Source organism: Hibiscus syriacus, unplaced genomic scaffold, assembly GCF_006381635.1.
Source record: "Hibiscus syriacus cultivar Baekdansim isolate YM2019G1 unplaced genomic scaffold, ASM638163v2 tig00110674_pilon, whole genome shotgun sequence".
Taxonomy (NCBI): Eukaryota; Viridiplantae; Streptophyta; class Magnoliopsida; order Malvales; family Malvaceae; genus Hibiscus; species Hibiscus syriacus.
Genome location: NW_024062819.1, coordinates 237,675 through 362,581, shown reverse-complemented (window position 1 = coordinate 362,581; position 124,907 = coordinate 237,675). Strand labels below are relative to the sequence as shown.

Below are 124,907 nucleotides of genomic sequence, written 5' to 3'. Positions count from 1 at the left end.
TGTGGGATGAGGTTCTTCATCAAGAGTGACCAGGAGAATATTATGGTATATTGGTTTGATTGTGTATTTATGTTTAGGCCCGTTATATTTATGTTATAACTGTCTTAGGTTTGTTGGGCTGTTACTCAAGCCCATTATAAATATTCTTGTAAGACACTTTTTAATTCAAGTGAGTTTGTTTAATAGCATTAAAAGTTCTTTCTTTCTCTCGTATTCTTCTTTCCTGTTTTTTTTTTTCTAAATTAAGGTTAATTTTTACTCTTCTATTCTTCGAATACTCTTTCTTCACATATTAGGGTATATTGGTTTGGATGTATATTTCTGTTTATGCCCATTATATTTCTGTTATAACTGCATTAGGTTTGTTGGTTGTTACTCAAGCCCATTATAAATATTCTTGTAAAACACTTTGTAATTCAAGTGAGTTTGTTTAATATCATTAGAAGTTCTTTCTCTCTCTCATCTTCTACTTTTTTTTTCAAAATTAAGGTTAATCATTGCTCATCTCTTCTTCGAATACTCTTTCTTCATATGGTATCAGAGCATTTTTCGGTTAATTCTTCTTGTTTCGATGATCGATTGCTTTGCCTCAGTCACTATTTTGCTTTGTGAGATCGACATTTTCCTCTGGCAAGCTTGTATCGCGAGATTGAGTTCTCCTCTGACAAGGTTGCTTCGCGATTGAGTTTTTCTTCTGACTTTCTGGTGTCATAGTGTATTCTTTCATTTTCTCTATCTTTCATCTCATTAATTGTTGTTGATGATCAGATTCTCTTGTTTGCGATTGACTTGTGATGTTCGCTTTGGATCTGTGTTTTTTGTGTTGTGAATCTCAGCTTTCTGCATCTTCTTGTTTCTTGTTGTTGTGTGTTCTGTTTGTGATAATGAACATTGGTTCTAATTAAATTCAGTCTAAAGTTGGTAATATTGTTGTGCATGCTAGGTTATTTTCTACTAAAAAAATCAATGTTACTTTAGATGATCATAATTATCTGTTATGGCATCAACAAGTTTATCTCACTACTAAAACTCAGATTGCTTAAGTATATAGATAACATGGTTGTTCCTCCCCCTGAGCATGTGACTCTTGATGGCAGTGCATATCAATCCTGAGTTTAAGGTCTTTGAAAGAGCAAGATGGTGTTTTGCCTCCTGACTTTTGTCAACTGTCAGTGAGTCTGTTTTACCTTATATGATAAGGCTGAATACTTCCTCTGAGATATGACATACCCTACATAGGTTGTACAGTAGCAAAATTACCTCTAGGCTAATGTCATTTAGAAGACTTCTTCATTCTCAAAAGAAGGGTGAACAGTCTATAAAAGATTACTTGATGTCCGTCAAAATTGTTTGTGATATTCTGCCAAGCTGTGGTGAGCTTATTTCTGAACATGAATACATTACTGCTATATTAAATGGCGTTCCTCCTAAATATGAGGCTATTGTTACTGTTATTACTGCTGGTACTGCTCCTACTGATCTTAGGAACTGTTTTCCTTGATATTGAGGCTAGAGTGTCGAGGTTTAATAATTCGATTACTGCTTCAGCTCATCCTTCTGTTCAACAGACTCCAAGTTATAATAATAATGTTTTTAATACCGAGCCTGTTGTTCCTACTGTTGAACTACAACAATAGAGACTATGGTAGTAATGGTAGAGGTCGAGGAAGAGGTAGAAATAATTCATCAAGACCTCAGTGTCAATTGTGTGGTAGATTGGGTCATCTTGTTGAATGGTGTTATTATAGGTTTGATACGAGATTTAAAAATGAATCTTCTAGACCTAATCAGGGTAATACTAACAGGAATCAAGATTTTTCAGAAGCTAACATCAGTACCTACAATTCTATTCCGAGTGTTGCTGCTCTGCCACATTCTACTCTGTTTTATTACAATCCTTCTCTGTTATTCCAACGTCTTCTACTTTCCTCAGTGGTTTCTAATCCTCATTTGGTTACATCATCTCTTAATCCTTTTCTTTTTGGTTCTTCTACTGTTCCTGCTTCTGCTGTGCCTCTTATGCCTCAATATGCTTCGGTTGCTCCTTGGAATGCTCATTCCTCTCCTCAAGCTCTCATTGCTACTCCATCTGTGTTAGATGATAATGCTTGGTACCCGGGTTCAGGTGCCACACACCACATTACTAATGATGTTGGTAATCTGCAAACTGGATCTACTACACCTGCCTCTGGAAATGTGCAGGTTGGAAATGGTAATATGCTTCCCATAGCTTGTACTAGTCAAACTAATTTGTTTCCCAATTCTAATATTTTTCGTCTAAAAAATATGGTTCATGTTCCTCAAATTCCCAAAAACTTACTGTATGTTGTGGATGAGGGATTGAAGCAAAGCATATCAATGGAGATAGAGATGTCTGCATTGACCATAGCTCCAAAGCGTGATACGTGGAAGGTAAAAAAAAAGCTCCCCCAATCCCATATTTGTTTCGACTATCAAACTAATAAGCTTTGAAAATGTTTAGTAAAGCTGTTCAGCTTTGAAAATCTTTTGCTTAAAAAGCAAACTCAGTTGTTCATTGTATGAGTCAAGAAATCCAGGTATCGTTTGTCCTATACCATCGGAAACGACAAAGGAATCAGCCACACCTACTGCAAAATCTTGGGTTTGAATCTCAACGTCTTCAAATATTTTTCAATATATAGTGATATAATTATACTGTAAATTATAATTTCAATAAAATCAATAACGACTTATTATATCTATTAGGGATGAGCATTTGATTAAACCGTATCAAGATAAGTCGTGTGATTTTAAGTTAGTCGTGTTGGCGTGTTTTATTTTAAGATTTAAATTTTATTTGAAAATTTTTAGACTAAAATCGAGTTTTTCAAATTTAAGTGGAGTCAAATGGAGTCTAGTTTTCAGGTTCATGTTCTAATTTAATTATAAATATTTGTAATATTAAGATACAAATTGATTCAATTTAACGAATTTCTTTATCCATGTAAGATATACATATATATTTCTTCATATTCTTTTCTACATTGCAATATTTTTAATAAATCAAATGTCATCTTAAATTATAAAATATATTTATAATTTTATTTTTCAAAGAATATACTTTAGGGGACAAAGTATTTATAAGAGTATAAACGAGTAAAATAATTGAAGAAAGAATTTGTGAAAAAAATTACAGTAAAAAATAAACTAAATAAAATATAAAGTCAAGGGACTAAATTAAAAAAAAAATATTTCTTGTTAAAAATAATAATCGAAGTTACATAAATATTCTATAGTCGTAAAAGAATATGTGATTCAAATTTGATAAAAAAAATATACTTAAAATCAAAGAGAAATCATGGATGAATCCAATCAAATCAATTTAAATTCAGTTAAAATTTTGGAATTAGCTAATTATATTTTATCATTTAAACTTTAATTAAAAGTTAAAATACTCACCCCTGAACTTTATTCACAGCCCACATGGTACATTCACTACATCAAAATATGCCTTTGGCGGCGTTTTTTAACCCTATAGCTACGTTTATAAGTGTCGCTAAAAACTTTCTCGGCGCTTGCAAAAACGCCGCAAGAAGTGCCGCTATAATAAGCGCCGCAATTGTTAGCGGCATTTTAAAAAAAAGTCGTAATAGTTCGAGACATATAGCGGCGTTTGTCTTTACAAGTGCCGCTATTGACTATTTAGCGGCGTTTGTCTTTGAAAACGCCGCTATTGACAGTGTATTTAACAGCGTTTGATTTTATAAACGCCGTTATTGACTGTGTATTTAGCGGCGTTCGTCTTTGAAAACGCCGCTATTGACCGTGTATTTAGCGGCGTTTGACTTTATAAACGCTGTTATTGACTGTGTATTTAGCGGCATTTGTCTTTGAAAACGCCACTATTGACTGTGTATTTAGTGGCATTTTCAAAGACAAACGCCGCTATTGACTGTGTATTTAGCGACGTTTATCTTTATAAACGCCACTATTAACTGTGTATTTAGTGCATTTGTAATTAAAAACGCTGCAAATAAGCCCATTATTAGTGGCATTTTCATCTAAAAACGTCGCAAATAACGCTATTAGGAGTAGCTACATGAGTTGCATAAAACACCATTAAAGACATTCTTTACACCCACAATAATAATCAATTCTACAAATCAAAGCATATATTAAATAAAAACAAGTCACTTGAAATTAAAAGGGTGGAAAACATTAATATAACAAAAATACATATAAATGTATACATATACTAGAAACATAAATAATGGAATTTATTAAGCAGACATTCTACTTATAGTTCTACCAAGTAAAGGAAACTTCTACCAAACTAAACTTTCATAGCTTTAAAGAATATTTTTGCACTCCTTCGAGCCCCCAAAGCTTTAAGCAGCCTGAAGTAAGAAATCATCTTACCATTCTGCTTCTCTTAGATTCTTCATCACTGTCATTGGCATCATCTCCGACAGCTTTTCTGGCAGAATGATATGGGAAAATATCATCAGTAGCAGCAACCTCAGAATGGCCATGACCATAATCAGGAACCCGACTAACATTGTCCCTCATATATTCAAATACATTGTAGCTCTGTACACAATGCTTTCTGTAATTTAGTTGGATGTTTTTGTTAGAACAATGCACAATACATAGAAAATACACAACAATAAGGGTAACAAAAAACTAGATCCAAAGACACATAATATGATACTATGCTCTTCACAAGGCTTGTTAATTTAAAAATGTAGCATGAGCCAAGGTTGAAAAGATAGAGCGACACTATAAATTTGAATATCCATCTGAACAGTATCATCACTAACCTAGAATCTTGTCCCCTCCTAAATGGTATTTACTTGAGAAAATTAATTAGATAATATATTGTATAGCTTTAAAGTGTACAGACTTGTCTAAGCCATAACGCATGACCACTAAAAGATCAAGAGACAGAAAGGAACATGTAACATCCGCAATACCGGGTTAGTGACCAAATTGTAAAGTTTCAGAATTTGGTGACTAAAGTAGAAGAATGAAAGAATTCAATGATTATTTGAATATATATATTGAAGGTTATTTGGTAATTATTAAAGGAAATTAAGGGTATTATGGTCATTTGACCAGAAATATTTTTATAATTTTTTTTAAGGTAATATAAACGTGGGAAATGAGAAACATCCAGAGTTCTCTTCTCCTTTCTTCTTCTTCATACGTGGGAGAGCCAAGCTAAAGGTGAGTTTTCTTGTGGATCAAATTCTTGATGAATTTAAGGTTGCTTATTGATCCTTAGATAATAACTAAGCTTAAGGAAAGCTTAGATTATCTTAAAACTATAAGATGAGGAGTAGATGAAGAATTAAAGAAAGGAAGTAGAAAAGTGAAATCTTGAAGTAGAGTTCATTTCTTAAATTGGAAGTTAAATTTGACTTGTCAATGGTTAAATTAAGATATTTGGAGTGATAGAATTGGATTTAGAACATATAGAAAATTTGGTATGATTCTTGAATCTCATAAAGAAGATAGGATTTTGAGGTTAAAGATGATTTACATGGATATAAGTTGGTTCAAGTAATGGTAATTGAGTTTAATGTCAAAATAGGGGCTTAGAATAGAAGAATTAAGGGAAGAGTTGATGATTTACGTGCTAAAATGTCAGTTCTGGGCAATGTGCATCGATGCACATTCATCGTGCACCGATGCATCGATGATAAATACCAGAAATTGTTTAAGGTGCATCGATGCACATGCAGTGCATCGATGCATGAATTTAAATAGAAAACATCGAATAAGATTTATGCATCGATGCATAAGGAGTGCATCGATGCATCCCCATTAAATACAAACATCGAATAGGATTTATGCATCGATGCATGGTGTAGTGCATCGATGCATACCTTCATTAAAAGATGAAATTGGCTTTTCTTTGAGACTAAGGAGTGATAGTTTCGAATATATCAATCAGTATACTGATAAGTATTAATGTATTATTATGTAGATATAGAATGAAAGCTTGTTCCGGAACAAACTAAGGATTAGGATTGATTCAAACAACGAGGCCCAGGTGAGTGCATATTCAATAGTATATGATGTGCGATGGGAATAAGACTTGCGATGAGTCTATTTCCTGAAGTGTTACACATGAATGCATGATTAAAGGCATGAATTGAATATGCATGTATGTATGCTTGATTATATGGATTGATATGTTCTTTTATGTGTTAGGTGAGAAAGTATAAGTGATTACATAAGAAAGGTTATGAATTATATGAGATATAAACTATGTGATCATAGTAAAATATAATTATATTATTATATGATAAGTGAAATAAGCTAGATAATATTGATCTATAGGATGATGGGAGAATAGTACACTAACTAGGAGATTTGAACATAAATGATAATATGAACATATAAGATAAGCTAGATGGGAAAGATTCATATGTTTAAATAAAACTATAACACATGGGTTGTATGATAGAAATTTATGAAGTTATATGAGAAGATTATAGGAGTTATATGAAATTGAATTAAGTAAACATATTAGATTATGTGATGAAATGGTGGATTACCTGAACATGTGAATATATATATATATATATCTAAGAGAAGGCATAAGATTAAGATATAAGCAATATGACTATAAGTATATATGTGCTCTAAGTGATATGACTTATAGGTATTTCTATTATAATGTTACATAATATGTTATGTATGTTAAATGAATTATGTGAGGGTATAAGAAATGATATGAAATATATATGTGAAAACAAGTATATGTTATGAGATAAGACCTATGACTATAAGCTACGTGAAAGTGTTCTAGGTGTTTCGATATATTATATGAAGTATATGATCTTATGTGAACAAGATATGATAAGTATGTTTACATGAATAAAGGTGATTAGGTGAGAAATGATAGAAATTATATGAAAACATGACATATGTGACATGTGAATTATATGGAAATGATCTACGTGTAAGTGAACTACGTGACTATGTGATAATATGAAAAGAAGCTATGTGATATGTGATATGTGAAAGTGAATTACACGTTTATGTGAATATTGAAATGAAATAAATGATAACGCCCCATGTTATGTGTCATGAGAGCTAGGGGTATAGTTGGCATGCCAAGAGTCGAGGGTCTACGCGGTCCTTCGAGATATATATATATTCTTTGGAACATGTGTGAAGTCTGGTGAGACATATATGATCCCTAGCATATGTATATGATTCTTAAGGAATTCTATGTGGTCCTTATGGACATCATTATATGGCACTACGGTGCAATTCTACGCGGTCCTTCGGGATATATATATTCTGTGGAACATGTGTGAAGTCTTGAAAGACACATACTTGATCCCTAGCATATGTATATGATTCTTAAGGAATTCTATGTGGTCCTTATGGACATTATATATGGCACTACGGTGCAATTCTACGCGGCACTTCGGTGCAATTATACGAGCTGTGGTGACAGCATTAGTGCACAACCTCTATAGACTCACATATCGATAGTTTCACATACGTACATGGGCTAATCCAGAGATATGAACAAATAAGTTAGTAGTATGATAAATGCTATAGAAATGATATGATGTTGTGTGTGTATGTGTGTGTAGTGATGAAAAATGTTATGTGATTATATGCAAACTTGTTTTATACGATATGAAAAATGCATGGAATTGCTATAACATGATAGAACAGAACATGCATGTATCGATATATGTTTTAAAGTGCATTATAAGTTGTTATGCCTCACTAAGTCTTCGACTTAGCGTGTGATTGTTTCACACGTAGGTTTCGAGAAGAGTAAAGAGTGATGCGGAGTAAGACAGGTTAGTTTTCCTTACCAAAAGATCATATCAGAAATATTTGACAAAGTATGTATTTGGTTATGTATAAAGTGTTGGCATGTAATAAGTCATTAAGTTCGAGCACTCTGATAAAGTCTGTATTTTGTTTTAAATAAAGTTTTAAATTTCCCGGGATTTTTCTTAAGAGTCAAGGTTTGAAAAGTCAATGTGACACTTCGGACTCGTATCCGGGTCGGATACGGGTTGGGGGTGTTACAGAACACGTAAGCTGGAAGTTCAAGGTTGAATAGATAGTGTGGCAACATAAATTTTTATAACCATCTAAAAGTGGCATCACTAACCTAGTATCTTGTCCCTTCCTATAATGATCAACAAATGGAATTTACTTAAAAAAATTAATAACATGTCGTATAGTTTTAAAAGTGTTCAGACCTGTCTAAACCATGCACGTACGGCTACAATCAGACTAAGAGACAGAGCAAACGCTGGTGTTGAACTCACATCTCAATATCCAGTTTCAATTTTTGAACCTGCAAAGGAAAAGGCATGAGACTATGCTACCAGAATAAAAGGTGGTAATTGCAAGGTAAAAATAACGTGCATTACCTGGATGATGAGCACGAGTGAGCTCTCCATGGAGAAGATTATGGATAGGGTTGATAAGTTCCTTTTCATATCTATATTATTATCCCAATGAATTAGAGTTTCACTCGAAGAAGAAATTTTCCACACTAAGAAATAAAAACCACTGCATGGAGTTCAGTTAAAGCAATATATCATATTAGCAATCAAAGGAACATATTTATTCGGGAATTATGTTGAAGTATGAACTTGAAAAAAGGAACATATTTATTCTGGAATCATGTCAAAGTATGAACAGGACAACATGAAAATTGAGAATGCAAGACTATTTCAGATGTATTGGCATTTATAACATTTACTGGTATTACTTATCATTTAGGTCGAGCAATTTTTTGAACCTAAAGCTTTCATACATGTAAAATACCAAACACAAGAACATGTTCAAATTTCACCTATAAGCCGTGCATCATAAGTCATTAAGTGCAAACATGATTAGAATTACATTAATATTAGAAAGAAAGTTGCACCTTGACATAACAATCTCAAGCATTTCCTGATATGATGCATTCTTTGGGAATTCTTTACCTTTTGTTTGCTCACTGAAAGTCAATAACATTCTGCAAACCAGAAAGCAGCTATGTTCAGAAAAAAGCATTTTGCAAGGCTTTCAATAATATAGAAAATTAGCATATGCCTTTGAATGAAAAAACCTTCATTTCATCCGATTACCATAAAAGAAGAAAAGATCAAATGGTAGTGGAAAATAAATTAAAGCCAAACAAAACAAATATCAAGCAACTTAGAATCTAATGTCCTTTGTTTTTATATCTCAAGCAAAGATTAGAGCGGTGAATATTAATCTTTTTTGTACATATGGGAGCCGATTGGAAATTTAAAAATGTAGTATGATCTATCCATCCATCCATCCATCCATCCATCTATCTACACTATCTTTTCCCCTTCTCGCATTTACTTCTTTATATTTTTTTATTTCCACTTTCATGCCAAATCTATATTAATGGGTAACCTTTTATTAAAGCCAAAGAAAGTAAAAGAAATATTGTATTAGAATTTAAACATAATGATGAAGAGAAAGGAGGGAAAATATATATACTTGGTATGAAATTCAGCTGCCAATTTCTCTAACTTTGGCTTCAAATAGATGCATTTCCGGCACCAAGCAGCTATCCTATCAACAATTAAACAAAACCCATCCTTTTCACTTTGGAAAAAACCAGTCAAGGAAAGAGTTAGAAGAAGATAGAACGAACCAGTCAATGAGAACAGGTTGGGAAAGCTGTTGAGCAGCAGCCAGGATCTGATCAAGCTGATCACTGTCATGGATGGGTTCCATTTCAATAGTACTCGGTTTCAACAAATCAAACCAACATGACATTCCTCCCTAAAAGAACTTTGATAAGCACAAATCCAACATCACAATCCACGAAATTCCATATAATTGAAACAATCATAAACTAAATAACCAAAAACCCTAAACATTGAACACATAATCAACTAATACATGGAAAATTAACGATGACCCATGTCAGGAAAACTACTTTATAAATCGGAATCGTAGCAACAAAAGCAAGCACATAATCAAAAGCTATAATTAACCCATATTTCATTTTCCATCAAATCAACCAAAAATCAAACACCCAATTCAAACTAACATCTGATTGAAAAGGGGGGAAACAAATTCAGATAAAAGTAAAAGGAAAAAATAAGAAAAAGATATAAGCTTACAGTTGGGAAACGGGTATCGAAGCAAGATCACCTTTGAAGAGTTTTAAGCAAACTCATAAAATTTTAAATTTAATGAGAAACAAAACAAAGAAGTGAACATCCAAGACAGTGATCTTAAAATTTTAAAATTTTAAGCAAAGAGATTTAAGCAGGGAGATCAGTTCGAAAAGGGGCATTCGGTTCTGGAAACGAATCAGAGAGAAAACCTAAAAAGAACCTACCTTTCGTCGAAGCCACCATCGTTCCTCTTGGACCGAAGCCAAAGCCTGTAAAGGTTGCATATGAGCTTCTAAGTTTAGGGGTTATTTTGCGTTAAAAAGGGAGAGTTTTGGAGGTTACCTCGTCATCGGCGCCGATTTACGGTGGTCGTGGGGTTGCTTTTCTTCTACCTCATCGTAGAAAAAAAAAGGAGCTGAATCACTATGGTAACATATATGCGACAAGGGAAATAAAAATAAATGGGAAGGTAGGGAATGTTGGCTCCTACTTAAATCTCCTTTTCGGAATAAAACTTTTAAATTTTGCCTGTTGCGACGATTGTCTTTGAAAACGCTGCTAAACTACTACTCTGTTGTGGCGTTTATTAAAAACACCACTAAAGATGGAATCTATTGCGGCGTTTTTATAAAAACGCCGCTAAAGTAAAACTCTGTTGCGGCGTTTGTCTTTGAAAACGTCGCTAAAGTACTACTCTATTACGATGTTTATTAAAAAACGCCATTAAAGTAATACTGTGTTACGACGTTTGTTGATAAAACGCCACTATAGATGAACCCTATTGCGGCATTTGTATAAAAATGCCGCTAAAGTACTACTATGTTGCGGCGTTTGTTAAAAAAACGCCACTATAGATGAATCCTACTGCGGTGTTTGTATAAAAACGCCGTTAAAGTTACAATTTTGCGGCGTTTGTGATGTAAACGCCGCTATATGTTTAAAGTTAGTGGCGTTTACTCTCAAAACGCCGTTGTAGAACAATTTTGCTGTAGTGATTGTTATCAATCTTACATGATGGTCGTAAAGTTTATCAATTTCTACTCGCAAGATTGCAATGAACTGATAAAAGTGACAGCATTTTGATCCACGAATCATTGCAGGATCAAAGCAACTTTGATTTTCACATATTTTATCAAGAGATATTTTCATATTTGGGAAGACAAAGAAATTGCTCAAGATTTTATTCTCAGCAGCTGGCAAAATCTATGAAGTGCAAGCATACAATACAAAGAGAAAGAGAATCCAAATAATCCAGCAAAACCGACGTCCATAATGGCGGGGCTTTGTTCCCGAATTCCCATAACCCAAAATCCATTGCCTTGTCTTCATTCAACAACTCCCCACTTTTCATGCTTCCCCCACTTTGCCACTTCTCTAATCCACATTTCTTTAAGTTCCTTAGTTTTTGCGCTTGTCCATGTTCACTTCTTTCCTTCATATTGCAGTTTAACACCTTTCTTGATTTTCGGTACTGTAATTGTATATATATATATATGCTCTGGCCTTAATCCACACGGTCACAAGCTCCGATTTGAGCTTTTTTTTTTAAGTTAACTCTTTGGTTTTAGCCATGGCCGAGTTTCACTGCCAGCAATACAACTGTGGATCAGTCAAGGCCTCATCAAAGAGTAAGCGGAACGGTTTCTCCACCAAGTGTGCTTCGTTGGTTAAGCAACAACGTGCTCGACTCTACATCTTGCGCCGCTGTGCCACCATGCTCCTTTGCTCGTACGTGCACACCGACGATTAGAGACCGAACGAAAACTCCTATGCTCCATCGACGGCAGGCTTATGCTGCTTGGTTCAATGGGGGGCTAAAGTGTGGTGCGATTGTTTTCTTCTCATAGTTTCCTTAGTGTTTTTTTTATATGAGAAAAGCTTGGCCGCACTCTTTGCTTTTTCACCAAGCTGAGGTGAAGAATGATTTTGATGGAGTTTTGGTTATGTTTTATACAGTATTGTTGTTTGCATGTTGGTATTAAGGTTAAATGTAGACTTTGTATTGATTTTCTGTTTCCGTTTCTCCTTCTCTTATCCATCTCTCTAAATCCTTTTTGGGTAATTAAACAAGTGTTATCTATGCCTATGAAAGCATTAATAACCCTTTAAGGAATCACTACTTGCAGCTGTAAAATGTAATGGTTGAGAGTTCATCTTTTAACCATGACTTAATAAGTATACAAAATTCCGATATCATGTAACGACAGTTAATTGTGAAAGAAAATAAATATTATGTATACTTCTTAAGTCATGGTTCAAAGATGAATCTGTAAGCAGTGCAGAACCTGTGTTTTATTACCAGACATATCTATATGCTTCCTTTCATGTGATGACTCTTAGAGTCATCAAGCCTAATGGGTATTGACTTGTTCATAAATGGGTTTCGACATATCTGTGTACCGTGTTAGTTTACAACAGCAAAATTAACAGATGTTGTGTACATTGCTACACATCCTTCTCTTTCAAGCTGGTCTTCTACCTGAACGTTGGAATTAGTCGTCGCGGGCCAGTGATCGACGCTCTAATACTGTATGAGATTTTTTAAATATAGTGACTAAAGATTGAACAAGTGTATGATATAGAAGAATAATAATTAAGAGCAAAATTGCAGGAAAAAATATTGTTCATTTTTCTTCTTTTGTGTACAGAAGAGAAGTCCTCTTTATATAGTAAAGGTTTGGATGATTAACTGTTCTTAACAGCTTAACCGAAAGTGTTAACTAATAGTAATGTTTTCTTCTAACAAAGTCTCAATTATATTAACAGCTATATATGTTCTTATATGTTACACAGACTATATATATATATATATATATTGCCCTTGCACTTGTATATTATTTTCAAACATTGCATGGGAGAGAGTTGAAAGATCTGCAGAACATGAAATTTCCCAGTAGCCACTTTAGCTCTCAGTTCCTTTCTCAAGATCTTCCCCGATGACGCCTTCGGAATGGTTTCGACAAAGAACACACGCTTTATTCTCTTGTAGTACACCTCCTGTTTCAAAATGTACTGCTTGATTTCATCTTCACTGATCTGCGATTTTTCCGATCTCACCACGAATGCAACAGGCACTTCCCCAGTTGCTTCATCCTTCATGCTGCAATCACATCACAGTTTTGATGTTAAAATGAAGAACCCGAATATCGACATACAGGAGAAACTTCGATGGTGTTGTTAAACTTACGCGACGACAGCCGCATCGGTGATATCAGGGTGACTAATGAGCATTGCTTCGAGCTCGGCAGGTGCTACATGGAACCCTTTGTATTTGATCAATTCCTTCAATCATCGACGATGAAAAGCTCATCGTCATCATCAATGTAACCGATGTCTCTGTGTGTAATCAGCCATCTTTGTCAATGGTCCTAGCTGTGGCCTCAGGGTCATTAAGGTATCCTGAAATAATAAATTAGCATTTAGCTAACGTTGTTAATATTAAGAAATGATACTACTGCAAGATAAAACTTATTAATATTGACTAATAAATAATAGTACTAATATAAAAAATATCAATGGATTGTACGCCTAGAATATTACTCGATAGTTATCTGTAACATGTTTCAATAACAGTAAAATATATTGTTATTGTAATCTCTAATACTTGAATTCTCTAGGGATAATAAACATCTCTTTACCACTAAGATAGCTTGGTTTGAACGCTAGAGATTGTAAGAATATTTGAATTTTCATTGTCAAATTATTATGAATCTTTAGAAAAATATCTTTTATTGCTATTGAAACATGACACAAATAACTATTAAGCAATATTCTATACGTACAATTAATTCCTCGTATTATTATTTGTTATTCAATACTAATAATTTTATTTTGCAGCGGAATCATTTTTAACAATCTAGAAGCAATTTTGTCTAGATTGATGTAATCTTGAAAATGAACATTGTTCCCTTTGAAGTTAACAGTCTTCCAAACCTCGTACACTTAAAATGTAAAAGTGGAACTCACTTATGTTGCTTTCTCCAACCATAAATATTTCAAGAAGAAAATACATAAACTATCAATTGTATATTTAATTAGAGAGAGACTATCACTTTTATAGGAGTGGTAGAGAGATAAAATTATCAATGGTAAATTATTTATTTAGTATATAAACTATCAGTTTTGGTCCGTTTTAATACCTAAACTTTCATTTTTTTTTAAACTTAACGTTAAGTTTTGAACAAGCATTAAAATGAAACAAAAACTAAACTTTAGGTATGATTTTGAAAAAATTAAAAGTTTAGATATTAAAACGGACCAAAACTAATAGTTATATACTAAACACGTAATTTACTCAATTATTAATTGACATTTACCCCTCGGCTACTTCCTTAAAATGGGTAACAACTCCCTAAAATAATCTTAGTTAGCTAGGGATGAGCGTTCAAACGAGTTGAGTTGAATCGAGTTAAAATTTTTTGAATTATTCGAGTTGAAGAGTCATATTTTACAATGTTGACTTAAATTTTTCTAGTCAAACTTTTTAGTTTATGTTTAAATTTAATCGTAAATATTTATAATATTATGATATTATTTGATTTCAATCTAAATAGTTTTTTTTGTAATCATATATATATATATTCATATGTGATGTACATAGACCTAAACTTAAAAATCAATCTACTAATCAGTAAAATTTTTTAGTTATTCAAGTTACTATTCCGATTGTATTTTACAACTCGATTTGAACTTTAATTTTTTTCGAATCAATTCGAGTTTATGAAATTACAACTCGAAGTTAATTCGAATTGAATAAAAAAATCGATTTTTACTCCCCTAATTACTCTTAGTTTTTGCATTACTAACCGTTCATATATTTCGGAACGAAGCGCCGAGGAACGAGAGGATGAACTCGGGAGTATTGGGTAATAAAAGCATGATGACTTCACGTCGTTGCATGCCGAGCTTGTTAAGCCCCGAGGCGACTCGCCGAGCGGTGAGCTCGACTTGTTCGTAAGTGTAGACCTCGCCGGTGGTGCCATTGATCAAACAGGGCTTGAAGGCGACGTCGGGAAGTTTCTCGAAACAATATGCATGCAAAGAGAGGTGGCTCGGGATATAGATACGGGGAAGTTTCGATCGGAAAATGATTTCATATTGTTGGGGTGCCATTTGAGGTGCTTTGAAAAAGATGGTAGGCCTTGATCTGGCAATCGGAGACTGAGAGGAAATCATAGGTGGCATTGATATTGATATCAGATCACTAAAAGTACAAGGTGGGGATTTCATTTATTGTTGGAGTCTGACCTCACTAAAAGAATTGTGTTGTCTATTGCTTCATGTTTTCATACTTATAATACCCCCATTACCTACATTAATCTTTATATATTCAATTTTCCGTTGTCTAGTACATTAAAATAATCAAATTAAGATTGTAAAAAAAAAGAACACGTTAAATAACTTCGATCCTAAAATAAAATATCGTTCTTCTTAAAATTTTTGAGTTCGAGTAAATATATTTATAAAATGTGTACACATTATCAACAAACTAAAAATCTTTTTGAATAAATATTATCTTGTGGACTATTTGAGGAATTTTATTTCAACACATTATCTCAACCATTTGCCCATGAAACTTGTTATTTAGAGTTCATTTATTTAATGAAAAGAATTGTCTATCTAGCTCAGTTGGTAGAGCGCAAGACTCTTAATCTTGTGGTCGTAGAATCGAGTCCCACTGAGGACAATTCATAACAGAGGTCTTCCACGGAAACTGCTCTCAACCTGGTGTTGGGGGCAGCCTACTACCCTATCTCCCCCCTTACCCCATTACATATGGGAATTGGGTCAGCTAATTATTTAATGAAAAATAGATTTTACAAATTAATTTTCATAAAATGAATTATATTTTTTTAAAATATGATTTTTAAAAATTATTTTACGATATTTCGATGAAATTGTATAAATTATTTTTCATTGGTTAAAATATTTTCAGAATTTATTTATTTTAAATATTAGATACAATAAATAATAATATTTATTAGAAAAATTAATATTATTATTTTTAGAATGTTAAAATAATTTATTTAATATCATTTACGTCAATTTTATTATTAAAATATTATTTTTATAATTTTATAAATAAAATATTATGAATATTATTTTATAATTTTATAATATAATTTTATTATATTATATCAATAATCAATTGGTTTAGTGGGATGAGGTACCAAATTCCTTAAGTAAGTTAGGAGTTCAAATCTTGATAATTGCGAGAGATTCTTAATCACACCGATATGAATTCTTAATCATCGATATGAATTCTTAATCACCCGTTGCAATTGTTCTAAATGTTCTCAATTATTTAACAATAAATTTTTAATTATTTCGCTACAACTGTTGGTGTTCGAAACCTAAATCTAAAAAAAAGTTGGAAGTTTCAATCATCCAAGAACATTTTGAAACATAAACTTTAGTATCTTTCAAGTTAATTTTATGTAAATCCAGATTAATTCGATTTAATTCACTATTAAAAATATTTATTAAAATAATATTATTTATCATTTATTTATTAAAATAATATTATTTTGTATTACTTAAAATAAAATTATTTTACATCTTTTAAATTACATCAATTATCGTTTAATTTTACTCTTTTTTTTCTTTTTTTACTTCTTGTACTTTCATTTACTTACTAAACTTTGATATTGCTTACTGTGGAAGGGTGGGGTTGCAATTTAGGATTAGGGTTTAATGTAAAATTTAAGAATTTATTTTATTTTATTTTAAATATTACACATCATAATCAAGTATTAATGAGAATATTTATATAATAATTATAGACTGATAAAAAAATTCACATCATTCAATTGTTTAAGAGAAAAAGGATGAGTGATAAAAAAATTCAATCTATAAAGTTTAGTGAGTAGATTGAAAAAATTAAAAGTATAATGAGTGAAATAGGGGAGAGAGTAAAGTTCGGTGATAACTTGTGTAATTTACTCCTTTTACAATGAATAGAGCTAAGACAATAAGATTTTGGGTAAACTATACTATTAACTACTCAACTGTTTAGCCTTTTTAATTTTATAATTAATCTTTTATTTTTGTCAGTCAGATCACTTAATTATTTAATTATTGTCAATCAACCTACCTGCCAGTTGAAGGAAATATAAGCGTGACAGTTAATAAAATTGACATAATTATATATTTGGTCATTGATAGTTATATATTTTATTAATTTGATCTTAATTTCAATTTAATTTATTAAATTTAATTCTCTAATCACATTATGACACGTGTAACAACATAACTTGAGGATTTTGTTTTTAAATTTTAATTATTTCAGTTCCCACCTAACCAAATGGTAACACCTGTCACCATAAGATTAGATGGAAAATTGACGGAAGCAAAATAAAAAAACACGCTGTAAGGTCAGGCTGGGATCCGAACTTGTATCCCCTAGTTGGGGGTTCAACAATCAAACCTAGATCTACGATCTGATTTAGAAATGGAACACTAAGTATATAACATTTAAAAAAAAGAAAGTAAAAAGTAATTTTAGTTTTTACTTAAGTAGTAATTTTATTATTTTAAAATAATTTCATTTATATATTTTTAACTCAGTTTAAGTTTTTATCTCAGTTTAAGTTTTTATAAAATAATTTCATATATTTCTTAATAAAAAGAAACTGAGTTAAAAATATATAAAATTATTAATAAAAAATTTAAAATTTTTACTTGAGTTAAAAAAATAATTTAATGATATATATATATATATATATATATATATATATGTGTGTGTGTGTGTGAATTTTCAACTCAGTTTAAGGTTTTATATATAAAAAAATTCTTATGGGGAAAGTTGAAAAGAAAAACAGCAAATAGTTTTTTTAATTATCCTTTTCTTTATGTTATTCGTTACATATACTAAATGTTGCATTTGCAAATTAGACAGTGGATATAGTCCAGTGGTTTGGGCGTTTAATCTTCATCCAAAGTCACTAGATTGAGTCTCACCCACACACCCATCAACGCGTTTATTTATTTTTTCATTTGTTCTATTAATTTTCCATTTAATCCTATAGTAACACGTATCACCATTTGATTTGGTGGAAAATAAAATAGTTAAAATTAAAAACCCTCCAGCCATGTTGTTACATGTGTCAAAATATGATTAGAGGACTAAATTTTTTAAGCTAAATTAAAATTAGGATCAAATTAATAGAATGTATAACTATTGAAGACCAAATGTATAATTTTGTCAATTTTATTAATTACCACATCATCATTTCCGTCAACTGTTAACGGTTTGATTGACAACAATTAAATAATTAAGTGATGTGATCGAAAAAATTAAAAGATCGATAGTAAGAATAAAAAGTATAAATAATTGAGTGGTTAATGATATAATTTACCCTAAGTTTTTATGGGATGAACCACGGGTCTCTCTGAAAATCTAAAATTACTATATACATTTTTAAAGATTTCTATATATATTTTCTATTAAAAATTTATTTTTATCCCCTAAAATTTTATAAATTCAAATTCGACCTTCAACATTCGTACCTAATGACATACTTAGTAAGCATGTCACAATATTTTAATTAAAAAATAAAAAAATAGTTTTAATCGAACACATTTTCTATTAAATAATAAAATTGTACCTCTGTAATTAAGATTTATATAAATAAGCACGAACTGAACTATTTCAATGGGTAAGCACGAGCTTACCAAGCCACACATGGATCTGGGCAACCGTGTGACTTTGAAAAGCAGAAACTAGATACCGGAAATGACTTCAAATGAAATGTGCTTCCCAGTTTCTTGGCTGAATAAAAACACAAAACACCAAACGCTCACTCGCATGGTCTCTCGTGACTAATAATTTATTGTCACGGTCCAGTAATGGGATCGTGTTTAGGATTTAAACTCAAGTTTGATGTCGAAGATCTAACCCGAATCTTGAACCAAAAAATCTCCCACTCGCAGAAACATTCTATGGTCTGTTGGTTGCAATGCCTAAAGAAGAACAGTGAAAGCATCAATCTCTTATCTTATCTAATGAGTTTTCAACCAAAAAGTAAGACTTTTGATTTCTTTTTCTTTGTATTCCATCTTATCTCTTTACTTTCTCCCTCGAAAAGATTATGTTTTTATCTTCAGGAAATTTCCTAAAGTAAAAGATTCATCAATTTTTAAGATAACAGATGTCAGAATATGATTGGGCAAACGTCATGGTAAAGAATAAGCCAAGGTACGTTTGATCATCAATCTTTTTCATGGCCAAGGCCACTGCCCAGTGCCCACACTAATTCATATCATTTGTTATGTGGTATTGATGTAATCGAGATAATGGTTTTAATATATTATATAAATTTTATCATTTATATATAATTTTTTAAAATAATTTATACTTAGGAAAGGAAAAGGAGATTTTTGGTCGTAATAGATACGGAACTCACGGCCTAAAAACTTTTAATATGATTTCTTAAAAATTTATATCTATAAAACTATGTAATCTTGCATTCCTATATTCTTAATATAATTTATTAAAAGTTAACATTTCTGGTATGTCTATCCCTAACATGATTTATTATTAAATCATTAATTTTCATATATAAAAAATAAAAAAGTTATTTATTAATCTATATTTGATCTATTGATTGTTTTAGATCAAATTTTAAAAAAGTTTACTGTAGAATTTAATTGATTTATTCTATTCTTGATTAAACTAGAATATGAGAAGAAGCTAAAATATCAAACCGATATCCCACAAGACTAATAAAATATAGGGTAAAGTATAGTAATGGTCACTGAACTTTTCTAAAGCTTTCATTTAAGTCCCCTAACTTGTAAAACTTGTAATACAATCCTCCAACATTTAGTCCGTTTGCAATATGGTCTCCGACTTAACCGGCCGTTTGATGTCGTTACATTGTCGTTAGTACATTTGCAATATGATCACTGAACTTTTTCAGGCACTTTCATTTAGGTCCCCCAACTTAAAACTTACAACACAGTCATCAATTTCATTCTAAACCAAAATTCCTTTTCGATCTTGAATTTCCTTTGCCGCTTCTCTGTTCTCATTTCCACTGTAACTTTTCAGTCGGGGATGCATGAGAAATTCTAATATAACTTTGAATTTTGTGGAGGTGTTGACTTGAATAAGGGTCCATTGAGAGAAGACCCAACCAAGAAACTATCGGGACCATGAACGATTCAAGGTGTAATGTTAGATACACGTCATCTCAGGTGAAGCATAGATGTTCGATGAAATGCTTGTGAGAAAAAAATGGGGTTAGAAATACAGAGTTGACAAATACTACTAAGATGAACTAAGTATCATTGTTGAAAGTCACCAACAAAGCTGAAATTATTTTGTATAAATGACATATAATAATTTCTTCGTTTAATCCTTGTGGTTAAAGATTTTCCAACAGATGATCAAATATAATGAAATCCCAAACAGCGCATTCACCTCTTAGTCTCTTTCTCTCACATGCACTCTCGTTTGGTTTTTGTTTATCAATTTTCCGCCATGTAAAATTGTAAACCCAAATAGTACTCTGTCTTTCAGCTTTTTTATTTACAAAGAAAAAATGGAGGAAGAATTGTTGTAACACAACACCGATTGCGTTTATTTCTTAGCCTCTCCCCTCACTTGCAAAAAGGTATTTATTTTCTCTTTTGGGCTATCCGGAAGTAAGCTTTTACTCTTTCACACTTTTCCATTTTCAGCTCGCATTGTGTGTTTTTTGTTGAAATTTTTATGTTTCTGGAACTGCATGTCAATGATATGGATATTCAGTGTTAGTTTTGAACCAAAACCATCTAATTTTCTTTCTTTCTTCTTAATAAAAACTTTTAGTACTCCTTATAAAAGATATTCAGTCCATTAGAATAGAAGTGAAAGAGGGTCATAGGCTAATTTTTTTTATCTTCTTGTTTGGTTTTCTTTAAATCAGAGAATTGGTTATGAGTATCGACATAGTGAAATCGCCAGACTCAATCCGAGAGACTACTGGTACTAGTTTACTGGAATTATATTGATCCGACCTGTGATTTTCGACGTCTTGTGAGCTTATATTCTTTTTAATAAGTTCATGTTGATTATGAGACTGATATATCATGAACGAATTAATTTTTTTTACATGTTTTGGATATTGAGGACTATGTTGCAAGTTTTAAAAGTTAGGGGACCTAAATGTAAGCGCCTGAAAAGTTTAGTGACTATATTGAAAATGTACTAACAGCAGTGTAACGGCGTCAAACGACCGGTTACGTCGGGGACCATATTGCAATCGGACTAAATGTTAGAGGACTGTATTGCAAGATTTAGAAGTTGGGAGACCTAAGTGAAAGCTTTAGAAAAGTTCAGTGATCATTACTATACTTTATCCTAAAATATAAACGATGGATACCAAACATTTTTGTAATTTCTGTCAAATTCAAACCAAAATGCTTTAAGAAAAGCAAAAATAAGTACTATATATTTTCCTTCCTCTTATATATATGAGTCACGTGTGGTTGGCCAATGTTGTTCTTCATCCTCTCTTCGTAAAAACTATTGGATTCGGACGACCTAATGTTAGCGATCACTTATTAATTTACTTCTCTTTCTGTAAGTTGTGAACATCTTCTTCGCCTTCATACAAGATAAAAGGCTGGCAGGGTTCAAAACGACAGCGTTTAGAGTGTTTGGAGGAAGAGGAGGAAAGAGGAAGATCAAAATCAGCAAGAAAAAGAGCAGAGTTAAAGAAGGATTCATGGATTGGTGGAATAAGATGGTTTTCCCTCTTCGTCGGTTTTGGGTTGCCGTTTCTACCCCTCTTAAACCTCCCCAAAACGGTGCGTTTTCACATCTTTCATAAACCGAGTTAATGAACACTTTTCAACGTTCTTCTGGTATTTGTTCCAGTTTCTTAAAGGAACGTTATGATTTATGGTAGAAGATGGAATTCTAACCTCTTTTTTTTTTCTCCATTTTTTCTTTTGGCATAATACCAAAGTAACTTCACAAAGTATATCATTTTTCCAAACAGTTGACTAAACTATTTTTTGACGCATCCAGATATCTAATGTTACAAACGTTACTTATGTAAGTGTCCGAACTGTTAAAAACATTAATTTTTTCGTTAAATGACACGTGTCACATTCGAATAAATTTAAAATTAAAAAAATATATATATATATATATATATATATATATATATATATATATATATATATATATATATATATATATTTTAAAAAGAAAACACAAATTTTTAAAGAAATCAAAAACTTTGAAAACCTTTATTTTAACATCTAAACCTACGTCGGCAACTATTTTTTGCATCGAAGAAGTTCCACTCAACCTCTTCTCTTCTTGCTGACCAAAATTCCTATAAAATTATGACCGATTACGATGAATTGATGTTTTATACTCTACGAACACTAGGTTGAAAATCGCAATCCCACGCGCTTTCGACTACCAATCGACGTCAACTATGGGGTATGACTAGGAGGATGGCGGAGGCTATGTCAGCGGCAGTTGTTGTGGTTAGAAAGGGCGGAGACGGTGGGTTAAAGTTAGGATTTGAGATTTTAGGGATTTAAGAGCTATTTTATAATTTAAGAGAAATTATGGTTTTTTTATAAATATAATAATTTTAAAAAAAAATAAGTTTTAAAATCATCATATTATGACACATATTACTTAAAGATGAAAATTAACGTCGTTGATAGCCCAGACACCTAAATAGGTAACATTTGTAACGTTAGATACCTGGATGAATCAAAAAATAATTTAGGCAACTATTTAGGAAAAACCGTATAATCTAGACACTTATTTTGGTATTAAGCATTTTTTTACCCAATCCTATTTTCAATTTTAAACTAATAATAAAGTATTTTATTTTTAATATAATATTTATACTAACAAAGTTCCTCGCCATCTAAATATGTTTAATTATATGTGCTCCCATATGATATAGTAATAATTGAATGTGAAGAATTTCAATGTTTAAAGTAGTGTTATTCTTTTTTATAAGTTCTAGGTTTGAACTATAAATATTATCTTATAATTACGATATATTATTTTAAAAGTTATATATAAATTGAACTAAATTTAATTAGTCTAGTTTATACAAATTAAAATCAAGGAAACAAAATTTTAGAAGATCCCACTAGTATTTTGCTATGCCCAATATCCAATTTTTATGTATAAAAGGAAAACCCTCTTTGATTTTTATATATAACTTCCATTACTCTATTTCATCGGTTATATTTATAATGGCAAGAAAGAAAAGGAAATAAAAACATGTCCAGATTTTCACTGATGTGTTTTAATATGCTGAAACCCAAACGGATAGTGTGGACCACGAAGCCATAGCTTGATGGTCCATGCATTCAAAAGGGTGGGATCAACATCTTTTTCAGTGCATCTTTGTTGCCTTAATTGTGGCCTGAAAACAACAAACGTATCACTTTTCTTCCTTTATTCAACCACAAAGTTTAGTGCTCAATCTTGACCAAATCACAACAATGGACCACTTTACTCAAGATCATCACAATTAATGCTGAACATGACTTCCAAAACCCAAAAGAGAAAAACAAAAAGAATCCATTGCTTTTTTTTTTTGCTAATAATTCCATAATAATTGATGCAGGTAGAGGGCTCTTAAAGCTACATGATGATATACAAACTTGTGGATACCAAGATGTGCAAGTGATGTCGGAGATGCTCAGGAGATCCGAGGCCGCTAACAATCACAAGCGAAAACGAAGACCCTTCTGGCGAGTTTTTGTATGGTCTTCGAACAACAACAATGCTTCATCCACATTCACGTCGGCAAATCATGCTTAATTTCGACGTTCGTTTATCTATCGAGACACTTTTTGTACGATATACTAAATAGTAATTTGACTTCTATTCTATGAAAGAATAATAGAGAATAATCAATCAAAACATCCAAAGAAACTGATCTGCAAAATTACCATACCCTATATGAAAATTTTAGGCACAGAGACAGTTTGCAATCAAATGGCTTGGCTGGAGCACGATATGTGGAGCCAGTCGAAGGAGGCTGAATTGGATTTCGAGATTTAAACTGTACAAGGGATATGTTGAAGAGAAAAAAACCAGTGTTCAACCAGTAAAAGTTACTCTACGCGGGTCGAGATGTCCACTGCAGTAACTTGAAGGAACAACCGAGATCTCCTGCCTTCCTTTCCACTCTTCACCGGGTTTCAAGGTGATGGGGTTCTCCACACAAGCAGCCTCTACGCAAAGCATTTGCTTATACTCCTCGTCGCCAAAATCAGCCATTGCCTTCGCTTTCTTGTCCCAGGGATTCCACACAACTGAAATATAGATATAGGAAACAATATATTTTACAAGCTGTGGTCGAAAACAATAATTTACATGCTTATCCATCAAACGTTTTACAACATGTCAGCGTTCTAATTAGCATGGAAGCGTATAGAGATAACAAACTTACCAGCATCAGGAAGTCCATCCTTTCGCAGCACAAATGTTCGCTTCCTTTCATGATCCAGGATGGCAATTTTTGTTGGTGTACTGAGGAATATTTTATCCACCTTTTTCATCAAGGACAATAAATACAAGTTAGAATTGAAAGACGGGGAAATATAAGCCTGCTTTAAGAAAAATTGACACTAACTTCTGACTCGAACGTTATTGCATCCCCTTGTTCAGTGAACCGCTCCCTGTTGTGCAGATTATCCAAATAATCCAGTGTCTCTAGTCCTTCTACTCGCACTTCACTAAATAAAAGTAAATACAAAATGAATTGTACAGAACAAAGAACAAGTCATAGGAAAATATTTATGATATACATGTTATTAAAAGGTAAAATAACTTTTTTAAACCTGATATCGGTGACAAAAAAATATGTGTGATAGGCAAATGTAAATGTAAACGACTTTCCATCAGTGTTTGTATTTCGGATGCGGGATGTCAACAACAAATCACCTGCAGGAGTCAGTGCTACCCTCAACCGAAGCTCAAACCTGCACAGAATTGCATATCCCTTAATTCACATGATATAACTCCAGGATCCATCTCACATGCATAGGTTATGCCACATAACGACAATCAATTTATCTGTAAGCAGGGGGGACTTGAACTTAGTGGGCGAACTTGAATTTATAAAATTTCAGGGAGTGAAAACAGATTTTAACAGAAAATTCATAAAAAAAATATAAAATATATAGTAATTTTAATTTTTCAGCGGCGCATCTGTCCCTACCCGCCCCTTGTCCATCCCTGTTCGTAAGAGAACATCTATGATTGATTTTAAAACTAGATATGGGTTAGCTACAAAACAGCACACAACCTGATGCCATAGAATACAAAAGCTGGAATAAAGATATAAAATCTGGTCCAGACAGAAGACAATTTTTCTTAAAAGGGTCACTGAAACCAAGATGTCAATCTAGGAACTGTATTAACTATTAAATAAAACAAAGTTCATATAGAGCAATGAACCTGTGAGGCCAAATCTTCAACTCTTCTTCAGAGTGCCTAAGAATTAAGTCGACGAAGGCCCTGGTAGAAGAATGCGTTGAACATGGTGGGGGATCAGGATCAACACTCCATAGTCGATTTCTTGCAAATCCATGTTTCTCAAGAGAATCAATATTCCCAAACTGCATGGTTCAAGAATAAAATTTGAAACAAAGAAATAAAAATGAGGGGGGGGGGGAGAGAGAGTTTAGAAGCACATACTTGAGGAAAACAGATTGGTATACCTCCACGGATAGCCTTAGGTGGCTGAAAAATAGCCTGCAGAAAGAACACACGCTTTAATAGAAAAGACAATTACAAATAGTTTGTAGATCCATTCAAGTTGCTGTACTTTTTCCCATATAAAAATCAGCATGCATCGATCATTTCAATTACAATTATTTTGTACTTAAAAAAAATAGAATCCTTGCCTGTATCAAAAGGTAAGTAAACATATACAGTTGGCATTTTAATACTCCCCTCAAAATATCTAACTCTTTATTTATTTATTAACTATTTTTTTAGCACCGACCTCCTCAAAAAGAAGCAGCATTAAGTATCAACCAAACACCTAAAAATACTATATAAGTTGCAAATAGTTGCCTAGGTAGGAGTAAATGATAACTCACTACTACCGCCAATGTGATAAAATTTATTAAATGAATCATTGCTCGTTCAGTCAAATACTATATCTAATGATGAAGCGTAGATCACTAATGGCAGGAGAAGTGGTAACTGCAATTCATTTAAATTATTATGCTAAATAATTTCTAAGAACAATAATTCTAAAACAGGTACCTTATTACTGAGGAAAAGCAACTCTTCCCTTTTGTCATTCTTCCAAGATGTGACTTGGCCTCCAAAGAGATACACCTGTTTAAGGAAAACAAAGCAGGATGAATACAAGAAATCGTTAAATATTGCACATCAAGTTTGGTTTTAAGAATCATTCCGACTATTTTGTTCAATTGATTCATGCATTTTTTTATAATTGAGTTCAAACAGTTTAGCTTCATTTCTCTTCTTTTCAATACAAAAGACAAACCTATTTACTACTGCAACAAAAGAATGAACCGTTCTTTACTCAAAACTCAATGCAAACTTAATGAATAAACATAAAATTTATTAATCAAGGCTAAATCATCATAGTTTAGTTTCATTATACAGGCACCTATATCGTCGCAATTCGCAAGATCCATATCTATAAAAGGAATAATTAAACGAACAAATCACGTAAAAAAACAAAGTTACTTCTTGCAATGCAGTTAACATTTCGACACAGATTTCGACATTGCAGACTAAATTCACAAAACAAACAATTTCTTTCGAAAATAAAGGAAAGCAGAGACAATAATGACCGGATAACGAAATGCAAGCGAAAGATCGTGGAACAGAGAAAAAGAGATAATGAAACGGCAAAAAAAAAACCTCAGCAGAGTAACCGCGAATCTCCCTCAAGATGACTTTATCGAGGCCATGGATGCCTTTACAATGCTCGACATACACGTTCTCTGATGCCATTGATGCCTTCGAGATATTGAATCGATCTTTCAAAGAAATATAAAAAAGAAAAGGAAAAACAGAGCGAGAGCGAGAAGTGGAGCATTATTGTGGATTTTCGGAGGGTCGACTAATTAAGGCAATTTTTATAGCAGATAGTTATGACAATTTATCATATTTTTAACAAGTTTATATTGTTAAAGAAAGTAAATTACACCGTTTCACACTGTACTAAACTCTCTCTCCTATTTTCCTAACCTAACTTTCAATTTATCTATTTTGCTCACTAAACTTTACAAATTGAATCATTTTGCTCACTCTGTTTTCTCTCTAACGGATGATGATGTGTCTTTTTTATTATTTAATATAAAATAATTAAAAATAAAATAAAAATAGAAGGTGGTTGGATGTCACTGTCGACCATCGTCTACAATCGTAGAGGGTGGCCTTTTGGTCCCAAAATAGGATAGGTGGTTGCGTCTCGACGTCGTGAATTCAAATCCGAACTCCACAAATTTGAGATTGAGAGTGAGGAAACTGAAACGTTTCAGTCCAAATTCACAGGTTTTGGGACATTTTCGGTGAAACAACCACTCGATTCAGACTCAATGGGTCGAGACGAACCGACCCATCCCATTTTGGGATCGAACGACTGTCATCTACAGAGGTCGACGGGCTGTATGAAAATGACGTGGTGACTAGCAGAGAGAAAATGGAGAGGAGAAGGAAAAAGGGTAAATTGTACCATAAGTCATTAAACTTTACTCTCTCATATTTACTCACCAAAACGATGTCGTTTTAGAGTATATTTGAGTTTTTCAAAACGGTGTCATTTTGATTCTTGTGCCACGTCATAACGTCGTTAAAAACTTAACGGCATAATGAGCAAAATGATTTAATCTGTAAAATTCAGTGAGCAAAATAGAAAAATTGAAAGTAGGGAGAGGAAAATAGGAGAGATAGTATAGTACAGTGAGGAACAGTGTAATTTATTCTTTTAAAAACGATTTATTCATGATTTGACCCATAAATTATACTAGTTTTCATTATAGTACCTACTTTTTTATTTTACTATTATACCTAAATTATTATAGATTGTTATTTGATACATTTAACGCACATTAAAATCTACTTGTTGATAAAAATCTTCACCGTAATAAATAATTATTTAATTATTTTCATCTCATTTTACCTTTAAAATTAGTGTCATTCAATAAAAATATGTCGATATTTAAAAAATAAATTATGATATAAAGAATAATAATTTAGGTATTAAAATTGAAAAAATATTAAAGTGAGGATATGAATAAAATTAAAACATCAAATCATAAATTAAACTTAATTATTCTAAATATAATTTCAAAAAATATTCTAAATATTAAGATAAACTATATACCATTGAATTTGAATTTTAGATAATGTATAATTTATATTACTTAATTTTTAATTTCTTCAATTATATCAATAAACTTAGTTTTGACTTCAATTATGTCAATGGATCGTTAAAATTCAAATGGTGTGATGACACAAACAAAATGACATTATTTTAGTGAAGTTACTGATTATTAAAATGACGTCGTTTTAGATATTAAACTTTAGTGGTGAATCAATTTGTCTCTAAAATTTTAAACAATTCACTTGTTGACACTATATTTTTCCTACAATTATCGACAACCAATTACCACCTATTATAGATCGTATTTTATAATAAGATCAATACTACAACCATCGTATTTACTCCTCTTTTTCTCTTATATTAATTTTTCACTGTATCAATTCAAAATAAAATAAAAAAAACCCATTATTTTTGGTAGTTTAAAAACTTTTGTAGAGAAAACAGTTTGGGAAATCGATTAATATTTGATTTTCATATAGTGTATATTTTTATGCGCGCAATGTGACTAAACCAGGTGATAATAAATTATTATAAAACTTTAAAATTAAATCAAATTTATTTATTTATTTTATAATGTATCATATTTTAATAACTAATGGCATATAAAATTGTATATTATTAGTATATTAAATATTCATTTTTTAGTTATGAATTAAATAAATTAATCAATATATTTTCGTATTAAACTCTATCAATAATTGTTTTTTAGTGCATATAAGTGAACCTTTTTTATTCTGAATTAGAAAAAATTATTAGATGGACCCGGTTCACCATGTCATCCGTGGCCCAAACTAATAAGGTCAAAAAAATAGAGTTAGTAGTTATTTAGAAGTTACCTTTTGAGATAATAGGACCACGTATATTACGTAATAAGACATATTTATCTAATAATTTCTTCCTGAATTGAGATTTGTAGAGTCGAACAATATTAATGATTGGCCAATGCATTTTTTCTTCGCTTCGCCACTCGAATTATCGAAACACTCAAAGATTGAAAAAATCTCATCATGGTAAATGAGTACAACCCAAAAATTAAAATCCAAAAGCAAAAGGAAAAAGAAAACTAATCATCAAATCATGTTAAACAAAAACCGAGCCGTAGTGAGAAACACAATGATGGAGGCAAGATAATTCCCAGAACTTATAAGTGCAGGTGCAGCAGACTTAGTAGGAGCTGGAGCTTCAACTGCGGCCGCAGTAGCCGGAGGTGGTGGTGTACCGCCCGATGGTTTAGGCGTGGATGCTGCTACTGGAGGTGGCACGTTGTCTTCTTGGTCACTAGAAGGCGGTATTACTGGGGCCTCTGTTGGTGGTGAAGCAACCGGTGGGGGTGTAGTCGAGTTCGATTCGGGCGGTGACGGGCTGTCAGTTGGTGGATTGACTGATGTAGAATTGGATGGAGGTGGTGCATTGATTGATGTGGTCTTGGGAGGTGGTGGTGATGCTGGTGCATTGATTGATATAGTCTTGGATGGAGATGGTGCATTGTTGCTTGGTTTAGTTTTAGTAGTCGGGGACGGAGGCGATGCTTTTCTTGTTTTATTGTTAGATTGTCTCGATGGAGTCCAGACCGGGACTGGGGCCGGGGCAGGGGACTTCTTCGCTTGAGTACTCGGTGTTGGATCCGGTGCCGGTGCTAAGACTTTCCTAGGAGGGGAAGCCTTGGGAGCGGCAGAGGGAGGTTGCTGCGACGGAGCGGAAGACGGGCCGCTAAGCGTTATAATACCAGCGATTTGTAATACAGAAATGCTATGGGGTTGCGATTCGACGGTGCCGAGCAATTTGATATCCATGTTAGGATTTGCACCAGAGGGTCTGAAAGTAATTGCACCGCCGTCATTGTTGACGGTCAATGTAGATCCTTGGTAAAGCGTGGGGAGGACCGTCCTAGACGTCAAGCTTCTGAGACTCGTTTCGTCGTAGTAATCGAGTACCACATGGAAGCTCAGGATTTGCCTGACATCGTTCTCCGCTTGGTAATTGAAGGACCTCAATTGATCGTTGGCGATGACGAGGACCGTCACGGCTTTCTGATTGTTGATTTGGCTCGCCAATCCGGTTCCAGTTAGATGGGAATTGAACGTGCTGAACTGGGAGAATCGACTGAGGATCTCGGTGATGTTGAATGCGTGTGTTGTCGATAGCAATACGAAGAGAATCGAGAAGAAGAAGATTAACGAGGTCGACATTTGATTCTACTTTATTAAAATGTAAGAAACTTTATTTGTTATTTTGTATTGTTTTTATTTGTAATGTGCTGTGAGAACTGTTGCATCAAACAATGGATTTTATAGCAAAAAGTGGGTTCAAAGTGAAAGACACTATTTATTTGAACGTAGGGTTTTGATTTAGTTTCGGCCAAATAAAGGGGATCTCTCTCTAGTCAGATAAGACCATGAGATCTTTTCTTCGAGCTCTATATTACTACTACATGTGGCTTTCTCTTCTATTATCATGGGATACTTAATTCTTTTTTAAAGAAAATTATATTTATATTTAAGGTTAACCTATGTGTTAGATGTAAGGTCATCATTTTAGACCAAAACACACAACACCCATTGTCACTAACCTCCCACTTTCAAGCCACTTTAAAAGCCCTTAGTTGTTTTGTCTATTAACAATGTACCCTCTCTCATGCACAGGTTTGTACTACTCGACATTTATGGAAAGGAACGGCGAAACTGTGATTAAATGATTGTATATATTTTTTTAACAAATCTTAAAAAAAATCATATCAAAGAAGAAGCTAAACAATTATATTATATATAATATATTTTTTTATTAAAAGTGAGTCAAAATACTAACAATATACGGTGAAATAATATGGGATGTAAAGAGAGAATGAATCACTAATTTTACGGAAGTTAAAGGAGTGTGCTCGGTCCTTGGTGCAGAACTATGGGATGTATGTACGAGGGAATGCATATTTCTTGAGAATTAAGGACACGCAACTTTATTATTGAAATAGATAGCAAGGAGGCAATAACATTGTGTGTTAACAGCCAATTGAAGAAAGAATCTTCCTCCATAATACCACACATTATGGCTCTGTCACTGAGAGTGGAAATTGATGTTTCAATTTTTACCGAGAGAATGTACTTTAATGGCCAATGGGATAACCAAACTTGCCTGAAAGCTACCATATGGAATTCATGAATTTCATAGACCACCTGCTGAAATAGAAACAATCCTATATGGAGAGCAACTAGCTCGGAGGAATGGCGAGAACGCTGAAAGAGATAATTTGCTGCATGAAAGACGAGGGGTACACAGAGGATCACCTAGATGAGAGTTCAATTACTAGTTTATATCATTCATATTAAAAAAAAGTATGACCAACATGACGAAAGGACATCAAACTAACTCCCTAATGCCACATTATATTGTTTTGATCTGACGAAGGTTGACAGTCGAGTGGCTAATTTATTACAAAAATGATAATATTAGTGATTTTTTTTTGTTATTTTTGAAACTTTGATACTAAAAATAGAAAATTACTCATAATTTGGTGACTTGTTTGTGTGGTTTACCCTAATAATAATAAGGGTAAATTATACATTTAGTACTTAAACTATCAGTTTTGATCCGTTTTAGTGTATGAACTTTTAATTTTTCAATATCATACCTAACATTTAATTTTTATTACATTTTAATATCTCGCCGTTAAAAAACGACACTACATTTTAATACATTTAGTGATTTATGTAACCCTTAACGTACACGATTATAAATTAATAAAATTTCCTTTCAAAAAGGTAATAATAATAATAATAAAATCGACAATGAATGAAGTAGATGAAAGCCGTTGAAAACGAGAAAATACAGGGTTTGAATGGGCAAAGAGCGTGATTGAATAGGGTAGGGACATCATGCACGCGGTTTGGTTTTGCAGGAAAACGACGCCATGGGAGAAGAAAAACATATTGATTTGGTGTTTTCTCTTTGCATTTTTCATAATTGGCTGCACTGTTTGTGTTTCCTACGATCGGAGTGGATATGAACGAATCTCTTCCAATTATATGCAAACTAAACGTGCAAATTCTAAACGTTAGGTCAACTAATCGAATTCGTCCTTTTTAAAAAGTTACATGTTGTTCGTAGATCGATGTGTAAAGAAATATTTAATGTTAAGAGGAAATTATATCATTATTTATTAAAGTGTAGGTTAATAGTAAGTTTAATATTAAATTTAAAATACTTTTATTTTAACATCAAACTTTAAATCGTGTACTGTGGTACACAAACTCATCAACTCATTTTCTTCTTATATGTCTTATAAAGATTAATCCAAATCTAGAAAATGAAGGTTAAACATGTACACAATAAGTTCCATCACGGACGCAAGATTTAATGTTAGGAGAATAATTTAAACTTATAAAATTTCAGGAGACAAATAAAATTTTAGGGAGGAGGCAAAAACATATTTTCAATAGAAAATACATAGAAAAATATAAAATATATGATAATTTTAGATTTTTAGGAGATGATTGCCCCTACCCGTCCTGCCTAGGTCGATCCCTTAGAATAACCTATGTTAACCTCCCAAAGATATTTTTTTCTTTTTCTTCTTCATAGAAAGCCACTAGTTTTATTAAAAATAGAAAATATCTAAAATTACAATGAAAATTTACAAGTATAACGTAGACATAAAAAATTATAATTATGATATTTTTTTATAACTATTGACACAAAAATTAGCCACCTATATCACACAATGAGCAATTATAAGTAAAAGGTTAAAAAACCTAACCAAAAAGTTCGAAAAAAATAAAAATATGAACAAATCTGACTGAATCGAAAAACGAACTACAAAAGGAGATGAAACTACTAAAGGCCATCGACAAATCACAAATCAGATTCAAGCAACATGGAATAACTATTCACGAACGCAAAACATGTATCCAAATCAATTCGAGAGTCCAAAGCAAGAAAGATCATCATGATAACAAATAAGCGTCATCTTGATCAGTCGTGGTGATGTCAAATCCAACCCTGAGAAAAAATAGAAATGAAAACAACGACAAAAAATCGAAAATTACCAAAAGGCAGAGAAAAACGTATCACAAAGACAGAGATAAACATGACATAAAACGGATAATATGTCATAAAGACATAATTATTCTTATTAAAAAAACTAAAAAAAAAATCCACGAGCGAAAACCAGCATCAAAATCGACGTCGGCGTTAGTTAAATAAAATTGAAGAAAAAAATTGGATTGAACAATAAAATTTGCAAAGTTATAAAGAAGAAAAAAAAGGAAGAAAGATGAGGAGAAATAAGCCGCTAGGATTTTTCGAAAGATCTAAATATATATGAAATATTTTTTTAAAATTAAATAATAATTATTGCGGTATTGGACTCGATCTAAATATATTATTTTGGGTTCAATATAATTCATGTTTTAAAGAGAGAAGAAGAAAAAACTAGGATTGTGTTTTCAAAGGCTAGGGTCAAATATATCATATGTGTAACGTGTAGCACGCGTTTGGGGATAATTATTTATGAGCCACCCATATTAAATTTGGAAAAAAATCCTTCTTATCTTTTGTTTTTTTCTTAACCTATGATAATTATAAAGTAGTATATGTTCTAAATACTTTTAACTATTTGACAATAAATGCTCAATCATTCTGATGTAATTACAAGTGTTTGAACACATGACCTCTAGAAACAATAACGATTCATTTAATCACTGAAGTAAGTTGATTCGTGTTTCTATCTATTTGATCAGAAATGCATGAAAATAATTATTATGACATTAATTAGTAGTGTGTGTTTAGTTTATATTGTTTCCGATTAAACTAAGGTGATTATAAAGTATTACTTTAAATACTCTCACTATTTGACAATAAACAATCAATCACCCTGCTGCAGTCGGTGTTTAAACTTATGATCTCTAGGAAGAACAATGATTCATTTAATTACTTAGATAAGTTAGTTCGTGAAGAATGACATACTTTATTTTATTTTTTTAATTTGATTCTTTTTTAATTAATCTAGGATAAATACAAAACAATATATATTTAAATATAACTCTTAACCTTTTAACATTAAATGTTTACACCTCTTACATCTATAACGTGTGAACTCAAATTCTCAAGTTATAACAAAAATTATTTTATCTTCGTGCTTAATGAGACTCAACACGCAAACTTTTAAGAAAACAAATATTAAAATCGAAATATTGCAATTCAATTAATGTTTTCAAATCGGTGCAAAGACAAACTCTTGTATCCTATCAATTTACTTGACCTCAAACTCATCCCATGCAATAAATATTTAAAAAAATTATTAAAAAAAAAGTAAGCTGGTTGCCATCGTTGTCTTTGTAATTACTATATATTTAATATTTTCTCATCAATCAAAGTCTTCCATTAATGAGTTTCGTCGTAAGTAGCAAAATAAAACCAAACTCTTTTATAATTTTCCTGCCCAAACGACATTCGCATTAAATGCGGGATGGATCGGTAACAGCGGCTGACACGTGGCAAATCAGTTTTACACATGGAGTCTGCCGTCGGTGAACTATCGGACACTCCGGTTGATGAAGTGTGATGGTGACGTGGACACGAAGTTTCAAAAGCAACATTAAATTGCTTGATGTTGAGACTTTTGAATCTAAATTGGCGCTTCACGTAATTTTGATATATAATAGGATGTTTAATAAATATATGTGTTTTAGTATATTTAGTGCTTACAAAAAAAATAAGTATTCAAATTATATTGATTTTATGAATAAATATATATAATATTTTTGACTTATTTTAGGTGTTTAGGTCGTCAATAATGTTAATTTTTTCTGTTAACCAACACGTGTTACAATATAGTAATTTTGAAATTTATTTTTTAAAAAATATTAAAATATTATTATATTTATTACAAAAAACTAAGTTCTCTTTAATTATAAAAAAACTCTAAAATCCCTAAATCCTAACATTAACTCACTAGCGTCACCCATTTCAGTCATGATCATAACCGCCGACATAATCCTTGCTATCCTCTTAGACATACGCCGCCGTAGTTGCAGTCGGTTGACTGTCATAATCGCATGAGATTGCAATTTTTATCCTAGAGTTTGCAGGGCATAAAATGTTGACTCATCGTCAATCGGTCACGATTTCATAGGGATTTTTGTTGCTAAGAGAGATGAGGTCGGGTGGAGCTTCGTCGATGACAAAGTGCGACTGCTCGCGTCAGTAGGGAATGTATGTTAAACTCAGTGCTCACCCTTGAATACGAATTTCTTTATGTTAGTGTCAACCTTGAAATTTTATTTGTGTCCAACACATACAAATTTTTCATTATTAATACATATGTTCCCACCTTGAAAAATATTTATGGATCTGCCACGGTTGATGTGGGTTTAGGAGTTGAAATGAAGGTTTTCAAAATTTTGGGTAATTTCAAAACTTTTTATTTTTTTATAAAAAATATATAATTTTAAGTTTTTTAATTTTAAATATATTTTTTAAAATCACCAAATTATGACATATCATTTAACGGAAGAAATTAACACAGTTGATGACTCGGGCAACTAAAGTGATAACGTTTGTAACTTTAGGTATCGGGATGAGTCAAAAAATACTTTAGCCACCTATTCGTGAAAAATAATATAGTTTAGGCACTTATTTTACATTTTAGCCAATATTTAGAGGGTGTTATAGTAAAATAATAATAATCCTCAAAATTTATATATTACATTTATTAACGATCTAAATGATAAAAAATAATTATAATATGTTAAATTTATTAAACGATCTAAATGATAAAAAAATAATTACTCTCTTTAAAACTTTTGAATTCGAGTAACTACTTTTGTGATGTGTATAATTATTGACTAAAAAATATTTTGAACAAATATTATCTTACAATCATTCTAAACTCAGAGGTGGAACTTCATGGGGATTAATGGGATCCTTAGGTCCGTCAATTATTTTTTAAGTATTAAAAAATACTAAAAATATATAATTTTGAAAAAAATACCAACCCCTCATTTAAAAAAATTGTATTCATGGAAAACAAAAATATCTTAACCCTGCTAAAATAAATTTATAGTTCCACCCTCATTTAAGCTGAACAAAACGACCTTAATGATTAAAGAATTGTTTCAAAATGATATTTCCTTTATGCATAAATACATTGATATGGATTTCTTTTATTTTTATTGTGGTTCTAAATTTTTTAATACTCATTATAAAATAATATGATTGATATAGTAAAAAATAAAAATAATAATTAAATTTCTATTTTATTTTGAGTATTTATTATGTATGTGCTTGATTCAATTTTTTTAAATGTATTTTATTGCGTTTATTTTTGGTATTAATTTTCATAAAAAAAGTTTTCTATATTATAGTTTTTTGTATGTTTTCTATTAATTTTTTCAAATAATTTGATATGATATTTAGTTGTACGACTTATACATGTAGCATGAATAAAATAAAAAATTGTAACAAGCAATACATACTTATACCAATGTATGTACATCTCTAAATATACTAACAATTATACATACTTACACCGATATAAGTTTGTACATCTCTCAATATTTTAATAGAAATAAACACATAATTATAATTGTGTAAATATGTTTTTGTATTTACAAATAAATATAATATATATTAAAGAACATAAAATTATATTATTTTATGAATTTTTGTATAAATATTTTGATTTTAGTATTAAGAATTTAACTTGTTAAAATAGAAAAGAAAATATATCTTAATTACAATTTGATAATATATATATATGTGTGTGTGTGTTTACTTGCCTTCAATTTGTGCTTAGTAGTAAACATCAATAGCTCAACATTTAAACAAAGTGAGATACTTTGCAAGGTATGTTTTAATGTCAAATCTAAGGACTAAATCTTAATTCATTTTCATATAAGAATGCTTAATTTAATCGACAACAATAACTATTATTAGGATAATACAAGACACCCTCACCTAACCCTTATCCACCATCCAACTAAACTTTGATTTATTCTAAATAAATTATCAATTTGTGTTCTTCATCATTGCAATAATACCAAGCCAATTATTTCATCATGTTGAAACAATGATGTGAAATATCAATTATCATCATTAAAATTAAACTAACAAAACATCTATATTGATTTCATCATTGGTTCCCCCTAATGCTAAATTAAAACAACCTATGATTTTCAATTTACATGAACCAGAATTATTTGCAGTGACTAAAATGATGAATTGAGGTCAAGCCTCGGCTTCTTCATAGGCGGAGAAGATGGAACAAAAGAATCACAGCGAGGACACCTTGGATTCGTATTGGAAGCTATTACATAGAGCAAGCAACCGGGACATGCAGCTGCAAACATTTTCGGCTTTGATGAAGAAGACGATGTTGTCGTCTGCGCCGCCGGCTGCGGCGGGGTTGGGGAAGGTGAGCGTTTCTTCGCGGTTCCTTTTTCTGCTCTTTCCAAAGCGTGTTTGACCTTGTCGAGCGTGCAGACGCTTTGGTACAAGCTTGGGGTCGGACAAGATTGGAGCTTTAAGTCGAGGGAAGTCGTCATTTCTTCGAATAAATTGATGGGTGGAAAGTTCAAATCTTGAAGCTTTGAATCTTGTAGGAAATTCGGCAGTGGATTCTTGCCTTTCCCATCTGATAATGGCGACTTTGGTGATGACGACAACGGTGAAGAACTGCAGTTTCTTGCCTCTACCTTCCCAGTTGCCTGCATGGCGATGAACAAAAAGGTAAAAACGAGGACAAAAACGATGAGTTGCAGAGAAAATGAAAGGGAAAATTCAATATATAAGCAGAAACCCAGAAATATGTCAGACATTTCATAAAGGATAAAGTTGAAGAAACCATAAAAAAAATATGTATTCAATTCAAACATTAATTGTGCAGACAGAGAGTTAAATTTGACATAAATGAGTTGTTGGGATTTGTTGCTGAGAAAAAAAAACAAAAACACTTGATTTTCTTACCTTAAATTCAAGATCTGTTTTAGCTTTTGATAAATTTCCCAGCAAATCTTTGGTAATCAAAATATCAGAATTCCCAGTATGAATCTTATTCTGTTGCTGTTCTTCCATGTGTCCACTCAAGACTCTTACTAATGAACTGCTCACTTGTGCAGCCATTTCCTTGAGGCTTCAAAGGAAAGAAGAAGCTTTGGATATGAACAGAGAATTAGGGAAGGAGAGGCCAAGGGGAAGCGGAAGCAAATGAAGCATTTTAAATAGACTAGTTCTTACAATTAATTTAACAGTCTACTTCATGCAAAATTATGGTCCAATTTATTAACATTAAAAATGGTTTGGATGATATGTGCCATTATTATTAATTAATTGAAAGTCACGATAATTTTAATGATGCTTTACGTTAGCCAAATTATATTTTATAACACCAACCTTTTCAATATTTTTTATTTAAAATAATTAAATTAAAATTTTAATTCTCTTAAAAAATAATTAAATTCTCAAACTCAATAAAAATATTATTTAATATTTAATTATCAAAATATTACTAAAATTATACTTATTTATAATTAAAATATTTATGTATTTTATGATAAAAAATTTAAAAGTTTGAATTTAAAAAGATATTATTTACATTGAAGAGGGATGACATAGACTTTTCAACAATCTTGAATTAAATGGTGTTGTAGATAGAACCAAAGAATGAAGAAAAATAGGAAAAGAAAAGGGCATTAATGGAGGCATTTAATGCTATTTGTACTGTTTTGTTTAAAGAGCTGCCCTTCGGGTGAGGGAAGGCTTTCTTTCTATTTTTTCATATTTATAAAGCGATTTTAATTTCTTAATTTTTAAAATTTTCAATTTATCATGAATATTTTTATAGTTTAACATTGCTATCTAATCTATCGATTGACTATTTTAGATTAAGTTTTGTGAAAATCTAATATGAAATAATTCTCTCAACCCAATTTACTTCATTTATAAACGTTAAAATTTAAATTTATGATCTTACTTTAAGAATATAACGCTCACCACATTAAACTAACTAGTTGTGAGATTTATCTTGAATATTTTTAATCTACATAACCATTGAATTTGGACTTTTTTATCCCTATGGTACAATACTTACGCATCATTAAAAAATACAAAAAAAAAAATATTAAATTCAGAGACGGGAATGAATGAAAAATATTAAGGACCTATGTAACAAAATTATAAAGTTTGGAGGACTTAAGATGACTATATCTCCTTTTTTTATAGCTTTTAAAAAACTCACGGGTAGGCGCAAAAAGTACGCAATCCCATCAGGGTTCGCATATAATAGGAGTGGGGAATACAAGACGTTACTAATTGCTTAGATCCTTTTGTCAAATTCAAATAAAATCGCGTTGAATTTCTCATTAATTACTTCTTTAATTATTATTATATATTTTATGTTTCGTAGACGAAGAATGACAAGCCTTTGAAAATTAGTATTTTTTTTAAAATTTTATTAAATGAGGTTCCTTTGAAAATTAGTATTTTTTTAAATTTTATTAAATGAGGTTTTCATTATTCTTTATTTTTTTTCAGTTTTATTCATATTTGTTTGATGGGAGAAAAAACTATTGCAGAGATAAGTCCAAATATTTGCTTCTTTTTTTTTTTGGTGAACAAAGGAAAGCAAACCAGATTAGCAATTATAAAACATGAGCTTCAGCCATCTCTTCCCGCAGCAAATGGAGCAGCGCATCCGGAGGAGAATTGAACCACAAGCATTCTAAATCAAAGCCTCGATTTAGCTTCGCTGGAGCATCAGCAATATCATTTCCTTCTCGATGAATATGCCTCAACTGCACCTGCCAATTCCGTTGCAACAAATCCGCAGTATGAGCAGCGATCGTGAGATTATGAATCCATCCTGAAATCGCTCAATCATTTTAATAGCTTCCAAGCTATCACACTCCAATATCACCGGAGAATCACCATACTCCCATGCACACGTTAACCCAAAGAAAATACCCCATAACTTAGAAGTAACAACAGAACAGTAGCCAATTGACTTCGAAAACCCCCTAAGCCAAGCACCCTGAGAGTTTCGAAGCACACCCCCGCAAGAAGCGAAACCAGAACCAGAGTCCCTCGTCCCATCAGAATTGGCCTTAACCCAGTTCATCGGTGGGGGACTCCAAACCATTACTAGCGCAGTGGGAATACTCTGAACACGATTTTTCGCATCTTCCATGGCAATAGCTTTGCAAGTGTAATCCTTCAAAAATCTGCATTGGTCAATTAATGGACGAACATCACGAAAAATCTGCATTTCTTCAATTTATCTTTCATTTAAAGTCAATTTTTGACTAAATTTGAACCATATGCTCCTCTACCCATAGAATACTTATGTAACTTAAATGCGTGTTTTTAACTACAATTTTTTTTAATTTAATCACTTAATTTTATATTTTGTTCAATTTAGTCTTTTAACTGCATTTTTTTATAAATTAATTCATTTTCATCAATTCATTGACTAATTTGTACTCCCATCAATACTTTATTATCAAAATATCTTCTTTGAAAAATAATATTACAAATATATTTTATAATTTTAATTTTATTTCATATATCAGATAACATCATGTGAAACAAAATATGAAGATATATATACATATATTTATATGTTATATGGTTAAATAAATTCGAAAAATTAAAACCAATATGTATCATAATATCATAAATAATTACAACTAAATTTCTATAGAAACTCGAACAATTCGAGTTGATCCAAATTTCATGAACTCGACTTAACTAAAAAAATTTCAAATAAAATCCGGTTCATAAAATGCGACTTGTTAACTCGCCTAATTTAATTTTTTACTCAACTCAATCAAATGCCGACCCCTATCTCCAACGGCATCCTCACCCTTAAAGGCTACCAAAGGGCGGAATGTAAACGCCCGCCCAGTTATTGTGTATCCGATTGAAACGAAGAGTATAGTAAATGCGGAGCAGATTTAATGCAGATGCCCAAAGTTCCCCACAAGATGTGTACGATTTGGTGGAGCTGCAAAATACAGATTGGCCAACTGCCGACTATGAGGTGATTAACTCTTGCACTGCAAAGCCTATTGTTTGAAGGATCGTCTTTGTGTTGTGGCAGAATACAGACTGCATGAAGAAGACACTGCCACTCCCTTATGGGAAGACGAGATATACAAGTGATTACAATCTGCAGAACTCTGTTCATGATGAAGTATATTATATTCATATTACTTCTCTTCTCTTCCTTTTAATATATATATATGAGTTAAATTTATAATAAACTAACTTTTCCATTTTCAAAATTAAAATTACATCTCAACGCGTTATTGCGGAGACAAATGTGATGTTATGAGGGAAACGTAAATTTCCAACAAAATCATGGTCAACACCATATATCTGAGATATTATGCGACGTTGAATTTAAGTTTGAAGGCAATCGAATGGAGTTAATTGGTCGACTTATTGGAATATGCATTCTAGAATATGCAGGGCATTCTAGAATATACAGTGTTAACGTGTAACGTGTGCATGCAATGCTAATGTGTGCATTGAGTGTGGTATGAGTTGTTATGGTTGTTTTGGATTCTGTTATAAAAAGTTAAGAGATTGAGTAAGCTTGAAGTCATAGTTGTTATATAAGCTGGTTATGATGTAGTTGCACGTAAAAGCATAATAAAAATATCAAACGTTATTCATTGAATTTTAATTTTTCAATAGATATGGCTCAAAAATACAGGTAATACTAGAAATGTTTGCATCAGTGGCGTCTTCTAATGTATTGTCGGAGTTTGGTCTACCACTGGAAATGTCGTCTTCTAATGGTTGCAAAGTTAAAGTCATCGATAGTCCACCACACTTGACCGATAAGTTTGCATCTGTCAATGCCAACATTGAAATATTTTAGCAAAGCATTAGGCATTAAGAACTCGACGACAGGTTTTGGTTGCAAAGTTTTAGAGAGTACATCGTGGAGCATTTCTAAAGCATGGGAAGCTTCTTTGAAGGCAATCTAATCCTGGAAAATGTCTGATGAATTTTGAAACGATTTCTTAATTAGGAACTTCAAAAAGAATGCATTGCATAGCAGATATAATTGCAAGCATTTATTTTCATAGAGGTAACAGAATTCTTTCAAGAAAGTTTAGGAGACAGGAAAATCAGGTACACTGCAGGATGATAACCCACCTTGTATTTGATCTGCTTAGTCTGAAGTTGTTCGCCACAAGGTTCCTACAAAGATTCCATGAAACAAGCTCTTATTGGTGTTAAAATTAGGAAGCAAAGGAAAGTAAAGGTAGTGTCCTGGTTGAAGATACATACAGTTGTAAGCCTGAGTTTACCCAAGAAGGCAGGTTTCCTGATAGAAAATTGTACGATAAATCACTGCATATACAAGTATATTAGCAGAAAGTGAGTATGGAGTATGAACAGATTGCCAGATTCATAAGCCGTTGAGGGAATCTCCCCGCTCAATCCACAACTGTTGATGTATCTGCCAAATTCATAAGCCAGTTGCTGTTATAATTTCATAGGGTAACAGTGTAAAGACAATCATGTATGTACATCCCTCTACAGAGAAGTAAAGAAAGTTTGAACTTACAGTTCTTCAACAACAACAACAACAACAAAACCCTATTTCTATATATAATGGAGTAAAAAGAGATAGGATAGTAGATTGCCCCAATGCCAGGTTGAGAGCAGCTTCCGTGGAAGACCTCCGACAGTTAGAAAATTAAAAATAAAGATAAAATACAATGCATGTATAAATAAATAAATAAATAAATACATAGTTGAATACTCTTCATATACAGTCTTCGTATGCGCGTCTGTAATGAGAAGTAATCCTGTAAATAAATCTCTGTGTAAAAATATCTACATATAGATAGAAACGTAAGACCTGACAGTTCAAGTTTGACTAAATTACCAAGTTCTGGAGGCATTGTTCCAGAGAAATTATTATTTCCCAAAGACCTGCATGATATTAATCGACGTCATTTTACTAGTGAAGTTTTCTTAAAAACATAACCAGTCCAGAATTCTTTCAACTCTTACAGCATAAATAACTCCTTGAGGTTTCCAAGCTCCTTTGGAATAAGTCCAGAGAAATCATTTTATGCAAGGGACCTGTACAAAGTAAAATAATCAAATAAATAACCCAAAAATGAAATGCTTTTATTAGATTATATCTGTTGAGTACTCACAGTAACCCTAATCTAGATATGTTTCCAATGAATGCTGGCAAAGGATCAGTGAAGAAGTTCCAATCAATCTTCCTGCATCCCCATACAATATAAATGATTATACTCGGTTACCGTAAGACTAAGTAACACTAAGGTGTAATGCCAAAATTAGCCCTAACATTTATCTGAATGGTCATTTTAGCCTTTAGATTTCTTTTGGAACACTTTAGGTTAACGTTTTAATTTTTAGTCAAAATAATCATGCCGGATGAAAACCGCTAATTAACTAATGGTCAATTCATGTTGCTGATATAATATTTTCATATGTGTTAAATCGTTGATGTGTTACTTCAACAATTAAACACATAAAAGTATCAAGTCAGTAATGTGAATTAATTGTTAGTCTTTTAACAGTTTTCATCCAACAAAGATGGTTTTAATCAAAAAAAATAAAACATTCGGGCAAAAATATATATATAAAAGTTAAAGTGATAATTCAAAAAAAATTGAGGGTTAATTTTGAGATTATGCATTAGACTTAAAATTCAAAATAAGATCATTCTTACAAGTAACGCAAAAAGGGCAACTCCAAGAACTCCTGTGGTATCACCCCTCGTTTATCTAAGAGCAAATGCCCTCCTGATAAAAACTTCGTAAAATATTAGTACTACAAATGAGATATTAACTGTGATTAGGCTTCCCTAAAGGCCATTAACATGCATGGATTAACTACAAATGAGAGCAAAAAGCATACAAGCAGGTGATGTGGCAAACGGTGCCACCCTGGAAAGAACAATCACATGGATGGCAGGGTTATTAGAAGGATCCTCGAACTCAGAACCACTTGCGGTGAGAGCTGTTCCACTGCATGGCTCACCACTGATGTTCCATGTATCCAGAGCTTGTAAACCCCATTTTTGGAAGATTGAATTCAGTGCTCTCACTGTTCAATCATTCATTAAACAATTGGTTGGGGGGGAATCATGTTAGGCGATGACCGTGTATCAAAATTTGTGATTACTATTGACATTAATGACCAGAGGAAAAGTGTTCAAAATTAACTAGAGTTTGTGTAAATCGCGCAAGTAAAAAATAATATATTTTTAATATAATTAGAATTTGTGACACCTATCGATGTGTATAAAATAAATGTATGCATCTTTCACATGTAAAATACGAGGTTAATAAGGGTGGCAACGATTTTGCATTACTCAATCCGTCTCAAACCTTACGGATACAATTTTGGAGGATCCCTATTATATTGTCTGAGATTTTTTTTGTCCCTATACTCATCCCTTACGGATCTATATGGATTTCAGTTGATCCTCATCCAAAAAATAAACAAACATTTTGAAATCAATGCAACACCTAAAGCTTGTAAGATATATCAGATTGTCTCATATTAGTCTCTATTTTATAATATGAAAGTTTCAAACGTCAAAATTATCTAACACCCAATATATATGTACAATATTAAACATTTTCAATCTTAACAAATCAATGTATATTAAATTAGAAAAAGATCTAAACTTCAATTTTAGTTTCTTTGAGATGTAACAGTGACAACACATAATTTCACAATCTTATCATATATAATTTTTTTATTAAAATATATATTGAGGGTATATAGGTAAATGATTATAAATATATTTTTAAAATTTTGTAAAATATCTTGGATTCCTATGGATATTTTTTGGGGATCCCCACGATTATTCACACGAGTATGGTTCGGTTATCCTTACTGTTTAGATATAGCAATTCCCGTCCCTATCCCCATTTAAGCTTCGGAGATAAAACTTTCTCATCCCCATCTCCATCCTCGTGGGTGAAAATTTTAGTTATTCCCTATTTCCATCTGTTCAGATCACCACGAATTTCAATTTTTTCCACCCGATTGTCACCCCTAGGCTAATTAAATAATAAAGAGTGGGTGGTTACAAAAGAGTAGATATTTTCTAAGATAAACTACACTAATGATCACTGAACTTTTAGAAAACTTTCACTCTGATCATCGAAATAAAAAAAAACATTTATTTCAGTCATTTGGTCGTTAAACCATAACGAATTAACGACAGCTAACGCATCCAGATGACAACTATTGCTGAGTCAGCATAATCACACGTCATTTTCTTTAAGTTTTTTTTGACAAGACATTTTCTTTAATAAATTAATGTCATTTATCATAATCGTATTGATTAGAAAATAATGAAAATACGAAGAATAGACTTAGGCTTGGGTGGGGTTATAATTTCTTATCTTGTGAAGAATATATCAAGTTAAAATTTGACTAGGTCATTAAATATTGGGTCCTTTATAAGGGTCTAGATGTACCTATCAGTGATCAAAATGAAACTATTTTAAAAGTTCGGTGACTATGAGTATATTGTACCCTTATTATTATTTTTATTCAAACATTTTAAATATTGGGGTTTTAATTTTATAATGACAAATAACAAAAATAGGAATCAATTGCAACCGCAAATCAAATGCCGATAAGGCTTCATTAAATTTTTTTAGGAACTTTGCGGCCAACAACTTCACACTTAACAGCTCAAACATAAGGTGAGTTATCATCTTGCAGCACCCGGTTTTCCCTTCTTCTGAACTTTCTTCAAAGAACTACTCTAACTCTTAAGAAAAAGAAACCCTTGCCTTCTTTTAAAGTTCCTAACCAAGGAATCTCGTTAAAATTCCTCGTGCTTTTCCCAGGATTAGAATGCCTTCACAGAAGTTTCCCATGCTTTAGAAATGCTATCTACTAGCTAAATCTTTGGAACCAATATCTGTTTTTGAGGTCTTAATTATAAGATTTAATCAGGACAAATGCTTATTAGTTTGCTAACATATTTCATAGTCGGCATTGGCAGATGCTGTTGAAAAGACGATGCAAGTTGGCCAAACTTTCAACATTGTTTTCGGTGGAAACATGTGGCTTTGTACATGCAATTTCGGTAGGCACTGAAAGTTAGTTGGAATTGGTTGAAATTTGGAAAATAGTAAAATCATTTTTAGTCATTGTAATTTAAAATATTTACAAATTAGTCTTTAAGCTTCAACTATAAATACCCTAGTTCATTTAGCTTCAAATTCATCCCAAAGCATTCTAGCTTTCTCCCAATACTAGAGAATTCAGAGAGTTTCTTGAGAGTTGTTTTCTTTTTTTTTTTTATCAAGAGAGAATTATCATTGTTTTCTCCTTGTTAGATAGAGAGAAGTTGTAATTCCTATTTTCTCATAGTGAAATTCTTCTACTGTTGCTCGTGGTTTTTATCCTATATTATTAAGGGGGTTTCCACGTAAATTTTGTCTCTTTTATCTTCATTTTTATTTTCTCAAATTAGCAGTTACGATTTTGCTCTATTCGATAGCCGTCTTCCGCAACAATTGGTATCCGAGCCAGATTAGAGTGTGTAATATCTACTTCTTATCTTTGTGGTTGCCACCAAAAGGTGGATCCTCCAACATAAGAAAGTAAGGATTTATTACCCATTCTTTGAAGGTTCTAGAGAACTATTCATGATAGTGAAATAGTGGGAGCTATCCGTAATTGAAGCTATGGCAACGAAATTTGATATTGAAAAGTTCAATGGGAGAAATTTCTCATTGTGGAAATTAAAGATGAAGGTCATCCTGAGAAAAGACAGTTGTCTAGCAGCTATCAGTGAAAGGCCGGTAGATTTCACAGATGACAACAAATGGATCGAAATGGACGAGAATGTTATGGCAAACTTTCATCTAGCATTAGCAGATGAAGTATTTGTCAAGCATCGAGGAGAAGAAGACAACTAAGGAGATATTTTTCATAAGTTGTAAAATAGGAGAAAAAGAACGTGCTGAACTTCTACTTCAAAGTCTACCGGATTCGTATGATCAACTCATCATCAACTTGACAAACAGTAATGTCACCAGTCTAGTCTTTGATGACGTTGCAGCTGTTGTTCTACAAGAAGAAAATCGACGCAAGAACAAGGAAGACAGACAAGTAAATCTGCAAGGGAGATCAACGGAACGTGACCAAAGCAGCAATCACAAACATGGTAGATCAAAGTCGAGAAGGAAAAAGAATTTAAAGTGCTACAACTGTGGAAAGAATGGTCACTTGAAGAAGGATTGTTGGAGTCTAAATAAAAACTCCAATCCACAAGGCAATACCGCAAACACTTCTGATGATGGAGATGCTCTATGTTGTGAAGCGTCAACCACCGTGGAAGGTAGAAAAAGATTTGCAGATATATGGCTCATTGATTCGGGAGCAACATATCACATGACCTCAAGAAGAGAATGGTTCCATCAGTATGAACTGTCTCAGGAGGATCTGTGTATAGTTGTAATTATCATGCCTTAGAGATCATTGGCGTGAGAACCATCAAATTAAAGATGTATGATGGAATAATTAAAGTTGTTCGAGATGTGTGACACGTGAAAGGCCTGAAGAAAAATTTATTATCATACGGATTGTTGGATAATAATGCAAGCAAGATTGAAACACGGAAAAAAATCATGAAGGTGTTCCGTGGAGCGCTTGTGGTACTGAAAGGTGAAAAGATAGCAACAAACTTGTATATGTTGAAGGGAGAGACTTTGCTAGAAGCAGAAGCCTCTGTTGCCTCATGTAGTTCAGATTCTGCAATGCTATGGCATCAGAAACTTGGACACATGTCTGAACAAGGAATGAAAGTCCTTGTGGAGCAAAAGCTACTTCCAGGCTTAACAAAGGTATTACTTACTTTGTGTGAGCACTGCATAACAAGTAAGCAGCACCGGTTGAAATTCAACACGTCAAATTCTAGAGGCAAAAGTGTTCTAGAATTGGTTCATTCTGACGTATGGCAAGCACCAGTTACATCCCTGGGCGGAGCAAAATACTTTGTCTCATTTATTGATGACTACTCCAGGAGATGTTGGGTGTACCCTATTAAGAAGAAGTCAGATGTGTTTTCAACTTTCAAAAACTTCAAAGCGCGGGTGGAACTTGATTCTGGAAATAAGATCAAGTGTTTTAGAACAGATAATGGAGGAGAATACATAAGCGAAGAATTTGATGACTTTTGCAGGAAAGAAGGCATCAAAAGACAGTTCACAGTGGCGAACACTCCTCAACAAAATGGAGTGGCAGAGCGGATGAACAGAACCTTGTTAGAAAGAACAAGAGCAATGTTGAAGGATGCAGGCCTAGAAAAATCGTTATGGACAGAAGCAGTCAATACCGCCTGTTATTTGGTGAATCGAGCTCCATCAACTACAATAGAGATGAAGACACCAATGGAGATGTGGACTGGTAAACTAGCTGATTATTCAAACCTCCATGTATTTGGAAATATTGTGTACGTGATGTACAACTCCCAAGAAATTTCAAAGCTGGATCCAAAATCCAGGAAATGCAAATTCTTGGGGTATGCTGATGGAGTAAAGGGGTATCGCTTGTGGGATCCCACTGCCCGCAAAGTGATAATCAGTATGGATGTTATCTTTGTAGAAGATAAATTAAAAAGAAAAGAAGACGATAATAGCACTGAAAAGTCAGAGACTACACAGATACATGTGAAAAAGGAGTTTGAACAAGAAGATTCTTTTGAAGTAGAACCAGCACATGATGAACAAGAACCAGAGAGTTCTGAAGCTCCAACAACTCGTCAATCAGATCGTGTTAGAAGAAGTCCCAATTGGCACTCAGATTATGTTATAGAAGGAAATATGGGCATATTTCCTTTTAACAGAGGACAATGAGCCATCAACATACCAGTAGACAATAAACAACTCATATGCTTCACTATGGATGATGGCGATGCAAGAAGAAATTAAAGCCCTTCATAAAAATAATATATGGGACCTTGTGCCACTACCACAAGGAAGGAAGCCAATTGGTTACAAATGAGTCTTCAAAATCAAGCGAAATGGTGACAATCAAGTTGAGATGTATCGTGCAAGACTAGTGGTCAAAGGATATGCTAAAAAAGAAGGTATTGATTTCAATGAAATAGTTTCTCCTGTGGTTCGACTAACAACAATTCGAGTAGTTTTGGCAATGTGTGCTACATTGAACTTACATCTAGAGCAGCTAGATGTTAAAACATTTTTTCTTCATGGAAATCTTGAAGAAGAGATTTATATGCTCCAGCCTGAAGGATTTAAAGAAAAAGAAAAGAAGAACTTGGTTTGCAGGTTGAACAAATCTCTGTACGGTCTAAAGCAGACGCCGAGGTGTTGGTATAAGAGATTTGATTCCTTCATTATGTGTCTTGGATACAACAAACTTAATGCAGACCCTTGTGCTTATTTCAAGAGGTCTGGTGATAACGATTTTGATATATTGCTGTTATATGTGGATGACATGTTGATTGCAGGACCCAACAAAGATCATATTGAAGAATTAAAGGCACAACTGGCTAGGGAATTTGAAATGAAGGATTTGGGATCAACAAACAAGATTTTAGGGATGCAAATTCACCGAGACAGAAGTAATAGGAAGATTTGACTTTCACAAAAGAATTACTTGAAGAAAATCTTGTCATGATTCAACATGCAAGATTGTAAGCCAATTTCTACTCCTCTTCCTATTAACTTCAAATTATCCTCCAGTATGAGTACTAGCAGTGAAGAAAAGAGGGTGAAAATGTCTCGAGTACCGTATGCATCAGCAGTGGGAAGTTTAATGTTCACTATGATATGCACAAGACCAGACATTGCACAAGTAGTGGGAGTGATTAGTCGGTACATGGCGAATTCAGGCAAAGAGCATTGGAATACTGTAAAGAGGATCCTGAGATACATCAAAGAGACCTCAAATGTTGCATTATGTTACGGATGATCAAACTTACTAACCAATGGGTATGTAGATTCTGACTATGCAGGAGATTTGGATAAAAGCAAATCTACTACATGATATGTGTTCAAAGTTGCTGGTGGAGCTGTAAGCTGGGTTTCAAAATTACAGTCAGTTTTGGATACGTCCACAACAGAATCAGAATATGTAGCAGCTACACAAGCCAGTAAAGAAGCAATTTGGTTGAAGATGCTATTGGAGGAGCTTGGGCACAATCAAGAGTATGTCTCTCTGTTTGTGACAATCAAAGCGCCTTGCATTTAGCATGGAATCCATCATTTCATTCAAGGACAAAGCACATACGAGTTCAGTACCATTTCATTCGTGAAAATGTGGAAGAAGGGACGGTAGATATGTAGAAAATCCATACCAAAGACAACATAGCAGATTTCATGACGAATGCAATAAATGCTGATAAATTTACCTGGTGACGATCCTCTTGTGGCCTGTCAAAAACATAAGCAACATGAAGGTACAAGGTAGAAAGAATGGTGTGAAGATATGATTGTTCCAATCAAATCTTCAAGTGGGAGATTGTTGAAAAGATAATGCAAGTTGACCAAATTTTCAACATTGTTTTCGGTTGAAACATGTGGCTTTGCACATGCAATTCGGTAGGCACCGAAAATTAGTTGGAATTGGTTGAAATTTGGAAAATGGTAAAATTATTTTAGTCATTGTAATTTAGGGTATTTACAAATTAGCCTTTAAGCTTCAACTAAATCTAACTCATTTTGTTTCAAATTCATCCCAAAGCATTCTAGTTTTCTCCCAATACTAGAGAATTCATTTTGTTTCATTCATTGTTTTCATTCCCTCATAGTGAAATCCTTCTACCGTTGCCCGTGGTTTTTACCCTATATTATTTAGGGGTTTCAATGTAAATTTTGTGTCTATTTTATCTTCATTTTTATTTTCTCAAATTATCAATTGCGATTTTATTTTATTCGATAGCCGTCTTCTGCAACAGATGTAAACTTCTCGATCAGTGTGGCGGACCGGAGATGATATCCGATGGGGTATTATTCAAGGCTGATAAAAGCACACTTGGTGCGGCAACATTTAATATAACCAGTAGACGGAAATGGGCAGTTAGCAGTGCAGGCTTGCTTTCAGAAAGATTAATTCAACAGTACGTGCAAAACTTCTTTGTTAAATAATGTATTTATTAAGAATTTTATTATATGTTACACGTTTATTACAAGACAACTCACTCTATAGAAATGATAGTTTCTAGAACTACAAATGAAAGGTACCAAAGTTCTATGTATTTTCAAGACATGGAACAAACAACTCTCACCTTCCTTCTGCAATAGTCTCCCTGAATTCAGTAATAAGCGTTGATCGATCATCCCCACCTGAACTAGTCTTGCTCCTACCCTTGATTTCGGTGCTGCTGCTGTTATCGGTCCCAATGGATGTTTGTGTTTCTCCATTCATGAAAGCTTCTGTTATGTCCTTGAAATCCCAGTCAGTTAAATAACTGGGTTTTGTTGTAACATTGTTCACTTCAGTATCTCCTGCAAGCATAGCAACGACACGAGACATGGGCGGCCGAATCGACGGTGATGCCTGAGTGCATAAAAGTGCCACCCTTATCACTCGGAGAGCTTCATTTTTGTCGAACTCTGCTATTCTCGGATCGAGAAGGCTCAAGAGTTGGTTTTTTTTCATGCAGGGTCCATGCCTAGAGGCATTGTAAGAACAAATTAGTATTCATACTTAACAAGGCTCTTGAACAGACAGTGATGCAAAGCTAAAATATGCTTCTGGATTTACCCATTCAAGAAGATAAACTCTGTCGTCCTCTAATGTATTGTTGGAGTTTGATCTACCACTTATAATCTCCAAAGCAAGAACACCGTAGCTAAAAACATCTACTTTCTCTGTAAGATGCCCACGCATTGCGTATTCCGGTGCCAGGTAGCCACTTCAAGATAATTACATTTCATTGGCGAAGGTAAATTACATGCTTCTAAGGCAGGACTAATGAAAACAGGTCGAAAGGTCTTACATGGTTCCAGCGGCGCGAGTTGTGACATGTGTATTCTTGTCATCGTAAAGCTTTGCCAACCCGAAATCAGATATTTTTGGGCAGAGTTCTTCATTAAGCAAAATATTGCTTGCCTTGACATCCCTATGAACAATCTTTGGCTTAGACTCCTCATGAAGATAAGTTAGCCCTCTTGCGGTCGATAAGATGATATTGAAGCGGGTTGGCCAATCGAGATGCAAGTCATTTTTTCCTGCATTTTTTAGTGCAATGAATCTGATACAGTTGTTCATCAATCAACAGAGAACGGAAAACATATTATATTAGAATGTTCTCATACCCCAGAGTGCCTGATCAAGGCTTTTGTTCACATGATACTCGTAAACGAGGAGTCGCCTGTTTCCTCCGATGCAGCACCCATATAGTTTGACGAGATTGCGATGGTGCACTGCTGATATGGTAGCTATCTCAGTAACAAATTGTTCTTTCCCCTGGTTTGATGCTAATGAAAGTTGTTTCACAGCCACAACTCTCCCATCAGGCAGTGTACCCTAAAGCATGCTACGATTTAGTAACACTGCGTAATAAATTATAGTCTTTCGGTTGTTTCATCATTATACGACAAACAAGTTAGCATGATACTAAAAATTTTACACATTGCTTACCTTGTACACAGGTCCAAATCCCCCTTCTCCTAATTTCTTTGAAGGACTAAAGTCTTCGGTCGCATCTTTTAGCTCGGAATAACTAAATGTGTTCGGCCTAGGGCTGATGCCAATAAGCACTGCAGAGTCAAGTATGATTAGATATTACCTTTTTCTGATATACAATGAATAACCATATAATATGTGTTCTGTGGTAAACTAATTCTCTTACCTTCCTCGTCGTTATCTTCTTTCTTTCTCTTCACATAAATAATTGCAAGTATAAGTATCAAAGCCACTACGGCAACAGGAACTATAACTCCAGCAATCAATGCTGTGTGGTTCTTCCATTTAGGATTTCCTGGTGGTAACCCACTGACAGTTGGTTTGAAATCTGAGGAACAAAATAGGCGTATTAGAAACATAGAACCAAAGATAAGCACATGAAGCATACATTACAAGAGGATTCATTAGTGTTATGGTGCCTTACTTGGAACTACACTAATAGCCGAAATGGATGGACCGTAAGTACCCGCTTCTGGTGTGCCAGTAGTCCCCTTACCAGCCCAAAACAGGTGAATTTCAAGGTGGTTCTCAGTTACTCTGGCAGTGAAATTCCTAGTTATTGCTGTATTAACACCACCAGCCTCCTTTGCAATATCAAAGTCCCTTAATCTCCGGGTCCCCTGACGATGCATTGACAAGATATTATATCAGTTAAGTAGTTCCGAGTGTAAACTTATGTGACTAAAATTATGACCATAGAACAAATAGGGGGAATGGAATGAATTAATACAGCTTAGAATGGTATAAATTTCTACTTTAAACGAAATATTACCTGAATATAAACATCGAAAACCCGCCTTGCTCCACTCTTCCAGGACTGTGAGGTTGGGGCTGGGAAACCCGTTTTCTGCAAAGAACAATCTTACGGAATAGAGTCCATTCTCAAGGCCTAGGCCATAGTATCTGAGTGATCCAGGGATAGTCTTGAAGTCTGATACAGCCCCGGAGTGTTGGTACCTCTCACTTGTACTATGGTGTTTTTCGCATACTGTGGATTTGCGCTATCTGCAAACAAGCCTCCATTGCTAACTGCCCATTTCCGTGTACCAATTACGTTAAACGCTGCAGCCCCAAGGGATTATTATCTGCCTCAAATAATATCCCATCAGAAGTCATCGATAGTCCACCACACTTGATCGAGAAGTTTGCATCTGCCAATGCCGACATTGAAATTTTTAGCAAAGCATTAAGCATTAAGACCTCGACGACAGGTTTTGGTTCCAAAGTTTTAGAGAGTACATCGTGGAGCATTTCTAAAGCATGGGAAGCTTCTTTGAAGGCAATCTAATCCTGGAAAAGCCTGAGGAATTTCGAAACGATTTCTTGATTAGGAACTTTAAAAAGACTGCATTGCATAGCAGATATGATAGCAAACATTTCTTTTCATAGAGGTAAGAATTCTTTCAAGAAAGTTTTGGAGACACGAAATCAGATACACTGCGGGATCATAACCCACCTTGTGTTTGATCTGCTTAGTCTGAAGTCATTGGCCACAAGGTTCCTGCATAAAATTCCATAAAACAAGCTCTTATTGGTGTTAAATTAGGAAGCAAAGGAGAGTAAGGAAGTACCCTGGTTGAAGATACGTACAGTTGTAAGCCTGAGTTTACCCAAGAAGGCAAGTTTCCTGATAGAAAATTGTACGATAAATCTCTGCATATATAAGTATATTAGCAGAAAGTGAGTATGGAGTATGAATAGATTGCCAGAATCAACAAAATTTAACTGCTTTTCTATCAGTTGGTTCACTAAATAAGTTGGGCAAGATAGAATGACGTACATGGTTTGAAGTGTATCACTCTTTTGGCTGGGAATGGAACCTGATAGACTGTTGTTTCCAAGAAACCTGACCATTTCAATTACATGAAAGATATGAATTATGTTAAGTGAAAACCATGAATCTTAAGCCGAGATTTTGATTTTTTTTGTGGCTTACAAGTATCTGAGAGAATTCATAGTGAACAAAGCGCTTGGAATTTGGCCTGTTAAGTTGTTGAAACTCAAATCCCTGGAAGAAAATGAAATTAGAGACATGAAACAAGTGAATATCATAAATTACTTAAGCAGTTAACTTTTAGATAAAACTTACAGCTTCTGTAATGATTGTAATTCCGTGATATAAGATGGAAAAATACCAGTGAGCATGGCATTTCTTATAACCCTACAGGACGAGAAAACATAGGAAAATAATTACATGAATTTAGATGACAACATTTCATCTTTTTTCCCCAGAAAAGTAAACATATGAATAAAGAATGTTGTGTATGGTTAACTCACAAGTCATTCAAGCTCACTAGATTTGTTATGAAATCAAGAGAAGAACTCCCATTGTATATATCACTGATTCGCCTACACGATATCCAAACATAGAAACCGATTACGTGTGTGCATACATACATACATACATGAATATGTAGACAAAGATGTTTCCACTTACAAAGAAGTCAGTGAGATCAAATTTGCAAAACTGGATGGAATTGGACCATCAAAAGAGCTCCCTTCCAGTCTCCTGTATAAACATTTGACAGACCAGTCAATCTGATGTCAAATCATGGCAAAGCTATCCTTCTTGATGTCTGATTCAGATTCAACTTATGAAGATTACAACAAAGATGTTTCGATGTATTACAGTGATGTAAGCTTTGTCCAGTTACCAACAAAGTCTGGTATTTTGCCTGTGAAAGCATTGTCCGATACCCACCTGAAACTCAACAGAGCTTAGCATTAATAAGGCGATTTGCACGACCGAGATAGAGAAAAAGCAATAAGAACAAAGAAGGGTCTTTCATACATGATTCGCATTCGTTTGAAGTTAGCAAACGTTGAGGGAATCTCACCACTCAATTTACAACTGTTAATGTATCTGCAAAATTTTGATAAACCTATTGCTGTAATAATTTCATAGGGTAACATTGTAAAGACAATCATGTATGTACAACCCCCAACAGAGAACTAAAGAAAGTTTGAACTTACAGTTCTTCAAGCTTGACTAAATTACCAAGTTCTGGAGGCAGTGTACCAGAAAAATTATTATTTCCCAAAGACCTGCATGATATTGATCAAGACATAGGTTTCCAAGTTCCTTTGGAATAGGTCCAGAGAAATCATTTAGTGCAATTGACCTATACAAAGCAAAATAATCAAATAAATAGCCCAAAAATGAAGTGCTTTTATTAGATTATATCTGTTGAGTACTCACAGTAACTCTAATCTCGACATGTTTCCAATGAATGCTGGCAAAGGACCACCGAAGAAGTTCCTATCAATCTTCCTGCATCCCCATACAATATAAATGAATACTCAGTTACCATAAAAGTAAGGAGTAATGCCAAAATTAGTCGTAGCATTTATCTGAATCTGAATGGTCATTTTAGCCTCTAGATTTTTTTAGGACACTTTAGCCTCCATGGTTCAATTTTTGGTTAAAATGACACTGTTGGATGAAAAGTGAAAACTGTTAATTAACTAATGGTTAATAAATGTTGCTGACGTGATATTTTCACTTATGTTAAATTAATAATATGTCACATGTCATATCATCTTAATATGTGACACGTCTCCCAAAAGATGACATCAATAATATGTGATATGATTTAGATCAAAAATTAAAATGTTATGGGTTAAAATACCAAAACAAAAAACAAGTTGAAGTGATAATTCAGATAAAAATTAAGGGTTAATTTTGGGATTACGCCTAAAACTTAAAATTAAAATAAGAGTATTCTTACAAGTAACGCAGAAAGGGCAACTCCAAGAACTCCTCTGGTATCACCCCTCGTTTATCTAGAGCAACTGCCCTCCTGATAAAAACGTTGTAAAAATATTAGTACTACAAACGAGATATTAAATGTGATTAGACATCCCCGAAGGCCATTAACATGTATGGATTAACTACAAATGAGAGCAAAAAGCATACATGCTGGTGATGTGGCAAACGGTGCCACCCTGGAAAGAACATTCACATTGGATAGCGGGGTTATTAGAAGGATCCTCGAACTCGGAATCACTTGCGGTGAGTGCTGTTCCGCTGCATGGCTCTCCACTGATGTTCCACGTATCCAGTGCTTGTAGGCCCCACTTTTGGAAGATTGAGTTCAGTGCTCTCACTGTTCCACCATTCATTAAACAAATGTCGGGGTCAAAAAGAAACCATCATGTTAGGTGATGACCGCGTAGTCAATTGTGATTGCTATTGACATTAATGACCACAAAACAGATTGAAATTCACTAGAATTTGTGTGAATCACGTGTGAGTGAAAAATAAATTTTTATGTAATTAGAATTTATTACACCTACCGATGTGCATAAAATAAAGTATTTATCTTTCACATGTAAAACATGAGGCTAATTAGATAAGAAAGAGTGGGCGGCTATGAAAGAGCATATATTTCTAGGATAAACTACACTAATGATCACTGAACTTTTAGGAAACTTTCACTCTGGTCACTGAAATAAAAAAAACATTTTTGCAGTCGTTGGATCGTTAAACAGGGACGGAGCAAGAATTCTAATTTAAGGGGAGCAAGTTATATCTAACAATATAAAATGAGAGGGATAAAATCAAAATAAACCAAAATTTGTGGGGACAAAATCAAAATAAACTAAATTTAAAGATCTAAATACATGTTTATTTTATTTTATTTAAACATTATAAAAATTTCACATTGGGGTTATAATTTCTTCATTAACTGATATGGTAGAATATAACTGCATGCCTGCATAGGATACGGTTTTGAATATTTGACAACGTCAGACATACGAAAGGATGATTTTATGAAAATTAGATTGTTCAAATTCAAAATTGTCAGGACTTGAAAAGTAAAGTGAGCTAGGCTCAGTGGTCCCATATTACCATAAAATCACTATAGATACACTAAACAATCATAGTCCAATAAGTCTCATAAAATTATACTGCAGTAAATCTCTTTAAAAAGCGTTACCCTAAGGGAACATCTTAGGGCCTGAGAGCCTACCCAAGATAGATTTCGGGCCGTGGGGCCTACTAAGAACACATCTTAGGGCCGCAGGGCCTACCGAGAAAATCTCAGGCCGCAGAGCCTACCTAAGAGTCACATTAGGTCTGTAAAATTTTCCAGCTTGATCAGAGCTGTACTTTATAAATTCGTATTCCAAAATTCAATGCACCGTGTTATAAATTCCATAAATCCATAAACATGGTAATCATATACCATTTCAAAACAATTATCAGATAACAGTCATAATCCATAAATCATCACATTAAATCGGTGCATCAACATACGAAAACCAAAGAATTCATGTACCACATATTAAACAAATAAAACAGTTCAGTAATAAATAGGACACCTCGATAATATGTTCAAATCGTGGATCTACTGATTGCTGGTTTCACCACGCTCTGCTACAGTTTTCGAACCTAATTTTAATATCACTATATTACTAATGGGTAACATAAATAAATCTCTAAAATCATAAAATTTACGAGTCTTACGAGTGAATACTGGTATACGTGGTTTAACTGATCTAGAAGAGTTGGGTCGAGCTATCGAACGATCCGGAGAGTCTCTTGTACCTTCAACAATAATAATTAATCAGCCCCAAATCTTACTTAATTGTTCAAAGCTAGAATTCTTAAGTATATAAGCATTTTTCAGGTTTGACTATCATTTTGGGTATTTCGAGTCTGAATTTGGCCAAACGGACTGCGGAATCGAATCAGGACGTCGAAAAACATAAAGTATGACTTTTTGAAAATTCAGATTCTTGGTCAAAGTCAAAGTCAACCACTTTGACCGTAGATTTGGAGACCTTTGGATTCGAATTTGACAAAACAGACCACGGAAACGGATTCGGCACGTCGAAAACTATCAGGATAGGTATACCGGAAAAGATTAACGGTCGTTTAATGCTCGGTCAAGCCATTTTAAGTTTTGGTCAAAGAAAGTCACGGTCAACGGTCAACGGTCAGGTCGGGTCGGGTCAACGGTCGGGGTCGGTCGGGTCAACGTCAAACCGATTCAGACCGGTTAAACCGTTCGAACCGGTTGAAACCGGTCAACCGGTCAGAACCGTTGAAAACCGGTCAACCGGTTTCCAGCAGCCACTCGCCCTGCGGCGGCGTGTGGCACGAGGCGTCCTCCGGGCCCTAAAAATCCCGGAAAAATTTCTAAAAATATTTTGAGCGATTTCAAGATACTTACAACGATCGGTTCAAATTTTTGAACGGCGGAGAGCTCGATTTCAAATCGGCCGAATCTTTTGACTGCACCACCTCCTCACGCGCCGCCGTCTACGGCGGACAAGATTGACATCGGTGAACTCGGAACGGCACAAGGAACACGATGGTGCGGGAGTGTCGTAAACAGAGCAACGATCAGCGGTGAATTTAAGATTTTCTCGGCGATAGAGCTAACAAAACCGTCGCTACTTTGACTGGAAATTCCCGACGTTTGGCCGCGTTTCGCTTCAATTAATTTGAAGGTTTTGCTCCTCGCTCGATGATGAACACAACGGTGTTTCAAAACAACGATCGGAATTCGGACGGCGTCGGAATCGGAGTTGGAAACTGCGTATGGAAAGAAAATTGGTAGCATTTTGGTTCTGAAAATCAGAACCAAATGTACGCTTATAATCAAAGATGCCGACAGTTTTAGGGTAAATTCAAGGCTTGGTCCTTGGATTTCCTTCACTTCTAAAATGACCTATAAACTCTAAATTTTTGATTTAGTCACCAACAATTTACAAATTTTCACAATTAACCTCTAAAATTTCAATTAATATTATTGTAAATATTCGGTTGTTACAGTTATACCAAGAAAGTTATTAACATGTCTTATCTCATTTAATGTAGATAGATTTATCTTATTTAAAGTAATGTAAGGATGTATCTTAGTCCTAGTAATTCCTATGTACTCAACTACAAGATTTAATAAAGAAAATAAGGCAATCTCTTTACCTAAATTCTACGTAGAGTAGAAGAAATGGAAGTTGGTTAAATTTAAAAGTTTGCTTAAAACCATAACCATTTATACTTTACATGATCATGCTCACAAAAACAAAAGAGATCCATGGAGAATTTGTCCACTTCTCAAGGTTTCCACGCTTCTTCGGAATGGGTCCAGAGAAATTGTTGTAGGCAATTTAATCATATTTTTATGACCTTATATTTTTGCACTCACATAAACTCTGGTCTGGACATGCTTCCAATAAATGCTGGCAAATGACAGGAGAAAAGTTTTGATCAATTTTCCTACATTATCAATCAATATGTACCAGCTTATCTAGAGCATACACCCTCCTGACGGAGGTGATTGAAACACGTGAAGTATTAGCAAAATGGACTAGCTTCAGGATCAATTAGCCTTATTTTAAGTGTTATACACTGTAATCATAGTAATATGGCTTGGAAATATAGCAGAAGAGCATTGAGAGAGCAAAGAGGCATACAGTCTAGTAACGTGGCAAACAGTGCCATGGTTGAAAGAACAGTCACATCTGATAGTAGGGTTATTGGAAACATCCTCAAACAAAGAATCACGTTGCTTGTGGATCCCATTGTCGGAAGATTGAGTTTTGGCTACACCTTTTTGTGGGTTGGGGGATATGACGGGGTTAATAGTGTCAATCCAAGCTCAATGATATTTTATGCTTCCGTTCTACCATCTCATTCTACTCAGATATATGAAGACAAACAACTCTGTATTAAATACTATGTTTTCGTAAACAAAGATGATCGATTACAGAATTTTGATTCTCCATCAGTCTGAACAACTTACACATTTGTGCCAAATTAATTTTTCTTGCGTGTCATTAATAATCCAAATGCAATTATTGCTTTAAACTAACACGTGTAATTAAGTTGATTATTCATATGCCTTGTAACGAAGAATATGGACGGTGAACTTCTTTCTAAGTAAGTCTCCACAGAGGTAGATCGTTGATTGATCTGAACAACGTAAACAAACACTCTTTTGTTCTTGTTTAAGTTTCTTTTTTAAATTTTCTTATGGTTCACTTTAGTTGCAAGTTATTTAAGCACTGCACGAATAATTACAGTAATAATTGATATTAGAGTTTAATTTAGACGAAATCAGAGTCGATCCCGACATAATTCTTGTTAATGAAGGGCAATCGACCACCAAACTAGCTTGTTAGATGGAACCAACTATGATTCCTAGAGCTAAAATACACATCTTCATGAAGTTTACGTAAAATAGGAATCAATTGCAACCGCAAATCAAATGCCGACAAGGCTTCATGGAATTTTTTGTAGGAACTTTGCGGCCAACAACTTCACACTTAACAGCTCAAACATAAGGTGAGTTATCATCTTGCAGCACCTGGTTTTCCCTTCTTCTAAACTTTCTTGAAATAACTACTTTAACTCTTAAGAAAAAGAAACCCTTGCCTTCTTTTAAAGTTCCTAACCAAGGAATCTTGTTAAAATTCCTCGAGCTTTTGCCAGGATTAGAATGCCTTCAAAGAAGTTTCCAATGCATTAGAAATGCTATGTACTATCTAAATCTTTGGAACCAATATCTGTTTTTGAGGTCTTAATTATAGATTTAATCAGGACAAATGCTTATTAGTTTGCTAACATATTTCATTGTCGGCATTGGCAGATGCAAACTACTCGATCGAGTGTGGCGGACCAGAGATGGTATCCGATGGGGTATTATTCAAGGCTGATAAAAGCACACTTGGTGCGGCAACATTTAATATAACCAGTAGACGGAAATGGACAGTTAGCAGTGCAGGCTTGTTTTCAGAAAGATTGATTCAACAGTACGTGCAAAACTTCTTTGTTAAATAATGTATTTATTAAGAATTTTATTATATGTTACACGTTTATTACAAGACAACTCACTCTATAGAAATGATAGTTTCTAGAACTACAAATGAAAGGTACCAAAGTTCTATGTATTTTCAAGACATGGAACAAACACTCTCACCTTCCTTCTGCAATAGTCTCCCTGAATTCAGTAATAAGCGTTGATCGATCATCTCCACCTGAACTAGTCTTGCTCCTACCCTTGATTTCGGTGCTGCTGCTGTTATCGGTCCCAATGGATGTTTGTGTTTCTCCATTCATGAAAGCTTCTGTTATGTCCTTGAAATCCAGTCAGTTAAATAACTGGGTTTTGTTGTAACATTGTTCACTTCAGTATCTCCTGCAAGCATAGCAACGACACGAGACATGGGCGGCCGAATCGACGGTGATGCCTGAGTGCATAAAAGTGCCACCCTTATCACTCGAGAGCTTCATTTTTGTCGAACTCTGCTATTCTCGGATCGAGAAGGCTCAAGAGTTGGTTATTTTCATGCAGGGTCCATGCCTAGAGGCATTGTAAGAACAAATTAGTATTCATACTTAACAAGGCTCTTGAACAGACAGTGATGCAAAAGCTAAAATATGCTTCTGGATTTACCCATTCAAGAAGATAAACTCTGTCGTCCTCTAATGTATTGTTGGAGTTTGATCTACCACTTATAATCTCCAAAGCAAGAACACCGTAGCTAAAAACATCTACTTTCTCTGTAAGATGCCCACGCATTGCGTATTCCGGTGCCAGGTAGCCACTTCAAGATAATTACATTTCATTGGCGAAGGTAAATTACATGCTTCTAAGGCAGGACTAATGAAAAACAGGTCGAAAGGTCTTACATGGTTCCAGCGGCGCGAGTTGTGACATGTGTATTCTTGTCATCGTAAAGCTTTGCCAACCCGAAATCAGATATTTTTGGGCAGAGTTCTTCATTAAGCAAAATTGCTTGCCTTGACATCCCTATGAACAATCTTTGGCTTAGACTCCTCATGAAGATAAGTTAGCCCTCTTGCGGTCGATAAGATGATATTGAGCGGTTGGCCAATCGAGATGCAAGTCATTTTTTCCTGCATTTTTTAGTGCAATGAATCTGATACAGTTGTTCATCAATCAACAGAGAACGGAAAACATATTATTAGAATGTTCTCATACCCCAGAGTGCCTGATCAAGGCTTTTGTTCACATGATACTCGTAAACGAGAGTCGCCTGTTTCCTCCGATGCAGCACCCATATAGTTTGACGAGATTGCGATGGTGCACTGCTGATATGGTAGCTATCTCAGTAACAAATTGTTCTTTCCCCTGGTTTGATGCTAATGAAAGTTGTTTCACAGCCACAACTCTCCCATTAGGCAGTGTACCCTAAAGCATGCTACGATTTAGTAACACTGCGTAATAAATTATAGTCTTTCGGTTGTTTCATCATTATACGATGAACAAGTTAGCATGATACTAAAAATGTCACACATTGCTTACCTTGTACACAGGTCCAAATCCCCCTTCTCCTAATTTCTTTGAAGGACTAAAGTCTTCGGTCGCATCTTTTAGCTCGGAATAACTAAAAGTGTTCGGCCTAGGGCAGATGCCAATAAGCACTGCAGAGTCAAGTATGATTAGATATTACCTTTTTCTGATATATGTGTTCTGTGGTAAACTAATGCACTTACCTTCCTCGTCGTCATCTTCTTTCTTTCTCTTCACATAAATAATTGCAAGTATAAAAGCCAGTACGGCAACAGGAACTGTAACTCCAGCAATCAATGCTGTGTGGTTCTTCCCTTTAGGATTTCCTGGTGGTAACCCACTGACAGTTGGTTTGAAATCTGAGGAACAAAATAGGTGTATTAGAAACATAGAACCAAAGATAAGCACATGAAGCATACATTACAAGAGGATTCATTAGTGTTATGGTGCCTTACTTGGAACTACACTAATAGCCGAAATGGATGGACCGTAAGTACCCTCTTCTGGTGTGCCAGTAGTCCCCTTCCCAGCCCAAAACAGGTGAATTTCAAGGTGGTTCTCATTACTCTGGCAGTGAAATTCCTAGTTATTGCTGTATTAACACCACCAGCCTCCTTTGCTATATCAAAATCCCTTAATCTCCGGTCCCCTGACGATGCATCGACAAGATATTATATCAGTTAAGTAGTTCCGAGTGTAAACTTATGTGACTAAAATTATGACCATCGAAACACTGCAAATAGGGGGGATGGAATGAATTAATACAGCTTAGAATGGTATAAATTTCTACTTAAAACGAAATATTACCTGAATATAACATCGAAAACCCGCCTTGCTCCACTCTTCCAGGACTGTGAGGTTGGGGCTGGGAAACCCGTTTCTGCAAAGAACAATCTTACGGAATAGAGTCCATTCTCAAGGCCTAGGCCATAGTATCTGAGTGATCCAGGGGATAGTCTTGAAGTCTGATACAGCCCCGGAGTGTTGGTACCTCTCACTTGTACTATGGTGTTTTTCGCATACTGTGGATTTGCGCTATCTGCAAACAAGCCTCCATTGCTAACTGCCCATTTCCGTGTACCGATTACGTTAAATGCTGCAGCCCCAAGGGGATTATTATCTGCCTCAAATAATATCCCATCAGAAGTCATTGATAGTCCACCACATTTGATCGAGAAGTTTGCATCTGCCAATGCAGAGATTGAAATATTTTAGCAAAGCATTAAGCATTAAGACCTCGACGACAGGTTTTGGTTCCAAAGTTTTAGAGAGTACATCGTGGAGCATTTCTAAAGCATGGAAGCTTCTTTGAAGGCAATCTAATCCTGGAAAATGCCTGAGGAATTTCGAAACGATTTCTTGATTAGGAACTTTAAAAAGAATGCATTGCATAGCAGATATGATAGCAAACATTTCTTTTCATAGAGGTAATAGAATTCTTTCAAGAAAGTTTTGGAGACAGGAAAATCAGATACACTGCAGGATGATAACCCACCTTGTATTTGATCTGCTTAGTCTGAAGTCATTGGCCACAAGATTCCTGCATAAAATTCCATAAAGCAAGCTCTTATTGGTGTTAAATTAGGAAGCAAAGGAAAGTAAAGGAAGTATCCTGGTTGAAGATACGTACAGTTGTAAGCCTGAGTTTACCCAAGAAGGCAAGTTTCCTGATAGAAAATTGTACGATAAATCTCTGCATATAAGTATACTAGCAGAAAGTGAGTATGGAGTATGAATAGATTGCCAGAATTATCAAAATTTAACTGCTTTTCTATCAGTTGGTTCACTAAATAAGTTGGGCAAGATAGAATGACGTACATGGTCTGAAGTGTATCACTCTTTTGGCTGGGAATGGAACCTGATAGACTGTTGTTTCCAAGAAACCTGACCATTTCAATTACATGAAAGATATGAATTATGTTAAGTGAAAACCATGAATCTTAAGCCGACATTTTGATTTTTTTTGTGGCATACAAGTATCTGAGAGAATTCATAGTGAACAAAGCGCTTGGAATTTGGCCTGTTAAGTTGTTGAAACTCAAATCCCTGGAAGAAAATGAAATTAGAGACATGAAACAAGTGAATATCATAAATTACTTAAGCAGTTAACTTTTAGATAAAACTTACAGCTTCTGTAATGATTGTAATTCCGTGATATAAGATGGAAAAATACCAGTGAGCATGGCATTTCTTATAACCCTACAGAAAGAAGAAAACATAGGAAAATAATTACATGGATTTAGATGACAACATTTCATCTTTTTTCTCCAGAAAAGAAAATATATGAATAAAGAATGTAGTGTATGGTTAACTCACAAGTCATTCAAGCTCACTAGATTTCTTACGAAATCAAGAGAATACCCATTGTATATATCACCAATTCGCCTACACGATATCCGAACATAGAAACCGATTACGTGTGCGCGTAAATACATACATGAATATGTAGACAAAGATGTTTGCACTTACAAAGAATTCAATGAGATCAAACTTGCAAAACTGGATGGAATTGGACCATCAAAAGAGTTCCCTTCCAGTCTCCTGTATAAACATTTGACAGACCAGTCAATCTGATGTAAATTCATGGCAAAGCTATCCTTCTTGATGTCTGATTCAGATTCAACTTATATGAAGATTACAATGAAGATGTTTCGATGTATTACAGTGATGTAAGCCTTGTCCAGTTACCAACAAAGTCTGGTATTTTGCCTGCGAAAGCATTGTCCGATACCCACCTGAAACTCAACAGAGCTTAGCATTAATAAGGCGATTTGCACGACCGAGATAGAGAAAAAACAATAAGCACAAAGAAGGGTCTTCCGTACATGATTCGCATTCGTTTGAAGTTAGCAAATGTTGAGGGAATCTCACCACTCAATTTACAACTGTTAATGTATCTGCAAAATTTTGATAAACTTATTGCTGTAATAATTTCATAGGGTAACATTGTAAAGACAATCATGTATGTACAGCCCCCAACAGAGAACTAAAGAAAGTTTGAACTTACAGTTCTTCAAGCTTGACTAAATTACCAAGTTCTGGAGGCAGTGTACCAGAAAAATTATTATTTCCCAAAGACCTGCATGATATTGATCAAGACATAATTTCACTAGTGAAATTTGCTTAAAAACAGAGCCAGTTCAGAACTCTTTCAAATCTTACAGCATAAATAACTCCTTGAGGTTTCCAAGTTCCTTTGGAATAGGTCCAGAGAAATCATTTAGTGCAATTGACCTATACAAAGCAAAATAATCAAATAAATAGCCCAAAAATGAAATGCTTTTATTAGATTATATCTGTTGAGTACTCACAGTAACTCTAATCTAGACATGCTTCCAATGATGCTGGCAAAGGACCACCGAAGAAGTTCCTATCAATCTTCCTGCATCCCCATACAATAAATGAATACTCAGTTACCATAAAAGTAAGGAGTAATGCCAAAATTAGTCATAGCATTTATCTGAATCTGAATGGTCATTTTAGCCTCTAGATTTTTTTAGGACACTTTAGCCTCCATGGTTCAATTTTTGGTTAAAATGATACTGTTGGATGAAAAGTGAAAACTGTTAATTAACTAATGATTAATATATGTTGCTGACGTGATATTTTCACTTATGTTAAATTACTAATATGTCACATCATCTAAGATGATGTAGTATGACACGTCTCCCAAAAGATGACATCAGTAATATGTGATATGATTTTGATTAAAAATTAAAATGTTATGGGTAAAATACCAAAACAAAAACAAGTTGAAGTGATAATTCAGATAAAAATTAAGGGTTAATTTTGGGATTACGCCTAAAACTTAAAATTAAAAATAAGAGCATTCTTACAAGTAACGCAGAAAGGGCAACTCCAAGAACTCCTCTGGTATCACCCCTCGTTTATCTAGAGCAACTGCCCTCCTGATAAAAACGTTGTAAAAATATTAGTACTACAATCGAGATATTAAATGTGATTAGATATCCCCGAAGGCCATTAACATGCATGGATTAACTACAAAAGAGAGCAAAAAGCATACATGCTGGTGATGTGGCAAACGGTGCCACCCTGGAAAGAACAAACACATTGGATAGCAGGGTTATTAGAAGGATCCTCGAACTCGGAATTACTTGCGGTGAGTGCTGTTCCGCTGCAGGGCTCTCCACTGATGTTCCACGTATCCAGTGCTTGTAGGCCCCACTTTTGGAAGATTGAGTTCAGTGCTCTCACTGTTCCACCATTCATTAAACAAATGTCGGGGGCAAAAAGAAATATCATGTTAGGTGATGACCGCGTAGTCAAAATTTGTGTTTAATATTGACATTAATGACCAGAATTCACTAGAATTTGTGTGAATCACGTGTGAGTGAAAAATAATGTTTTTTTTAATGAAATTAGAATTTGTTACACCTACCGATGTGCATAAATATTGTATGTGTCTTTCACATGTAAAATATTAGGCTAATTAGATAAGAAAGAGTGGCGGCTATAAAAGAGTATATATTTCTAGGATAAACTACACTAATGATTTCACTCTGGTCACCGAAATAAAATAAAACATTTATTTCAGTCTCTGGATCGTTAAACAGGGACGGATCAAGAATTCTAATTTAAGGGGAGCAAGTTATATATAACAATATAAAATTAGAGGGAAAAAATCAAAATAAATCAAATTTTGTGGGGGCAAAATCAAAATAAACTAAATTTAAAGATCTAAATACATGTTTTTTATTTTATTTAAACATTATAAAATTTTCAAATTGGGGTTATAATTTCTTCATCAACTGATATGCTAGAATATAGCTGCATACCTGCATAGGATATGGTTTTGAATATTTGACAACTTCAGACATACGAAACTAGGCTGATTTTACGAAATTAGATTGTTTAGATTCAAAATTGGCAGGACTTAAAAAGTATTTAAGCTGAAAAAATGAGTTTATGACTTAATTTGTCTATTTCAAAACTGATAAATACTTAAGATGTTATTAATCCAAGAAAAGTTTGGGAACCAAAACTTAATTTCAAAGATTTCTAAACTGATAGGGGCTTGAAAAAGAATTAAACCACGAAAGGTGAAACAAAATTAATTCCATCACTGAACGGAGACGGAGAGAGAGGAGTACCTTCGGAGGGATCGGTGGCAGCTGTGGCATTCCTCTGGGCATTAATGGATTTGCTGAATGAAAAGAAAACAACCAATAAGAAGTGGAGCCAGCCTTCCCAAGAACACAGTCGTCGTGGCTTCATCTTCAACCTGGAAATCGCCTTGGTTTTTCACTTACTTCTACTCCGTTCTAAGCTCGCGACCAAATCGCCACCGTCTTCTCCGATGGGAATTACTAAAGGGATCACAATATTTAACCCGAGCTTTTACCTAACCTTCAATATTCTAGAAATGCACAGCTCAGGTCAACACTACAAAATATGGTGAAAACAAAACAGCTATATATTCAACAAACTGCTCCTGAAAACAAAACAAGTGATTAAACCGTCATCTTCGACAACTACCGTAGAAATATTAAAATTTGCTGAAATACAACTTTGACCTATGGAAAATCAAGATGACTCGAATGCCTTTCGCCTTCGCCCTTTCGCCCTCGTCTCCATCTGATATAGATTATTATCAATATATGTATTTTATAAAGCAACTAACTAGTGAGGACAATGAATTGCCACTTATCTTGATCAATATAAACAATGGTAAATAAATGTTAACTTTAGTAAATCAATGTATACGTGTTATTAATTTTATAGGGACGCACATGGAGCGCATAGTTAATAAATAAATCAAGGGTTAATATACAAATTTATCATTTTAATTAAGGGTTAATGTATATTTTATCTATGCATTTTGTTGTAAGTAGATGTAGAAAAAAAGTTAATTGTGTTACATGTTCTCTAATTATTATCCTCATTTTAAATTGATCTTTAAGATTTTTAAATATTTTAATTTCATTTTCAAATGATGTCTTTTATTTTATTTTAGTCATCATACATTTTAATATTCCAATTTCATTATAAAACTATGACCCTTATTCTAAATTTATCCCCAAACTTTTGAATATTTCAATTTTATCCCCAAATTTATCCAAATATGCAATTAGTTTCAACCACAATTTAACCTAAAATTTATATTTTTTTCAAACATGTAATTTATAGCTTGTTTTAACTGTTTTTGACACGGGATGTGATTATCATATACCGACAGCTTTAGATGAGATTGAAGAGTTTGAGGACTAATTTTGAATGAGGGTCAAAGTTTGGAGATGAAATTAAGTTGTTCAAAAGTTTGAGGACTGATTTAGAATGTGAATCATATTTAAAAATAAAATTGAGCTTGAATGAATTGTTGATATTCTTTGAGGACTCAGGTTCGAGCATGAGAGGTGTAAACGTTCAATGTCAAAAAGATTGAGAGTTATCTTTAAACGGATACTGTCTTGTGTTTACCTCATATTAATAAAAAAAATTAAAAATTGAAATATTTAAAAAAATTATAGACCAATTTAAAATAAAAAATGATTTAAGGATATATAGTACAATTAACAAATAAAAAATCATTTTACCTGTAAAATATACTACATGATTTACTGATTTTGACTGGGTCTTTATCTTGTGTTCAAAGGGAAGTTCTACAGTGAGACACTCTTAATATAAGATTAAAAAAAGACGCTATTGATTTTATTATTATTTAAATAACAAAACCGATAAAAAATTATCTAAAACATTATTATTTCTATCTAAAACATCAATGTTTTTTAATATTTCAAGTATAGTGTCCAATAATAATAAAATCGATAGAAAAATAACAAAACCGATAATATTTAATCAATTTTATTAACAAAACCAATAAAACATCAAATAATAACAAAATAATAATAATAATAATTTTTGTAATTTTTTTATTAATTTTATTATTTAAATAATAACAAAATCGATAATATCTATTTTATGCGTATTAACACTGTCCTAGATGATGATTTAGCCTGTTCAAATGGTTATACGGAAGTTTCCCGAGAAAGCTGATTTGTCTTTTCTCACAATTTAGACTTGTTTTTAAAGCAAACGTCTCTTAAACTATGCATGAATCATGCATCCATGCATGCATACATCGGAATTATTAATTTATAAATCTTATAGGGACGCGCACATGGAGGGAAACACCAATAAATAAATTATTGATAGATAAAACCCTATGAATTTGGAAAGAAATCTAAATAAATACTTTTCGAAAATATAAAAATTAGTAAATAAAATACATACAATAAATTCCATAATTTTCAGTTACCACGTAAAAGGTTATTGGGTAAACTATATAGGTATATCTTTATTAATTTTTAACAATAAATAACTAAAATACAATATTAATTGATTTGAAAAAATATATGATAAATAAAATTAAAGTGATAATTAAATGACTAAATACCTAATTTACCATCATTTCATTATACCAAGTAAAAGTTGGGTGCAGTGTGAACCACACTATTCACATGGCTCCATCGAGGTTAAACAGTTGGTAAGCAAAAAACAAATTCATAAATCATGAGAAAAGACAAAGGCATCCGAGTCATCTTGAATTTTTATAACTCGGAGTATGATGAAGCCAGCGTTGAACAGTAGAGAAGGCGGTAGTTGTTGAAGACGAGTGTTTCATTGTCTGTTCTTTCAGCGTCTGCGATTAATGGAATCTTGAAGTCGAGTTGACCACTTAAACTCGGTGGAATTTGCTTGCAAAAATCCTTTCACTGAAGAACCAAAAAAACAGAGGATTTTAATGTTAATGATGAAGCGTTTTTCATACTTGTTCTTCTTCTGGTTTGTTTTGTTTTGGTTCTCCGAATTCATTAATGCCCAGAACGCCACCACCGATCCTTCTGAAGGTACTTTCTCTGCTTCAGAAGCTATGGGTTTTGAATTTTTGATGTTCTTCTTACATGAATTTATGGTTTTTCTTGTTGTTTAACCGTTGGGGAGAAACAGTGAGGGCGTTGAACTCAATCTTCCAACAATGGAATACACAGGCAGTGAATTCATGGAACATGAGTGGAGAGCCATGCAGTGGGTCTGCTCTGAACCATAGTGATGCTGTGTTTCAGGATCCTGCCAATAACCCTGCTATCAGATGTGATTGTTCTTTCAACGGTGGCACTGTTTGCCACATTACTCGACTGTACACACTCTCTCTTTCTCTCTTCTGCAGTACTCTACCTATTTAGCGTTTACTATTGTCATAGACTTATAGTATGACAGTTAAAATAAGGCTAATTTGATCCCAGAGCAAGCTTATTCATGTTAACTTATGGAGTAACTAGTATTAAGTTGAAAGGTTAAATTAGTCCTTTTATATATCAATTATGAATTTAGTCTTCATACTCTAATTTGATCGATCAATTTTACATGTACTTTTCAGAATGAACTGAATTTGTAACTTATGCAAACTACAGATATTAAAACTTTACTTACTATAAGTCGGTCTTGTAAAACGAGACATCAAGTCTCTTAAACTATATCTAGAGTTAAAATCCTGATAGTACGAATTGAGCCAGTTAGGTTTAGAAAATCATTCGATAATGAGCCTCAAAAGTGCTGAATCCGAATTAATCGAATAGCCGGTGATAATATAAAATATGTATCAATACTACTTATTAAGCATGTACCAAACCTCATTCCACTGTAAAGAACATGTTCATGTTCTTACTAGGACCACAAGTAAAGAACAAGTTCATGTTCAAGTATAACATTATTTATGATTATTCGGCCTTTCAACCCGTTAAAAAGAACCTTGGAAGCAATTATAGATAGACAGAGATATAGATAGGCAGCATCAATGGCCTTTGGCGAGGTCTAATGATAATAATATATCATTTGTATTCATATCTTACATGTTTCAGGAGGGTATCTTCTCTAAACATAGAAGGGGCGATACTGGAGGAGCTTTTGGGTTTGCCTTTTCTGACAGAATTGTATGACTGTTCATTCTCTTCCCTCTCTATTTTCTATACATATTTTCCAAATGGTTACAGATTTTATAATGTCTGTAATAATTTATATTGTATGGTGATGCAGGACGATTGATAGGAACTTCTTCTCTGGTCCTTTGCCAGCGTTCATTGGAAATATGTCCAGATTAGAAGCACTGTGAGTATTCACAGATAACAGAGTTGAAACAACATTCATAGAATAATTATTTGTTTAATTATTATACCTCGTATAGGTCAATTGGCCAAAATGTTTTGTCTGGACCCATTCCCAAGGAGCTTGGAAATCTCAAGAATTTATCTCTGCTGTAAGAATTTGAGGAACTCTGAACTAATTCTTTTTGTCACCATTATAAATTATAAACTAATTCTTTTTAAGCAAATTATATGTGGATCAATATGATGCAGGTCTATGAGTAATAATAATTTCTCTGGAACACTGCCTCCAGAGCTTGGTAATTTGGCTAACCTTGAAGAACTGTAAGTTCCAACCTTCTTTAGTTCTTTGTAGGGTACATGATTGTCTATACAAGGTTACCCTTTGAAATTATGACACCAATTGGTTTATGAAAATTTGGCAGATACATTAACAGTTGTGGATTCAGTGGTGAGATTCCCTCAACATTTGCTAACCTTGAACGACTGCGAATTGTGTAAGAAAGACCCTTCTTTATGCTTATTTCCTTTCCTCCCTCTTGGTCCTGCAAATCGCCTTATTAACAGTATGCTCGGTTGAATTTCAGGTGGGCATCGGACAATGCATTCACAGGCACAATACCAGACTTTGTTGGAAATAACTGGACAAGGCTTACATCATTGTAATTCATCAAAACATCTTGGTTATAATCTCCTATAAGTTCTCTCTGAATTAGAGATTAAGAAGGATTGCTTCGTTTAGATCTTTCATCAGATTGACCAGTCTGTCAAATATTTATATACAGGAGATTTGAAGGGAACTCTTTTGATGGTCCAATACCATCCAACCTTGCAAATTTAACCTCATTGACTTCTTTGTAAGTAGAGATATCTTGCTTATATCCCTTTGTCCACATGTTCATGCATCATACATACATGAATGTATTTATCTGTATGTGTACACATGTTTTTTATGCTTGTTTATCATGTAGGCGAATCGGCGATATATACAACGGGAGTTCTTCTCTTGATTTTATAAGAAACCTAATGAACTTGACAGACTTGTGAGTTAACCACACTCTTTACTTCTTGTATTCATCTGTTTTCAGGGAAGAAAGATGAAATGTTTTTATACTCGTTTATTTGTCCTTTCTTTTGATTTCCTCTAGGGTTCTAAGAAATGCCATGCTCACTGGTATTTTCCCATCTTACATCACGGAATTACAGTCTTTACAAAAGCTGTAAGTTTTATCCAAAAGTTATCTGCTGCAGTATTTTATGATATTCGCTTGCTTCATGTTTCTAATTCCTTTTTGTTCCAGAGATTTGAGCTTCAACAACTTAACAGGCCAAATTCCGAGCGGTTTGTTCACTATGAATTCTCTCGCATACTTGTAAGCAACAAAAAAGATGAAAACCATCCTCTTCAATACTTGAAGAATCTCAGCTTAAGACTTATGGTTTTCATTTGATTTAATTCCCCTTATTCCTGCAATTGAAATGGCCAGGTTTCTTGGAAATAACAGCCTATCAGGTTCCATTCCTGGCCAGAAGAGTGAAGCTCTTCAGACTATGTAAGTCAGCATCTTCCATTTGATATACTTCTTGTTCTTGTAGTAGATTCGTACTCTATACGTATTTTCTACTAATGTAATTCTGTATGCAGATTTATCATACAATTTACTATCAGGAAACTTGCCTTCTTGGGTGAATCCAAGCTTACAACTGTATGTATCTAAAACCAGGATACTTCCTTCAATTACCAGCTTAAATGTAAGTAATTGTTTCATGGAATTTTATGTAGGAACCTTGTTGCCAACAACTTCACACTTAACAGCTCAAACATAGGGTGAGTTATCGTCCTGCAGCACTGAATTTTCCCGGTCTCCTTAACTTTTTTTGAAGGAATTCTTTTAAATTTCCTAACCGAGAAACCGTTTTGAAATTCCTTAGGCTTTTACCAGGATTAGAATGCCTTCAAAGAAGCTTCCCATGCTCCAGAAATTCTCCACAATGTACTAGCTAAAACATTTGAATCAGTATCTGATTTTGAACTCTTAATTATAAGATTTTATTTATTTTGACCAATGCTTAATGCCTTACTAAAAGATTTCAATGTCGGCATTGGCAGATACAAACTTCTCGATTAAGTGTGGTGGACCGGCGATGATATCTGATGGGATATTATTTGAGGCTGATGATGGCAGACTAGGGGCAGCAGCATTTAACGTGACCAGTACACGGAAATGGGCAGTTAGCAATGTAGGCTTGTTTGCAGATAGACAGAACCAACAATACGTTGAAAACACCAGAGGACAAGTGAGAGGTACCAATGCTCCGGCGCTGTATCAGACTTCGAGGCTGTCCCCTGGATCACTCAGATACTATGGCCTAGGCCTTGAGAATGGACTCTATACCATAAGGTTGTTCTTTGCAGAAGCAGGTTTCCATGACCGAAACGCACAGTCCTGGGAAAGTCTAGGAAGGCGCGTTTTCGATGTTTATATTCAGGTAATATTTCATTTATAGTAGAAATTCATACCATTCTAAGTCGTACATAATTCCTTCCATTGCCCCCATCTGCAGTGGTTTCTATTATCACAATTCTGTTCACATAATTTTACGCTTAGATATATGTGTTGCTATAACATCTCATTGATGCTTTGTCAGGGAAGGCGGCGTTTAAGGGATTTTGATATATCCAAGGAGGCAGGTGGAGTTTTGAGAGCAATACCTAGGATTTTCACTATTAATGTAACAGAGAACCATCTTGAAATCCACTTGTTTTGGGCCGGTAAGGGGACTTCCGACACACCGGAAGAGGGTTATTACGGTTCATCCATTTCAGCTATCAGTGTTGTTCCAAGTAAGACACCTTAAACACTTATGAATCCTCGTGTTATATATGCTCCATATGCTTCTCTTCGGTTCTATTTTTCTAATACATTGATTTTGTTTTCAGATTTCAGAGTCAATGGAACACCATCAGGCAATCCTAATATGAGCCGCACGGCATTGATTACTGGTGTTACGGTTTCTGTTGCGGCTTTGGCTTTGATACTTATAGTTGCAATCATTTATGTGAAGAGGAAAAGAGAAGAAGATGATGAGGAATGTAAGAATATCAGAGAAGCCTCTCTTTTCATTTTTTTTTTTTGCTCCAACTCCCATGTTACTAATTTCCTTGACTCTGCAGTGCTTGCAGGCATCAGCCCTAGGCCAAATACATTAAGTTATTCCGAGATAAAAGCCGCCACCGAAGACTTCAGTCCTTCAAACAAGTTAGGAGAAGGGGGGTTTGGAGCTGTGTACAAGGTAAACGATGTCGTTAATATTTCAGCATGCTAGCATACTTGTTATACAATGATGAAATTACTCCGAATGTTACTAAGCCATAGTATATGCTTCAGGGTACACTTTCGGACGGTAGAGTCGTAGCTGTTAAACAACTTTCAGTAGCATCAAACCAGGGGAAAGAACAATTTGTTACCGAGATTGCTACCATATCAGGAGTGCAACATCGTAATCTTGTCAAGTTACATGGTTGTTGCATCGGAGGGAATCGGCGTCTACTTGTTTACGAGTATCTTGTGAACAAAAGCCTTGATCAGGCACTCTGGGGTATGTTAACAATCTAATAAAAAGGTTCATGATTTCTATTATTTGTCGATTAATGAAAAACTGTTTGAGATTCATTGCACTAAAAATGTAGGAAAAAATAAACTGCATCTTGATTGGTCGGCTCGATTCAATATCTGCTTATCGACTGCAAGAGGATTAGCTTATCTTCATGAAGAATCTAGTCCAAGGATTGTTCATAGGGATGTCAAGGCAAGTAATATTTTGCTTGATGGAGCGCTCTGCCCGAAGATATCTGATTTCGGATTGGCAAAGCTTTATGATGACAAGAAAACACACATCACCAGCCGCGCTGCCGGAACAATGTAAGACCTCTCAACATTTGTGTTCACCGGTGCTACCTTAATAACATAATATATTAAGAATCATTATTCACCAATTCAATGTAATTATCTTGAAGTGGCTATCTGGCACCGGAGTATGCAATGCGCGGACACCTTTCGGAGAAAGTAGATGTTTTCGGCTTCGGTGTTGTTGCTTTGGAGATATTAAGTGGTCGACCGAACTCCGACATTAGATTAAAAGAAGGCAGAATCTATCTTCTTGAATGGGTAATCCCCAAAGATACATCTCCCATTTGCATTACTATTTGTTCCAAGTCCGTTGATCATTAATCTGTTTCTACTATGTCTCTAGGTGTGGACCCTGTACGAAAAAAAACAACTCTTGAGCCTGCTCGATCTGACATTATCGAAGTTCGACGAAGACCAAGCTCTCCGAGTGATAGGGGTTGCACTTTTATGCCTTCAGGCATCACCGTCGATGCGGCCGTCCATGTCTCGTGTTGTCGCTATGCTCGTAGGAGATATTGAAGTAAGCACTGTTAAAACAAAACCAAGTTATTTAACTTACGGTGATTATGATGATATAACAGGCTGCACCATCACGAATGAAGAATCTCAGACATCCATTGTTTCCTATTCCAGCAGCAGCGGAATCGAGTAATAACACTACTTCAGGGCCGGAAAATCAACCAGAAAACGCTCGAACAAGTTTTATATTACTGAATTCAAAGGGGAAGGAAGGTGACAAGTGTTTGTTCCGTGCCTGCAATAGTACCATACCAGATTGTCTTTAGAGAAACATAGAATTTATGATTTTCTTCTAACTCTGCGTACGTTGTAGTATAGATTGAGTTGTCTTTGTAATATACGTATAACATAATTATGAAACTCAGACATGCAAAAACCTGTGGTGGTTGGAAAAACTTGTTGGAACTAATTGATGTCGTTCAGTTTGTTAATCTGGTACATTCTAGGTATATAGCCAATTAATCGGCGAGGATAGTGTACATAAAAATTGATATTTTTTTTATATAAGATTTGTGTAAAGATCAAATGATAAGAACAACATCCAACAACAACAGCAATAATAGTAATGAAGTAACAAAGTAAAATAATAAACAGAAATTAATTGGTAAACAAGAAAGAAAAGGAAAGGAAAACACAATAAAATTGGTCAGATTGGATAATTTAATCATTAAAATGTAATATTTTTTATTCATTTACTTTTAATTAAAGATGTCATGCAATACATTCTAATAGATCATATGTTCTCTTTTTAATTGATAATTGTAAGACATAATATGAGAAAAGTAACAAAAAATAGAGTTTAAGAAGCAAAAAAAACTGGTTTTACTTTAAAGATGAGCCTTCATCTAATATTCGAAACTCTTACAGTGGTATGGAAGTTAGCTAGAAGTAAACTGTCCTCTTTTTTAGAAGTAACAATATCTTTTATGATGAACGTACATGTATGGAGACGTAGCTCAGATGGTAGAACGCCCGCTTAGCATGCGAGAGCTAGGGATGGCAATGGTTCGGGTCGGATTTTTGGGTCATCCGACCCGAGAAAAAGGGTCCTCCACCCGTGACGTGACTCGACCCGATGAAATTAAGGTTTCATCGACCCGACCAGAATATATGACTTAAAAACCCGACCCGATCCGAAATAATAAAAAATATATATTTTTATTCAATAAAAATAGTGACTTAATTGAAAAAAATTATATATAGAGGGGTATTATTGTAATTATCCCTAAATATATAAGGTAAAATTATATATATTTTTCGGGTCGGGTCGGTCGGATTTTTTCACCTAAATCCGAACCCGACCCGTGTAAAAATCCCTCGATTTTTTTAAAAAATCTGATCCGATCAGGTCGGGTTCAGCTGAGTTGCCATCCCCAGCGAGAGGTATGGGATCGGTCCCTGCATCTACAATTTTTCCTTTTACATTGCAATTTTGCTTTATATAAATAAGAATATTGCGATCGTTTTTAAAACAAGTTGGTCTTCATTCATCCTTTGTAATTTATTTCTGACTTTCTGTTCAAAATTTTTTCATCATTTGCCCATTCTTTGAAAGAAATGAAATATTTAAGATGTTTTAAATTGACAATCTCAGCCCCAAGTCTTGCCTCCAAATATTTGAAGGGTGTCTTTCTTTGCTGGAGCAGTGTCTCATATCAAGCAGAGGCCGTCTAATGCTCTATTCGTTAATCTGAGTTCGGAATCTTATGATCTGTGCTAATTGGATTGACCCATTTGTACGGAGTTCAACGGAAGCGGTTGGTTCGTAAACCGCTTCAATGTGTGTTAGTCAAACCCGTTCACGATGAGTCTGCAAGGGAACTGTTTGATCAAACGTCTGAATGAAATGCAGTTTCATGGAGTGCAACGATCACTGGTAAGTGGGAGTTCTCATTGCTCAAGTCATTAATCTGAGTTCGGAATCTTATGAGGCTTTGAAAGTCTTTAATGATATGCAGCTTTTCGGTTTTCGTCCAAATCACACTGGAATCGTGGGCCTTGTGCATTTCCTGGGAAGAGACAGTTGGGAGCCTGGTTGAGTGAGGTCTCCACCATGGTGGCGTTCATGCCCTGTTTCCAAATTTTTATGCCTCGTCATCTAATCCGATTGGGAGATGAAGGAAATGGTAGCAAAGTAGGTCTGCATTTATTGCAGGAAACGTACAATATTTGCTTGAGGAGGATCTTATGCCGGTTTTGTTAGGCTGCATCTTGATTGCCCAACCCACTTCATTGTGCTTGTTAGCTACAAGAGGATTAGTGAAGCGGGCTGGCCAATTAAGATGCAAGTCATTTTGTCTTCATTTAGGCGGAAGGAATCTCCAACAGTGCCTGATCAACGCTTTTGTTCTCAAGATATACATGTAAACGACGAGGCACCTAATTCCTCCAACGCACCATCTGTATAGTTTGACAACGTTACAATATTGCATTGCTGATACGGTACATATCTCAATAACAAATTGATTTTTCCCCTGGTTTGTTGCTACAGACAGTGCTCCACAGCTACATTGACATAGTTTGTTTCATTTTCATAACATAAACAACTCTCAGATAGTCATAAATGTGCATTGTTTATTTTGTTATTTAGTTGAGACTTATTGTTTGCAAGAACATTTGCCTTTGTGGTTCTTCCCCCTAAATTTGTAGTTACTTTTTTGGGAGTGTATTCAAGGTTTATATACCTTGAAGTGTTTGTAAGGTTATACATTATCCTTAAAAATAAACAAATCTAATGATTTGACCTTTTACACTTTGTTTGCTCTACGAGCAACGGAAATACTCAATATGAGGTGAATTGACTTTTAAAAATTCTGATGGAAGCAATCGAAAAATACAACTTTTACACAACGATTTGGAGTAGTTCGACTTTATCAACCAAAGTTTACATTTATTACCTTATTAATAATGTTTATCATATGTATTTGATTTAAATAAATAAAATATATAATTTAGGTTTTGTTTTATTTTGGATTAAGAGTTTTAAATAGGATTAGATAAAATGAGTTATTATAACCAAGTATTTGACTATATGAAAGATAATTATTTAGAGGTCTAATTTTTTTTTGTAGTCTTTGTAACTTTTGGGATTTATATTACAAAAGATATGAGTTTTGTAATTATGTTGGGAGAATGTGTTTTGAGATATATCTAGTTATTAGGATACACGAGATATCAAAAATTTATATTTTTTGTGATTTTGCGTTTATCAGGCCAACTATTAGGGGAGCACCTCGAGCGTTTGCTTAGGGCCCCTAATTTCTATATTTATAATTAAGGCTTCAATTTCTTTACTTATAATTGGGATCCTAATTTTTATATTTATAATTGATGACCTTTCATTCTAAAAATTCTCAATTTTCAATCCTCTTTTCCAATATCAATCTAACTTTAAAATATTACACTACTCTTCATTTTTTATTTATTTTTCAAAATCAAGCTCTGTGTTATACTCACATTCATTTTTTTAGTTATTCTCTCTCAGTTTTATTTGAAGTATGGGCTTGACAAAACTTAATCATTTTTCTATTATTAATGTAAAATTGAATTAATTGCTTAAAGTAATGGAATATGCGTTCGTTCTATACAGGCCTACTTATTAGTTTTTACTCAAGACTCTTAAAATATCCGAGACGACTTTGACGTTTATAGTATGTTATTATTCTCATCCATAGAGATAAACAAAATCGAACAATGTTAAATATCATCTCTTATACGAATTCTTTTTTTACGTTGATCTCAATTTGATTATTTTTCTATCTACAAATTACTAACAAGTTAATATTTATTTTGCATGTAATAAATATGACTATCAACTAAGTAACCACGCATATAATAGTTATGATCTTCACATTTCTGCAAATTACGGAAAACTAGTTCGATTCGATGTCTTTAAGTAGCCTGAAATGAAAGAAGAAAATAATTGGAGTATGGAATTGAACGAATATACTTTGTTTATGGACTAATAAAAAGTATTTTGTATTGCAATGCATAACCATTAAGACATTTCCAGAGTTTCCTGCTGTCTTATCTTCAGATGCCATTTCAAAGTTTCCTAGTCTTGTTGGCATCGTTGCTCCACCTTTCCTGGTCGATGCTCAATATTTCGATCGTGCACCCATCGACCTAGTTGCTGTACTTGGCGTGAGTGGCAGCATGACTGGCAAGCTTTCCCTTCTTAACCGAGCTGTTTGCTTTACTATACAAAACTTAGGCCCTTCCGATCGGTTATCAACAGTTACTTTCTCATCATCTGCTCGAAGAATTTTGCCTTTGCGAAGGATGTGTGGCAGTGGTCAGAATGATGCTATCTCTGCCATTAACATTGCGGAGGGTCTTAAGAAGGGGGTTAGGGTTCAGCCCCAAGTTAGGATTAGTTTTGGTTTTAGTTCCTAGACAAGTGATATCATAATGATATTTTGACTGTTTGACTTCACATCAAATGTTTTAATGGGTGGGATAGATAAAGTAAACAATCGTGACGGTGAACCCATGACGAGAATATCACAAGATTGAATGGCATAAAATGAACCATTACCTTCTTCAGGCCCTTTTTTTTTCTTCCTTTTTCTTTATTTATTTTTTGGTCGCAAAACTAAAATAATTAAGCAAGCACCGGGCTTGTTGACAAAGAATCTCTATCCTTCAAGAGCAACGCTTGAATCTCCGGAGGAGGATGTGTGAAGGTCGTGAGCCCAAGGGCCATTCTCCTGCCCATGTTGGCCAAAGCATCAGCACCGGGCCCTCTCTTTTTTACCGATGTTACATTTATGTCTTTTCATCTCTTTACGATGTGATCTTTTATGCAAGTGGCTTGAGTCAGGATGACCTATTTTTTAATTAACTATCAATATCCAATCTATTATTAATTAATTGATTTAGATTGGATATAGTAAGAGATCGATCATTTAATACAATTTATTTCATTTACACACAAAAATTCAAATTTATGATATTATTAAAATAATTAATATCTCGTCCCATATTAAATTTACTCCAAATTATATTGAACCTACTTAGAGGCTTATCAATAGGACAAATATACATATAGGAAGCTTACCATAATTATTTGTACATAATTTACAGGCAAGAGTTGCTTTCCCCCCAATTATTGTAATACTGATTATTTTATAAATATAATGCAGAGCCAGAGATAGTTGTAATGTAGGGTGCTACATTTGATTCCATTTTTTAAAAACTATTATTTAATCAAATATTATTAGACATTTATTAATTATAAAAGAAGGTAAGCAAAAGTTGTCGTCCTAGAAAGTCCAAATCCTCGAGAAAGAGAAAGGGAAAGATGGAATTATCATTTAGGGCAGTGATCCCGAGTCCAACCCACTAATAACATCATCTTCTTCTGCCAATATTACCCTTCTTTTCAGCCTCCTCCTTTCTCCCAGACCTTAGCTTTGCCTTGCCATGGAGTTTGAGGTGAGACACGTGGCTGGAATAGAAGACTGTTTCGTATCTCTTCCCCTTTTACTCATCCAAACCCTTCAGTCCACGCGCTCTTCTCCCCTCCCTCCCCTTCTCGCTCTCGAGCTTCGCCTCCCACCCGCCTCCTCCCACGATCCCTGGACCGTCGCTTGGTCCGGCGCTACTTCTTCTTCCACCGCTATTGAGGTCAGCTAAATCTCTTCAACTAATCCTTTAAGTCATATTTGAGAATTCAGATCTTTTTAAAAAAATATATAAAATTAATGTAAATTGGATAATCAAAGGCATGCAAATATAATATTGATGATTATTTTTCAAATTCATGAATTATTTTGAAATAATTCTAGATATTTGTGAAATTCAATTAAATGTTTTGTACCTTTACATCTCAACTAATTTATATCTCACATAAAATCCAGTTCAGCTTTCTCAGTTTTACGTTTTCAAATGTCGCAGTATTGTTTAGTGTTTAGACTTCGATTTGACTTGTATTTTCCCTACTTTCCTCTAATTTCCGTGTATATATTTTTATTTGGCTATGAAGGTTTCTCAACAGTTTGCTGAATGTATATTGTTGCCGAACCGCACCACAGTTCAAGTCCGAGTTGCATCTAATTTGGCGAAGGCTACATTAGTCACAATTGAACCTCATACCGAGGATGATTGGGAAATTTTAGAGCTCAACTCTGAGCATGCTGAAGATGCAATATTAAAGCAGGTCATATTAATAAATTGTAGTTATAATGAAGCAAATGAGTGATTGATGAACTTCATTAAACTTAACTGAAAACGTTTCAGTCAACTTCTAATGGATCTTACATATGTTATGCAATGAATTTTAATCGATACAGGTCAGGGTTGTCTACGAGGGGATGCGATTTCCTCTGTGGTTACATGGCCGAACGATCATAACCTTCCTTGTCATGTCAACCTTTCCCAAGAAAGCGGTGGGTAAGATGATATTGTTGCAACTATCTCAATTTTAGTGGAGAATTATACTTAGTTTTCCATATGTTCATGTAAACATTGGTTCATTTTAGAACCAATTTTCTATGCATGCTCATTTATAAGTTGCGAACATAGTGCATAATTTCAGTGTGGAATTAATTCAGCAAATTTGTTTGCTGAATCATGTCTTGCCACAATTTACAAATTATTTGCCATATAGCTGTTGAATCAGATCAACTACAACTTTAATCTTGGTTTGTTGGAATTTTCCCAACTTCTGTTTCTTTGCCAGTTCAACTTGTTCCTGGAACTGAAGTTGCTGTTGCTCCGAAGAGACGTAAGAAAAGCTTAAACAACATAGAATCGTCTGCTGGAGGATCTCATGGTGCAAAAGCACTGCTTCGCTTACAAGATTCAGACAGAAAATTGTTCCATAAAAGTAATGTCAAAGGTGTTGAGCTAGGGTAGCACTTACTTCTGTTGCCTTTATTCTCCCAGAAACAGCTAAAAGATTTTCATTTGAGCCTCTTCAGTTGGTTGTCTTGGTGCCAAGGTTATCATCTAAAGATAGCGCAAAGAATCTGGAAAATGATGCCTCTAGAATGAAAGGAAACGTTGCTTCGAAGGAAGTAAATGGTGGAACATCAACTGATAATAAGGAATTCCGTGAAATGATTGTCCGCCTTCTAATTTCAGATTCAGTCGCTAAAGGACATATAATGGTTACGCGATCTCTCCGACTTTATTTGAGAACAGGACTACATTCATGTATGTGAATTATTTTCAGGAACCAGTTACTTATCTTACCATATTTACCTCACTTGGAAAGCCTTTTTTTTGCTCTTCTTCATTACATCATTAAACAAGTGGATAAGATGCTTTTCTGAATAGGAGAATTCTGATTAAACATGCTTATTTATCAATCCTGAAAAACTTTGAATTGTCTCCCAGGTTGTTTCTATGTTTCTATGCATGTATCAATCTCTTCGTTGCCTACTTATTGTTTGGACTCAAACATCATTCTTTACTCCATTATAGTGTTAAGGGAAAGAAACTTTTTTATTGATTTTATGGTATACCCTTCTTTTGTTTGAGTGAAAGCATCTAGATTTATTTTACTAGATGGAAATTGTAGATGAAAAATTGTTGTCGCTAAATACTTTGATGTGTGCATCTTTTTCCACCTTAAAGAACTCACCTTCTGTTCAATGTGTTTCTTCTCATTTCTTTACTTTTTCAATGTCTGGTTTTCTAGTTTTTCAAGGGGAGGAGAAAAAATGGCATTACTATTCTCACTTTATTTTATGTAAAAGATATTTGAAAGAAGGTTCCCATGCATGCAGGGGTTTATTTAAAGGGTTATAATGCTGCTTTGAAGAAGGAAATTCCTGCAATTTCACTTTCACCATGCCACTTCAAGATGGTTGCAGATGATAAGGCTCTTGGGAATGGACTTGAAATGCTTGATGGTCATAAAACTCATAGGACACAAAACTCACTTCCAATATCTGGTTCAGGAACCTCTTTGGAAGTAATAAATTGGTCAAACCATGAGAATGTCGTTGCTGCACTTTCTTGTGGATTTCCTTGCCAAGACGCTGAAGACTGCAATCATCAAGATGATACTAAGAAGGGCTTAGAATGTCTTCTTCAGGCATGGTTTCTTGCTCAAGTTGATGCTATAACTTCAAATGCAGGGACGGAAGTTAATACATTGGTTTTGGGGAATGAAAGTTTACTTCACTTTGAGGTTACCATAAATGATTATGGAACTGGATTTGTCACATCGAATGGTTTTTCAGAGAAGAGAAATAAGACAAAGTTGCCTTTGGAAATTTCATACATACTGACTATCTCGGAGGAAACACTGCACAGTGGACAAGTTAATGCATATGAACTTGAACTTGATGATAAAAACAAGAGGGTTGATGTTCAGGGAGGCATAGAGTTGTTTGGAAAGCTAAATTTAGGCAACCCTGTGTCCTTGTGTTCTGTTAAAGACAGAACATCTGTCAAGGGGTTTAGCACAAATGTATCTTCATTAAGCTGGATGCGCGCAACTGCTTTTGATGTTATCAATAGTAGGTATTTTTCTCTTTGAATTTTCTAACAAATATTGTTACAATTAGTTTTATCTGGACATGTTCACCTGACAAATACTACATGTAGGGTTGATGGTGTTGCTAGCTCCTCCTTCTGGAATTTGGTTTAGTACTTATAATCTTCCTTTCCCCGGACATGTTCTAATATATGGACCTGCGGTGAGTTGCTATATTTTTTGCTTCTTTTGCAATAGGTTTTGATAAAGTATCAAGGGGAAAACATGCTTTTCTCTAAACTTATTGCAATTTTTTTCCAGTACAAAAGTGCAATTCTCTAGTATATATTGTATAGAACTTTGTGGTGTTGCAAGTAGATATCTTTTATGTTGACTTTAGCTTTGAAAATCTTAAATGAACCTTGTTGGCTCTTTATGTTTTGTGATCAAGAGGTTGGTGCATAAGAAATTGTGTTATCTTAAAACCTGCTTATGTCGTTTTCTTAGGAGGGCTTTATTGTATTTGTTTGACATATAAATTTTGATAATTCCTACTTAAATAAAAATTGGTATATTATTTCCTATTAGGGTTCTGGGAAGACACTATTGGCAAGAGCTGTTGCGAAGTCCCTTGAAGAACATGAAGACCTTTTAGCACATATGTAAGAAATTATTTGAAAATGCATATGCATCCTTCTCAATGTTGATATTTGGAAATGCTCTAAGCATGACTGACTCTGGCTGGAAAAAAAAATCTACATTCTGTTATGTTTTCTAGTTCTCATTGGTGGTTTCTGAGGGTAAAAATCTGCTTTTGATATTTGTCTGTACTTGCAGAATCTCTATAAGTTGCTCTGAACTTTCTTTGGAGAAACCTCCAACCATTCGTCAAGCACTTTCAAGTTCCATATCTGAAGCCCTAGATCATGCTCCTTCAGTTGTCATATTTGATGATCTTGATAGCATCATCCAGTTTTCTTCTGATTCAGAAGGATCTCAACCTTCAACCTCAGCTGTCTCACTTACTAAATTTCTCTCAGATATCATGGATGAATATGGGGTAAAATTTTATGTTTATTATTTTCCCTTCTTTCTGTTGTATGGTAATACTAAAGCCTTAACAGATGTTTGATCTATTCAATTAAAATTGTGCTCCTGATCCTAAATATTTCTTTTATATCTTAGATGTATTCTCGTTTTGGTTATTTATGGTAAGCTAATAGATGATCTTGTAACATCGAGCAGGAAAAGAGGAAGAGCTCCTGTGGTATTGGTCCAGTAGCTTTTATAGCTTCCGTGAAATCTCTGGAGAGTATCCCCCAGTCTTTGAGCTCATCTGGTTCGTCTTCATCTTTGCATTATTGGTTTATTAGGGATCACAGCTTCCTTTACTTTTACTGGAATTGCAACAAACTTCAACTCTAATATTTTCCTATTTCCCCTTTTTCTCATAGTTGTGCATTTTTGAATTTGGTTATTACCAGGAAGGTTTGATTTTCATGTACAATTGCCTGCACCTGCTGCCTCTGAACGTGGGGCCATATTGAAGCATGAAATTCAGAGGCGTTCCCTTCAGTGTCATGATGATATCTTAATGGATGTAGCTTCCAATTGCGACGGATATGATGCATATGATCTGGTATTTTTGTTTCTTGTGTGTGCATGAACTGTCTATTTCTTTTTAAAGAGGCATTGATGTTTTCTCTCCTCTGGATAATTTTTTTCACTTTCTTCCATCTTTACATTGCCAATGTCTTTATCCCTTGGCATTTTTAAATCTGCATGTATTTTAAATCAGATATACTAAGTTTCATTCTGTGTTATTTATGGGGAGGAGATTGCATGTTCTTTTTCATTGCCTATCCTAAAATGATGCATAAAAGTTGATACCAAAAATTTCATTATCAGGAAATATTGGTTGATAGAGCTGTCCATGCTGCTGTTGGCCGGTTTTTGCCTTCTGATTCTGGTTCTGAAGAACACATGAAGCCTGTACTAGTTAGGGATGATTTCTCTCATGCTATGCATGAGTTCCTTCCAGTTTCCATGCGAGATATTACGAAATCTGCTTCTGATGTTGGTCACTCTGGTTGGGATGAAGTTGGTGGTCTCAATGACATTCGGGATGCTATCAAAGAGGTGCAACTTTCCTTCTGGCTTCTAAATTGCCTATGATTATTTTTAATCAATATTTGGATTGCCAGATTAGATTGTTTCACTGATTTTGCCTCTACTGTGACTCAGAATATAAACTTTATTCGTATTCGTTGTCCTCAGCGTGCTTATCTTTTTTATTTATGCGAAGAGAATATGCTAAACCTGCACCTTCTTTACTGTTAACAAAATAGGTTTTAACGTTACCATAAAAAAGTCTCTAATTTTCTTTTCAATCATTTATCGGGTTGATGTCTAAAATTGGTCCTCAAATTTATCCACTTCCTGAAGCAGTCATTGTTTAATTCCAATCTGAAAGAATCATATTCTCTATGTTACTAATTATTATTTCAATGTCAGATGATAGAACTGCCTTCAAAGTTCCCAAATATATTTGCCAAAGCTCCTTTGAGGTTGCGATCTAATGTTCTCCTGTATGGTCCTCCTGGCTGTGGCAAGACTCACATTGTTGGTGCTGCTGCTGCTGCTTGTTCACTAAGATTTATATCAGTGAAAGGGCCTGAGCTACTGAATAAATACATTGGTGCTTCTGAGCAAGCTGTAAGGGAGTATAATTAAGCCTTTCTCTTTTACAAATGCCTTTCTTATTTCCTTTTTTTTTTGTTTGCGAGGATTCCAGTAACATTTATCATGTTTCAAACCCGATTTATATAGAATAATAGGTATAAACAAATAATTCAAAGCCATTTTGTTTCAGGTTCGAGATATTTTCTCAAAGGCAGCTGCTGCAGCACCTTGCCTCCTCTTTTTTGATGAATTCGATTCCATTGCCCCTAAGAGAGGGCATGACAACACTGGAGTAACTGACCGAGTTGTCAATCAAGTAATTATCTTCGCTTGCTGAATTTTATCTTTTTGACTGAACTTATTACATTTTTCTCATGGTTATTCTTCTTTCAAACAGTTCCTAACCGAATTAGATGGTGTTGAAGTTTTGACTGGTGTATTCGTGTTTGCTGCAACAAGGTTAGTTTTCCTATGGAATTGTCTCGTATTATTTCCATAGTATATATTATTAATCTCTAGTTAATCTCTGTCCACAAAGTTAACTATGGTTCATAATTTAGTCATTGTCCTGATTTACGTCGATGATTCTAAACATTAGTTCACATGCTTGATTTCGGCTTCAGCTAACCAAATAAGATAGCTTTGCAAAGATCAGACTTTTCAAAAGATTGTGAAATTCTTTATTTCAAGGTCTTACATAATATATGAATTTCTTATTTCATAGTTTTACATACGAGTTGCATACCTTCCATGAAAGTTGACTTGGATTCCTCTGATAAGCAGTAGACCAGATCTGCTTGATGCTGCATTGCTCAGACCAGGTAGGCTAGATCGCCTCCTTTTCTGTGATTTTCCGTCTCCGCGTGAAAGGTTGGATATTCTGACAGTTCTTTCAAGAAAGGTTAGTGATAATAATCACCGGTTAATGTTCTATGCCACGTTTTCTTTTATTTTTGTTTCGTCATAGAAACTGAAATATAAATTCTTCTGCAAGTCATGCTTCCCGGAATTACATGACTCCGTTAATTGCATGTAGCAGTTTTTTTACTTCGATTAAGGGTTGAGTGCCCGATATCGATGTCCGACATGGATATACTCAATTTTAAATGTTTTGCTACGTATGGAACTAGAAATTTAAATTTCTTTGAATGCTTTAGTTTCTTTCCTTTGTAATACTTTGTTTTTGCACAAACAATGCAGCTGCCATTGGCCAGTGATGTTGATTTAGACGCCATAGCGTATACGACGGAAGGATTTAGCGGAGCTGATCTCCAAGCTCTTCTCTCAGATGCACAGCTCGCTGCAGTTCACGAACATTTGAGCAGTGAGAACAGCAACGAGCCTGGTAAAATGCCGGTCATAACTGATGCCGTTCTGAAGTCTATTGCTTCGAAGGCAAGACCATCGGTTTCAGAAGCCGAAAAACAGAGACTCTATGGAATCTACAGTCAGTTTCTGGATTCCAAGCAATCCGCCGCGGCACGGGTATGCAATAAACCCTTGTATTTGCAGCTTCTCACATTAGTTACCCCGACTATAAATTTGAAAATTTTCTTGCAGTCAAGGGATGCAAAAGGCAAGAGGGCAACCCTGGCATGACCTGCAAATAGTTGCCACCGTTGTGGACTGGAAATAGTCGCGCTCCTTTTTCCTTTTGAATATTGAATTTGCTTGCTGGCTAGGGAAATATTTTTCTTGGCTTCTTTAGATCTCCATTTTGTTCTAACGTCCGTTATAAGCTTTTTTCTTACATAAATAATGTAAACATCGTATTGTTTTTTGTCTTTGAATTGAAACACAAAGTTAAATAAAAAGTATCAAATAATTTGAATATGTTTATATTTTCATTGTTATTATTAGTTGTTTCGTTATTTTTATTGGGGAAATGATAGTTTTGAATAAAGAAAACAAATATATTTAATTTTTGTTGTAAAACAAGAAAAATAAAACGAATATAAGAACAAACATGATAATAAAAAGAGAAATATGAGTTCTAATATTTCCTCTAAAAATTATATTTATATTTATAGAACTAAGTATGAGATTGATAAGTTGAATGAACTAAGTATGAGATTGATAAGTTGAATGAACTAAGTATGAGATTGATAAGTTGAATGTACTAAGTATGAGATTGATAAGTTGAATGAACTAAGTATGAGATTGATAAGTTGAATGAACTAAGTATGAGATTGATAAGTTGAATGAACTAAGTATGAGATTGATAAGTTGAATGAACCAAGTATGAGATTGATAAGTTGAATGAAAATAATGGTTTAACAGTAAATTTGGTATAATTATATGACACATTAGATTCGACTTCGAAAAATTATGTGGATCCATCAGAAATTATGTCAAGAAAATAATAACCGAATGATAAATGTAAAACTCTAAAATGATGATAGCAAGTTGGAAGGATATATAACTCAGAATGTTTTAAAGAATTTCGAAGACCTTAAAATTCAATAGACAAAAGAATAACAATAAATTGTTAATTTTAGAGAATATCTCAATTCTATATAATACATAGTGTTTTAATCATAATAGCTGCATAAATAAATATTTATAACAATCTATTTAATATATTATTTTTTTAATTTTTTTAAAAAAAATATAAAAGAAGGGGTTGAAAATAACAAATAGAAGACTTTTAGAGTAAATTACTTTATTGGTCATAAAACTCTTATTATTTTTACTTAGGTCATCAATTTTTTTATAAAATTATTATTAATATTATATTTTTTATTCAAGACGAGATATTGATGTGGTTTGTTATAATATTAATTTTAATTAATTTATCTATATAATTAATTAATTTAATTTTAATTTAAAATATTCTATCAAATCCATTTTAAATATTTGAAGCAAGTCTCAAATTTTCTAATTTTTCATCCTCTTTGTTATGTTTTTTTATTGAGTTAATTGATTTTAGATTAAAAAAAAGGTAATGTAAACAATAACGTTGTATATTATTTTACAAGTAGTCACAAGGGAAGCATCCTACTTAATAGCTAAGCAAGCCCGGAGTTTACTGCTTACTCGTAGCCTAGGTGTTGGTCTGAACTCTGAAGAACAGTTTGCTCCTCTCTCTTATCTCAATTTCCAAGCTTTTCCAACGCAAATTCAATGCCGATCTCTTTCGATATCCCCTGAAACCTCCCTCGCCACCTCCTCCGCCGCCATGTCCAAGCTCAAGTCCCGCATGGCGGTCGAGCCCTTGGCTCACTTCGACCTCCCGACCCACAACCATTCAATCAGCTCCCTCTCTCTTTCCCAATCCACCCTCTACCTCGGCACTCGAAACGGTTCCCTCCTTTTACTCTCCCTAAACCCCAACCATACCCCAACCCCAAATCCACCTCCAATCGATTCCCTTTCTCTCTCTTCCCTTTCACGTACCGTTTCCCTTCTCCGTACCGTTTCCGTTTCCGACTCTCCCGTGGAATCGATATTCGTTCTCTCTGAAATCGGCTCGGTCTTGGTGTTATCCGATGGGTTCTTGTTTTTATCGGATTCTCTCTTGATTCAACCGGTTAAAAAAATTGGTGGTTTGAAAGGAATTAGCATAGTTGCTCGTAGATTCCGAGGAACGAATTCACAGAGCACCGATTTAACCAGTATTGCTTCGAATTTATCGAAAGGGCAACGAATTTTGGATAAATTCGGAGGTGTTAGGGCGAATGGGGTGAAAACAAGGGATTTAGAGCAGAATCGAGAAGGTACTAACGTTTTTGCCCTTGTTATTGGTAAGAAATTGATGTTAATAGAGCTTGTTTTAGGCAGTGATTTTGCGAATCCTTCTTTTGTGATCCTAAGAGAAATGCAGTGTTTTGATGGAGTGAAGTCTATGGTATGGCTTGATGATTCCATTATTTTCGGTACAATTAATGGGTATAGTTTGTTTTCGTGTGTCACTGGTCAAAGCGGGGTGATATTTTCGTTACCTGATTTATCTAGGCCGCCATTGTTGAAGCTTTTGTGGAGAAACTGGGAGGTTTTGTTGCTAGTGGACAATGTAGGCGTGATTGTTGATGCTCTTGGCCACCCTGTTGGTGGGAGCGTGGTGTTTCGTAAGGGTGGTCCTCATTCGGTTGGGGACTTGTCATCGTATGTAGTAGTTGTTAGGGGTGGGAAGATGGATCTGTACCATAAGAAATCTGGTAACTGCATTCAAACAGTAACTTTTGGTGTTGAAGGAGTTGGTCAGTGTATTATTGCTGATGAGGAAAATAGTTGTGGGGAATTTGTTGGTGTTGCTACTCCCAAAAAGGTATGTGAATAATTCTATTTGAATTAATTCATAATGTTCATATGGTAATCATACATATGCACTTTCCATTGAATGACAATAGTTATTACTTGCTAATTTAGAAAATTAGAGTTTTTTTTAGGAGAATAAGGCTTTACCGTGCCACAACAATATTTCTTATCGGCAGTAACAATGATGACCGTAATGAAAATACATTAAAAGTTTACTATTTGTAATGCAAATTTTAGAAGTTTGATGATCAAAGTAAAAGAATTATAAAAATTGAGTGACTACCATTGTAGTTTAGCCCCTTTTAATAATAAATTAAACAACCCTTGACTATAAGAAATGGATAAAGAAAAAGATTTTGATGAGCGCACTGCACTCCATCTCTATCTCAAAACCCCAAAGATATTGCATTAACCGACTATTTCCGATTAAGGCACATTGGAATTGAATGCGTTTAAGACTTCACTAATACTGCTGATTGTTTGTTTATTGTTCTCTGGCTCTTAACTTTGTGTTATTAAAATAATCAAATAACACAAAAGTAATATATACCTGTTATTTTTGGTGAATAAAATAAGTATAACGATTAACACACTTACATTTTTAATTCAATAATATATAGAAGTTATTTTTCGGAAACCGTGGAGCAAGAAGCGTGTATTAATAGTAACCATAGAAGAGTAATCAGAATTCATCTGAAATAGGATACAGCGCGTGAGGTCCCATTCTCGATGTGTTGATCTTGTGATTATTGTATTTGGGGTACATATTTACTTATGCTTCAGGAAATTTTAAATATATTGATTGAAAAAGGCTTTTGCAGCTTGGTGACTGATGGTTTGCATTCTGAGGTTTAAGAAATATTATAGATATATTAATATGGTCCTTAAACAAGGTTCATCACCTTTGCTGCATAAGCTATCAGTTCTTAAAGAACTGACTTCTTTGAAGTGAACTGACTGTTAATTGAATTGTGAGTCTTTTACTGCTTATGCTGCTATTCCGTTTCATGATCTCAGTTGCAACCCATAAACTCTATCATGCTTTGTAGCATATAAAATTTGTGATTCTTCTTCCTGATTCATGCTAAACATTGCTAGGTTATATGCTACCGGAAAGTTCCTTCAGAAGAGCAAGTAAAAGATCTGTTGAGAAAAAAGAATTTCAATGAAGCCATCTCCTTGGTGGAGGAGCTTGAGGGTGAAGGTGAACTGTCTAAAGAAGTGATTTCCCTTTTTCATGCTCAAGTGGTTTCCTGTTGCTTTTTGACTTGCACTTTGAAGAAGCGGTGGATCACTTTTTGCAGTCAGAAACTATGCAGCCTTCTGAAGTGTTTCCATTTATAATGCGAGACCCTAATCGCTGGTCACTCCTGGTATGTATTTTTTAAATGCATTCCTCTGACAATTTGATTTGCCCATTCTGAAGTAGTGAATGTGATTTTAGTGGATAAGGTGTTAATCATGTCAGCATATTAATCTATCTATGAGCAATGCACTGTCCTACTTAAACTAAGTATTTATTGAAATTTCATGGTGAAAATACTTGTAAAGCTTGGACAGTGTCAACAAGGAAGAAAAAGAAGAGTTGAATGTTTGGGTTTTGATTTGAGTTGCTGGTTGACATTTGCTTGCATGAAACATGCTGAAACTCCTTTTGCATATTTGTGAAGGTTTATGTTCATAGCAGTTGAATTGAACTTTTCAGGTTCCTCGAAATCGGTATGGGGTTTACATCCTCCTCCTGTACCCCTTGAAGATGTTGTCGATGATGGATTGTTATCTATTCAAAGGGCCATTTTCCTCAGAAAGCAGGTGTAGAAAATGTAGTTGATGAACGTTTTCTATCAATCCACCAACCAGGGCTGAATTGCTGGAGTCTGCAATTAAGAACATTATCAGGTGCCCTTCCAGATAATCTACTCTTGTGTTTTTTTTTTCTTTTTTTTTTCTTTTTGGAGGCCTGTGTATGTGGTGTGTATTTCTCTCCTTACCAAGATCAGTGAAGGGGTTATGAATTGACTTGTGTTCCAATTTTGATGGAATTTAATAATTTTGTTCTCTTTAGTATTCTTATGTATGGATGGCTTGTAGCTGGAAATATCCTTAACATTGTTTGAATCTGGACTTCACTGCTACAGGTATTTAGAGGTGTCTCGTCAGAAAGATTTAACTTTGCCAGTGAAGGAGGGGGTGATACACTTTTAATGTACTTATATAGAGCTCTAAATATGTTGATCGTGGTATGTGCTCTTATTATTTTTTTTGGCTTATCCCATTTGGTAATCATGCATTTATTTTAGAATCACGTCCTTGCTGCATTGACTTGTCTGTTTGTTGGATTGGGTTTTACGAAGCCTCTGATTATGCATGCATGAATGTTAAAGAATGATTTGGTTTTAACTGATAGTTTCATGTTGAAAGAAGATAATCTTGGAGGTCAGAAATTCTTAAGTAAATAATTTGTGTAGTATTTTAAGTTCTCTACACTTGGTATCATATAGTATGATTGGCTGAAGGAAAAAAAAATCAAAATCATGACTAAGGATTTTGTTAGTGATATTTTAATATATAAGCAAAATGAGATTGTTGTGTATAACTTGGGCTGTAAGGTTAGAGTTTTAATGTTGCAAGAAAAATCTCCTTGTTAAAAGAAAAAAATGGAGCTTTTGCTCAAATAAATGGAGAACCTGCTCTTAAGCTGAAAATGTTTTTGCCCTTTTTTCTTCTAATCAGTTTAAAGTATTTTTATTCTAAACAAATGAAACTAAAAGAAAGTATTTTCTTTTAAGTTCTCTACACTTGGTATCATATAGTATGATTGGCTGAAGGAAAAAAAAATCAAATTCATGACTAAGGATTTTGTTAGTGATATTTTAATATATAAGTAAAAAGAGATTGTTGTGTATAACTTGGGATCACTATGGATCATGGTAAATGGTTGGACGGTTTATATGGAGAAGGTAGATAAACACTCCTAGTTTGTTAGCAAGTGGACAAATATCACAAGAAAAAGATTTTGGACTCTTATTGACAAACAAATGTGGAAACAATTTTGCAAGATAAAAGAAACTGGGATGTCCTAAACGAAAATGCAATAACATAACATCGGTTGAAGGTTCAAGTAAAGGAAATGTTGTATAACATGGTAGGAAGTAGATGGGTGGGAAAATAAAGTTGCTGGAAGTAGGTAAAGACCCCCACAAAGCCTAGCACTGTCAATCACTTTCCCCGAGCTAGAATCCTGAAATTCACAAAAATCAGAGTTAAATTTCGTGATACAACATAAATCGACAGACAACTGCTAATGGAGATAAGATTGCAAGTGACATTGGGATTATAAAGAACATGAAATAACAAAATGTCCTGATTTATTCGAATAGACCCATGACCGGCAACACCAGACAGAGAACCATCAGCTGTTCAAATATGAGAGATAGACGAGTCGGCATGAAAGTGTGAAGAGCCGAAGATCACCTGTCATATGATCACTTTGCACCAGAATCCACAACCCAAGTAGAAGTGGTGGATGTATAGCCAAAGTAGCAGAAGGAATTCTACTGCAGGTACTGATTGAGAATGAGTGTTTAACTGACTAAAAAACTGCTGTAACTCTTCCATTTGTTTTTAGTAAACGAACTTCCTGTAAATCAGTATTCACAACACAGTTTTCTTGAGTATCACATTGTTGATGCTGTTTTGAAGACTTCCCATCAGTAGGCTTGCCATGTAATTTCCAACAGGAATCCCGCAGATGGCCAACCTTCTTACAAGAGTCACACCAAGGTCTCCCTTCTTTGGCCGAGTAGTAGTTTGAGAGTGAGGGATAATTGTCACCATCATCGGTGACAGGTGATAGAGGCTGAAGAAAATCAGAATGGGGTGAATTAATGAGGAATTCCGAAGTGACTCCGATGAAGAAGTGGTGGAATTCATGATCGACGACTAGATTTAGGGTAAAAAAAGAAAAAAAAATCGGTTAGATTTAGGTGAAGGATCGGTCACCTAGCTGAATAATCCGGTTTCCTGAAAGAAAGAACCCAAAACATTGGCAAAATACTCACTACTATTGTCAGAATGAAACATTTGGATTGATCACTGAAATTGGGTTTCAACCATCTTATGGAACCGTTAAATATTTCACAAGCTTCAGATTTGGTTTTCATGAGAAAGGTTCAGGTAGTACGAGTGTGATCATCAATAAATGAAATAAACCACCGAAACCCATGTAAAGATGCGACCCGAGATGGTCCCCAAATATCACTATGGATCATGGTAAATGGTTTGGACGGTTTATATGGAGAAGGTAGATAAACACTCCTAGTTTGTTTAGCAAGTGGACAAATATCACAAGAAAAAGATTTTGGACTCTTATTGACAAACAAATGTGGAAACAATTTTGCAAGATAAAAGAAACTGGGATGTCCTAAACGAAAATGCAATAACATAACATCGGTTGAAGGTTCAAGTAAAGGAAATTGTTGTATAACATGGTAGGAAGTAGATGGGTGGGAAAATAAAGTTGCTGGAAGTAGGTAAAGACCCCCACAAAGCCTAGCACTGTCAATCACTTTCCCCGAGCTAGAATCCTGAAATTCACAAAAATCAGTTAAATTTCGTGATACAACATAAATCGGCAGACAACTTGCTAATGGAGATAAGATTGCAAGTAACATTGGGAACATAAAGAACATGAGATAACAAAATGTCCTGATTTATTCGAATAGACCCATGACCGGCAACACCAGACAGAGAACCATCAGCTGTTCGAATATGAGAGATAGACGAGTCGGCATGAAAAGTGTGAAAGAGCCGAAGATCACCTGTCATATGATCACTTGCACCAGAATCCACAACCCAAGTAGGAGTGGTGGATGTATTAGCCAAATTAGCATAAGGAATTCTACTGTAGGTACTGAGTGGGAATGAGTGTTAACTGACTAAAAACTGTTGCAACTCTTCCATTTGTTTTTTAGTAAACAAACTTCCTTGTAAATCAGTATTCACAACACAATTTTCTTGAGTATCACATTGTTGATGCTGTTTTGAAGACTTCCCATCAGTAGGCTTGCCATGTAATTTCCAACAGGAATCCTGCAGATGGCCATCTTTTACAATAATCACACCAAGGTCTCTCCTTCTTTGGCCGAGTAGTAGTTTGAGAGTGAGGGATATAATTGTCACCATTCAATCGGTGACAGGTGATAGAGGCTGAAGAAACATCAGAATGGGGTGATTAATGAGGAATTCCGAAATGACCTCCGATGAAGAAGTGGTGGAATTCATGACCGACGGCTAGATTTAGGATAAAAAAATTGGCTAGATTTAGGTGAAGGATCGGTCACCTAGCTGATACCATGTTGATAAAGAGTAAACAAAATAGTGGAGAAGAAAATGAACTTTTTATTATATATTGTGAATGGTGAAATACATCTTTTATAGGAAAGTTGGAGTATGTTTTCTATTAGAAGTAAACTACTTAGCAGTTATCCTTATCTATCTAACTTTCTAAGAGTTAGTGTTATATTAAAATACTAACTTATATTGCAACCTACATTAATCATGAGCTTTCTTTTTGCCAGATTGTGCATCATCTATCACGTGCCTTAGACGTAGATGCAAGACTTGCAAGATTGGAAGAGAGGTCACGGCTTGTGCAGATTAACGACGAGAGCCTGTGGATTCTTGCCATACCGCCTTGGAACAAAGCTTTTGCCATGTATCCAGATGATACAGTTGTCTGTTACAAGGTTGGTGATGACAAACCATTACATATAATTTCTTCATCTTTCCAATAGTTTGGATCAGAAATAGGGATCTCTTTCAATATGAAGTTAAAAAGTACCGTTTCCTTTTGTATCTACGTCTGCATTCAGTTACTGTATGTTTGAAAACTGCCATCTTCTTTCATCTGCAGTGTTTCCGTCGTCAGGCGAGTCAACTTCCTTAACTGGTCGTGATTTTAAGCAAGACGTCTTATTCAAACCCGGTTGGCTGGTTACCCGGTAAGCCACTGGAAGTTACTGCAGGCGACAAAGCCATGGTTCTCCCTTAATTTCTTGCTTCAACCTTTGTATAAACTTCATTGTTAGCATTTTGATAGAATTCTGTGCATGTCAAAACCAGAATGGTGACACCCTTTTTGCATAACTTCCCTTTTCTTTTTGGATCTCATCTCTTCTTTACCATTATACAACAAAATCAATGTTGTTAAGATTATGAAAAATGTATTTTTAAATTTAAAAATCTAAAATCTAAATATGATATGTGACATCATCTGAACATCATTGTGAAATTATTTTCACATTATTAGTATTTTTTTCTATTTTTACATATAATTATCAAAATATTTTTTTTGAAAGAAGTTGATAAATGTTTTTTTGGACTCAACACTATCTATAAATCGGAGGTAAGTGTTTAGATGTATTTGATTTTACTTTCTCTTGTGTACTAATAATATCAATTGATTTCTTTTAGTAGTCGGGATATAAGATGATATTTATTCGTCATATTTATTAATCATTATTAATGTATATATATCTTGTAAATACAAGTGTTCGAACTCACGACTTCAAAAAGGAACAACATTCCTTCTAAGAAATGAGGTCACTCAATGAATTTGATAATATCAATTGAGTTAAATTTAGTATTTATATGGATTTAATAATATCAATCGAGTTAAATTTAATATCAATTGAATAAAATTTAGTATTTATATGATGAATCAAATAAATTTGATAGATGGTTTTCTCGTAATATTTCATCACCCATATTAATGTTTTGGTATGCTACTGGAATTTATTAATATTATATATTTGCCTTAATTATATAAAATATTTTTAAAAATATAATTATAAAAATAAAAATATGATACAAATGAAAAAATAATTTAAATATTGAAGTATCATATAGATTCATGCAAGTCTGCATGTATTAATATAAGCCAATATTAGCTAAAACTGTCGAGAGTAAAATTATTTGGTACCATTTTATGACATAAACGAGCAAATATGGTACGGACTACAATGCCTATTATAATTGTATTTAAAAAATTAATGATGGGTAAATTCAAACAGATCAACAATTGGACGGGCGTCTTTATATTCCAAAGGAGAAGAGGATAATTATGTAAATTCAGTACGCCGTTTCAATATAAATACAAACCTCAAATTTTTAGTGTACATTGGCGTCGTATTTTGCCCCTTTTCACACGCAGAAAAACACAATATAAAGAAAAGGAAGACCAAGAACGAAGAAGCGAGCTGTAAGGCGAGCAGCCAATAACCTGCTTCGGCCTCAGCCTCCGTCAGGTCAGTTTCTTTCTCCAATTATTCAGATTTTAATTCTTCGCTGATTCTTTTTCTTCTCATTATCTTAATTAGAGAAACTAGAAAAAAAAGTAGATAGATTTTGAATTTATTCGGGAGTGAAAAGGGTTTCGGATATAATTTTCGACGATTTTACGCTCCGAGCATTCGATATCCAAATTTAGGAATTCTAAAATCGATATCCTTGAATTTGGTTCTCTTTCGAGTGGGTTCTTTGTGACCTACGTTTTTGGGAGACTGTTTTCTTTTCCGTCTCTCTTTCCCTTTGTAAGCTTTACTGCGAATGTTAAATGATAAATATCATGTTTTTAGTAAAATTATAGATCAGTTATAGGTTTTCCCTTTATTTTGCGATTAAAAATCCAATCTTTACGTGGTTTGGTCGATTTTCTCTCTATTTTGTAAATCTTATGATTTTTTTTGTCTCTGTGTGAAATTTTTAACCTATTTTAAAGGAATTCAACATGCTACTTTATGCAACATATCTTCCAAAATACGTGCTTATGATTTTCTGAACCGATTGATATACATGTAGGCATAATATAAGATTATCTTTATTAAATGTTAAAATATTTTCACTTTCTCTATAGTTTTGTTTAATGATAACGAGATGTTTCCTGTGTTCTTCATTGTTGGTAGAACTTAATATTAGGTTTCTTTTGTACTTCATTGTACTATCAAACTGTTGCAAATCCTCATCTGGTAACGTGATTGAGAATTTGGGATGCCATTAGAATTAAGATGGAATCACCAAAAAAGCTTTCCAGTATGTTTTGATATCAAATCTTGGCCTTAACCTTATCTACAACTTTTATTAGAGATTTAGTTTACAAGACAGTGCACCAAGACATGAATCTAGGATCTGTTCCCTAACAACTCCCATCCCCTGTTGCAGGAACTCTTACTATTAGATTTTTCAAATTATGGAAAAGAAAGGGTTCATCTTAATTTCTTTGTGATTGAATGTTTTTGGTTGAATAACGAGGTTGAAATTGAAACCGTTAAAGACCTCAAGAAGAGGTGGAGAATGTAATTAGGCAATGCTGAACGCCCTAGGCTTTTTATTTTCTTGGTCCCAGAAGCTGTCATTTTTCTTATTTTGTATGATGTTCTCGCTACTTTGTTGACAAGTTCTGTGGTTTACCGTCTCATGTGATTGGCTGATAAATTGGAATGAAGCAATTGCTGGATTTTTTCATTTGTGTATCATACATAGGGAATTTTCAGTTCTGCATGTACTCACATCGTTTTTCTGTCACTGATCAGAGCAATACTAACTGGTGGTTATGAAGAAATAAAGTGTTGGTCCTATAAGAAGTTGTCTTTTGCCTGCCGGATTAGTGTACATCGGAGATATATATATATAAATGGCAGGAATGTTACCTGCAGATTCCTCACACCACTCAACATCTGATAGTGGGCCTTCCAGAAATTCTCCAGAAAAGCAAGAGGAAGTAGGTCGTTGGTATTTTTCAAGAAAGGAAATAGAAGAGAATTCCCCATCTAGAATGGATGGTATTGACTTAAAGAAAGAGACATACTTACGCAAGTCATACTGTACATTTTTGCAAGATTTGGGCATGAGGCTGAAAGTGTAAGTTCATGGTTTATTGAGATACAATACTTTTCTTTTTGGATGCAGCAAATGCCTGATTTGTGCTATTAAACTTGAATAGTGAGTTTCATTAGTTGCTGTTTTTAGTGAAGTGTCATTTAAAATGGAAATGGGAGTTAATGTAATTTTGTGTGTTCTGTTGTGGGTGCATGCGGGCCTGTTTCACTTGTGATCAATTTCTGTAAAGTATGCTTACGTTCTTATAGGTATAAAGTTGTAAAATTTTTCTATATAACATGGTTAAATCACAATGTTAAAATGTTGAGATATCATGTATTGCAGATCTAACTGTTTTGTGCTGCTATCTACATGGAATATACAATTTGAATCTACCTAATCATAATTTTGTAACAGAAAGATTGATCTAAATATTAGCATTATGCTTTTGAAATGTCAAAGAATCTTCATTTCTCGTCAATAGTAATCATAACTGCTATCACCAATCCTTTTAGGCAGCATTTCCTGGTTTTGTTAATGCCCTTTCTGTGAGCCGATCCTTGATCTCTGTTGCCTGCCATAGTGCAAATATCTTAATAGATAGTTTTTCAAATATACTGGTGCAGGAGATTATCTTTGTTTGCACATTGGCACTCTTGCATATCTGCTTGTTTTACAGTCTGTCATTCTGTTTTTTTTTCTTGCCTTCTTTGATACTTATGCTCTATCACTAGCAGAAGATACTGCATATTTATGTGTCAGCACATTATATGTGAACATTTATTGTTTATCATTCTTTGCATATTTTCGCATTATATTATTGTAAAAGTGCTTTACATCAACAAACAGTGGGTGTCAGTTGGTAATTGCTTTTCTTATGTGAGATGTGACTGCCCGGTGTATCAACAGTTGCTCGAACCCTTGTGGGTGAAAGGAATTGTTTTGGCATTCTGTTGTCTGATCACAGTTCTGCACTTCGACATTATGTGTATTCATCATATTTTTTTTTCTCAGATGGAATGAATTTGACTAAATTTCTTATCTGATACAGGCCTCAGGTAACAATAGCCACAGCGATAATCTTTTGTCATCGGTTCTTCATTCGACAATCGCATGCTAAGAATGATAGAAGGGTGAGTTATCATTCTCATTGTCTGGTGAATCTTGTTAAAACTCCATTGTGTACCGTTTGGGAACTTGATTTCAAATTTTGGATTTGGATTTCATTTGCTGTGTAAATGATAATAATGAAATGTATACATAGAGATAAATAATTAAGATTCAATACAATATATAGATGAAAAGTTTACAAACTTGGATTTATCAAATAAACTAGGGATTTCCAAATCACTACTGTATAGGCACTTAACAAATCCAAGGATTTAAGAATTAAAATCATCAATGTTGCATTTCTAAGTGTTTTTTACTTCATTTGTACCATCTTTGATATGCTAATTTAAATTCTGAAATCTAAGCTGGCTTTGTCTTTTGAATCTATTTCATTGTGAACTTTTATTCAGGAGTGAAAAATGTGAAAAGTGTTATAATAGGAGCTTGTAATTGTAAACATACTTCCTTTAGTCAACTTAACCTATCATTGTATTTCTGATATAGATTTTTGTTAAGAAAGATAGCATTGAATCTTAACAATTTTATATCACATGCTTAACATCATTTCCATGCTTCACAGACCGTTGCTACTGTGTGCATGTTCCTTGCCGGGAAGGTTGAAGAGACACCTCGTCCATTGAAGGATGTGATTCTTGTTTCTTATGAGATAATACACAAAAATGATCCTTCTGCAACCCAGAGGATCAAACATAAGGTGTTCTATAAATTTATGGTGCTTTCATCAGTTTTTTGTGTGCCTCTTTCTAATGCTCAAGTTGCCAATTGTCATCCATGTTGTTTGTTGCTCCTTGACTTGTGCAATTGTTTTCTGATTTGCTCTCACTTGCTATTCCATTTACTCTTCTGCTATTTGGTTGTCTTTTCCTCCATTTTGTTATCCCTTGAACGTATAAGACTGACCCCTGTAATTATATTTCTTTTTGTAAAACCCAACTAGTTGAACTTCCCATGCACAACAAAATTTGTCCAATCTGTTGTGATATTGCCAATGTGTGTAAATAACTGGCAGAGATAACTTTCCAGCATTTTGATCTCCTCTTTCCTTTTGTCAGAATTTACTTTCTGTTCCTCTTGAACTCAAAACTCTTACTCAGGTTTTTTTTCCCTCTAAAAGCTGTGTTCTTAGCAAAACATGTCCCAACTTCTGTTGCACGATTGTACCTATAAGGGTGGCTCATTCTGATTCTTCTTTTTTTCTTTCTCTAACAGCTATGTCCTTGGCAAAACATCTCCCAACTTCTGTTGCACAATTGTAGCTATAAGGGTGGCTCATTAACTTTGGTATATGTTTCAGGAAGTGTACGAGCAACAAAAGGAGCTAATTTTACTTGGGGAGAGGGTTGTCCTTGCAACTTTGGGTTTTGACTTCAATGTTCATCACCCATATAAACCTCTTGTGGAGGCTATAAAGAAATTCAAGGTTGCACAGAATGCCCTTGCTCAAGTTGCATGGAATTTTGTTAACGATGGGTACGTTTAACTGGTGTTTCTTCAAGTGTTTAAAATGCTCTCTTCCTAGTACTCACTTTTGACACACTGCAAAGCGGCATGCAGGCTGAGGACGTCGCTCTGCCTGCAATTTAAGCCCCATCACATTGCAGCAGGTGCCATTTTCCTTGCTGCCAAGTTCCTCAAAGTGAAGCTACCGTCAGATGGTGAGAAGGTCTGGTGGCAAGAGTTTGATGTCACCCCACGCCAATTAGAAGGTTTGTGTCCTCTCCATAACTCTAACAAAGATCTTGCCAATAAATTGATCTGTTATTAAATGGCCCCATGGAGCTGGCGTTGCTTGAAGTTGCTTCTCTTAAAATTGATCCGCTGTATGATTTGGTAGACAGTCTGCTCATTGCCATGTTTTGTGAAATACCATTGATGCTGCTGTGGTTGCTTGTCTTTTTGCGTCTTTTTCATGTGCCTTGGTTGGATATTCTACTTAGTCATTGGTTATCTTGCAGAAGTTAGTAATCAAATGCTGGAACTTTATGAGCAAAACAGAGTACCCCCTTCTCAAGGAAGTGAAGTAGAAGGAAGTGCTGGTGGTGGTACATCTCATCGAGCCCCAGCAAACATCCTTCTGGAAGTGAGGAAAAACAAGTTTCATCATGGTCTGGAGCCGACCACTCTTCTGCGGATAATCATGTGGTGCCATCAAAAACTGCACAAAATCAAAGGAATGATGATGGGAGTGGAGAGGTGGGCAGTGTTATTACTGATCACAAGATGGATGCAGAAACCAAGGAGAATCAACATCATGAACAATTGCCCCCAAAGGAGAACACAAGGGAGGTTTCAAATAAATCTAGGTCCGGAATGGAGCGAACTGGGGGAGAAGATCAGGAAAGAACCGGTGGAAGAAATGAAAATGCTGAAGCAGGTGAGTGGAGAGATGATGGACCATCACGTAAGGCTAGCAGTGTGGCTGGACGAAACTTGGACACTAGAGAAGGGCCAGTTGTCCAGTCTCCCAAAGAAGCTATTAAAATCGACAAAGATAAGGTGAAGGCCGCACTTGAGAAAAGGAGGAAGTCTCGTGGGGAAACAATGAAGAAAAAAGATGTCATGGACGAAGATGATCTTATTGAGAGAGAGCTGGAGGATGGGGTCGAATTAGCCGTGGAAGATGAGAAAATCAAGAGAGAGCATCGACAAAGCTGGTCTAGGAGTGAGAATCAAGACCAAGTTAAGGACCAGCGGGAAATGGGAGAAGGAAACAACTTCAGTACAAAGGGACAATCATCGAAGAGATTTGAAACAGAGGGTGCTGAAGAAGGCGAAATGTTGGATGATGCTTCTCCGATGATGAACAACCGAAAGAGAAACGCAGGAAGCCCACCCGACAGACAGATTGAAGGGAAGAAGCGTCATGAGTACATGTCGAGTTACAGTCAAGACACCATAGAAGATGGGCAAAAGACAGGTCGGGGTGGTTATGCAGATAAAGAATATAGAAGGCATGCACACGAGAATCATTCGTGAGGCGGTAAAAGACGGTACTTTTTCTGAAACGACCGTGCATGATCCGTAAGATAATTTCGTTAGATACTGATTTCTGACCATCAATATTGATATTTTTGAACTTTGCAACCATAAATGGTCAGAATGATCCTTCGGAAACTGAGAGACATTGCAGAAATGTACTTAGAATTAGTTTGATTTTGGTTGCCTACATTGGCACATAATATTTTGGCTGTAACAGAACGTTAGGAACGACAATATTTCAGTCGACATAATGGCAGGGGGCTTAATGAGAAAGTAAAGAGGCAGCTAATTATTGTTCTTGGCGCTATTAATGTTCTGATGTGAGTCCCTTCTCGGATTTTTATAGTATTCGTGTTTGACATTAATATAGTAAGTCTATCTGGTATATATCGATAACTATTCAGGTATGATGTACCAAGTTTTCATCAGCTCATTACATAATGTACTCGCTACACATAAAGTTAAATATATATATATATATACATACACACAGTATATAGTTAATGCAAGACCCTTTTCAAACCTTGACGCCGCCACTCTAACCGCTGCTGCGCCACCGCTCTTGCCGCAACCTCCCATTTTCTCTATTCTAGTTGTTGTATAAAAAGGATTTAGGTATTATAGCTGGAGGGAAATTAAGCATAGGGTGACAAAAATGTAGCCTATATGATAATAAGTAAGCTAGCACGACCACATGGGCTCACCCAAGCTAGCCTGGTCCACTATCACATCCATGTCGAAAATTGGCTTGGCTTGTGAGCCGACGTGCTTGGACGAGGGTGACCCGCTATTAGTTGGGCTTGTAGAGCCGAAGCCATGATGTGAAAAGGATGCGTTCTGCTGCCTCACTCGGAGGTGCACCACCTCTGCCTGTGCCAAGGCCAATTGGGTTTGAAGGGTGTCTATTTCCTGCTGTAGGGAAGATATAGCTCCGACGCAGCCGTATACGGGGTCGCGTATCCTAGCGCTGGCCTCGTAAACCATGCTGCTGACGGCGTCGCGCCGCTGGTGCACCGGCAGTTCCTGCAAGCAGAAGAAAATGATCCCACTTAAACTCGCCCCAATAAGTAAAATAAGTAAATACAAGGAGTTAGAAGAAAGTAAGCAAAAAACCTGGAGCATCTTGTTGACATTGCTAGCCCCGAAAACCTTGTGGACATTAGCAAACTTGTGGGGCTCATCAGCAGGGAAATAAGGAGCAAAGACACAGTCATGGGCACACCTCCTCCTTAGAAGCTTGCATGCTGCACATGGCGCTGCTGCTCCCTGCTTCCTCCCTCCACTCTCCTTCATCGCTGCCCACTACTCTTCTCTGTCTCTCTCTCCTACAAGTTATGATACTTCAGAAACTTGTACCCTACTATAGTTCCTGGAGTTCTAAATGTTTTCCTAGCTGGGAGATGATATATACTTTGCAGAAGGCTGAAGGATCAAAGAACATGAAAGAACTAACAACTGAAGAAGAAGATGAGGAAAAAGAGAAAGATAGTGAGAGTGAATGTGGGGGTTTCAGGTGTTATTAAATAACCAAAAGGATGCAAGGAGTGGACCCTTTCAAGACACCCCTTTAGATTTTGGTTTACACACAAGACATCACCATTGATATGACGCATTTTAGCTTCATATTTCCAATCATTATTTTACATTTTATTCTATTTTTTTTCTAAAAAAATAAAAGTTTATTATAAATTTATTTTACAATCATATGTGAAGTTTTTAATTGTTCCATTCAATAATATAATCTTTAAATTTTAAATTTAATTTTTTTATTGAAAGTATAACAATTTATGATAGATATATACTTTTATTCAACATGTTGCTCCAACTTTCAAGTAGTTCGAAAATGACGTTGGCCAATGGAAATAAATAGTGTATGTGCATGCGTAGCTACTGGAGGATAACATGCTAATTTGAATTACATTTTCAACATTAATCATCATCATCATATATAATAGAGTTTGACCAACAAATATATGGATCGAAATCCAATGCAAATATAAAAAGTTTCAACTTTTTGAAATTTAGATGCACAGAGAGCATATTAATTTATTTTCCATGCTTGAATTTTCTAATTATTTAATAAACCTTATTTACCTGTCTCATGCTTCACTGGGTTTTGCCTATCTCGTACTTATAGGGCTATTATTTTATGTACCGACAATGAAAAATGTATCTATAAAATTCTAGTAGTGATGTATGTATGTAGTTGCATACTTTGAAATCTGATTCTTTTACTAGTTATTTATTTCACTTTAAAATTTTATCGAGTCCACTTATGAATAAAATTCCTGTTGTTAATATATGTGTTTTTATCATAAAGAATATTTTTGAATTCGTTATTGGATTATATTAATATTATTCATCTTATTTAAGGTTTAGATTTAAAGTTTGATATTTAAAATTTACGATCATTTAAATATATCGGATGTAGTTTAAATAAATATATTTATCGAATCTAAAATTGGTATAGAAGAAAAGGAAATAAGTAGAATGTTTATGATACATTAAGGGTAGAAGAGCATCCATTGCCAAAAATGTTCAATTTTGGGTGCATGCCAAAATGATTCAATCCCGCCTTTCATTTGCAAAAGAGAAAGGTAGTGAAGTGGAATTATCAATAATAATGGAAGAAATAACATGGAAACAAATTAAAAAAAAAATTTAAAAAAAATTCATTGAGGAAAGGCAGATGGGGCCAATGACAAGGCAAAATTCATAATGAGGTGCTCAATATGGATCCAATAATCGATTATTAGGTTTTGGTCAACTACCATTGGGTCAATCAATGTCCTTTAAACTTCACTCGTTTAGGGCTCCACTACCCTACAACAAACAAACCTCTTTAAATAAACAATATTCTTAGGGTATGTTTCATATTTGGCTTAACAAACTATCATTTGTTCAGACATTAACTTAAGGTGAGTTATCTTTAATTTTGAAATTAAACAACATTCTGATACTTAAATCTATTAAAACTTAAACTCAAGCTCGGTTTAAGCTTAAACTCGCATTTTGAACTGAGTTCGAATCTAAACCTTAAATACACGAAAGTCTTATACTGTATTTTAAAAACATATAAATGTTAATATTGTTAATACTTTAATTTAAAAAATTAATATAGTATTACTTTTTAAATTGCTCAGGAGCTTTTTAGTCCGATATCAAGTAGTCTATATCGGCTTTTCAAGAACTCAAATCGAAATTATTTGGCTCAAATATTAATCAAATTTTGACCAAATCAAAATCGAATGATTTGCTATCTCTATAGCCCTGCTACGATCCTCCCCTCAATCAACTATATTTAGTCAAACAAATGGAAATTGATATTTCAAATCAAAATGGGTATCAACTTATTTAATTTATATAATATTTTCAAAGAGTTATATTAATATATTCAAAAAAATCATAGAAATGAGGAAAATGAAGTAATAATAGATTCAAAGCAAAGGGTGTTCGCCCCAAAAATAGTGGATATTTATATAGAGTAAACTATTCCACTAATCACTCAATATATATATATATACCTCAATTTGGTTTCTAAATCTTAAAATGCTTCAATTTTAGCACTAAACGTTCACATTAATTTGTTATTTATCATTTGACTGTTAAATTGTTGACACCCGAATGATGTGGCAGTTTGGGGTTAACGTGTGCTAACGTGAAAGCAAATATATATATATATATATATATATTCCCTCCCATCATATTTTTTATGAAAATTATAGGTTTTTTCCCACTCATGTTCGGTCGTCGTCAGAAAATTGACTTTCTCCTATGTTTTTTACTATTACCATAGACACCAATGGACTTGTCTCATCGTCCTCTATTATTTTATTAAATTAATTTTTTATCCTAAAATCTCTTAAAACTCGTGAAATCATGCACAAAAGCCATCAATTTGGGATTTTGAGATATTTTTGAATTTGAGATTTTGAGATGTTTATTCAAAATTAATTTGAACAGTTAGAAACATTCTTTCAAGAAGACGAATAACATATCTTAAAATTAAAGGATATCAAAGCTTTAGATAAAACTTTCGAATGTCAAACTTTTAGATAAGTTTTCATATCTTTTGAGTGGGTTTCTTAGAAAATCAACTCAATAAGAAGAAAAAGATAAGTGAAATACGAATATTTTGATACTGGTTTTGTCACTAATGTCAGCCGAAGTAGTTGACGATTTTCTCTGGGAAAAAAAAGAAACGGTCACATCATCACAACATTAACGATTTAATACTCCAATGACAAAAAAATCAATGTTGAAAGTTCAATCCTGAAATTGAAATATTTTAAAGTTTAATGACCAAATTGATACACGAACTAAAGATTAGTGACCGATGAGATAGTTTACTCATTTATATTGTCAAATAGACGTATAGAACACTGTATTGGTCCTCCAGATAACTTGCATGAATGCATCACGTGGATGCATACAAATTCTAGTTTATGTGAAATCTCTAAGCCAATTCGTGTGAAGTATAGAACACTGTATTGGTCCTCCAGATAACTTGCACGTATGTAAAATGATATTAATAAATAGGCTCCGTATTCATAAAATATTGAATAATGGACTCACCTCAAACTAACAAATCAGTTGAAAAATTGAACAATTTTTTTTAGGTTTAAGAGGAGCAAGAAACAAAATATGGGTATTATTATAATGGTAACACAGTTTCAGCAAAGATCTTGTGATTACAATGGTAAGATCCAGCCTCAACCTTGACGTTAGGGTGTTCAAACGGGTAATTCGGTTAATCGACCGAACCGAATTACCCAAATTTCATTAGCCGAATTTTTTTCTCCATTAACCATTAATCGAACCGAATTTTTTCTAAAAAAATTAACCAAACCGAACTAAGTTTGGTTAATTGATTGGTTAACCTAATTAACCGAAATTTATAAATAATATAAATAAATACATTATATATTTAATATTTAATATTTTTGTTTATTCATTTAATTTGTTCGGTTAATTCGGTAAAAACCGAGTTTAAACACCCCTGAAGCTAAATAATATATATATATATATATATATATATATATATAATAATTTCAGTTAATTAATCAATTTTGAATTGAATTAACCGAAACTGAAATTTGAAAAAAAAGCATTAATTGCTAACCGACCGAACCCAAAATTAATTGATCGATTAATCGACTGAAATTTCAATTTAATCAGTTAATTTAATTTTAACCGAACAATGAACACCTGCTTGACTTGACAATTAAAACCACGAAAGTGACATTGACCTTCGAAGGTTTTTATATATTACCAACAACTCATAGGCTCGTGCACTAGGTATTAGGGTAAAGTACACAAATGGTCGCCAGGTTATAGGTCGTTGTTTTATTGAGTCCATCGACTATTAAAAAATACAAAATAATCCCTTGATTATAGGATATCATTTTATTGAGGCTCTCGGCTATTAAAATTTTAAAAATAATCATTCAACTATTCATATGTTTAAAATTCGTCATTTTTCATTAAAAACTTGACGACCGTCTGAGCTAGACGTTAACCTGCTAATTGGATATGATAAAAATCATATTTTAAGGATGTCTATTGGCACCGCTGTTGCTTTCAGGAACTGACTCGACATCATAATGTTTCAAGCAATAGCTCGATGATATAACGTAAGCAGAGAGCCGATCCACAAAATACAACCCAAACGGTTCTAAGATCGGATTTTATCATTTTCCAGACAATATGTTAACGTTCAGCTTAGGAGGTCACAGATTTTTAATGGAAAAGGACAAGTTCAAAACATATAAATAGCCGAGTAATAATTTTATAACTTTTAATAGTTGGATGACTCAACAAAGAAACATTTATAATCTGAGGATTATTTGTGTACTTTACCCTAATAACTAATAAAGTTTGAAACTTCTGTTTATTTAATTGAAGCGAGGGAATAATTTTTATTGGGAGTTAACATCATGGAGAGGTGGCTTGATGCTTAAGCAAAATCTTTGTAGGCCCAATGTCCATTTAATTAAACCAACTAATTAAAAGCGGTTAAGGGGCCTTAATTTCTAATGCTTTGAGCCGACATTATGATTTCATAATGATCTTGATGCCATAAGATTCCTTCGCATGCTTTGCCTTGCGGTGCAAGTGTGTTTAGGGTTTTGTTTGTACATGATCATTTTGTCTCGTATTTTGTTTCGTATTTTGAATTTTAATGGTATAAAATAATCGAATTAGTGGGTTTTATTTTCCCTGCTGTGGGGGGGACAAGAGGGGCTATATTTAATCATTTATTGTTTTGTCTTTCTCTTTGCACGTATCAAAACAAATCAAAGCATGCAAGGAAGTGAAGCAAAGTATACTGTTTTGTCTTTTTTGTTTTCTTCTCAAGAAATTTCTTTGTCAAATAGATTTATTTTCTGGCAGCTTAAATATTCTGTTGGGAGTGGGGATTTTTAAAAGAAAATGAAGAAATTAATGGTTCCTACGAAATGGTCAAGGACCACAAATTCCATCAAAGTATTATACTTTATTTGGGGTGATTGTCTTATCAGTATCTCTTATAAGATTTTGTTTTAAGGACTAAAACATGGGGGCCTCTTCAATCTTTCTTGCCCTTCTCTGCTTTGATACATGTGTGACTCTAAATAACCAAAGTAAAATCAATATAAAATAAAACACGTGTAAGTATGAGAATTTAATGTGATTTGATCTCTAAAATTCGATTAATTTCAAAACACTTTTTTAATACCGTATAAAACTATCTCTATAGCATAAACCCTAAAATTATAGAGACGGTAAAATAATTGCAACTCTTTAAAATATTTTTCCTCATGATTCTAAATGTTAATACTTATTCTCTAATTATAAAATCAATATTTGATTAGCAAGAATCTTTATTCCGTAAGATTTCTCAATTAAATTTTAATTTGACTCAAATATCTAAAGATTTCAAAATTAAACAACCCACAGTACCTTCTCCCATGTGCTAGGGGCAAGAGGGTACGGAGAAGTCTGTTCCTTCCATGGAAGAAAATAGTATGTTTTCGATTTCATCTGGTTTCTCCTCCAACCGGATGAGTGTTTAAAATCGTTAATATTTACTCGTTATTTCTTCGATTTTGTAGATTTATTGATGCTGATTTGGTTTTGTTATACCTATTTTCGTGTAGGTCCTTACTTTCAAGAATTAGTGACAAAACGGATGCATTCTGTAATTTTTTTATTATTTGGTCATGGCTGGAGACATGAGCACAACTCTGGGCACGACGTGGTCTGACGTGGCAGTTTCTAAAAGGTCCAGTCAGCGACGATTTCTAGAAGGCTTCCTCCGTACGCCTTCTGGAAGATGGACGAGCAGAGTTGCATTAGGAGACTAGTTTTAAGTTTGAATTTAAATTAAACAATTATCTTTAGGATTATTTTATTTTATTTTCTTTGTTTAGCCATAGGCTTTGAGAGATTATAAATATCCACTTGAAGTGAGCCTAAATTCATCACTCAAGTTATAATATTTTTTTCTCTCTAGTTTTATTAAAACTTTCTCTTTTTACTTTTTCAAGTCTTCAATTTTCTTTTATTTTCAAATTTTTGTTTTTAATATGTTAAGTATGACTTTTGTCATGCTTAGCTAAATTTCTCATAAGCCGATAGCTGAAGCGATGACTCAATTTCAATGGGAGAATTGAAACAGACCCTTAATATTACAAACTCCTTTTTACTATTTTCGTCTGGTTAGAACCATTCAAATATAAAATTGTGATTTTCTAAATCTCTGAGGATTCGACCCTCATTTCTCTATACTACATATTTCCTTATTTATTAATTGAGAAAAAAGAATTTATTTGACATCCAAAACGACAGTTGTTACATCCATAACAGCTAACAGCCTCAGAGACTGCAAACAGAACAATAGTTGAAAGCCTCTCAGATTTATGCAGCATGAAATTAGTGTATATTACAGTTCCACAAATGAAATAATTCAAAAACATTACCGCAGTACGAGCATTCTTAGTAATTGTCTTAGGGGATGTTTGTTTGCCTCTTAATGGAATCATTCAGCGCTGAATGCTGAACCGTTCAGCATTCAGCGCATTTGTTTCACACCTCTAAATGATTCAGCACAGAAGTACTTTCTGAATGATTCATAGTCATTATCAAACAACATGTCACATTCAGAGTTAATTCATACAGAGTCTCTGAATTATTCAACATTTGAATCATTCAACATTTAAATCATTCAACGCTTAATCATTCTAAAGTAAACAACACCTTAATGTCTTCTATTCCAGTCCAAACTCTTGGCATTAAATAGCTGTCATGACTGAATACAGTTGAGAACCTGATACATTACACCAAGCATTAAACAAAACAGACTAATAATAAAATCAAACAGCAATAATACAGAATTTGAAATTTAATATTCCCTACCTATCCTTCATGATGATCGGAACTTTTCCAGCTTGTTCGTTTGCTTTCTTCACAACCAAATTTCTCGCATAATCCCTCAGCCCTTGCAGCATGCTCTCCATTGAAGGTTGGTCTAACTCAAAACTAGAAACGGCAGTTGAAAACTTTGACACGGCATTCTCAGTCTCACGTGTAAGTAGCTTTCTTATTGAAGCCTAGGTGTCTCTTCCAGCAGCACCAAATAGAGACTCCACTGATTCAGATAATGATTGTCTAAGTTTTTCCTGAGTAAAACTTAGACGTCAGCACCTTGCTGATTGATGAAACAATAGTGAAAAGTTTAATTTTACAAAAACAAGGTTGAATTAAAAAAATAAAACTACCTCATATCTAGCAACCGATTCAGACAATTTCGCATTGCAAACAGGTGATTTGTGGGCATCAATATCACGTCGCAGTTTTTCCGTAACTTTAGAAGCATCCCAATTAGCCCGTCTGATAGCAGTATCTGTAAGAGAAGAAAAATAGACCATTAAAGCAGATAAACAAGTTAAACTACTTTATAAAATCATATTATTATGATAGTTTAGTGTTGCTTCTTGCTTGGACACTAAAGCCTGGATGAGTTCATTAAAGCGACGAGAGTTTATTACAGTAGCTGCACATCCTTGGTCAAACTCAAGCATACAAGACCTGGTACATGCATGAGCAGAAGCTGCAAACCCTTCTCCTTCCTTCAGCATTTGTTCCAGTCCAGACTTCAAATCTTCCAGTCCTGGAGCGTAAATGACCCAGCAAGTTGTGATAAGCAGGATGCACAAACTGCTCAATTCAAGATAATGCTTCAAACAGAGGAAGAATTTTTTTTTTGCAATATAATGATTTTCAACAAGCTTAATCGTTATGGAACATACAATAAAGCATTACAAAATCGTACCAGCATTGTTAGACTCGTGCATGCAAACAATCCACTGACATGGACTTACATTTTGTCGTTAATGCATATATCAGTAGATTAGTTGCCAGGCTATCTAATTTACAATCAAGGAGGGCCAAAAATTCCTTGTAGAAATTAAAATATAATAGACCTCACAAAATATCATAGATCTAAACAAAACCGCTAGCAGGATTAATAGAACCAAAGAGAAGTTACAAATGACAATGATAGATATTGATTAAAATTAGACCACCGTGTTTCAAAAGAACACCGATTATAGTAATTGGAGATTACAAGACAACCCATCACCAATAATACTGTAAACTCGTGACAAACGGAATCAAGAAATCCTGCAGTTGCATGTATGGAAATAAATTCAAGCAGGCAATTAAAAAAAAATCTTGGTGAATACTACAAACTTCTTAGAATTAAATTTAAAAGCTGGAATGTTAACTGGGAAAACAATCTAGCTTTTGAAACAAAATAAGCATCAAAGTGGTAGAAGCAAATGGAACTTACCTCTAAAGCTTCTGACTCCAGTTGTTTGGCTTTGCATTTCTTACACCCTCATCGAAGTAGATTGCCTCCGAGTCATATCTATAGAAAAAAAAAATTGCATGTGTACAAGAATGATTATGGTTTGCTGGGAAAATAACAGTTTTCCAATATGAATCATAGAATTATCTAATCATTAGAACAATAAAGAACTAGGAAGTGCCCACGGAAGTTTGAGGAGTGAAGAAACCTTTCAACTTACAAAGGCTGGTATCATAATCCATAGATTAAAACCTTACTGTAGGTCTTTTTTTCCAAATTGGAAGACTATCCTTTTGCATACAATTTAAATCGGAATAGAGGTGCATCGAACAGAAATTATGTCACTCAACATACCGACCATAGAGATAAGCTTACTCTGAAAAGTAAGTTTCTAGGATAGAGCTCAGCTTTCTCCCAAAACCAGATTCTGACCCAAATTGAACAGCTTCTTCCCATGCTAACCAATCCTACTCAATATATACTAATGCCATTACTAAAAAGTATTCAATCAGGCAAAGTAATATCTAAGAGGAAGATAGCTACCGCATCAGAGGATAAGCAGCAGAACTTTTCATTGGTGATCTCTTCACAACGAACTGCGGCAACCATTACCTAATGAACAATAAACATTTACTTAAACGAGGAACGAAGAAATCCTATCTGGATAGGAAGATATGAATGAGGAGAAACCTTGTGAGCAGGAAGGTCCAGGTCCTTGTTCTCTTTTATAACTTTCCATATCTGTTGTGCACTGAGAGAGAATCCAGATGCAGGGACAACACCCTGTCTATCACCAGCTAGTCCTCCCGGAGAAATAGAATTGGAAAAGAGCTGCCTTAATTCAGCAACCTGCAGAAGATATCAGATAAGGCAGTAAGACCCTAAAACCGCTTTCTTTCTTTTTTCTTAATACAACTTAAGTTTGCTAGTTCAAGCCTTCTTAACGAATCCTTCAAAATGGATCATGGGATCCGAAACAAAATTATTTGGTTAAACGAAGTAACATGACAAGACTTAACGACTGTCTCTAAAAGTTAGTTAAAGCAAAAATTTGAAGTAGGATGAAACTTGATAAACTAGAGAGTAAGAGGTGCTTGTTCTTCGAATTGCTCCTCTCTTTCTTCATAGCTTGATAAAGCAGCGACCTCCACCTTCATGTCAAAGTTGAAAGGTGAAACAATGTTTCTAGAAATGTAAAAAGGATATTAATATCTTCTTACACTAAAGAATTCACCGAGGGGTGTATCCTTACGGGCAGCAGGTTTACTAACTACATTCCATATCTGCAATAAACTCGACCAATTAAAATGCTAGAGAGAGGGAGAGTGGAAATACATAATACACGACGTTACCTTTTGAATATCGTCCCTTAGTATAGGCTCCAAATATTTGAGGGGGTCTACAAAAACAGTCACAAAAAAGGAGGGGAAAAAGTGATTATCTTAAATGTTTCAGCACAAAGCCAGATGATGTCGTTTAGAAGAAAATGGAAAACATTAATCCCAGACCTTTGTTTTCCGGGGGCTGAATAATCGCATCATAACATTGATTAAAATTGGAAACAAGAATCTTAAACACAATTAACAGAGCAGATAAACACAGGCAAAAAGGATTACGAGAACACGGAGTACCTGAAAAACTGTTTTCAGAAGCGGTCTGTTGGCAGCCTGCTCCCGACCAATATCATGACACCACCTATGTCAATATCCAATACCTAATTAACATTTAAATTTATTTCTAGCATTCCATTCAAACACTAGGCTGAAATATAGGAACAATGTCGGATTCCATTAAGCCAAACCCACACATTACCATTGAAACACCATGACTATATAAACAAGAAATAGACAAACGATTTACTTAAATGGATCACATTTAAGAATTGGAGCTATATTCAAGATTATCCAAAATTTTCATAGCATATTATAACATTACTCATTCTATTTCAGGATTTCTTTGCAATCAACACAAAAAAAAGGAAAAAAGAACAACAGCATAAGAGCACAAGAGCCATGGGTGAGCAATGGAGAAGCCATATAGTCAGGCCTTAATTCCTAAGCTAGACTTTCGAAAACCCAGTGAGGTCAACCAATTGATGTTTGAATGCATGTGAGATAACGATAATTTTAAAGGTTCGCACACTCTTGGTTGAAAGCTCTGTAAATTGAGTTGTTCATCCAGTAGAGGCTATTAAAATGCTCATAATTTTTCTTTAAAGACAAGAGATCCTTAATGCATTAACCATCAGATATATGAGACATCAAAAGCATATATTTATATACTCACATGTTTATTAGCACAATATCGGCAATTGCCAAGGCAAAAAGGGCACTTTGTCGGTAGCTCTGGACCTGTCCCTTGTTCGTTAATCCCCTGGACCTCTGGACCTTTTTTCTGATTACATGAAATTGACTTTAAGGTTTAATTTAGTATTTAATTTAATTTATTCCAATTAGGTACTCAAACTCCGTTTCTTGATTCAAATTTGGTACTTCAATCTATTTTTTAGTTCAAATTGGTACTCCCAATTGAACAAATAAACCAAGTTCGCATATCAATCTAGACCAAGGAACCAAGTCCACGCATCAATTTGAACAAAAAAAAAGTATGTCTATATACATAATTGGATCAACATTTAGCTACCAAATTGAGCCAGAAATCAAGTTCAGATACCTTAAAGTCAAGATATATTAACCTTCTTAAAATATACTTTAAAAATAAACGAAATCATGTAGAAATACATTTAATAGATGAGTATAGGTGAAGTGTTAAAAGGTATATATTTTAAACATATAGATCATGTGTTTAATTTTAAGTATTGGCTTTTAATTGTTTTATTTAAATATTATTTAGAAAGCATGAAGTGACAAAAACACTATTACATTAAATCTATATTAATTAAATATAATAATTGTTTTTTCATATGATCCTAAGTATATTGTAGATTAAAATTTAAAAAAAAAATCATATCATTACCTTAACAACAACAACAAATTGAGACAAGTTTATTTTGCATAACTTTGTTTTGACAGCTAAAATGGAAAAAGTTGAGGCTAGAGAAAGAGACTAGTCAAGGGGGCTTGAAAGACCCTACGGGCCCATGGCTGGTCCTCTATATGGTCAAAACCCTAGTCAATGGTGAGACCACTGCCAAACAATTTGGGTCCTGCTAGTGCTAGATAGATTAAAGGCAAGAAAAACGGTTCATGACGTGGCACTGAGGGCTTCTTAGTGTCTTGCCCTAAGAGACGAATTTCACATCTGTGTTTTACTTTTCCCCCCAACTAGATGACAAAGCTGTCCTCTTCCTCCTATAATGTCCAAACCAGACCCTTCACATCAACTTTCTCCGATTTAGGTGGAGGCAGGTTACCCTAATCCGGATTAAGGTGTACTAGTGGCTTCATTAAAGATTGAACAGAATATTTGTTCTGCCTATAATAAATATATGCCAACATAACTCATAATAAATCATAAAAGGCATATGTTATAATTAGGACTGAAACGAGTTAGGTCATAAAATATTTGAGTTTGACTTGGTTAAAGTTCAATCAATACTCGAATTCGATTTGAGATTGAACTCGGTTCAAGTTCTTAATGAGTCAAAATAAACTACTTGACATCTGATTCGAAAATCTCTCGAGAAACTCGAAAAAATTGTTCATGCATTTTTCTCATCCCCACCTGCATTCGAGGACAGTGCTTCACATCCTTCTGCCATGGAACCTGTGTCTCCAAAGCATTGAGCTAAATGTTCATGCAATTCGGACCATTTTTGGATATCCAAAACTGGAGCTCTTTAGGTGACTCCTTAGATTCAAAACGAACAGCCCATCTTAGATTAAGAGCTTCATTAATGTTGCATTTCTTGTAAAAGTTGACTGAATCATGTGAAAAATTAAAAGCAAAAGAAAACGTGGATCTTAAATTGTTTCAATGATCAATTGCAATCACTCAGAAACTATACGTGAAGCTTAAATGAAAGCGAGGGTGAAACTAGGTTAGGCTAAAAAAAATGTCTTCGTTTACAGTTTGACCTAGTGTTCAAGGGGTTAATATTTTCAGTTTCTGTGCTCGTGTTTCAATCCTTTAAAGCTCCTTTTATGAATAAAAAATAATTAATTTGATAAAATAAATATTTTTAACTAACATAATATCATATCACATGCGAACTCATTTATTCTGCATGAAACACTGTTTTCATGATATTAAATTATGATATTAGATACTATAATTATGATATTAAATTAAAATTTATATTAATTTCATGATATTAAATTAAATAAACCATGACATCATTGTATTATTTTTTTAGAATTATGTAAATATTTTTAAAATTAGATCAAATTTTAGTGTTAGAGTGTCAGATTTGATCAAAAACCCTCCCCAACCCACCCGTCATGGTCTCTAGATTTATACGAATTACAAATATATGAAAATTACTGAATCAAATTATAAACAAATTTAAATTTTCGTAAAAACATATTATATTCAAAATTTATAAATAAAAAATCAAAAAAATTGATATAATTTCTTTAAGAGTTTAACTTGATAGATTCTAAATATAATTAGTCCTTAACTATAATGTTGAGGTCTATACATAATCTATTCTAAAAAAAGGATGCAAATATTTAAGAAAAACAAAATCTCTTGATTTTTGAAAATTTCTTTGTTTATATGACAGGTTGAATGAATTTGGTTGGCATTTTGTTATAAAAAAATCCCTTTCTTCTTTCTTTTTGTTAATCTCATATTTTGCTAAGCTTTTTTCTCACTTTCTGGGGAGAGAGACCAAGTAGGTTTAGATTTCAACTTTAAACTCTCGAGATTCTTTCTTTATGATTTTAAGGAACATGATCAAGTTTTAAAGTGCAGCAAAAGAACACCATGCACAGATGGTGAAAGTGTTATGCAAACACATAACTCTCATGATCTTTTTTTATAATCTTTCTAATCTTCCATTTTTGTGTTGAGAGTGATGTTTATGGAGTCGATCATCTTTAGCTTTAATTCCTTTGCCTCAAATAGAAAATCTTTGTGATATTTGATCACAAACATCAAATCAGGTCGCCAGGCAGACTACACTGTTAAACCCCTTTGCTTCCCTTTGCTTCCCATCTTTGCTTTGTATGTTGTTTTAGGATAGTTTTGTTGCCATTTACATGCACTTGATGATGATGATGACGATGGCGGATCAAGGCGGAAACGACGTCGTCACGAGGGAATACAGGAAAGGGAACTGGACCGTCCACGAAACGATGGTGTTGATCGAGGCGAAGGAGATGGATTACAAGAGAAGGATGAAGAGAAGCAACGACGGCGGAGAAGGGAGGGGCAAGCCGACGGAGCTGAGATGGAAATGGGTGGAAGATTATTGCTGGAGAAAAGGGTGTTTGAGGAGCCAAAACCAGTGCAACGACAAGTGGGATAATCTCATGAGGGACTACAAGAAAGTGAGGGAGTACCAGAGGAGAATGGCAGCTGATGGTAAAGGAGGATCGTATTGGGACATGGAGAAGAACGAAAGGAAAGGAAACAACTTGCCTAGTAACATGTTGCGCCAGATATATGAGCGTTTAGAGGAGGTTGTGGAGAAGAAAGGAGCTCAAACGGTGGCGGCTAGTGGAGACGGCGGCAATGGTGGGTCAGATCCTAATATTCCCAACTTACCCTATGTTATGGATAGACCGATGGCTATTATGCAACATGAAGTTCAAGTTCCTATAGCGGCTACCACTCCATTACCTCCAGCAGCTCCACCGTCGACAGCATCTCCGGCTCCTTCACCACCGTTACAGTCTCCTCCAATTTCATATGCTCAGTCACTCCCCACCATAGGTAGGTACTCTCTTTCTCTTACCCTTGCCCTTGATCGCATATATTGAATTTTTTTAGACCTATTTTTCATACCGTATACATGAAAACCAACGTTCCTGTGTGATGGTATAGCTCAGATTCTGATACGAGTGAGTTTTCAGACTCACCGGCAAAGAGAAGAAAAGGTAATAGTGAAGGCACCAGTGGTGGCACCGCCACCGCCGCCGCAATCTCCAAAAGCGCTTCAATTTTAGCGGAAGCCATTCGGGCTAGTGAAGAAAGAGAGGAGAGACGACACAGAGATCTCCTAAGCTTCCATGAAAGAAGACTAAAGATCGAAGAATCCAAGACAGAGATCAGTAAACAAGGCATCGATGGCCTGGTCGATGCCATTAACAAGCTTGCTAATTCCATCCTTGCTTTAGCTTCCCACAAGAACCAATCATCAGCTCCAAAATGAGATTTAATTAATCATATCGGTCGTTTGTATATAGTAATTGGTAATCTCATTTGTCATCTTTGTTTCATGCTCCATTCATAATTCTAATTGTCTGTATCTTCGTTTTCCAGTGTTTAAACCCATATTTTGTGTTTAAACACAAACTAGGGGATTGGTTGCAACTTGTAATGGCTATAAATAGTGAAATATAAGCCATTTGTTGTGGATTTAGGGTTCAACAATATCTAAAGGTTGAGAAAATGATGCATTTATTACCCAATTCTTTGAATTGATTCGATCACATGGATTAAAGAGGTAAGGTCAGTCCATAAGTTCTTGCCATCTGCATTTATCATACATACTCTGCAATTTTTTTTATTTAAGTTTGGGACATGCATGTTATATATATATATAATAAGATAATATTTTTTTAGAATTTTACTAATTTATTAATAGTACACATGTCTAATAAAATATATCTATTTGAATTCGAATCTTTTAAAAAATATATATTTTCTTATCATTAAAATCATTCAACGAATATATGATACATTGATACTTATTTTCAGGGACATTTAATTAATACAATATAAGATTATTTTTAAAAATAAAACAATTAAAATATAAGATTTCGATAATCTTATTCTAAAAAATAAATTTTTTTTTGGAACCAAATTAGAAAAGAGTTTTAGGAACGGTATTTAAACTTTCGGAGAGTGAAGCACACATGGCACGGTAAGAGAAGTGGGAATGGTTGGGAGCAAGCAGCTCATCTTATCATTTATGAGGTGGAAAAATTGTTGTTGCAGCAAACTGAGCATTGCAGTCACCAGTACTTCTCTGGTACTGGTCAAAAGGCGACCAGTCAATGCATCTCTGAACAACCTTGTGTGGTCTGAGGGATGTCTGGTTCCATGAAATTTACAGAAATGCCATTCTTGGGGGTGGGGCACTGTTATTGAAGCTATAGGTTCTTCTTGTATTGTATCTTTCCCTGTGGCCTGTGACAAAAGTTTCTGCTTTCTTTCTCCTTTTCTCTTTATTTTTCCACCAAGAACTGAGAACGAGAGAAGGAGGGGTGATTTTCCCGAAAAATCACCCTTATCAACTTTATTTATCTGTCAGATATCATTTCATCTTTATTTATCGATCTAACATATTTTGTATGAAGACACTTATACCGCGTCTTACGCTGATCTGGCGTCACAGTCGCGGCCCATACACCGCGTTTTGTTAGACGTGTAAAAATTTGTGTGTTATTTTCGTAAATACTTTTAAAATGTGCTAAATATGTAATTATTTTATATTATGGTGATATTTGTGTAAAAAGTCAATTTTATTTATTTATTTTTTTGTGTAAAAAAACTTTTTACATTAAAATATTTAAATATTCTTTTGTAAATTATTTTATAACTCGAAAATTTTTAATTTTTGCATGAAATTACACAATATGTATAATTTAATATAGGAAAACTTTAGTGTAAGTAATTTAAAATATGAATAATTTTATAAAAGTTTTATAACTATTATATCGAAATACACAAAATGATTAAGATGCAGTGATAAAGATGAGAAATCAAATGTTACAGAATAAGTTGTTTAAATCAAATTCCACTAAAATTTGCTAAGTTCAACAGGTTGCACACACCTCATACGTTACTGCTCACTTACCTTTTAGCAGAGGTCTGTGATAGTAATTTATATTTCCTATATACAAGCTTTTATTTTCAAGCTACTCTGCTTCCTCAATTGTAATTAAAAATGAATAAATATTATTAATTATTGTTAAAAAATAATAATTAATGAATAATAATTTATTTGATCCTTCAATTGTAATTAAAAGTTTATTTTAATATTTTTTATATTTTTAAACAGTTAATTTTAAAAGTCAATAAATTTTTTAAAAATATATTAAATTTATAATTTTTTTAATTATAAAATATTTCTTATTATCATTATCATTTTGTAAAAGAAATACTAGTTATAAAACTTTTACAAAATTATTCATATTTTAAATTACTTATACTCAAAGTTTTCCTACACTAAATTATATGTATTGTGTAATTTCATGTAAAAATTAAAATTTATCGAGTTATAAAATAATTTACAAAAGAATATTTAAAGATTTTAATATAGAAAGGTTTTTTATGCACATAAAAAAAAATTGTCATTTTTACACAAATATCATCATTATAAAAATTAATTACATATTTGATATTATTTTAAAAATATTTATGAAATTAATACTTAATTTTTTACATATTTAACAAAAGGCGGTGCATGTGCTGCGTATTTTAACACGTAACATAAGACTCGATACCTGGGTTGAGTCTTCAAGCAAAAAGTGTTAAATTAATAAATAAAAATGAAAATGTGTCTGACTGACAGGTAAATAAAATTGGTCAGGATTATTTTTGGGAAAATTCGCCGAAGGAGGGAATAGTGAGGTCATTATTGGCTAATATGGTAGCCCTTTAGTTTGTAATTTTCTGACAAAAGGGTTTTTATACGCGGCTTTATAGTTTTATTATTATGTTAGAGTTTCTGTATATATATAATTGCTATTTTCAGCTTTTTCCCTACTTTTTTTTAATAGAAATCCCCTTCCCTTCCCTTGTGCCCCTATCCCTGCCTCCTACGTTAATTTTCTGACACGTGTCTCCTCGATAAATCGTCTTATGTATTGTTTGTTCTAATATTAAAGTTTTTTTTTTCATTCTTTTGTTTAGGTTTAAGTTATCGAAAAATTACCGGTGATCGGTATATTTATTGATCTAACACCGGTTAGATTATATTTTTCAATTTAATACCCGTAGCAGTAAAGCGCACCCCCTGAACCGTGCTATATGCTGATTTGGCCCCACGTGGAGTATAGCGCACCCCATGTACCGCGCTATACGCTGACTGGGTTATACGTGTGGTATAGCGCGCCCCCTGCTCCGCGTTATACGCCACGTAGGGGTATAGCGCGGATCAGGGGGCGCGCTATACGTTGTACCAAAATTATATTTAACACGGTCCCTGGTCCGCGCTATATAATAATTACATATGACTTGGTGTAGGTACCGCACCTTATATGTTTATAAATATACTCATCTGGTTCTCATATCTCCTCGCATCTCTCATCTCTTATAAATTAATACAACAATTCCGCCAACGAGTAATAATTCTAGCAATCTTCTCATATTTGATTTAGAAGTTCGTGCGATTTTTCGTTATAAGGTATTTTTTGTTATAATTTTTTAATTATACTTATTGTTTATTATCATTATTTGAAAAAAAAATATTATACTAATTTTTTTCAATTAATTTTTATGTTTGTAAAATTGAAAAGCGGGAGCATACGTCGAAATAGTTTTGCGGTGCAGGTAATAATATAAAATTTTATTATTTAAATTATTTACGTTGATGTGTAAAAAAATTTTGTGTTATATTTTCGTTCATATATAATTTATTTAATCATGTTTGTTTCAGTTATTTTTTTTGCATATATAATATTGCCGCA

The 124,907-nt window shown here is 34.1% G+C and overlaps 7 protein-coding genes, 1 long non-coding RNA gene and 5 pseudogenes across 8 annotated transcripts; 5 read left to right on the top strand and 8 right to left on the bottom strand.

Moving 5' to 3' along the window:
* Nucleotides 1–11,718: 11,718 nt before the first annotated feature.
* Nucleotides 11,719–15,281, bottom strand: LOC120137590 (annotated as a pseudogene).
* Nucleotides 15,282–24,081: 8,800 nt separating this feature from the next.
* On the bottom strand, nucleotides 24,082–27,143 carry LOC120137481 (putative glucose-6-phosphate 1-epimerase). The gene is made up of 8 exons (XM_039153214.1): nucleotides 26,980–27,143; nucleotides 26,350–26,424; nucleotides 25,774–25,830; nucleotides 25,534–25,694; nucleotides 24,915–25,055; nucleotides 24,707–24,809; nucleotides 24,524–24,623; nucleotides 24,082–24,386 (listed from the first exon to the last, which is right to left on the bottom strand). Exons 1-8 carry the CDS (start codon nucleotides 27,070–27,072, stop codon nucleotides 24,172–24,174), a joined length of 945 nt encoding a protein of 314 aa, XP_039009145.1. The 5' UTR covers nucleotides 27,073–27,143; the 3' UTR covers nucleotides 24,082–24,171.
* A 10,397-nt stretch (nucleotides 27,144–37,540) lies between these two features.
* LOC120137482 lies at nucleotides 37,541–38,635 on the bottom strand. The gene is made up of 3 exons (XM_039153215.1): nucleotides 38,405–38,635; nucleotides 38,135–38,145; nucleotides 37,541–38,074 (listed from the first exon to the last, which is right to left on the bottom strand). Exons 1-3 carry the CDS (start codon nucleotides 38,558–38,560, stop codon nucleotides 37,648–37,650), a joined length of 594 nt encoding a protein of 197 aa, XP_039009146.1. The 5' UTR covers nucleotides 38,561–38,635; the 3' UTR covers nucleotides 37,541–37,647.
* Nucleotides 38,636–42,262: 3,627 nt separating this feature from the next.
* LOC120137486 lies at nucleotides 42,263–42,798 on the bottom strand. The gene is made up of 4 exons (XR_005517435.1): nucleotides 42,737–42,798; nucleotides 42,602–42,646; nucleotides 42,381–42,442; nucleotides 42,263–42,291 (listed from the first exon to the last, which is right to left on the bottom strand). It is a non-coding gene; the product is annotated as an uncharacterized LOC120137486 (long non-coding RNA).
* An 8,789-nt stretch (nucleotides 42,799–51,587) lies between these two features.
* LOC120137589 lies at nucleotides 51,588–57,244 on the bottom strand (annotated as a pseudogene).
* Nucleotides 57,245–62,057: 4,813 nt separating this feature from the next.
* LOC120137484 lies at nucleotides 62,058–69,042 on the bottom strand (annotated as a pseudogene).
* On the top strand, nucleotides 63,590–89,885 carry LOC120137478 (peroxisome biogenesis protein 1-like). Its single transcript, XM_039153211.1, is given in 20 exon segments — nucleotides 63,590–63,625; nucleotides 80,662–80,675; nucleotides 82,334–82,570; nucleotides 82,929–83,102; nucleotides 83,236–83,335; nucleotides 83,625–83,789; nucleotides 83,792–84,100; nucleotides 84,676–85,413; nucleotides 85,502–85,593; nucleotides 85,959–86,032; nucleotides 86,208–86,430; nucleotides 86,616–86,709; nucleotides 86,855–87,009; nucleotides 87,279–87,509; nucleotides 87,885–88,085; nucleotides 88,243–88,368; nucleotides 88,450–88,511; nucleotides 88,836–88,953; nucleotides 89,253–89,537; nucleotides 89,613–89,885. Coding segments are annotated over 18 exon segments (3,390 nt in total). The 5' UTR covers nucleotides 63,590–63,625; nucleotides 80,662–80,675; nucleotides 82,334–82,366; the 3' UTR covers nucleotides 89,652–89,885.
* On the top strand, nucleotides 70,967–77,310 carry LOC120137480 (probable LRR receptor-like serine/threonine-protein kinase At1g56130). Its single transcript, XM_039153213.1, has 24 exons — nucleotides 70,967–71,258; nucleotides 71,359–71,548; nucleotides 72,270–72,341; nucleotides 72,445–72,516; nucleotides 72,593–72,664; nucleotides 72,765–72,836; nucleotides 72,938–73,009; nucleotides 73,100–73,174; nucleotides 73,298–73,369; nucleotides 73,484–73,555; nucleotides 73,661–73,732; nucleotides 73,814–73,885; nucleotides 74,000–74,065; nucleotides 74,156–74,218; nucleotides 74,296–74,340; nucleotides 74,445–74,506; nucleotides 74,623–75,002; nucleotides 75,162–75,357; nucleotides 75,454–75,606; nucleotides 75,688–75,806; nucleotides 75,902–76,112; nucleotides 76,204–76,435; nucleotides 76,531–76,681; nucleotides 76,767–77,310. Exons 1-24 carry the CDS (start codon nucleotides 71,153–71,155, stop codon nucleotides 77,073–77,075), a joined length of 3,006 nt encoding a protein of 1,001 aa, XP_039009144.1. The 5' UTR covers nucleotides 70,967–71,152; the 3' UTR covers nucleotides 77,076–77,310.
* Nucleotides 89,886–91,085: 1,200 nt separating the features above from the next.
* LOC120137588 lies at nucleotides 91,086–98,507 on the top strand (annotated as a pseudogene).
* Nucleotides 98,508–99,502: 995 nt separating this feature from the next.
* On the top strand, nucleotides 99,503–105,588 carry LOC120137485 (cyclin-T1-4-like). Its single transcript, XM_039153218.1, has 8 exons — nucleotides 99,503–99,616; nucleotides 100,915–101,228; nucleotides 102,238–102,319; nucleotides 102,877–103,011; nucleotides 103,612–103,787; nucleotides 103,872–104,023; nucleotides 104,273–104,370; nucleotides 104,409–105,588. The coding sequence occupies exons 2-8, from the start codon at nucleotides 101,002–101,004 to the stop codon at nucleotides 105,291–105,293; spliced, it is 1,755 nt and encodes a 584-aa protein (XP_039009149.1). The 5' UTR covers nucleotides 99,503–99,616; nucleotides 100,915–101,001; the 3' UTR covers nucleotides 105,294–105,588.
* Nucleotides 105,589–105,817: 229 nt separating this feature from the next.
* LOC120137483 (LOB domain-containing protein 4-like) lies at nucleotides 105,818–106,757 on the bottom strand. Its single transcript, XM_039153217.1, has 2 exons — nucleotides 106,410–106,757; nucleotides 105,818–106,319 (listed from the first exon to the last, which is right to left on the bottom strand). Exons 1-2 carry the CDS (start codon nucleotides 106,587–106,589, stop codon nucleotides 105,978–105,980), a joined length of 522 nt encoding a protein of 173 aa, XP_039009148.1. The 5' UTR covers nucleotides 106,590–106,757; the 3' UTR covers nucleotides 105,818–105,977.
* A 5,494-nt stretch (nucleotides 106,758–112,251) lies between these two features.
* On the bottom strand, nucleotides 112,252–119,548 carry LOC120137587 (annotated as a pseudogene).
* Nucleotides 119,549–120,312: 764 nt separating this feature from the next.
* Nucleotides 120,313–121,423, top strand: LOC120137586 (trihelix transcription factor ASR3-like). The gene is made up of 2 exons (XM_039153306.1): nucleotides 120,313–121,020; nucleotides 121,125–121,423. The coding sequence occupies exons 1-2, from the start codon at nucleotides 120,318–120,320 to the stop codon at nucleotides 121,421–121,423; spliced, it is 1,002 nt and encodes a 333-aa protein (XP_039009237.1). The 5' UTR covers nucleotides 120,313–120,317.
* Nucleotides 121,424–124,907: the final 3,484 nt, after the last annotated feature.

Coding starts and splice junctions, on each gene's coding strand:
- LOC120137481 (XM_039153214.1), bottom strand. CDS start 27,072: ATGGCATCAGAGAACGTGTATGTCGAGCATTGTAAAGGCATCCATGGC. Junction 25,831..26,349: donor TGCTTTTCCTCAGTAATAAG/GTACCTGTTTTA, acceptor TTCTTTCTGCAG/GCTATTTTTCAGCCACCTAA. Junction 25,056..25,533: donor TTGAAGATTTGGCCTCACAG/GTTCATTGCTCT, acceptor AATTCTGTGCAG/GTTTGAGCTTCGGTTGAGGG.
- LOC120137482 (XM_039153215.1), bottom strand. CDS start 38,560: ATGGCTGCACAAGTGAGCAGTTCATTAGTAAGAGTCTTGAGTGGACAC.
- LOC120137480 (XM_039153213.1), top strand. CDS start 71,153: ATGTTAATGATGAAGCGTTTTTCATACTTGTTCTTCTTCTGGTTTGTT. Junction 71,549..72,269: donor GTTTGCCACATTACTCGACT/GTACACACTCTC, acceptor TACATGTTTCAG/GAGGGTATCTTCTCTAAACA. Junction 72,837..72,937: donor TTGGCTAACCTTGAAGAACT/GTAAGTTCCAAC, acceptor AAAATTTGGCAG/ATACATTAACAGTTGTGGAT.
- LOC120137485 (XM_039153218.1), top strand. CDS start 101,002: ATGGCAGGAATGTTACCTGCAGATTCCTCACACCACTCAACATCTGAT. Junction 103,012..103,611: donor CCCAGAGGATCAAACATAAG/GTGTTCTATAAA, acceptor TATATGTTTCAG/GAAGTGTACGAGCAACAAAA. Junction 104,024..104,272: donor CACCCCACGCCAATTAGAAG/GTTTGTGTCCTC, acceptor GTTATCTTGCAG/AAGTTAGTAATCAAATGCTG.
- LOC120137483 (XM_039153217.1), bottom strand. CDS start 106,589: ATGAAGGAGAGTGGAGGGAGGAAGCAGGGAGCAGCAGCGCCATGTGCA. Junction 106,320..106,409: donor ATGTCAACAAGATGCTCCAG/GTTTTTTGCTTA, acceptor TTCTGCTTGCAG/GAACTGCCGGTGCACCAGCG.
- LOC120137586 (XM_039153306.1), top strand. CDS start 120,318: ATGATGATGATGACGATGGCGGATCAAGGCGGAAACGACGTCGTCACG. Junction 121,021..121,124: donor TCTTACCCTTGCCCTTGATC/GCATATATTGAA, acceptor GTGAGTTTTCAG/ACTCACCGGCAAAGAGAAGA.